General features: G+C 42.1%; 1 protein-coding gene and 1 non-coding gene across 2 annotated transcripts; both read left to right on the top strand.

Annotated features, from left to right (window-relative positions):
- The first annotated feature begins 60,113 nt into the window (after nt 1-60,113).
- Nucleotides 60,114-132,170, top strand: LOC126482101 (uncharacterized). Its single transcript, XM_050106080.1, has 4 exons — nt 60,114-60,248; nt 101,770-101,915; nt 103,180-103,324; nt 131,754-132,170. The coding sequence occupies exons 2-4, from the start codon at nt 101,771-101,773 to the stop codon at nt 131,923-131,925; spliced, it is 462 nt and encodes a 153-aa protein (XP_049962037.1). The 5' UTR covers nt 60,114-60,248; nt 101,770; the 3' UTR covers nt 131,926-132,170.
- Nucleotides 81,901-81,972, top strand: Trnag-acc (transfer RNA glycine (anticodon ACC)). The gene has a single exon. It is a non-coding gene; the product is annotated as a tRNA-Gly (tRNA).
- Nucleotides 132,171-144,179: the final 12,009 nt, after the last annotated feature.

Below are 144,179 nucleotides of genomic sequence, written 5' to 3'. Positions count from 1 at the left end.
TGAAGCGATTCGAATGATAACGCTTCGTAAGAGTAACGATAACGCCTCTTGAGACATTTAATCTACCGAACATAGAGTACTAATATATTTGCTGATGCTCCGCGTCGTTTCAGTCAAAAGACAGAATCCCGCTACCACGTATGGTGAACAAACTGTTGACAACGTTGCTGAATTTCACGCTCAGAAGACCCATGAAATGATACTCACTTCGGTAATAAACCACGTCAACTGTAATGTTTGATCAGTTTAATGTCGTCGTCATGACATTAGTTTTAGTGTAGCACTTCACTTTCTGCCAATTCGTACATCGCTGATAGGGGCTACCAGTGGGTATTTTAATAACCAAGATAAAACACAGAAGTAAGCACTAGTCACAACATTAAAATCCGTCACCTCATAGTGGTTTACTTCTTGTTCATAATTTCATACAAGTCGGAAAAGAATTCAAGCACCCGAAGGGCAAGAATAACTTATTCGTCCCCTAGTTTCTCATTATTTGCTGGAACTCTCTCGAAGTGCCCAATTCCTCCATTCTGGAAAAGTAACGCTTTCGTGTTTTCGTTTCTCTTAATTTATGTGCACTTTTCACCACTTCAACAGCCAACTATGGGGCCCAGTAAAGTTTATGACAGCCAATGATTTCGATTTACTCGAAGATTCTTCTTACTGGTATGACTAATCATCGCAAGTAATATAAGCGTTTGCTGTTGGTGGACATTCTAATCATACCATCACACTAAGATGCATTCCAGTATATGAATTCTATCACAGGCTGATATCGGATCTGAACCAACATCTTCCTGAAAATTAAATCTGAGTGCTTAAGATCGTCGACGAGGAGCTGGACGGCTCGAAACCTATCGAAGTGTCACTAGTGTGGCCACATTAATGGGTGTGTCCGAAAGTGTAATCTCGCGATTAAATAAAACCGCTAATGGTGGAAAAGCTATGGGGAAACATGCCAGTGGTCGTATGTGGACCATCACACCGCAAGAGGATCGATACTTAGCCCTAGTGGCGAAAAGGAACAGACATCTCACTCCTAGGCAGATGGCTTGCAACCACTACTAGTACTCGTGTCTCTGCCAGAAACATTTCGTGATGATTAAATCAGATAGGTTCGCATGCTCGAAAGCCTGTTAAATGCATCCCACTTCAATCACAGCATTATCGAGAAAGAGCTCATTGGTGTAGGAAGCATGTTGGTTGCGGTCAGCAACAGTAGTCCAGAGTCATGTTCCCCGATGAATCACGCTTCACTGTGGCAAGCGATTCTCGCGAGCAGTTGGTGTGGAGAGAGAGGGAAGCACACCACAGAATATTGCTGAACATCATCGATATGGTCCTGGCGTTGTGGCGTGGGGAGGCATTATGCACCATGACCGAAGACAACCGCAAATTTTCGCTCGAGGTACAGTTACAGCACAGCAGTATTGTAGAGAGGGTATTCTGTATCATGTCCGGACACAATGGAAAGTGAAGATATTGAACGTTTGGAATGGCCTGCGTACATTTTATCGTTTAGCGATAGAGGTGTCGTGATATCTGTGAGTCTCTAATTTTGTATGTGGAAATAACTTTTTTTTCTCATTTGTCTATGGCGAAAATGTATATTTCGAATTCCGATTATGTCTGTATCTTTTCACGAACACGAATGCTATAGTGACGTGGCACTTTATAATACTGCCAAATTTATTTGTACAAGTATCGCGTTGTGGCAGGTTAGTAGTACTGCATTGACTTTGCACTATTGAAGCATACGAATACATATATGATGACACTCAATCTTAATGCACAGTTACGTTTTACACAGCAATGATTTTTTTTAAACGCTGCAGTGTACTAGCAGTCCAGTTTGCGTCTATGGAATTCTATGGATCAGACGAAATTAAATTAATAGCGATGGGTCTGTCAGATTTTTTTCTGTGGTTAATATACGAATTTTATAATAATGCTGCATATGTTATTAACATTGCAGGGTTTACTTGTTTAAATGTCGTAACTGTAATTGTGGCATCATTCTTGAAAGCTCGATTCTGATAGCTCCATACAGAGAAAGAAAGCACGCCGGTCGCTGTGACTGAGCGGTTCTAGGCGCTTCAGTTCGGAACTGCGCTGCTGCTACGGTTCAATTTCGAATCCTGCCTCGGGAATGGATGTGTGTGATGTCCTTAAGTTAGTTTGGTTTAAGTAGTTCCAAGTCTAGGGGACTGATGACCTCAGATGTTAAGTCCCATAGTGCTTGGAGCCATTTGAACCATTTTTTGAAAGGGGGTGCTTGGCGAATATCTACAATCAAGTGATTATCTACAATCAAGTGATAACTGTCATTTTTCCACCACAAACCAGGTCGCTTGCATCGGAGACAATTGCGCATATATTGTGCAAATTTCTCAGTTATTTCTGGGTTGCAGGCGGTGTGTTCACGACCATACTCTAAGTATCGTTGTTTGCAGTCGCAGCTATATTCCACACACCGACATTAGAGCGGCGCCATACATTTCACTCATTTGTTGCATAGACGGGCTAAGTCACTCTCTAGGTCAGTATTTTTTAGCGTTGTGCTAATTCTTATACAAGCAGTATCTTTCGTTTGGAAGCATCAGAATTTATGCTATTACGCCATTATTTCCGTAAACGCGCTCGTTTTAATTCATAAACTATGACATCACAGAAGTTAGTATCACACAGTCTGCCAATGTAGTGGTTGCCTAGCAGATTTTTTTCTGTGGTTAGGTATTTCTTACACACATCCTATCTTTGACTGGAAATTGGTAACACTGCAGCGCTTATATAGTAGAATTTTCTTTGATCTCATTAATATGTGGTGACATCATTATTCCTATTAACTTATTCGTTTCTAATACTTAAACACTATGACATAACACAAACACGTACACACACACACACACACACACACACACACAATAACAATGAAGTGGCGATTAGTAATGATATATAATTCGCATACTTTTGTATACATTGGCTGAGAGTATCACATCGTCGAAGCGATGTGTTGTTGACTTGATGTAGAGAGCATTGGTACGGAATTCACGTGACTGGATAAAATTGTGGAAAAATGCGTAAAATTGTGGAAAATACTAAAAGCTATGGAAAAATTGTGCTAAATTTATAAGAGGTCCATGATTAAGTAATTTGTTGCTAGCGCATTCGAGCAGATGTAATTTCCATGGATTGCTCACGCGCTGCCTGCGATATGTAAGCTATAAGAGAATCTGAGACCAAAGAGCAGTGTTGACTGCAGTAGGAACTGTGAAGTAGTAAGAGTAAGTTGTTGCTTGCGAGCAGTCTGGTGTATCGTGTTGGCTGGGCCGGTCGTGGTGGAGCGATGGTGGAGCCTGAGCGTTGTAGTATAAGGTAAAAGCAGCCTCGCGCATATGTGCTATTGTTATGTCAAGCCCCATGTAGATGTTTTTAAAAAAACCTCATAATAATAATCCTTCTTATAAAAAATTAACTTTTGATAATCATTCATCTCAATTTAAAAAACTTACTAATTTCTCCAATCCATGGTCATTCCGATTATTGTAAAGAAAAAACAGTTGCTTCTTTTTATACATGACAAATCTATCGGCCAGCATTGCACAAGGCTGTGCCAGAAAAATTTCTTATAGGAGCAGATATATACGCGTTATCCGGCGACCTTATTGAGGTAAGAATTTCAATTTATTCAGTATGATCTTTCAGGGCCATGACGCAGCACTGCTGACGTCCAAAATTTACCAGTTTAAATTCACAGTCAATTATTGAAAGGTTATAAGTGAGCCACAATTTTATTGAAAAATTAGTCACGTTATTATTCCAAGGTTACGGAAGTGAACTTTTGGTAGGTTACGCTGAATGTGAATTGTATAATTATATTTTTTACTGGTGGGAGGTTACGGAATTCTGTTGGGAGGCTACACTAAATTAGAATATTACTTATAATATTTTACTGTGGGGAGGTTACACTTGTCGACAACCGGCCAGGATCGTATTTTTGTGTATTTGTGAGAAGTAGTCAGTTATATATCTGCTCTTATTTACACTATTGATAAAGGTAGTTTGCATCTGGCGCAACGCATTTACTAACTTGTCATTCTTTCTTTCACAGATCATCGGCAATTTATTGCTCTTTGTTGTAATTGTATTTGTTCCATTTTGCTTTGTCTTTGTTTCATTTTGTGCTTAACTTTGAGTTGTGAAAAATGCCGCAAAAAACTGCTAACAGTACATCGCGATGTGCAATGAGTGAAAAAGCCGACTCGAATAATTTGACTGATAATACTAGCGACACTCAGTCTAATAGTGATAATCCTCTAATTACAGATAATCAGTGCGTGCCGATCACTAGTAATGATTCTAATCTAAATGATGAGCAAACAAATTCAATTGCGTCCACTGTAAATTTAACAACAATTGATGAGGAGGCACTTTCCGTTACAATGAACGCTGCCCAGTTTAACACACATGATTTGCAAAATTTACACAATGAACAGATAACTATTTCTAACGAAGGTGAACAATATACACAAAACACGTCAAATTTATTTGATTCCGATGTAGTGACCAACAGTGCACATCCGATTAGCAAACCTTTTTGTGAATCAGACAATGACCAAATGGTTATCGGTACACAAAACGAAACACATGCAGATACACCATCACACAGCACAGAGAATACAGCAGCTAATTTTGGCATGGATCGAGTTATGGCATTATTGCTACAACTTAATGAAAATCTCAAACTACAAATTAATGAAAATATCAAACAACAACTTAATGAAAACGTCAAACAGTCGAATGAAAAACAAGACAACAATTTCAAACAACTTAATGAAAGTTTCAAACAGTCGAATGAGAAACACGACAGGTCGTTCAAACAAATTAAAGAAAAACTTGACACCTCTATTGAACAGCTTACTGAACAGATTACAGCCGTTGCGGAGCAATGTAGTGAAACTAAAAAACAATTACGTGAGGAAATTAAGGCCTGTGCCAGGAATAATAGCGAAGAGATACGCAATACACATGCAGCCACAACGAAATTACTTAGGGATGAAATTAGTGCAGTCGCTAAACAATGTTCTGAAAATGCAACACAGTTACGCGAAGAGTTTAAATTAATGTCAGCAGAACTTTCACACAAGCTGGACGCGAAAGTCGACAAGAAATTTGAACAACAAAATAGCCTAATTGACGAACGTTTTAATCACCACCTACATAACAGTGAAACGCGTTACCGTAAATTCATACTGGAACAGAACAAAGTAAAGAAACAAGTCATGGAAACAATTACTGCACGGAGACAGGAAGATATGCGTAAAATGTTTACGAAGGCAAAAACATACGTAGACAACAATATTGCTACAGTATCAGACGAAATCAAACAGCTGAACACCGAATTGCATGATGAAATCTCCGATCTTAAAACAAAAACAGACACATACACAGTAGCCTTTCAGACAGTGACCAACAGACTTGAACAATTAGAACTAATACAGGATCCTGATGCCATCAAAGCAGACGTTAAGAAATTGAACAAAACCACACGTAAAATACAAAAACAAATCAATGCTTGTGACACTAAAAACGACGACCACGTAAAAGCACTAACTGAAAAAGTTGATGACTTGGCCAGTCGTACTGACGTTATCGAAAATAACAATGACACCAAATCAGACGATACATTACCAATTTCTTTCAATCAAACACACGAATTCCAAAATTTACAGCAGACAATCAGTGAGATAAGTTCGTCTTTACAGCAAGAAGTGACAGAAATGAAAAATGTTTCAGCCTCTAACACGTCACAGCATACGCCACATTGTGAACATTTGTCACATTAACACAGCCAGTGTGATTTAGGTAATTTACAGAGTGTACGTGACTTAGATTCCGAACAGTCACAGACAAACAGATTATCATACAATCCTGAACCTGCTCAGACATACAGAGACGATAATTTTGATTATAAGCACTTTCTATCCGTGAGAAAATTTAAGGTATTTAAGAATGACAGAACGCAGATTCACCCCTTGGATTGGATACAACAATTTAGCTTTGCTTTTCCACCAACTTGGCCCGTAACACACAAACTTGAATTTATTTGCAGTTTTTTGGAAGGCGAACCGGCAACTCGTATGAGACCGATCGCGAGACAATGTTATTCGGTAGAAGAATTTCAGAATACTTTTCTGTCAGCGTATTGGTCGAAGACGACACAGCGCGGAATCAAGGATCAATTAATTAGCTTACCGAATTATGAGAACTCAAATTTTCCCACTATCACGCAATTTTTTGAACACATGGTCCAACAAAACCAATACTTAAGTGAGACATACAGTGAATCAGCACTTATCCAATTATGTATTTCCAAATTACACGATCGTTAAGAGTATCACTTTTAACAGGACAGCAGAAAGAAAATATTTCGGCATTTAGAGATATGCTACAGCTTTTGGAAGTTCAGCAATCAGACTATTCTTTCATAAACAAAAATTATTCACATCATAACCAAGGCCAACAAGCATACAGTAATGACGACCAGCCACGCTATTTTAATAGCAAAGGTGATAGACGATCTAGGAATGACAACCACCAGAATTTTAATAGCAGACAAAATTTTAATTATCAGTACCGTCAAAATTATCAGCAACAGTAAACGCATTTTGGTAACAATAGAGGCTTTCCCCCACAACAGCAACAAAACGAGCCGGTTAGCATACCTAACCAACAATTTGGTTTACAAGGTCAACAAAGCTTTAATGTTTCGCCGCCTACACGTATAGCGTCGGCCACACCAAAAAGTAATGCACAGCAACAAGGAAATCACTACGTACAGAAGACACATCATCTCAACTCGCATCGCAACGCGCCGTATAGCAATGATTATTATGACAGACGTAAAAGTAATGAGCACAGTTTTCAGCGTAACAGTCGGTCATACCAGCAGCAGAATCATCCACAACAGATTATTATGAATGAACCAGACGTTCGGTATCATCCCGAACCTAAAACGTCAGGAAGAAATAACAGAACAGTTCAAACAGTTGAAATGCCACAGCATCCTCCCGCAAATAACAGCACGTCAGAAACAATTTGACTAGATACAGTACAGGCTGAATCTTTCAGCAACGTAAGCAATACTTTTGACACACAGACTCTTGTTCACGAAAATGTTATTACTTTTGACGACATCCGAGACACTCTTTTGCATGAAAAACCAGTTATTCAAAAAACCATTTCCCACCCTGTCATTGAAGTAAAGATTGGATCATCCACATTTTCAGCAGTAATCGATTCTGGATCACCTATGTCAGTTATAAATGAACAAAGAGAATATTTATCCTACGTTACCATTAAGCAAAACTAAAGTAAAAGGAGCAGTATCTGGTAAAGGAGTAGATGTAAAATTACAGACACACTTATCGTTTTGTATTGCAGGTCATACGTTCCACTCAAATTTTTGGGTTGTTCCCTTATTGACAACAGACGTTATTTTAGGTACGAATTTTCTGGTACAACATGACGCAATTATTGACTTTCAAAATTCCTGTTTAATGTTAAAGGATGAGAATGTACAACTGGCATGAGAATTTCAGCACGCTTTATCTGCAGATGAACAGGCAATTAACCGAACACAGGTCTTTTCTACATCGCGTAACACGGACTGTCATTCCACATTGTTCACAGATACGTACGTACACAACTATAATACAACAGACGAAGCCGACTATGACGTTATGCAAATGATTTCTGATAAAGTAAAACAAAGCAGTGCAAATACAGACGACGAACGTACTCAACTACGCAATATTCTTTTACAGCAAGCTTTTTTGGGTTTAATTAACTCTTTTCGTAAATTTATTCATTACTGTGCTTTAGACACCCCTAGATTATACCAGTTGACGGGTAAAAACGCTATTTGGTCGTGGGATAGCGAAGCACAGTCTGAATTTGTCAATCTAAAACAAGCTTTGTTGAACGCACCACTTTTATCACACCCTGATCCTACCAGAAATTTTTCCATTGCCACCGACCGTTCTAACACAGCTTTAGGCGTACACATTTTTCAGGAAATTGAAGAAGACGGTACTACAGTCATTAAAAACATTGCCTTTTCAAGTCGCTTTCTGTCACCTGCTGAACGCAATTATTCTGTCACAGAACTTGAAACATTGTGTGTTGTATGGGCATTTACCAGATTTAGGCATTTTCTTTATGGAAGACATACCACCGTTTACACAGATCATAGAGCTATACGGTTTTTACTTTCCACTAAATTTACACATGACAGATTAAGCAGATGGAAACTTTATTTACAGGAATTTAATTTTACAATTGTTCACATTCCCAGTACAGCAAATATTGTAGCAGACGCTCTATCCCGTCTCTCAGCAACAATCATCAAGACATCGCAACCAACTTTTGCCAAGCAAATTCTAGCGTCATGTATATTCAACAAGTTGCATTTGAAAATTTCGTTTCGGCGTCGTTACGAGACATAGCACAAAAGCAGAGCAAAGACAACGTATGGAATGAAATTAAACACCTTTGGCAAGATAAGAATAATGTTATCATTAGAAACCATTATACTGTACGCAATAATATTCTGTTTCCCTGCTCTCACCCTGACAGCAGTAACTGGTTATTATGTATTCCTGACGAACTTGTTAACAAATTAATTTGGTATACTCATTTAAGTTACGCACAGTACGGAGCCAGAAAATGTTTTCTGATACTGAGACAGAACTGTTATTTTGCGAACATGGAGAAACGTATTCGACGGGTTTTAGCGTCATGTAAAATCTGCCAGAAAGCTAAATCAGACACGACTTCACATATTCCACCGTTACATCCCATTGTACCCGTTAAATTGAGACACATGGCCGCTGTAGACATTTTTGGTCCGATTCCCAGATCTAATAGAGGTTTTTGCTACATCTTTGTCGCTGTTGAACTCACTTCGAAATTTGTAACCTTCACTCCGTTACGCAAAGCTACTGCTAAATCTATTTCGAATGCATTTGTAAAACATTTTTTATTTCATGTAGGGCATGTAGTGAAAGTAATTTCCGACAATGGACCACAATTTCGATCTGCGATATGGACACGTATGTTACGAGCTAGAAACATTTCTCCGATCTATATATACTGACATAAAAAACATATTGATTGGGACACACACATACTCTCATTCCAGGATGTAATTAACTCGATACCAAATGAATATACTATGCTTTCTCCGACTGTTATATTGAAAAATGTTGAACCACCTAACATAATTAAGGAATTAGTATCCTTTCCTACATCTCGTCGACTACGACACCATGAAATAATTGACATTGCGCTGAACAACATCAAACGTGCCGCAGAGCGCCGGAGAAGACAGCAAAAACAGGTTTGTACACGCCGTGACCTTCACATAGGACAGAAGATATTAGTACGTACACACTATTTATCCAACAGAGGAAAGAGTAGATGCAGTAAATTTGAGCTTCTATACGCAGGTCCATCTAGAATTCGCAGCATTCCTCACCCCAATGTAGTACATGTCGAAACTTTGAGAACCAGAAAAAGCAAAGACAATCACCATGTCTCCAACATTAAACCCTTTATTGAATGAACATACTTAATGATTTAGCACACTGTAATGCCATTTCCTGATATATATATATGACCACTTAGGCAATTATATTTATGTGCCTACTTACTGATAATGATCGTATTTATTCTTTTTTTTTTTTTTTTTTTTTTTTGCAAGTACTCGCCAAGGTAAGGTTAGCAGGTCGCTTTTCTTGTCGTTAGACATCAGACCGTGCACATTTTCCATTTTTTGTGCATGTATGGTTGTTTTCCTACCGTGGGACCGGACCGCAGCGACGCACGGATGCACGCCAAGACCGTAGGATCCTACGCAGTTGCCGTAGGGGACCGCACCGCCACTTCCCAGCAAATTAGGGACACTGTTGCTCCTGGGGTATCGGCGAGGACCATTCGCAACCGTCTCCATGAAGCTGGGCTACGGTCCCGCACACCGTTAGGCCGTCTTCCGCTCACGCCCCAACATCGTGCAGCCCGCCTCCAGTGGTGTCGCGACAGGCGTGAATGGAGGGACGAATGGAGACGTGTCGTCTTCAGCGATGAGAGTCGCTTCTGCCTTGGTGCCAATGATGGTCGTATGCGTGTTTGGCGCCGTGCAGGTGAACGCCACAATCAGGACTGCATACGACCGAGGCACACAGGGCCAACACCCGGCATCATGGTGTGGGGAGCGATCTCCTACACTGGCCGTACACCACTGGTGATCGTCGAGGGGACACTGAATAGTGCACGGTACATCCAAACCGTCATCGAACCCATCGTTCTACCATTCCTAGACCGGCAAGGGAACTTGCTGTTCCAACAGGACAATGCACGTCCGCATGTATCCCGTGCCACCCAACGTGCTCTAGAAGGTGTAAGTCAACTACCCTGGCCAGCAAGATCTCCGGATCTGTCCCCCACTGAGCATGTTTGGGACTGGATGAAGCGTCGTCTCACGCGGTCTGCACGTCCAGCACGAACGCTGGTCCAACTGAGGCGCCAGGTGGAAATGGCATGGCAAGCCATTCCACAGGACTACATCCAGCATCTCTACGATCGTCTCCATGGGAGAATAGCAGCCTGCATTGCTGCGAAAGGTGGATATACACTGTACTAGTGCCGACATTGTGCATGCTCTGTTGCCTGTGTCTATGTGCCTGTGGTTCTGTCAGTGTGATCATGTGATGTATCTGACCCCAGGAATGTGTCAATAAAGTTTCCCCTTCCTGGGACAATGAATTCACGGTGTTCTTATTTCAATTTCCAGGAGTGTAAATTATACAACTACAGTGGTTTACTATGAAATGGAAATTTCACAACTGGAATGAAAGAAAGAAAATGCAATACCTTGTCATGAAGAGTAAATGGATCAGAATTAACAAGCATTAACCAGAATATACTATACACACCGTATAACAGCAGTCTTAACTAATAGTTTTTCTTTCAGAATAAGAGGCGATTGATGCAGGCTGTCAGACAGAACTACACATGTTAATTTTAGTGATGAAATATGCTAGAAGTAAGAAACTTATACTATATGAAGTAATGAATGATAATGAATAGTTGTAGGAAAGTAAATGGTAATATGAATAATGAAGTGTCTATTTTTTGCAGATGGTAATAAATGATGATGAATAGTTATATGAAGTATATGGTAATATGAATAATGAGGTTTTTCTTTGCAGATGATGATAATGATGAAGTTATGATAATATGAATAATTTTTTCTTTGTAAATGAGGATAATGATGAAGTTTATATATTTACTATTAGTTAAGAGATGCTGTGTAGTTATTGAAGTATTTGTTGCAGTTCCTTTTCACAGTATATCTTATGTTGCATAGTATAATGACTGAATGTTTTGGGAAAGACAGCTAGAGTACATACATATTAAGCACACGTTTCATTACCTGTTAATTCGAAGTTTACTACTTTTCAGCATAGTATATATTTTTTCTTTCAGGTCAATAACCCATTTTGTATTTTTTTCCAGGAGAAGCTTTTCATGATATGAAACCTGTTCTAATACTTGCATTTTTTTTTACCCAGTTGTGTCTATCATTTATGAATGTGATCACATATACTCTACTTGTTTCATAACCTTGCTACAGCTGACTCGTGACAAATGACGTTATTAATCCTTATTTCCAGCAATAAATCAAAACCAAATATTTTCATGGCCCAGCAATTGACTATCGATCCCAATGGAATGCATTGCTAGCACAAAAAAAATTATTACCACTCCCAACTATTACCAGTATACAACTAAATAATGCTACCAGTTTAAGACATATTTCTAGTCCTAAATTTCTCTGATGTATTGAATCCATTATATTGTATTATTGGACTACAGACCTTGAGTAATAGTTACAATGTGTTACATTTTAAATATGTCTTATGTCTTTTGCATGATAACATATATAAACACCAGTAGCTTGTTGCTATACTCAATAACTCCTATTTTAAATGATGACTTGTGAATAACACTGAATAATGTTTTGTAAAACTATATGAATACTTTGGAATGGCCAATGAATCCAAAAATTACTGTAATGAGTTGTCTTATGAATGCTAATGATTACTGTAATGTGATGACTTATGCATAAATCCTATGCCAATAATTAACTCTTGTTTTGAATGATGACTTCTGAATAATGCATAAAAATGCTTTGTAACTGGCCAATGAGTGCCAATAATTACTGTAATGAGATAACTTATGATGCCAATGATTACTGTATTATGATGACTTATGCATAAATGCTATGCCAATAATTTCTGTAAATAATATTTTGTTATACTCTATAAATGAATGCCAATAATTACTGCAATAACATGAGTTATGAATAGTGTTTTGTAATACTCAATACTTGGTACATGTTTAGTAACTGGCCAATGAATGCCACTGATTACTGGAACGAGATGACATATGCATGAATGAATGCCACTGATTACTGTAATGAGATGACTTATGCATAAATGCTATGCCAATGATTACTGTAATGAGATGACTTATGAATAATGTTCTGTAATACTCCATATATATACTACTTAAGTGCTGTGTAAATAGCCAATGAATGCCAATAATTATTCAGATCGGTTGATATACTAGTGTTATTCTGAATGACAACTAGCATAAGACTTAATGTCTCCTTCACCTTCTGACCTAATTACCAGCAATTACTGCAATATCCGTATGTCCTGTCCATCCTCATGATCATGCAGCACTATATTTGATTTTTGCACTAATTCTACGTTGATGTAAGAGTATGGATTCTACAAGAATGTGGTGTTGACATACCAAGTTGTCCACCACCTTGAACGATGGAGATGTTATTATAGTCCTACTGTTTGATGTACCTAATGTACTACCAAAATTATAACATACAATATTAATGCAACATTTCAGTGTCTTGGCTACACTGATATAAACTTCAGGAAGAGAACTTCAGATTGTCGCACTTGGTGTTGTGCTTATATGGACTTCCAGTGCAGCTAAGTGCAACCCACTGTGCTACAACCATGATACTATCCTTCCCATTCGTTTCCTAGTTCTTGTTAAATGCTAAAGCCGTTTACAGTGCGTATGCACTTTTTCATTAGTTAATGTTTTCAGTTCTTGTAAAAAAAGTGCTAAATACCTATACAGTGCGTGTGCACTTCATTTCATTTGTTAATATGATCAGTTGTCCTAAATATGCTAAAGACTTTTACAGTGTGTGTGCACTTTATTTCTTTTCTTAATGTATCCAGTTCTTGTAAAATGCTAAAGACTTTTACAGTGTGTGTGCACTCTATTTCATTAGTTAATGTTTACAGTTCTTGTAAAAAAATGCTAAAGACTTATACAGTGTGTGTGCACTTCATTTCATTTGTTAATATGATCAGTTGTTATAAAAATGCTAAAGGCTTTTACAGTGCGTGTGCACTTTATTTCTATTCTTAATGTATCCAGTTCTTGTAAAACGCTAAAGACTTATACAGTGTGTGTGCACTTTATGTCATTTGTTAATATATTTTGTATTCATTGCGTATACATTTTGTCATTTATTGATATGTTCTGTACTCAGTGCGTGTGCACTCTATTTCATTTCTAAATATGTTCTGCACTTATCAATAATGTATACACTCTGTGACTGTAGACTTAGTAACTAAATAGATTATAGAAAAATTTGTTGCTCATGGCAAGTCCAATTCACTCACCATCGCTGCCAAATTTTTGCTCCCCCCAGTGGAGGGTTATGTAAGAGGTCCATGATTAAGGAATTTGTTGCTAGCGCACTCGAGCAGATGTAATTTCGATGGACTGCTCACGTGCTGCCTGCGATGTAAGAGGTCCATGATTAAGGAATTTGTTGCTAGCGCACTCGAGCAGATGTAATTTCGATGGCTTGCTCACGCGCTGCCTGCAATATGTAAGCTATAAGAGAATCTGAGACCAAAGAGCAGTGTTGGCTGCAGTAGGAACTGTGAAGTAGTAGGAGTAAGTTGTTGCTTGCGAGCAGTCTGGTGTATCGTGTTGGCTGGGCCGGTCGTGTGGAGCGATGGCGGAGCCTGAGCGTTGTAGTATAAGGTAAAAGCAGCCTCGCGCGTATGTGCTGTTGTTATGTCAAGCCCCATCCGATGTTCTTAAAAAAATCTCTTAATAATAATCCTTCTTATAAAAAATTAACTTTTGATAATCATTCATCTCAATTTAAAGAACTTACTAATATCTCCAATCCATGGTCATTCCGATTATTGTAAAGAAAAAACAGTTGCTTCTTTTTATACACGACAAATCTATCGGCCAGCATTGCACAAGGCTGTGCCAGAAAAATTTCTTATAGGAGCAGATATATACGCGTTATCCGGCGACCTTATTGAGGTAAGAATTTCAATTTATTCAGTATGATCTTTCAGGGCCATGACGCAGCACTGCTGACGTCCAAAATTTACCAGTTTAAATTCACAGTCAATTATTGAAAGGTTATAAGTGAGCCACAATTTTATTGAAAAATTAGTCACGTTATTATTCTAAGGTTACGGAGTGAACTTTTGGTAGGTTACGCTGAACGCGAATTGTATAATTATATTTTTTACTGTTGGGAGGTTACGGAATCCTTCTGTTGGGAGGCTACACTAAATTAGAATATTATTTTTAATATTTTACTGTGGGGAGGTTACAAATTCTCAAAAAATGGAGAAATACGAAAAAATGGTGAAAAATACGTAAAACTGGGAAAAATATGGAAGGATGAGTGTACGTCACGTCTGCCTGCATGTGGTCTCTGCCGGAGCCTTGAACGACAAAATAACATAATATTAAATTTAATTTGTTATTAACAAATTGACCTAGAGTGACATGACTTAACACATTTGAACATTTGTGGACTCAGAATACTTTCGAGTAGGCGACTTACTCTAAATAGCTATGATATGCTCTGCAGTTAATGTTGATGGTGATTTGCGATTAAAGATATCGTTAGTTCACGATTAAAGAATTTAGGAGTGTGCTGAAGACCTTTGAACAATTTTCATGGATTTTCCAAAGGTCGAGCGAACACTTGATGCTAGTCAACTTATTTAGGTTCTTTAAGTGACAAATATTATTTTAATAACAAAGTGTTGTGAATAGAGTGAAAGGATATTTCCCCACTAATTCATGCCTGCAATTTTAATAAACTTGTGATTTCTTTCATTTAGGGTTAAATGTGACTGATGCGTTGGATGGAGCCTGAACAGTGACGAAGCCAATATGCATCGAGAAGCCCTATAAACTATATTTTTCTTGTTTCATTTAATTTTTTATTCGTGTTGTCACAGATGGGGCTCACGAGTCAAACTTCGGTGGAAGCAACAGTTAATAACTACACCATTACTCATTCACTTGTTTGTTAAACAAACAGCAAGAAGAACGGAACAAACTGCTTAGGTCATCGGTCCCTGGACTTACACACTACTTAGACTAACTTAAACTAAGAACAACACACACACACACACACACACACACACACACACACACACACACACACACACACACACCCACACCCATGCCCGAGGGAGGACACGAACTTCCGGCGGGAGGAGCCGCGCAGTCCGTGACATGACGCCTCATACCACGCGGCTACTCCGCGCGGCAGAGTCCACACGCTGAAAAATGTTTCAAACTCCTCGTAATCAGCACTCGCGGTGTATTTACAAGTCGCAACAACAGTTCACGCATCGCGAATCAATTCTATGCCCACACAAGCTAAAATTATTACAGAGTTCCTCGCTACTATCACATGCGTAACTTAAAGAATTCTTGACCGAATACGTAAAAACTATTTCAGTTACACACTAGATGACGTCCAGCCACACATACGACATGTCTACACGAGCTGCGCTCTAACTGTACGCCGAAATGCATGTCGTGCGAAAATGGCTGCATTTATAGCCTCGTACTGAATTTGAGTCAAACTCACGCACAATCTACTACCGAAATCATAGATAAACCACAAATTCAATGTCTATGTAATGGTTTTCATAAGAATATTGTTTCTCCTTATATGGACACTACTTTGCGGCGTTATATCACTAACAAATACTAAACAATGAAACTAATGACAGCTATACATCTCTAACTACATCTATTTACTAACGCTGCCGCTACTTTCACTGTTTCAGCTTTTATTTGCCAGAAAATTCCCTTTTTCCCGCATGGAATATTAATTCCACGCTGTTATTTGAAACAGGAAATATTCGAAAAAATGTACGCTGAAGAGCCAAAGAAACTTGAACACCTGCCTAATACCGTGTAGAGGCTCCCGCGAGGACGCAGGAGTGCCGCAACACGACATGGTATGGACTCGTCTAATGTCTGAAGTAGTGCTTGTCTTGATGGAATTGTTGAAGTGCGTCGGAATGCACAATGGACGTGAATGGAGGCAAGTGATCAGACAGGATGCTTATGTGCGTGTCACCCTTCAGAGTCGTATCTAGACGTATCAGGGGTCCCATATCACTCCAATTGAACACGCCCCACACCATTACAGGGCCTCCACTAGCTTGAACAGTTTCCTGCTGACACGCAGGATCCATGGATTCATGAGGTTGTCTCCATACCCGTACACGTCCATCCGCTCGATACAATTTTAAACGAGAGTCGTCGACTAGGCAGCATGTTTACAGTCATCAACACTAGAAGGTCGGTGTTGACGGCCCAGGCGAGGCGTAAAGCTTTGTGTCGTGCAGTCATCAAGGGTACACCAGTGGGCCTTCGTCTCCGAAAGCCCACGTCGATGTTTCGCTGAATGGTTTTCACGCTGACACTTGCTGATGGCCCAGCATTGAAATCTGTAGCAATTTGCGGAAGGGTTAGACTTTTGTCACCTTGACCTATTCTTTTCAGTCGTCGTTCGTCCTGTTCTTGAAGGAGCTTTTTCCTGCCACAGCGATGTCGAAGATTTAATGTTTTGCCAGATTCCTGATATTCACGGTACACTCGTGGAATGGTCGTAGGGGAATAACCCCACTTCATCGCTGCCTAGGAGATGGTGTGTCCCATCGCTCCTGCACCGACTATAACACCACGTTCAAACTCACTTAAATCTTGATATCTTGTCATTGTAGGAGCAGTTAACCGCTGTAATAGCTATGCTAGACACTTGTTGTCTTATATAGGCGTTGTCGACCGCAGTACCGAATTCTCTGTATTTGAATACGCATGCCTATGCCAGTTTCTTTGGCGCTTGAGTGTATTAGAACAGTTCCATAGTGATCACTGAACCGTATCGATTGACACTTAATACGGTAGTGAGTTATTAAATTTTAAAGATAAATTTATATCAAAAACGTTTAACATTTAATAACTTTTAAGCTAAATCTCGTTGCAAGGGCGCGTCTTCACTAACGCACTCAGTCTAATATTTGTCTTTCATACCATGTGACTAGTTCTTTGTCAGTGGTCTGGTTTACCTTTCATTTAGAGTTTCCCTTATTTGATACCGAGCGAGGTGGCGCAGTGGTTAGCATACTGGACGCGCATTCTGGAGGACGACGGTTCAATCTCGCGTCCGGCCATCCTGATTTAGGTTTTTCGTGATTTCTCTAAATCCCTCCAGGCAAAAGCCGGGATGGTTCCTTTGAAAGGGCACGGTCGATTTCCTTCCCCGTCCTTCCCTAATCCGATGAGACCGATGACGTTGTCTGGTCTCCTCCCCCACAACAACTCAACCCAACCTTATTTGATATTTCCTTTATTCAGTTAATTCACTCCTGACGGCTACCCTCCGCAGTTCGTTCAAGCGGCCGAGATTTCCCCAACACATACGCAGAACGTCAGGCTAGCTTAATTGCAGACAAGATTTCTCATACTTCGAACACTGCCAATCACTGCGCGCCAAAGGTGCTGCCACATCGAAACTCATCCGGCCAAGAAAGAACCACAACTGTCAAACCAAGCTCCCCCTGGCTGTCAAAACAGCCGCCTACTTGGCTGCCAGTATTATGACACGACGCGCGAGCACGGCCGCGTCTGTTGTTAGAGTTTTGCACAGGTTTTTTCGTGATTCTCCGTCTCAGGCGTCTGCCAAATTATCCCTCGCTCGAAAAAATGTGTTGCCCTTCGGTAGATGTGTAGCGAAGAAAAAACACTATTAAAAAGTTTCGTAGCCCCGGATTAACCTTTTTGACCACCCCACGTAATACTATATGGGGGCTTAAGCATACCCATACGTAAGTGTGCCGCCACTCCTATGCAATGTAGAAATTTTTCCCCCAAGTCAAACATTCCCTGTTACCTGCTTGTGCATGTGTTACGGACATTTTCGTCCTTCATTAACTCACGAATTTTCAACACTTTCCGACAGTCACTATAGAACGTTATGTGTTCCTGCGGAATTGATTTATTTCTATAATTTTGCATACCATTCTTAACTCTTGTATCAACAGTAACCTGGCTATCCTATCATCCTCTTGATCATCTAACTGAATTTATTTACGATCCTTGACATACAACAGGCACAATTTTTTATTATATGCCTGCCCCCATCATTGACGAACTTTCTGGCAGTCTCCACAGTTTCTCTGCTTACCGTTACGTTGGATAACATCCATTTGGGACGATGATCTGCATGGGGTCGCTTGTTCCACACCGCTTCACTCGACCCTTCTATGAGGCAGTATTTAGTTATTTGAGCTGCTCTGACCATGAAAATTACCATGCTCTTCTGTAACACGCAACTCGACCCCTTTGTGTCTCCATGGTTTGCATACTGTAGCTGTTTTGTTGGAATCGTTGATGTGTTTGGTTATGAAAACTTCATGATTCATTTGTTTTGAATCGAAATGAATCGTCCGCTTAACCTACTTGACTTGAAAACGTCTCTAGGTTAGTAGCAAACATACTCTTGGTTTTCTGAACTTCCCTGGGTATTTTGTAGCGTAATTCATCAAGAAATATCTCGTCCGTTGAGTGGCTCTAAGTATTCTAATTTACGAGTAAGACGTTCACAAAAAGCCTTCATTTTCTCTCGAGAATTATAAGCATAGTTTGGGGCACCTGTGAATTCCCACTTTGCCATTGTTTTGACCAATGTCTGGCCTTGATTTTAGCAACAAATTCTTCAATGGTTTTACACTCGTCTAAGGATTGGTAACCTATTATCGACTATCTCCTGGAAGTAGCCCCTCTGCACTTCTAAGACGATCTTTTCCGACATTTTCTTCTTTATTTCTTTATCATTTTTTTACAAACAACAGTAAACACTACAGCATGCAATTCATCTGTCGGATCGATATTCGTATCGGCAGAAACCCGAGTACTGCAGCATGAAATTGCACTGAATGTACCAGACCCTTCGTTAATTCTTGTTCGATGAATCCTCTGCCAGGCACTTAAATGCAATTTGCAGAGTATCCATGTAGATGAGATGCAATTATTGACAAACTTTCACATTCTTCTTATGTTTGAGCTTCGTTAGACGCATACTTCCTAATTTGTAAATTAACTTTGCCACTAATTTTAATAACTTCCTCCCTTCCTTTGCTTTCAAACCGTTCATATATCTCCCTCATTATCAACCAGTCTTATCTAGTTTTCTTTTAAACTATTTGAACTGTTTGACCATCTTATAAAATTTCTTGATAAACTTCACTAACCCTGGTTTCGATAAGCTTTCCATACGTTCTTTTAAACCGTTATACAATCGTTCCATACTTTGTAGTCTTTCACCAGAGCGTGCTGAAAAGTAATTCCTCCGAATGACTATTCTTAAAGCCTTTTAAATGAAACGAACTTTATTAACATTCTGCATCTTTGCTCTTCATGTCTTCGTAGGTATTCCTCAACATAGACACCCTGGCGACGAACAAATTTCTCCCAACGAGATATCAGTTTGTTCATATCTTCGCCGTAGACTGTCTGACTTTGTTGACGGAGCCACAACCTCACCACTAGCTGCACCGCTTCATTATTATCAAAGTGAAGTCCTCAAGGGATTCTGTAACTTTTTGGAGACAGATGAATATCGGATGGAATTGAGTTGCGACTGTATGGAGGACGATTGATGACAGTGCACCCATGCCGTCGGATAGTTGCAGATGTGGCAGCATACGTGTGTGGTCTGGCACTGTCATACATAATGGTGCTCCATGCGAGGGGGAAATCTTCGAATTCGGGTTTTCGTTTTGCTGAGAGCCTCGCAGTACTTTGCAGAGTTTATGGTGCAGCCCTTAGGCGTGTATTCCGAATGAACTTCTTGAACATCTCAGGAAACTGTGAGTATGACTTTCTCTGCTGATGTTATGGTGCTGAACTTTCTAGGCGTCCGTGATACTTTGTGGCGGAACTCCATTGATGCTCTCTTGTTTTCATTGTCAGAATAGTAAACCCAGCTTTTATCATACGCCACAGTGCTGTTTATGAACCCATAATCCTCGTGCTCAAAATGCAAAAGAAATTGTTCACATACGTCCAATCTCCTCTGTTTCATGCCAGGAGAGAATATTCGAGAGATTCGATTATACTGTTTTCTGTGCTGCATGTACGGGCGTGTTCATACTCTCGTGATATGCCACCCTTCGTTGAGTGCTGTTTCTGTGTTACCCGACGACTTCCTCTGATGACTTCATCAACCCTATCCCGTTGTCTTGTCGGTTGCCGTACGCGGTCGTTCACTCGGAGCTCTGCCATACACCATCTCCTGCATTACGAGCATGAAAAGTCCAATATCGCACTGATGTTGATACAACAATCACAGTACAGAGCTTTATTCTCCTACGTATTTCGATTGGAGGTACGTTTTCTGCGGTTAGAAAATCGACTACAGGAAGCTGGTTCTCATCACCGATTTAGTTATGCTACACACCGCCATGTTACACGCTACAACTCTGAGACCTGTAGCAGTGGATGGTTGAAACCTGCGTCAGCGAAGAGGAAAAGTCGACCGAGTGATGCGCATGACATTTAGTATCTCAACCAGCATTGAGAACAGAATAAAAAACTTGGAGACACTACTTACGAATATGGAACTGAATTCTTCCTTTAACTAAGGAAATACTTGGGCCAGTTACTGAATGGTTGTCCTTATTCGTTGCACTCATATCCTCCTTCATGTTTATCAATAAATTCATTAAATGACTCAATGTGTCCTAATTAATAATTAACATTCTAGCACCAAACTATTTCAATGACAGAGTTAGTCGAGCAAAGGGTAACTAGTGAGGTAGTGATGTTTATTTGAGGTTGTGATGTTTATTTGAGGTAGTGATGTTTATTTGAGGTAGTGATGTTTATTGTTTGAAAGTGTACCCGTCTCACTTCTACATAGCGCAGAACATTCATTTACTAACTTGTCCAAAACGAACTTTATGTTCACTGTGACAGTGAACTTACAGTTCTATATCGACATTTTACTCCGTTAAGTGTAAGAGATGGTCTGAAGATGGGCAATTGGCCTGAAAACTGTTGTCTGAAAATAAAGAAAAGCGATATGCAGACTGAAGTTGAACAGTTTTGTGCAAATAAGGATCACGGACACTCCATAATGACGAATATGTCTAGTTTTGATTTCGAAAATTAGTAATAAATCAACCACTGGTGTGATCTAGTCATTTGACGTACAAAACGAAAGCTGACAATCTCAATAAACACCACAAAAAGCTGCTTTTCAAATCAATTATGTGTATAATGAATTAATGAATTACAAATGAGTTTATTAGAAGTTCATATGCAGACGAGCAAACATCATAATAAGGTCCACAGGACACGCAGAATGAAGACAACATGTGTTTACTACGTCTTTATCTAACCTTCTTACCGGATGAGCGTGCACAGTGCAGTATTTGAAATGCATTTATTGATTAGTTTTGTAAATGCCCATTAACAGAATTGTATTGAACCGCCATGTAGGTGAGAATTGTGGTGATTAAAATTTGAAGGTGAAAGACATTCCCAGTGAATAACAGAAGTAAACTCATTCTTTAAATTGTCAATGTGTATTTATAATGTCACTTAAGTTCTTCCAACTGACGCCAGTTACTTGTGAATAGATCTCGCAGTGCTACTAACGGCAAAAATTTGTTTTGTAAATTACAGATTTCAGTCATCAGTCGTCCGTTTTAAATTTTATTGGCAGATCTAGATTTCAGCTAGAAGCTAGCCATTATCAATGCTAAGAATACAAGAAGTACGTAGATGATGTCATAAAAAGTTACAATTAATGCCTTAACTCATATGGTTTGTATATTACATACCACTATTATTTTTGCTCAATGCATGTAATGCCTGTTGGTGGTAAGAATTTTACTTATGTTTCATTTTATGTAATTCTCATGGAAATTTGAAGTGGTTTACTTCCCTTGAAGTTTATATACGCAGTTCACATAGATGGTGCCATGTAACTAACCGATGTGTCCTCCATACAGCTCGCCTTTCGCAAACAGTAGTATTCAGTGAATTGTGGATGAAGCCCGACCAACAGGCATTACGTGCATTGAGCAAAAATAATAGTCGTATGTAATATACAAACCCTATGAGTTAAGCCTTTAATTTTAACTTTTTCTGACATCACATAACTATGTCCTTCTTGTATTCTTAGCAATGAGAATGGCTAGCTTCTGGCTGCAATCTAGATCTGCCAATAAAATTTAAAAAGGACGACTGATCGCTGAAATCTATAATTTACAAATCAGTATAACAGTAGCTGAGTGCAACAGCTTTCCCAATGGAAGGTAACCTGACAAAGGTTTGTTTGCTACGTTTCAGCCGCTGTTGCAAAAACAGTTCCAGATATTTTCAGTGGCATTAAGATCAAATGATTTAGCAGGTCAGTCGAGGTGGGATAGCGTGCCTTGATGCTCATACGCTTGTTTAACACCTTACATCATTTGAAGCAAGGTAATATCTCTATTCTTTCGAACGACATTGCACGCCTGCGGTAATGAACTGTCCAAATTTTATGTTGATTGACTCAGCGAAGACGTGGAGCGTTATGTGCTGCTGTGGGGAGTGACGTTTTGCGAGGCACCCAATTCAAAATGCGCATTGCAAGCTTTTGCAGTGCTCTCTCGGTAACGAGTTAAGACGGATCTGCACTCACTGCACTGTCAGCGGCAAGTTCTGTCCAGTCTATACCGATTTTCTGTAACTGCATGTGCCGGCCGCGGTGGTCGAGAGGTTCTAAACGCTTCAGTCCGGAACCGCGTGACTGCTACTGTCGCAGGTTCGAATCCTTCCTCGGGCATGGATGTGTGTGATGTCCTTAGGTTAGTTAGGTTTAAGTAGTTCTAATTCTAGGGGACTGATGACCTCAGATCTCAAGTCCCATAGTGCTCAGAGCCATTTGAACCATTTGTAACTACGTGTGACACTAGTCTTCATACCCTGCCAGTTCGGATATTTTACATTCGCTGATCTTACGCCACATTACGTGCTATGTGTGGTGCACTATTCGTCGTACACTTGTTGTACTGTCCAATATGCACATTAGACTATCTGATTCATGAACAAATGCCAGATCAATTCACGATGTGGTCACATGCACTTGTAAACACGACGATGCCTGTCTGTCATTCTGTCACGTCCCTACGTCAACTCATCTTACTGACCACATACAATCGAAGGGCACACACCGGCGGGTCCAGGTCCTATGATATCATAGCGAGCCACGCCAACAAATCAGATTGTCCATTACACACTCATTTAAACAAATAGACAAGTTTGCGAATATTGTATTGGATGGTCAGAAACAGTCTCAAAAACCTTGCAAAGGTGTTGCACTTTAAGGTGTACTAAGAAATAAATGCTAAATAAAAAATTCGATGCATAGCACCGTTTCCCGTCAATTAGCACAGAGGTTAGCCAAACAGGTCGTTGCTCGCGCTAATTCAAGTGGCCCACCAGATACAATTAGTGTCCGTTTATTCAGCGTAGTTTAGACGCTCGAGACTGCTGACGCTTTGGTTTGTGTTCGATCTTTACTGCCGTCCCATGTCCAATTTTTGTGTCGCTCTCTTGTTCTGTTTTACGAAACCAAACGAAGAACACGGTTGACGGCAACATCTCGGCGGGCCGCTTGAATTTGCGTGCTTGGTGGAAATGGTTCAAATGACTCTGAGCACTATCGGACTTAACTTCTGAGATCATCAGTCCTCTAGAACTTAGAACTACTTAAACCTAACTAATCTACGGACATTACACACATCCATGCCCGAGGCAGGATTCGAACCTGCGACCGTAGCGCTCGCGCGGTTCCAGACTGTACCTCCTAGAACCGCTAGGCCACTCCGGCCGGCGTGCTTGGTGGAATGATTGCCTAACTTCGCTGCTAATTAGCTTGGAACGGCGCAAGTATCAATACTTTTTCTTAACAATTATTTCTCAGCACAACCTACCCTGAAACAGTTCTGGCACCATTTCACACTATTTCTGACCACCCTGTGTATAAATAAATTAAATGTCAGCGAAGATCCAGTACGAGTAATGATGTTTTAATCCAAATACATCTTCGCTGAGTAATATTCACAAATGACTAAATGGTGGCTCATATAAATTGCGGATTTAAGTAAAGAAAATCAATTAAAGAATAATTAATGAGCGTAGTGCGAGAGAAGCATAGAATACAGAAACACATTTAACTGCACATCAGTTCAGGAAAGTAAACAGAAAACAATCAAAGGAGCGAAAGTCCATTTTCGCACAATGAACTGCGACTAACCAACGCAAAAAAATGTGCAACAACCGCATCACGCTACTCCAGCTCATACGGACAGTAAAACATGCATATCGCGTGCTTGTGGGGCTGCACAGCCCCTGAACAAAAGCACAATGACCACTCACCGGCAAATTACGACCAAACACAAAGACCATGTGCACCCTATAGCTCGCCATTTTTTCCACTTCCTGTAACATATTAGGCTCTTAAATAACGACTCATTCATATCTAAAGCTAGCTACACATACACGTAAAAGACTAGAGCAAAAATTTGCTGTACTCATTCTGCTATCTCTTATTAAAATAACAGCACCGTATTAAACCATTTATGAAGAAAGTTCACAAATCATGCTTACATGTGATTTTACAATGTGACTAGAATTTACGTGAAATAATAAATAAATATGGCGTCAGGTGATACTAGCGCGTTGCCTACGATTATTTGTCTCTCTGTATAGAACAATCTCGTGAGGCGCAGATTACGTTAGTAGTACGAACAGTCCACGGATGTACTGCCGTTCCGTAGTGTCCAACGGGTACAATATTTCGGAGATCAGACATGTCGCCATCGTCAGCTGACTGACACTATCGACCGGCAAGAAATACACCTGGAGAAGTTGAAGAATCACACGTTAGTAGTAGATAACAGGATTACTTATTATTATGTGTTTATGTGTGTGTGTGTGTGTGTGTGTGTGAGAGAGAGAGAGAGAGAGAGAGTTTGTGTGCACGGGGAAGATTTCCCGGTGACAAAAGCCACTGGGGATATGGGCCAGTCACTCTAAGACGGTCGGGATAATGGGTGCTCTTCCCTTCCCCTCCTAATGCCGCTACCTACTATCAGGCCAGGAATCAGGTCATTGACTGTACGCCAGAGGTTCTACATTTTTGTGTGTGTTTTAATGAACTATGTACCAAAAACTTGCATTGACACAACACTAAAAAAATTGACCGTGTTTTTGTAATAAGGATGTTCTTCTTCGGGTGGTGGAATTGACATTGTATAATGCCTCCAGACAGGAAACGGAGGCACGTAAAATTGCTGTATATCATTTTTTTCTCAGTTTATTATAAAAAGTCAGACGGATCCATAACCGAAACCAAAAATGGGTTAGTAGCTTAATAGATCGTGAAGCAAAAGAGTGACTAGGAGAGTCTTTGTTGACTTGAAAAGTACCCTTATGTTTCAAAACGAAGGATAGGCAGTGTGTGAAGCTAATCTCAGCTGCACCTCAGGTGATAGTTATTGGCATGGCTCGTACATTGATCTCCGACTGTTACCGTATCAGGTTTCAACACGTGATATGCAAAGTCTTGATGACTTCATTTGTATTCTTAGCTGAAGGTTCTTTATAAGCTATGCGCTTATCTGTCTTGGTTCGTTTTGGTGTGCGACAATAATAGTTCGCCGGCCGTTGTGGTCAAGCGGTTCTAGGAGCTTCAGTCTGGAATCGCGCGACCGCTACGATCGCAGGTTCGAAACCTGCCTCGAGCATGGATGTGTGTGATGCCCTTTGGTTAGTTAGGTTTAAGTAGTTCTAACTTCTAGGGGACTGATGACCTAAGATGTTAAGTTCCATAGTGCTCAGAGCCAATAATAGTTCCCAAAATGACTTTCCTCGCCGCGCGAGATTAGCCGAGCGGTCTTGGGCGCTGCAGTCATCGACTGTGCTGCTGGGCCCGGCGGGGGTTTGAGTCCTCCCTCGGGCATGGGTGTGTGTGTGTGTTTGTCCTTAGGATAATTTAGATTAAGTAGTGTGTAAGCTTAGGGACTGATGATCTTAGCAGTCCCATAAGATTTCACACACATTTGAACATTTTTTTGACTTTCCTCCTATGACTTTTTAGCAGTGTTAATCAGGAGTTTTAGTGCTAATTATGTGATACAGATGAAATTCAATTATTATTCGGTGGATCAAGAATAGCTTAAATCTAGTGAGGCCCTCAAAGAATTCGTTGTTGCTACGTTTACCAATAATTTAAGAAGCCGCATTCCCCGTATGTGTTTCTACTTATAGACCAGTAGTATGACAGTGGAATTTTTGTTGACACGTCAACTGCATGTAGTGATATCACTTGCATTTGTCTAGGTAAGATCTGAGGTCTCACATGCTATACCTTGCAGGTCTTCACACTTGACCGGCCGCGAGAAAGCTACTGTACGACGGTGACGTGCTCTCCGTCTGGGTCCACTCCGCCGCCGCAGCAGTTATCACTGCTGCTGCTGGCACGCTCTTTAGACGTATGGTAACCTTCTGCAGATGTTTAAAATGTATTCTACCATCCTTCAGAAATGTGTATGAAAGTTGTATATAAATCATGTTCCCCAAAAATGAGACCCTGAGGAGTTCAAGTGATGTGGTCCATTTTATGAAACATTATTTAATTATAATGAAATGTTCTTAAATCTTATCTACTCTGACACGATTCATTACGCCCTACAAAGTCAAATCTGGAATTCAAAATAAGTATCACCTAAATATTCAAGCATGGGGGTAAAGAGTTGTGTAATCGTACACTAATAGGCCTTTTTGCCTATTTATTAGCAATGAAATACATTATGATGAGGGTCAGTTGCCACTCCCTACAAGAAGCGTCGATCCTCTGAGGGTCTTCTGCATTTTGCTACAATTAACTAGCGTTGCGACTTTTTATAGCAGCATCATTCGTGAGTAGTCTCATGGAACTTCCGACGTTATCCATTAAGACATGGTTATACATATTATGGAAAATAATGGACCTATAACATTCCCTTTAGGTAAATGAGGGATTGTGGTGTGTGATGTTAAGCTTTCCCGGAGAATCAACTGTTTGTATTGTTGTCGGGTGTCCAGCTGGATGGAGTCGTTTTCGTAACACGATATTTCGACAACGTATCTCGCTGTCATCTTCAGGTGGTAGAATGAACATCTTTGCTACAGCCTGCCTCCTTTATACTCTTATCGCCTCCCCTACACCCCCTCCTACACTGCCGGCCGCACGCCGCGACAAGTGGAATAATGATCGGGATTTGATGGGGAGGGGGGGGGGGGGGGGGAGACGCCGCTGGAAGGTGCGCGAACTCTGGTCCCACAGTACTCCAGTGGCCTGGCGCTGTGGTTTTAGTTCGCTGAGAGCTGGATCCAAAGCCCTTTGGTGAGAGTGAACCAGTTTCTCTGCTGATCAGCCCGTCAGCCACTCGTATTTCACTACCCTGCTTCAGAACACAGTCGCAAAACGACGAGGACTGTTTCGGCATTCTGTTTCTTCATACTTCTTGGAGCCCCCTGTAGCCATGCAGTGTCCTGCAACCGCGGATTCTGTTGACTGCTTAAGTTCGGTTCCTTGCATCTTTCTTTGATTGCCCGTAGTCTCCCCGATATACGCCTTACCGCATTTCCATAAAATAGAATAAACACGTGATTTACGGAGCCCCAAGTCATCTTTCACAATACCTAGTAGGACACACGTTTTCGGAGGTGGACGGAAAACACTTAATGTTACTTTGAGTCACGATTCTGCCGGTTTTGTTCGATACTTAACCGGGGTAGGGCAGGTCACCGTGGTAGGGCAGGCACGCTATCGTATTTTCCTCCACGTCGTTTTCCATCTGTTGGGCTGGTAATTTCTGCCCGAAAGCACGTTGGGTTTGTCTCTCGTCGTATCTTGATTTTGAAAAACGTGCTTGAGGTGGCTAAGCTCCCTTGGTAGGCCTCCTTCGCCCGATATGGCGCAGGCCCTGAGTACGTTGCATACCTTCACGCTCTGAAGGATGATGGCAGCTGGCAGGGTCACTCCATTGTCACCTATCAAAAGCCTGAATTACCAACTTTTGCAGTGCGGTCCGCTGCGAGACCTGTAGGAAGAGCGCCAGTGAGGTTTGGAAGGTAACGACGGGGATGTGGAGCTATGCCGACCCCAGTCCCTCGGCCAACTGCGCTAAGCTCCTCGGTTGAGGCTCCATGGCTCAAACAACCCGATCGATTGGGTTTATATACGGGCAGTTTGGTGGCCAGGGGAGACCGGTAAACTCGTGCTGGTGCTCTTCGAACCACGCACATATACTGCTAGCTAAGACACGTTGCATTGGCGTCCTAGCAGATGCCATCGTTCCGAGGAAAGGCAAACTGCATGCAGGGGTCAACATGGTCCCCCAGGATAGGTAAATACTTGTGTTTACCCATTGTGCCTTCCATACTGACGAGATGACCCGGAGAATGCCACGAAAACATTCTCCAGACAATAACGGCCCCTCCTCCAGTCTGGACCCTGCCGACGGTTGTTGCGGCGTGTTTGCCTTCAGACGTTTCTATCCGATGGAGCATAAAACGTGTTTCATCTGAAAAGGACCCCTTCCGCCGCTCAGTGGACGTCCAGTTGCAGTACTGAAGTGCAAATTCCAAAATTTCGTTTCGTGGTTGTATGAACAAGGTGTCAGCTGCATAGGCCACTCGCAGCAGTGTTAGTTGAATTATCGTTGAGGAGACAGTGCTGGTAGCCTCTTGGTTCATGTTGGTGGTCCGTTGTTCAGCAGTTGCCCGTCTATCCTCCAGTAAACATCTCCGCAGCTGTCGTTCACCCCTGACGTCTATGGGCCGTGGTGCTCCACAGTTGTCTCGGTGCCAGTTTTGGACAGCGCCATTTTGCCATTCACGGTACACTTCAACCACAGCGGCCGGAAACGGCTTACAAACTTAGCCGTTTCTGAAATACTTCTACCCTTTGTCCGAAAGTCAGTGATCACTACCTTTTTGACATCCGTTTCTGCATTACGACAACGACTGTACTGTTTTCACGTCCATTCGACGCTTTATATACCCTCAGTACTAGTGATGACACCTGCCGTCTGTGAGAGGTTACTGCACTTTGAGGTCGAACGTAGGCGGTGGGCCCATTACTGTGACTGGGCCGTGAAGAATGTTCATATCTGTAGGAGTATCCCATCTCATTAATTTGAGTCTGCGCTTGTTATTACTGTTGGTCACACACTAGCGTACGGGTCTACAGTGAGATAAATTCTTTTGGTTATTAAGATATTAATTGTGATACTGTCTTGCCTTCTACTATCATCTTCATACAATTTATGAAGAATTATTTTCTGCACGGTCGCACATTGACTACTAAATACTCGTATTTTTGCGATGGGACAATTCCCAGTACCGACAAGGATGACAGTACCGAAAGGGGGTTCACTAGAGATAGTAATGGCAATTAATGCGCTATTTGATAGAGAAGTAACGGATCCAAAGTCTAGAGAGCTGACATCGGCTAGTAGAGCGGTGTGCCCCTCCAGACCGCACCGGAATGACGCCACACGGACTGAGGATGACACGGTAGACATCGTTATCGCAGAGATTGGAATACATCCAGCAAATAATTGAGGACGGGCCGCATCAGACCAATCAGAAGACTGATGACAAAAAAAAAAGTCAGTAGCCCCAGAACAATTGTTCACGACACCACAAGCGTCATTTAGTACAATTTTTCCATTTTTCTGCAGGCCTGTCAGTCAAGTAAAGCTGGTTACAGAAAGGACACTCGGAATCATTTTCACTGTCTTCGTCGTCCATAGACGCTTTCAGTGGTTTATCAGGATCTTCATCTGATTCTGAGGATGTCTCCAATAATGGCTTACGTGGGACATTCCTTTTCCTAATTAAAATAGTTTTCTTCTTATGCATGATTTTTTTCCTTTGTATGTTTTACGGTGAACTGTTTATTTTTGTCTGATCTATCAGCAAAAATATTTTTTGCAACATTTTTGTTTGATTTTTTGGAAATGTCTTCACTGAGCTTTATTTTATACGGTGTACTTGTCAGAACAGTTGCTGGGCAGCTTGGTCGTCCTCTCTTCTTCGAATGAACACTTTGGTCTTTCAGTTGTGGCAAGGGGCTTATATTTGTCGGAAATGCTGCGGTCATTTGCAGATGGTGAGGAAGTTTCACATCTGGCCCATCCTCGACCAGTGGGTGTACCACTCTTGTTTAAAGATGGTTGGGAGCAACTAGGTCCAGGCTGGGGCTCAAGTAGTTCCTGTCTGATGCGACTTTTTTCAGCTCGGTATCCGTCATTTTTTGGTGAATGACGGACAGAGTCTTTTGAGTTGTCTTGTTGACCGTTGGACATGGTAGAGTCAGTCACTGAAAATTCGTGGTCTTGGAAAATGTTTCTGTTCAGTGGATACAGCCCGGTTATTCTAAAACCATGTTCTGGTGTAGCTATGTGGCTGACTTTTTGTGAGCTTCAGCAAATGGCTTTGCAATCTGCAAATGACTCAACACTCTTGGAATATGATTTTCCAACCAGTTTTCTATTTCCCGTGCATAGTAAGTTTTCAGGGGAAATATGAATGCTCTGTCAAGAGGCTATATCTTATGACAACAGTGAGGTGGTATGCTCACTGTGTGTACACCATTTTCCCTAGCTTACTCAAGTAAGGGTAAGTTTCTTGTGTGTGAATAGTGGCCATCGAAGACAACGATCACAGCGTCTTCCTTAGTAGGTTTCATACATTCTAAAACCTGTTCTTCAACCTATTTAAGGAAAATTTCAGATTCTATCCATCCTGATTTGTGGTAGACAGCCATGCTTCCATTCGGTGCCTCATCTAATAGCTCTGGCTTTTGATTTTCTCGTAGAAACACAAATAAAGAAGGTATAAAATGACCTGTCGCACTCAAACAAGCAACAACAGTTACTAACGATTCTTTCTCTGCTGAGGATACAGAGCCGACTTGGCGTTTATCTTTGAATGCAATAACTTTTGTTGTCTTATGCTGTAGAACTGCCAGACCAGTCTCATTACAATTGTAAGGTCTCTTAGAGCCAAAATTTATATTTTATGGAAGAGGTTCGTAAATGTAAAAAAAACTACTGAACATTTTCCCTGCTAAATTCTCTAATACGTTTCATTGATGTTTGTTGAGGTTTTCTTAAACTAAGCTCTGGGTGTCTCCGCATAAATGGGTGGAGCCGTTTCCAGCCAGCAATAGTTGTCTCTTTATTAAAAGGAGTTCGTAAATAATCTTCTTTATCTTTTGCAGTTAAATCATAAAATCTGGCCTCCATATACAGGCAATATTTGACAAGGGTTTGCTCTAGCTCAGTGTTAAGCACAGTTTTTCTCCCAAATTTAATTGACACTAACTTATTTAAATCAGCATCTCCAGAATTAACTTTGTCTTTAAAAGTCAAATTGCTCCGATGCACGTCCCAGGCCCATCTCTTTATTCCAAACAGCAATGGTAGCTCTTTTCATATTTCTTCGGTTCACTGCTTTCTCTTTTTAGATGGCATCTGTGATAATATGTTATAACGTGTTGCAAGTACAGATTGAGCGATGAAATGTTAGAAATGATATACATAAAAAAGTGATCATATTATTGCACAGTGTGATATTAGAACGACAGTAGAGCTGCGATATTGGGAGCAAACTAGCAGTCCATTAGAGCCGACTCTACTCCCAAAACTAACAATACAAACGACAATATGCCGATGTCTTGTCAAGCTATATTTTTCTGTGGTTCTGTTTCATGCTGCACTGTTTAAAAATAGCTTACCTCTTAAAAGAAACCTCTTGAAACGTCAAAAATTTTGTTGTGCACAAATCTCTCGAAAAATTACACATACTGAACGATGCTGCATATTCAACCAAAGATGACACAGTACTGTACGGTTGGTGTTACCCACGTGATGAACTTAATCCCGCCGGGCGGGAACACCTACTATGTGTTATTTAGAAGGGTACTATATTAGGAGGAGATGTGATAATAGGCAGAGGTCCCCTACACTTGGACATTCGGTATTTCGGATAACCCACTCATATAAACCTGTATTTGCAGGTAACCAGTTACCATCAAATGGAAGAAACAATTGACGTTTTGAAGACCTTGATTCATCGAGCTCTTACCATCTCAGATGCCGACAAACTGCAAGCGAATTTCAACATCTCCAAACAGTATTCCTGGAAAAGGAATATTCATCTCAGTATACACAGAGAGCCCTACAAACATACGAACGCCACAAGAAAGAAGCTGAGGTACTCAAGACGACAGCCTATCTTCAACACATTCTAAATGTTTCTGTGAAAATAGGAATATTTAAACTGAGCTTTCTTTCTGCATCAAAAAACTTGGCGCTTCTAGGATCAGTCAACGACAGAGTTGCTCTAGGCAGATGTTTATAAGGCTCTACATCTACATCTACATACATACTCCACAATCCACCATACGGTGCGTGGCGGAGGGTACCTCGTACCATAACTAGCATCTTCTCTCCCTGTTCCACTCCAAAACAGAACGAGGGAAAAATGACTGCCTATATGCCTCTGTACGAGCCCTAATCTCTCTTATCTTTGTGGTCTTTCCGTGAAATATAAGTTGGCGGCAGTAAAATTGTACTGCAGTGAGCCTCAAATGCTGGTTCTCTAAATTTCCTCAGTAGCGATTCATGAAAAGAACGCCTCCTTTCCTCCAGAGACTCGCACCAGAGTTCCTGAAGCATTTCCGTAACACTCGCGTGATGATCAAACCTACTAGTAACAAATCTAGCAGCCCGCCTCTGAATTGCTTCTATGTCCTCCCTCAATCCGACCTGATACGGATCCCAAACGCTCGAGCAGTACTCAAGAATAGGTCGTATTAGTGTTTTATAAGCGGTCTCCTTTACAGATGAACAACATCTTCCCAAAATTCTACCAATGAACCGAAGACGACTATCCGCCTTCCCCACAACTGCCATTACATGCTTGTCCCACTTCATATCGCTCTGCAATGTTACGCCCAAATATTTAATCGACGAGACTGTGTCAAGCGCTACACTGCTAATGGAGTATTCAAACATTACGGGATTCTTTTTCCTATTCATCTGCATTAATTTACATTTATCTATATTTAGAGTTAGCTGCAATTCTTTACACCAACCACAAATCCTGTCCAAGTCGTCTTGTATCCTCCTACAGTCATTCAACGACGACACCTTCCCGTACACCACAGCATCATCAGCAAACAGCCGCACATTGCTAATCCACCCTTTCCAAAAGATCATTTATGTAGATAGAAAACAACAGCGGACCTACCACACTTCCCTGGGGCACTCCAGATGATACCCTCACCTCCGATGAACACTCACCATCGAGGACAACGTACTAGGTTCTATTACTTAAGAAGTCTTCGAGCCACTCACATATTTGGGAACCATCTAACATTCTGCTGGTGTCTGTCTGTTCTAAGTCGTGTCTCCCTACCACTTTCGCGCAACGACGCTCTGAGCGTTTTTTTTTTTTTTTTTTTTTTTTGGGGAATTGACTAGTTTGAACCTGGGACCTGTTGCTGGTAAGGAGACGCCAGACCACACATGACATGTAGAGTTCAGAAGAGTTCAGTGAGACTAGCGATGATATAAACAAATACTTAATGATTTCAGCGTCAGCTCCATTGCACTCCCTGTAAAAGAATCTTAATACTAACTAAATTTAGTAGAAGGGGTTAGGGGGCTTCCCTATTTTTAGTTAGCTGGTAAAATAACGTCGAAAAAGCAGTTAAGTTTACCATTGGAAATTCTATTCTACTCATAAAACATTGTTTATAAATTGCACTATTGATAAAAGGAAATATTTTAATACAGGATGATAAAAAACAACTGCGTTCAACAAAAATGTGAACGAATATTCCCTGAGTGGGTTTCCAAGTTCTACAATGGATCGAAGGATGACCTATGCCATATCACATCTATAATCTAGGTTTAAATTAAGTTTCACAAAAAAAAGAAAACTATCAAAATGGTCTACAGTGACCCTCAGTCATCTTTAATTACTTATCTAACTTGTCATAAATTACAGTGGCTGATGTGGCTTCTCAATAATTATATAACAGAAAAATCATCGCGTTCCAGATTTTTACTTCAAGTGGCAAATGTGAACACCATGAGCTTTAATTGACGATCGACACTAGTATTACGCAAAAAGGGGGTGTAACAGATGAGAATTCTGCAGTTCTGAGTGAAGTTTTATGCGCTGTTATGCGGCATCGCGTGCGTTCATTACCTTGTCGGTGTTCGTCACGGGGTGGCGGACAGCACAGCTCCGCTCACCTCGCCGTCTCGGAAGCAACTCTCTCCTAACTTCTCCTTACTACAATTTACCGAAGTTGGTTTAAAAAAACTATCTGGCTGTGTTTTCATCTGACCAATCAGGGTCTCATTGTTAACCTTAAGCTCTGCCTACAGAAATTCTGTCTATCCAATGAGAAACGTTATACTTTTCGTGGTGGGGCAATGTTTTTAAAGTTTGCAACATAACAGAGACGCAAAAAAGTCTCACGCTAAAACTTGCAGCTGGTGTGGCCCTTTTAGTGTTATCGTAAGATCTATACTGTTCTTCTGGAGGGCTCTAGCTTTTAACATGGGCTGGGGGGTGGTCCTGGTGGTTAGCTGGCGACGTGGGTGTCCGTCTCTTATCGTAGGATCTTCTAGCTTAACACGGTTCTGCTCTTGGCTTCTGTTCTCGTTTCTCCCCTCGGAACTGTGTCTGTCTCACGGTTGGAAGGTATGACATGCATTTAGGCACTCTTGTGTTAGTCTGTGGTATTCCATTTCCTCACTCGTTACTGGTATTACTGTGGTTAATTTACTGTCACGATTTATTCGGAGCTATGTGACATACTACTGGATTTGCTTATCATGTCAGGGTTTTCATGGAAGGTGTTGGATTTGCCTGACACCTTACAACCAATCCCATATATTCGTACTTTAGTTAGGAGTCTGCAGTGGGGCACCGAGTCAAACGCTTTCCGGAAGTCAAGGAATATGGCATCCATCTAATACCCTTCATCCATGGTTCGCAAGATATCATGTGAAAAAAGGGCGAGTTCTGTTTCGCAGGAGCGATGCTTTCTAAAGCCGTGCTGATGCATGGACAGCAGCTTCTCTGTCTCAAGGAAATTTATTATATTCGAACTGAGAATATGTTCGAGAATCCTGCAACAAACCGATGTTAAGGATATTGGTCTGTAATTTTGAGGATCCGTCCTTCTACCCTTCTTATATACAGGCGTCACCTGCGCTTTTTTCCAGTCGTTCGGGTCTTTACGTTGGACAAGCTAAGTAAGGAGCCAATGCAGTAGAGTACTCTCTGTAAAACCGAATTGGAATCCCATCAGGACCTGGCGATTTATTTATTTTCAACCCATTCAGCTGCTTCACAACCCCAGGGATGTCTATCACTATGTCCTCCACACGGGAATCTGTACGAGACTGCGTGAAAGATTTCTCAAATGCTAAATTTAAAGTTTCAGCTTTCATTTTGCTGTCTTCCGTTGCCAGGCCAGACAGTTCAGTTAGTGACTGGATGGTAGCCTTCGACCCGCTTACCGATTTTACGCAAGACCAGAATTTCCCTGGGTTTTCAGCAATATCTTTTGCTAAGGTATGACGGTGGTAGTGGTTGTATGCTTCGCGCATCGCTCTTTTTACAGCAGCATGAATCTCTACTAACTTTTGCCTGTCCTCATTCTCCCGATCTTCCTTGTACCGCAATATCTTTCGCTAAGGTATGATAGTGGTAGTGGTTGTATGCTTCGCGCATCGCTCTTTTTACAGCAGCATGAATCTCTACTAACTTTTGCCTGTCCTCATTCTCCCGATCTTCCTTGTACCGCGAGGGCAACTGTCTTTGCTTCCTGAGCATTCTCCGAATCGCGCTGTTAAACCACGGTTGGTCTTTTCCGTCCGTAACCCACTTTTTCGGCACATACTTCTCCAATGAAGAGAAGTGCAGCGAATCATACACTGCCAAAATGTTATGACCACTGTCCACCGCGGCGTTGAATGCCGTCTTGTGGTGGTAGGGGAAGTGACTGGGTAGCATATGTATGTAAACGGAGCAGACGGGGACGGGGGATCACCCTAGCGAAGATACGGGCTCCAAATGGAGAAATCCATTGAGATAAGCGACTTTAACAAAGGGCAGATTATTTTTACCCAAAACCTGTGAACGAGTACCTCGAAAACGGTGAATATGGTCGAATGTTCACGTGCTACTATTTGCAAAGTGGTTAGACATCCACGACTCTTCACAGAACGTCAGCTTCTGAGGCTTCTCTGCTCTGTGAAGCAGGATAGACGGCGATCTGTGGCATCTCCGCCAAAAGAGCACAACGTTGATGCACGCACTAGTGTGTCGTAGTATACCATTCTTCGTACATTGTGGAATATGGAGCTCCTCAGCAGACCACATAGTGACCCAATGACATCCTCTCTATTGCAGTGAACACAGGGCCGTGGAGATTCGACCGTCGATCAACGGAAACGTGTCGGCTCTTCGGGTGAATCATAGTGTTGTACAGTAGGTCTATGGTGGTCTCCACAAACGCCATAATCGAAGTGAACGGCGGCTCGAAACGTGCAGCGCGCCACGGACGCTGGCTGGTGTTAACAGTATTATTCTATAGGAGACACTCTCTTGTTCTTGCATGGGGCCTTTGATAGTGACCAAAGACACGCTGATAGCTGCGAACCACCTGCATCCCTTCAAGCTTGTTGTCTTCCACGACGGCTATATCATCCTTCAGCGGTATAATTATCCGTGTCTTGGAGCCGGATCCGTGTTATAGCTATTTGAGGATCGTTGTAGTGAACTCACCTTCATGTCTCGGCGGCCAAATTCGCCTGATGTAAGTCATATGGAACCGATGTGGGTCGCTATCGGGCGACATCAACATGTACACAAATCAACGGTCCGCTATTTAAGCGAATTACATGACTTGTTCGTAGACATCTAATGCTACAACCTCAACAAATCTACCAACAAACTGGCAGTTCCCTCATAAACACACTTCGTGATGTATTTTGTTCCAAAGACGGACAAACAAGCTATTAAGCTGGTGATCATACGAGGTTTGCGCGGAAAATACGTATAAAAGTTGAATAATGTCTTTATGCTACAGGTTGCAGTCAGCGCCAGGTGGGACTAATTCTGTAATCAATCCCATCAACGCTCAGTTCGAGTCAGAGCACTCTGCGTGAAGGTGGGAGTGTGCGGCAGCTTGTTGACAGTTACCCTTTTTCACCTGCCGTCGGCATGGAGCTCTCTCTGATTGAGAAACAACGCGTCAACATGAAGTTTCTTGCAAAGCTAGGCAAGAATGGCCGTGAGATTTTTGAGTGTTTGAAACAGGTTTACGGAGACAATTCTCTGAAGGAACCAACCGTGAACAAGTGGTTAAAAAGGTTCCGGGATGGTCGAAAAGAAGTGAACGATGACCCTCGCCCAGGACGCCCGTCGACATCGAGTTCCGATGCAAATGTTGAACGAATTCGGGCTTGTGTTCTTAAAGACCGTAGATTGACAGTCAGAATGATTGCTGACGAGCTGTCAATCCCCAAAAAAATCGTTCACGAAATCCTGACACAAAAACTTGAAATGAAGAAATTGTGTGCGAAAATCGTACCGAAGCTCTTGACGCCAGAACAGAAAGCAAAGGGGACTTTCTCAACCGAGTCATCACTGGAGACGAGTCCTGGTTTTACGAATTCGATGTGGAGCTCAAATCTCAAAGCAAGGAATGGAAACTAGCAGGAGAACCGAGAACAAAAAAGTCGCGAAAATCAAGGCCCAATGTGAAGACAATGTTGATTGTTTTCTTTGATTCTAGGGGCATTGTTCACAAGAAATTTGTCGCTCCCGGCCAGAGAGTGAACGGAAATTTTTACGTTGAAGTTCTGACACGTCTCAGAGCTCGTGTGGCCCGAGTTCGACCGGAGTTGGCAAAAGGGGGCAGGTGGATCCTGCATCACACAATGCACCCGCTCACACGTCGCTCGTTGTGCGCGAGTTTTTGGCCCGAAGCTCAATCACCGTGACAGACCACCTGCCTTATTCACCCGATTTAGCCCCGTGTGACTTCTTCATGTTCCCGAAATGCAAAATGGTGCTTCGGGGGCGGCAAATGGGAGATGTGGAAGCCATCAAGGTGGAAACGACATGGCAGCTGAACAACATCACAACTGAAGACTTCAGCAATGTTATCAACAGTGGAAACGGCGTTGGCAGAAGTGTATCGCGTCTCAGGGCGAGTACTTTGAAGGAGATCATATTGTAATACCTGAATAATTTTAAAATAAAGTTATTATTCGACTTTTATACGTATTTTCCGGACAAACCTCGTAATGTTTTGTCTGCTCAGTGTATTTGGGGAAAACTACGCGCAGTGTTCAGGAGCGTATTGTGGAACACGAGTGGCATATTCGCCTCCTACAGGCCAGAAAATCCCCTATCGTAGAGTGCTATTTCTACAGTTAGTTCGATAAACTACAATGAAACCAAATATGTGGTCCATACTTCAAACTTTTGGAACTGGAATTAATGAAAATAAGACTGATGTCGTTACAGTCGAGGAGACCGTTGCCAAATAATGCATGGCATCCTGTCGTAGAAAGACTTCGTGGTCTGCGTATCCGGTGTCATGTGATTGTCCTGTGTGAAGACGATCGACCTGACGTCGATGAGGCGAGCTTTCATATCACGGAGTGCGCACACAACAGTGCACAGACTTGCAACAGGAGTGCACGTGCTCTAGCAACGCACGCGCAGTGCCATCTGCGAACAACCAGTGTGCGCCGGAGAGGTCTTAAATAGGAAGAGCTCGGTGTACTGTCGCTAGAGTATACCTGAAAATTTCCAGAACACTGTGCACCGAAATATCGTGGCAACACGTTATTAACGTGGGACAAAATTCCGGTGCATCGATTAGAAATGGGGCTGATACTAGGTAACAGTAGTTCTGAAATGTTGATGGTGGTCCTTTCATGATAAGATCGCTGAACTTTGTGAATGAAACTGTCTAAATCTACCTGGTTCTTAGAAATAATAACATACAACGCCACTAGAGGACCGGATGTTCTTTCTTCGTTATCATTTTTCCACGTGAATTTGACGTTGGTGACAGGTAAGCTACTCAAGATTGCGAAACTCATTGAGATATATCGTCTCAGTGTCAAGAACGATAACTTATCGAGCCGATAAACATCCATTTATATCAAGACTGAAAAATAAGGGACACTAGTGTAAAATCTGAAACAACTGCGAAGCACTGTTGGTCACGTGTATGAAAGTAAGTAAACGAATTGTTGGGTAATATCGTTAAATATTTGCTGGCAATAGTTTAGAATAGCTGCCAAATAAGTAAATAATCTAGACAGTTTTTTACATTTTATTCGTGCAAAGAGTGAGGACTGAGCTACACTCCTGGAAATGGAAAAAAGAACACATTGACACCGGTGTGTCAGACCCACCATACTTGCTCCGGACACTGCGAGAGGGCTGTACAAGCAATGATCACACGCACGGCACAGCGGACACACCAGGAACCGCGGTGTTGGCCGTCGAATGGCGCTAGCTGCGCAGCATTTGTGCACCGGTCCCGCACACCGTTAGGCCGTCTTCCGCTCACGCCCCAACATCGTGCAGCCCGCCTCCAGTGGTGTCGCACAGGCGTGAATGGAGGGACGAATGGAGACGTGTCGTCTTCAGCTATGAGAGTCGCTTCTGCCTTGGTGTCAATGATGGTCGTATGCGTGTTTGGCGCCGTGCAGGTGAGCGCCACAATCAGGACTGCATACGACCGAGGCACACAGGGCCAACACCCGGCATCATGGTGTGGGGAGCGATCTCCTACACTGGCCGTACACCACTGGTGATCGTCGAGGGGACACTGAATAGTGCACGGTACATCCAAACCGTCATCGAACCCATCGTTCTACCATTCCTAGACCGGCAAGGGAACTTGCTGTTCCAACAGGACAATGCACGTCCGCATGTATCCCGTGCCACCCAACGTGCTCTAGAAGGTGTAAGTTAACTACCCTGGCCAGCAAGATCTCCGGATCTGTCCCCCATTGAGCATGTTTGGGACTGGATGAAGCGTCGTCTCACGCGGTCTGCACGTCCAGCACGAACGCTGGTCCAACTGAGGCGCCAGGTGGAAATGGCATGGCAAGCCGTTCCACAGGACTACATCCAGCATCTCTACGATCGTCTCCATGGGAGAATAGCAGCCTGCATTGCTGCGAAAGGTGGATATACACTGTACTAGTGCCGACATTGTGCATACTCTGTTGCCTGTGTCTATGTGCCTGTGGTTCTGTCAGTGTGATCATGTGATGTATCTGACCCCAGGAATGTGTCAATAAAGTTTCCCCTTCCTGGGACAATGAATTCATGGTGTTCTTATTTCAATTTCCAGGAGTGTATTTTCATGTCATTATATATTATTTTGCTATTGTAACGAGAACCCTAGTGTTTGACGTCATCCTTCATTTTCCTTCATAATGAGTCATCACCCACAAAACCTTTTTCAAAATTCTAAATTGTTTCTGTCTTTTCGACAAAAAGTAGGATCCAAGGGCTAAGGTACTCGTTTTTTAGGCGTTGTTCTTTTATACAGTAAACATTTTTCACTTAAAAGTGTATTTGGTTATCAGTTTATATCGTTAGTATTGTGTATTGAACCGGGGACCTAGTAACGACCGAGAGGCTTCGTCCCGCCGTAGCCCTCAGTGGTTCACAACCCCACAACAGGCCACAGCAGTCCACCCACCCACAGCCACCCCACACCGAACCCAGAGTTATTGTGCGGTTCGGCCCTCAGCGGACACCCCCCCCCCCCCCCCCCCCCCCGCCAGACACCCCGAGAACGTCTTATACTAGACGAGTGTTACCCCAATGTTTGTGTTTGAACGGTAGAGTAATTATGGTGTAAGCGTACGTGGAGACTGTTTGCGCAGCAATCGCCGACATAGTGTAACTGGGGCGTAGTAAGGGGAACCAGAGAGCCGCATTCGCCGATGCAGATGGAAAACCGCCTTAAAAACCATCCACACGCTGGCCGGCACACCGGACCTCGACACTAATCCGTCGGGCTGATTCGTGCCGGGCACCGTGATACCTTCCCGCTCGGAGAGCAGCGCGTTAGATCGCGCGGCTAGCCGGGTGGGCATCGTTCTAATAACTCGTAAATACTTCGGTATTCCGGAGAAGATTACGGAATCTGTGTGACTGGCTAAATGCTTAATACATTACTGGCCATTAAAAGTGCTACACCAAGAAGAAATGCAGATGATAAACTGGTATTCATTGGACAAATATATTATTCTAGAACTGACATGTGATTGCATTTTCACGCAGTTTGTGTGCTTAGATCCTGAGAAATCAGTACCCAGAACAACCACCTCTGGCCGTAATAACGGCCTTGATACGACTGGGCGTTGAGTCAAACAGATCTTGGATGGCGTGTACAGGTACAGCTGCCCATGAAGCTTCAACACGATACCACAGAGTAGTGACTGGTGTATCGTGACGAGCCAGTTGCTCGGCCACCATTGAACAGACGTTTTCAATTGGGGAGAGATCTGGAGAATGTGCAGGAGAAAGGGCAGCAGTCGAACATTTTCCGTATCAAGAAAGGCCCTACAGGACCTGCAACGTGCGGTCGTGCATTATCCTGCTGAAATGTAGGGTTTCGCAGGGATCGAATGAAGGGTAGACCCACGGGTCGTAACACATCTGAAATGTAACGTCCACTGTTCAAAGTGCCGTCAATGCGAACAAGAGGTGGCCGAGACGTGTAACCAATGGCACTCCATACCATCACGCGGGTGATACGCCAGTGGCAATGACGAATAAACGCTTCCAATGTGCGTTCACCGCGATGTCCCCAAACACGGATGTGACCATCATGATGCTGTAAATAGAACCTGGACGCATCCGAAAAAATGGCGTTTTGGCATTCATGCGCCCAGGTTCGTCGTTGAATACACCATCGCAGGCGCTCCTGTCTGTGATGCAGCATCAAGGGTAACTGCAGCCATGGTCTCCGAGCTGATAGTCCATGCTGCTGCAAACGTCGTCGAACCGTTCGTGCAGATGGTTGTTGTCTTGCAAACGTCCCCATCTGTTGACTCAGGGATCGAGACGTGGCTGCACGATCCGTTACAGCCATGCGGATAAGGTGCCTGTCATCTCGACTGCTAGTGATACGAGGCCGTTGGGACCCTGCACGGCGTTCCGTGTTACCCTCCTGAACACACCGATTCCATATTCTGCTAACAGTCATTGGACCTCGACCAACGCGAGCAGCAGTGTCGCGATACGATAAAACGCAGTCGCGATAGGCTACAATCCGACCTTTACCAAAGTCGGAAACGTGATGGTACGCATTTTCGTCCTTACACGAGGCATCACAACAACGTTTCACCAGGCACCGCCGGTCAACTGCTGTTTGTGTATGAGAAATCGGTTGGAAACTTTCCTCAGGTCAGCACGTTGTAGGTGTCGCCACCGGCGCCAACCTTGTGTGAATCCTCTGAAAAGCTAATCATTTGCATATCACAGCATCTTCTTCCTGTCGGTTAAATTTCACGTCTGTAGCACGTCATCTTCGTGGTGCAGCAATTTTAATGGCCAGTAGTGTAATTGGTCTACAAAGAGCGTTCCACGATATAAAATCTTAGCGGCTTCTGTACCATGAGGGAATATAAGAAAAGGAAAAAAGTTACAGCTAAATAGATGACTTGTTAGTGTATAGGAACTGATGTCCAGAAACTCCCCACATACCGCGTAAATGTCCGGTCAGAGATGGGCAAACGCCACAGTGATTCGATTTACCCGATAATGATTTATTGAAGTCTATTCGTGTGGTTTATTCTAATCGGACGCAAAGTATATATTTTTTAATATACCTGCACTGTAGCACTTGACAGAGAAAGCGTTAATATTGACGAAACAAAAGATAACATCACATTTTTGGCGTCAACGTCAGCATCATTCAAAGCGATTCTTTGGATTATAAATACATCTAGACGACAATACAGTAAAACCGATGAGGCGTGTGTACATGGCACTTCACAAATGTCAAATACTGTGATTTGAGACCCACTTTCTGTAACTCCCTAGAACTTCTCGTTATCTTGTCAAGATGAACACATCGCAACAGTGCATCAACCAAGTTCAGATTCCTTAACTCCAGCCGTCTCGGTGTACCCTGCGACATCTGTATTTTAACTCTCCATTACTCAAGTTATAAATTAGTTTTTGACCTGATAGTGTCACTGACTTGCCGACAATGTAACACTTTTGAGATTTGTTGGAAACATCAGACACCTGATGAAGCACCGAATGATTTATATAAATGTTAGTGGGACGTGTCTCAGAACTTCGAGTCCCCTTCGACAAGGAGCTAACAATAAAAAAAACTCGTCATCTGTGCCAATAGCATGAGTAATTCACGGTAAGGACCTGTCAGTGAAATTATTTTAATCATCTAAATAATCCTGCTGCTATGGGGAGATAGGTGACCTGCTTGAGAAAGTGAGAAGGGTTTGTGTGGTTAGGCAAAAAAAAAAAAAAAAAAAAAAAAAAAAATGTGTGTGAAATCGTATGGGACTTAACTGCTAAGGTCATCAGTCCCTAAGCTTATACACTACTTAAGCTAAATTATCCTATGGACAAACACACACACCCATGCCCGAGGGAGGACTCGACCCTCCGTCGGGACCATTCGCATAGTCTATGACTGCAGCGCCCTCGACCGCGCGGCGCTGTTTAGTCAAAACACTTCTGAAGCTTACAGTAACTGCCACGAAAATGAGTGGTACGAAACTAATGCCCGATCATGCCTCTATAGTACCCACCATGGTCAGTCGGCAGACTATACATATGTCTAAATCCCGTCAACACTGTTCCTTTCGTATTCTTAATTCATGATAGCTCCACCACTCATTTTCATGTGTGTCATCAATTTCATATATTCTACTGGAACTACACATTGATATATAAGTTGTTTTTTTTTTCTTTTGGAAACAGACACCACCACAGTTACACACCGCAATACGTAGTAATAAGCATGCTTATGTTACAGAATGGAAAAGTGTAAAGACAGCGTGCCACAGCCAGAAAAGAACGGAGCAGCACCAACTGACAAAACCTCGTCAGGGTATCCAGCACAAGCTGGATATCCGTATGGTGCGGTACCAGCTGGAAACGTCACTGCAGGATTTCCTGCACAACCTGGTATGTAAGAGCACCTGTATTTCAAGAAAACAATCTTACTCTCCCATACTAACATAGCGATTTAAATCCGAAATTATCGGTTTCGGACGTCATCTGACAAATTATTTTCAAATCAAATAATTACCAGAGTCTCCATTAAGAATGGAATGTCGTTCTTTCCAAAACTTGTATGTCTGTTTAACTGTACGTACCTGTCAGTAAAGAGCGAAAGATTGACATTTCGCCGTGAAGATACGTTTTATCACATTACTGCTACATTATGTGCAAGGCTCTGTCTCATATATGCATATTATTTTGAAATTCTGTGAACTGTTTGACTCTGATGAATAATATATGTAACCTAACATTCGTATACCTGACGGTATGTAGTGTAATGATACAAAGTATTGAGGTATGATTGTGATGAATATCTTATTCCTCAGGCGTCTTTCAACATTTATCACTTGTATGAGATTTCACAGTGATATTTATTTGCTCTGCTACAAACTCTTGAATCTTCATTTCCATTTTTGTAATTATTCCTGGTGGTACACATTTATTTTATTAGTTAATACCAATTTTTATCATCGTTAAAAGTATCTAGCCTTGCATCCAGAGGAGAAGTGCAATACAGTCCCAAACGAGATGTAATTGCAGATAATTTCCACTCACCTGATATTCTTTCTGTCTCAGATTACGACTAATGATAAGTAGTCTGGATATTGTTAGGGGAGATATGTATAACATTAGCTTGTTGGCAATGCGGAGGGGCGGGTTAGACTTGTGGTTTAAATGTTTGATCACTGTCTCTTGTCGTACTGTTCACTACACAAGTTCCACCTACCGCAGTACGGCGTCTGATCACCAGCCTGTTTCTCTGCATACGAAGATACTGTTCAGACGATGTTAAAAGCAGCGTTGAAGAAAAACGTCGTCAATACTTACGTTTGCAATGTCCGCGTAAATTCTGGTAGCAAACTATCCTGTAATATAACAATTGCTTCATCTCTTTAGAAAAATGTCAAAATTCTGCAACAAGTTCTTTATTTCTTTAGGTTCAAAATAAAACTAGCCATCAACCCGTATTTCATTAGCGAATAATATCACTGTCCTCAGCTCACAGTTCGGACATCCCAGTACACACACAAGGCAGCCGGGAATGTGCTTAAGTCCAACACGAATTATCACGCGATTTACAGTCATTACTCTGCTATAATATACGAGTTTCACATTCGGTTCATTTTCAGTGGATATCTAATAAAGAAATTGCTCTCCAAATATTCCATAGACGAATACTGAACATGCCACGCGGAATTTTACAAAGGCCGAAAGTTCACACGCGGTTCTCTTTCCAACAAAACAATCCAAAAACTTCCAAACTTCACAAAACTGTTCGTAAATGCAACTGCTATTACGGCCACACAATCTGGACGCGAGAAACCAATTATTTCTTTATTTTACACAATATAGACGGAAGCATTCAACATGACCTCCACATGCGACAGCTGACTAACGACTCCTCTTCAGTCTGATTCTCTCCCAGTATAACTACTTAGCAGTGCGCGGGAACTGATTAACTCTAATTGGTTCATCAAAATGACCAGCCAATCAGAACTATCCTTCGAGATTATTCCCGCGCCAAAACTGTCCTATGCCAATCACTATTCCCAGTTGCATTTACGTCATTTCAATATGCAAATGTTAATATACTGTTTACAAAACCAAACGAAAGGAAAACTAAACTTGAAATAAATTTAAAAACTAATTACTCTGCAAACGGCCATTCTGGCTGTCTCCTTACAACAGCAAGTACACTTAGACATACGTCATCAGCAGTGTGGGTAAAACACAACTTTCCCACGATACAGTTACGTAATGGTGTAACATGAGGTAATATTGAATTTTTTCGTTTGTCCCACAAACACACTCTCACTCATTCTCATTTACTCACACAACAACATATTAAATAAATACTGATCTTTTCTGAATTTTATATTACGAAAAATGCCAAATAGTTAACAATTTTAATTATGAAACTCTAAACAAATTTAATATTTTTGTTCCTAATGCAGGGCCACGGTCATAATATATTTCTTTAAAGTAACTACCGCAATTAGACTGTTCTTTATTTGCAGTGTTACGTTTACACGATCATGATTTCGGCTTCAAAGTGCCATTATCAAGTGTCTTCTGAAAGCGTATTAGACAATAACAGTGAAATACATAACCAAATACATAAACAAATTGACCTAATGTGCTGTGAGCTTCAGAAATGATTCCACATGATACTGAAAGACAAAATCTTATGAATACTAACTAACTTTAATCTTACAAGTGTCGGTTTGAGGTGTTTTAGGTAACTCTGAAAGTATGCCAGCTAGAAAGCTGAGATTTTTACACAATCTTCTTCTTAAAAACAAAGGGCAGTATATTGACTTTTAACTAAACTGAATAATATTTAATACAGTTTATTTAGATTCTTAGGGGCGTGAATATTCTGTCGCTCGAATTGACACTGGTAACGCTTCCCACGGCTAGGCTAGCGACAGGTGCGAATGAGTCACGCTAAGATACAAGCAGGCTGTTGCTATCACCGCCAACGGCTCCAAAGCTGCGAGCCATACTGCAAAGTAGTGCAATAAATGCTATTGCGTATTGACTCGCTACGTTATAGCACTATATCTTTCTTCTGTTCCCTAGCATATCATCATCTGAAGCACGTGATATAATACCATGGCTACGTTCTAAAAGTACTTCTTCCTGTTTGCTAGGTACTGCAGTTTGCACATCAGAGTTTGCAGCTCTTTCATGCTGTTATGTCCAAAGAGAGATAGTGAAATGAAACCCCAACATCCGCGAAAACAGGTCCGTGGAAGGTTTCCATTCAAAAGTAGCCACCGCACGCGTTAAGACATTCATCCTTCTGGAAGCTGAAGGTTATCAGTTCTTATTTTGTAGAACGTGGTCGGCTGCTGACGGATCCACAACCGTACCCATTCCTGCACTTCCTCGTCCGACTAAAACTGACGCCCCATGCACGTCTTCCTTCTCGTCGTCAAGTATGTGAAGACCACACAGTGAAATATGCGGGTACTACGGAGGAATCCGCAGTGTTTCCCAACCAAATCGCTGAAGCACAGGCTTCATCCATCTGTCAGTGTGGGGGCGGTCGTCATTGTGTAATGGAGTGGTTCCGTTCGACGGCTTTCCTGGGCGTTTTGGCTTTATAGCGCGTAGCAGTTTCTGCAACGTGTCTTCGTAGCGTTGCGCATTGATTGTGGTTCCACGCTCGAGCCTCTGCAGTCGAAAGAGGAGGTTGCGATAGCGCCCACCCCCACACCGCCCATCGGACGAAGGCTACACTTCAGCGATTTGGTTGGGAAACACTTCAATATCCTCCGTACTGCCCGTATCTTTCACTGTGAGATTTTAACATTTTTGGCGATCTGAAGAAGGACATGCGTGGACATTGGTTTCAGTCGGACAGGAAGTGAAAGAGGGTGTGCGGTTGTGGATCCGTCAGTGGCTGATCTACTTATACAAAATAGAAAGTAATCGTCTCGTCTCTCAGTGGGATAAATGTCTTAACGAGTATGGTGATTACTTTTGAATGAAACCATTCCATGGTCGCGTTGTCGCGGATGTTCGGTTTCCATTTGACTGCCCTTACAGTATTCTCTCTACAGTATACAGTTCATAATATCTACACTCAAGTAACTACACATTTAAAAACTTAGATTGATCATGGAGGTAAGCATCTATTGTGAGGTGTTCTTTCTAGTTCTCCTGTTATCATTCTCTCAGAATTCATTAATTTTTATCAGTTACTTTTTCCGCTTGATTGGCCTTTCTATATTGTTGTTCTACTATTATCTCAATATCGACTCGAACTGCAATAAAGTTGCTTTTGTTTATAAGCTTTTCTTGGAATTTTAGTGGGTCTCATCTCTTTCAGTCTTCTTTGGAATATTTAAGAAATACACTTAGGTAGAATATTTACACTCGAAACATTAATAAAGGCACACTCTAATAATAGAAGAATTCGAGAAAGTGACACATAAAAATCAACCTGTGACAATCATTACAAAGCAATGGTATCTGTAGCATATAGAAGATTCAACACGAGCTGTAAGATCAATGAGAGAAAAATTGAAAACTAATTACAGTGGTACATGCAGCAAAGTAAAGGAATAATGACGATTGTATAGACTTACTTCAAATGTGCAAACTCCCCAAAGTTGAATGAGGGAGAATGTAATCCATTAGACACGGTACTAAAGTTATGAATTGTTGCGATACCTCGGAATTGTTGACCGTCCTACAGCGTTTAAAGTGTGCCTGTGCGTCTAACGCAAGAAGTATTTCTTCATTACGTACCTCATTTCTTATTTTCTTCCTTAATTTACGTCCCTTAAGTTGGGAGACCACTGACTGATTTCCTCTGTATTCCTGTCCAGCGGGCGTGGTGATACTGCCACTTACTGTGGGTCCAGACTCGTGCACTGTTGTATGTCCCACGTGTCACCAAACCGTACAGACAGACGTCAAGGTCGTGTCAACTACCAAGACGCACCTATCGGCCGTCCTACTAGCCTCCTTTGAGTGAGTATGAGTTACCTAAAGGTAACATAGAAATAAAGTGTGTATGCAGCGTGTGATTTACTTTCTGCTTAATGAGTGTAATAGTAGACCTAAGTGAACCCGGACGAAGATCCCTCATGTTTTCTGTGTGCCTCTATGTACCTGTTACCCCTTAGATGATTTAATATTGGTTTTCCCGTGTGTCTCAAAAATGGTTCAAATGGCTCTGAGCACTATGGGACATAACATCTGAGGTCATCAGTGCCATAGAACTTTGAACTACTTAAACCTAACTACCCTAAGGACGTCGCACACATCCATGCCCGAGGCAGGATTCGAACCTGTGACCGTAGTGGTCGCGTGGTTCCAGACTGAAGCGTCTAGAACTGCTCGGCCACAGCGGCCGGCTCTGTGCGTCTCAGATAATAAGAATAACCACACGGTACATTTGTGACTTGTTATTTTCCTTCTTGCTTCCAGCAAGAGCGTTAACATCTTTCATCCCTATTTTTATAGTCTGGTATTATACATCCCTCATATTATTTCAAACTTCATATCTGAAATCACTACAAGTGAGTGTTTACTTTAGAACACATTTATTACTCTGAACAGAATTTTAACATAAAATATCCACAGTAATAGCTTTCTTTCCAATGATTTGTGCTTCCAATATACTGTTGGATTGGATTGATTTGGTGGAAGGGACCAAACAGCGAGGTCATCGATCTCATCGGATTAGGGAAGGATGGGGAAGGAAGAAGTCCGTGCCCTTTCAAAGGAACCATCCCGGCATTTGCCTGAAGCAATTTAGGGAAATCACGGAAAACCTAAATCAGGATGTCCGGACGCGGGGTTGAACCATCGTCCTCCCGAATGCGAGTCCATTGTGCTAACCACTCTCGGTCCCAATATGCTGTCTTTGATACTGGGCACTGATAATGGGTGAGGATTTGTGCATCAACCATAGATATACAGGATATCACAGGAGGAATGGTCGATATCCAGGTATACGACTGGAACGAGGATTCGAAGCAAAAATGTCTAGTATACGTGGGCTGTAAAATGCATACCTTAAGAGCTGAGAGCACTTCTTCATCTTCGATGTTGTGAAACAAAGCTTTTCTTTTGCAAACTCTTTGCTTTGCATATTTTAGCCGCGCGGGGTAGCCGCGCGGTCTGGGGCATGTTGTCACGATCCGCGCGACTCCTCCCGTCGAAGGTTCGAGTCCTCTCTCGGGCATGTGTGTGTGTGTGTGTGTGTGTGCGTGTGTGTGTGTGTGTGTGTGTCGCCCTTAGCGTAAGCTAGTTTAAGTTAGATTAAGTAGTGGGACCGATGACCTCAGCAGTTTGGTCTCATAAAATCTTACCACAAGTTTCCAAATTTTTTCAATATTTTAGGAGGAAGTAGTATAGACCAGGAAAGAGCTATGAGCACTTATTGTGTAGGAGAGATATGTTTTACAGTACCGAAGACGAACAAATGCTCATTGCTCTTAAGGGTATTCCGTGCTTCGATTGATCATTCCCGTGATTTCTCTGAATATTGACCATTCCTCCTGGGACAACCTGCATGGCATAAAAAAATGGTCGCAATCATCCATGTGTTTATCTTTGCATTCTAAAATTAGCTCTCAATACAATTAGGTCGTATTCTGTAAAAGTTACTCTGCCTTCACGGTTCAAGGTGGCCTTAGACAGTTATTTTAACACAAAGTTTTCGGAGTATGTGCATGTTAGTTGAAGTAAATGTGAAAATGCTGCTACAGATTTCGACATAAGGGTAAAACAAAAAGGTAGGTAAACGTTAAAACTGTTCACTTATTTTATTTGTCATGATCAGAAAAATATACGAATCACCGTTTTCAGACACGAAAGGGAGAGATGCAGTTTAGTTCCGTCACCAACGTCCAAGGTTAAGTACCCAGCAGTTCTCGTGATTCGACTATGTGCTACACTATAGGAACTACAGTATACAGTGTCCTGTTCTCATAGAATAGTTCGGATTATGTCTATGTTTAGTTCCTCTTACTCGTTGCTGTTGGCCGAAGACAGTACGATGAGCTGCTGTGGTGGTCCTACCTTAATCCTCCCTCCTTCTCTACATTTAAACAAAGTCAAGATTGATTGCAACGATCTTGTTGGCATCCACCTGTCTATAGCGAGCTGTGAGGTATACGTGAGATTGGTTAACGAAGACAACAGACAACTGTAGAATCCTGTACAGAGTCATCCACACGACACACATAAGCGCACACACACACACACACACACACACACACACGCACACACACACACACACATATACAAACTTAAACACGCCCAGGCGTAAGCGACACACTCCGCAGAAGTAAAGGAGGGACACTTCAAGATTTTAAACATGGCTGAAACAGCAACTGTTGAAATTCTTCACGGTAAATGATGATACCCAAAACAGTTGCAGGATAAAGATTTATTAAAATTCTTGACCAAGGTTTCGGTATATATAAATATACCTTCATGAGAAGTAAAATATCTAAAATTACATCCTGCAATGGAGATTAATAAAACTACTGACGACTCCTTTGGCACAACTGTTTTATATTAATCTCCATTGCAGGATGTAATTTTAGATATTTTACTTTCGATGAAGGTATATTTATATATACCGAAACCTTGATCAAGAATTGTAATAAATCTTTATCCTGCAACTGTTTTGGCTGTCATCATTTACCGTGGAGGGACACTTCCTTAGAATTGCTGTTAAGTCGAATCACCCATAAAAATAATTCAAATGTTAATTAATAACCGCATTCCAGCAGAGTGACAGCAGCTCTCAATTTTCCCAACTGGGGATACCCATGGATTGTTACTTCTTATGCTAATGTATTAACGTAAAAGATAATTGAGTCAAAGACAGTCACTGTATAGAATTAAAAAATTATGATAGTTGTTGTCATACAAAAGTTGTTGATGATAGCATCCTGCGCTTTGGATGTAAGCAGAGAGTATCAAAATATAACACCTCCTTCATTGGCAGGGATCCCTGCAAAATCGATTTTTCTCAGCGTAACAAAGTTTTGGTAAAAAAAAAAAAGTGTATAATGCTTATCAGAAGCATGTGTTGGGCCTACACCATTCCTTTCAAATGTTCAAATGTGCGTGAATTCCTAAGGGTCCAAACTGCTGAGGTCATCGGTCCCTAGACTTACACACTACTTAAACTAACCTATGCTAACAAGGGAACCTGGGAACCTCCCCATCGCACCCCCCTCAGATGTAGTTATAAGTTGGCACAGTGGATAGGCCTTGAAAAACTGAACACAGATCAATTGCGAAAACAGGAAGAACTTGTGTGGAACTGTGAAAAAATGAACAAAATATACAAACTGAATAGTTCAAGGGAAGATATGCAGCATTAAGGACGCTTGGAACGCAGGAGCTCCGTGGTCTCGTGGTAACGTGAGCGGCTGCGGGACGAAAGGTCCTTGGTTCAAATCTTCTATCGAGTGAGAAGTTTACTTTTTCATTTTTAGTTTATGTGACAAACTCTTATGTTTTCATCACTTTTTTGGGAGTGATTATCACATCCACAAGAAAACCTAAATCGGGCAAGGTAGAAGAATCTTTTTACCCTTTCGCCAAGTGTACACGTTAGGTGGGTCGACAACATATTCCTGTCATATGACGCACATGCCGTCACCAGTGTCGTATAGAATATATCAGATGTGTTTTCTTGTGGAGGAATCGGTTGACCTATGACCTTGCGATCAAATGTTTTCTGTTCCCATTGGAGATGCACGTCCTTTCGTCTACTAATCGCACGGTTTTGCGATGCGGTCGCAAGACACAGACACTAAACTTATTACAGTGAACAGAGATGTCAATGAACGAACGGACAGATAATAACTATGCAAAAATAAAGAAAGTAAAATTTTCAGTCGTGGGAGGGCTTGAACCAAGGATTTCGCGTTCAGCAGCCGCTCACGCTACCACGGGACCACGGCGCTTCTAAGCACACTTCGTCCATGATGTTGCTTATGTTGCCCATGGACTACTCAGTTTTTATCTTTTGCTTATTTTTTCACAGTTCCACACAACTTCTTCCTGTTTTCTCAATTGATCTGTGTTCAGTTTATCAAGGCCTATCCACTGTGCTAACTTATAACTAAATCTGAGGGGGGTGCGATGGGGAGGTTCCCTTGTAAGAACAACACACACACCAATGCCCGAGGGAGGACTCGAACCTCTGGCGGGAGAATCCGCGCAATCAGTGACATGGCGCCTCTAACCATTCCTTTATTGTGGAACTTACATGAAACATTTACACGCAGAAAACCAAAGTGTAGGGCATATAATATTACTTTATAACGGAAATCCAACTAACGCAGAGAGTAAAAGAAGGAAAAGGATTAGCTATTCCATTTCATTTGCCGCCAATGAAATTAGAAAATCAAAGTGCCTATACATAAACCAAAGAGGGCCAACCAGCTATGTACGCATATTTCCATGTGTTCTCAATTTATTTATTTAATTAATTTCGTGTGTTTCTATCTCATCTTTCATAACAAACGCGGTACTGTCTGATGGTAGAACGGTTGTTGAAGACAACTGTTTGTAAAGTTAGAAATTTTGTATGGATTAGGCGATCTTGCCGGATGACGTTTCCCCTCCATCTTATAGTAAGAAATTTATTTTCTGTTTCAGACGCTGCTTATGCTGGGTCCCGTACTATGTGGACAGCTTGAGAGCGAAGAAGCACCACTACTGTCCGAACTGTAAGGCTTTCATAGCCGCTTACGACAGATAGCTGCCCTTTGAATCTAATTATTATATGCTTTGTAACCAGGAGACGATCTGATAATTTATGACTTCATGCACAAACTACCCCATAATGTCATCGCTGGGAAACGCTGTTGTGTTAGGTAGAGACAGCAAAACACTATATTACTTCAAAACATATCGAAGTTACGATGTGGAGAAAACATAATCTCAATGGAACTATGATGACAAAGCTCATCTCTATTGAGGTACTTACTTAGTAAAAATGGCTCTGAGCACTATGGGACTTAACATCTATGGTCATAAGTCCTCTAGAACTTAGAACTACTTAAACCTAACTAACCTAAGGACATCACACAACACCCAGCCATCACGAGGCAGAGAAAGTCCCTGACCCCGCCGGGAATCGAACCCGGGAACCCGGGCGTGGGAAGCGAGAACGCTACCGCACGACCACGAGATGCGGGCACTTACTTAGTAACTGGTGATTGCTGATGTTTCCGTGTAGGTCATTTCAATGGCTACTTTCAGCAACGTGTGACAACCAGCAGTTGCTTCAGGTGTCATTCGCAGCGTAATAAAGTTTTTTCACAAATTTCTTATATTTCTTATGTGATCAACGCTACAGTTTTTGATCTTTTTGAGATGTTTATCACAAATAACGTAAAGCTGAATTACTAAACGGAATCAGTTGATTGTTAATATTGTTATACATTTATCATTAAGGATAAAAGCTATTTGATACAGACATAAAATATGCTGATGTATTTATTGTTATTGTTATTGTTATTGTTAATAAATATTGTGAAATACATTGAAAAAGATCTGCACCTTTGAGCGTATTTCATTGTACTTTAGAAAATAGGAAATCAGAAATGCCTTACCAGCGATTTTAAACCTCAGCTGTTGTTGTCGAAAATGGTCGGCCATTCTGTGCGCCATTCTTCTTAACGTAATACCATTGTCAGTTATCTGCAAGTACACACGAGACTGGGTTCGCTGCTCTGAGCAAACGTCGGCAGTGGCCTAGTTGGCAGCAGGTCAGCAACGATGTCTCATCGAACGGCATGCAGCATCTATGTGAGAAGTCCGTCTCGTAGAAGACTTTGTCACACCACAGGCAAAAAGCGAAAGGGGAAGATCATTTTGCGGTAGGGGGGGATGTGATTTAACTAGTGAAACATTCACATTATTTTCATTATATTTCCAGTGAATCCATGGTCATTAAAATGAATATACATACAGGTGTATGGCAAAAATGTGGAAACACCGCCAGAAATGCGTGTTTGAAGATAAATTCAGATGCTAGCCAGGCCTACAGGTGGCGCTCGAACGGCACCTGTGCAATGTCCTTAATACACCACTGGCCATTAAAATTGCTACACCAAGAAGAAATGCAGATGATACACGGGTAATCATTGGACAAATATATTATACTAGAACTGATATGTGATTACATTTTCACGCAATTTGGGTGCATAGATCCTGAGAAATCAGTACCCGGAACAACCACCTCTGGCCGTAAAAACGGTCTTGATACGCTTGGGCATTGAGTCGAACAGAGCTTGGATGGCGTGTACAGGTATAGCTGCCCATGCAGATTCAACACGATACCACAGTTCATCAAGAGTACTGACTGGCGTATTGTGATGAGCCAGTTGCTCGGCCACCATTGACCAGACGTTTTCAATTGGTGAGAGATCTGGAGAATGTGCTGGCCAGGGCAGCAGTCGAACATTTTCTGTATCCAGAAAGGCCCGTACAGGACCTGCAACATGCGGTCGTGCATTATCCTGTTTAAATGTAGGGTTTCGCAGGGATCAAAAAATGGCTCTGAGCACTATGGGACTTAACTTCTAAGGTCATCAGTCCCTTAGATCTTAGAACTACTTAAACTTAACTAACCTAAGGACATCACACACATCCATGCCCGAGGCAGGATTCGAACCTGCGACCATAGCGGTCGCATGGTTCCAGACTATAGCGGCTAGAACCCGTTGGCCACCCCGGCCAGCTCGCAGGGATCCAATGAAGGGTAGAGCCACGAGTCGTAACACGTCTGAAATGTAACTCCCACTGTTCAAAGTGCCGTCAATGCGAACAAGAGGTGACCAAGACGTGTACCCAATGGCACCCATACCATCACACCTGGTGATACGCCAGTATGGCGATGACGAATACACGCTTCCAATGTGTCGCCAAACACGGATGCGACCATCTTGATGCTGTAAACAGAACCTGGATTTATCGGAAAAAATGACGTTTCGCCATTCGTGCACCCATGTTCGTCGTTGAGTACACCATCGCAGGCGCTCCTGTGTGTGATTCAGCGTAAGGGTAACCGCAGCCATGGTCTCCGAGCTGATAGTCCATGCTGCTGCAAACGTCGTCGAACTATTCGTGCAGATGGTTGTTGTCTTGCAAACGTCCCCATCTGTTGACTCAGGGATCGAGACGTGGCTGCACGATCCGTAACTGCCATGCGGATAAGATGTCTGTCATCTCGACTGCTAGTGATACGAGGCCGTTGGGATCCAGCACGGCGTTCCGTATTACCCTCCTGCACCCACCGATTCCATATTCTGTTAACAGTCATTGGATCTCGACCAACGCGAGCAGCAATGTCGCGATACGATAAACCGCAATCGCGATAGGCTACAATCCGACCTTTATCAAAGTCGGAAACGTGATGGTACGCATTTCTCCTCCTTACACGAGGCATCACAACGTTTCACCAGGCAACGCCGGTCAACTGCTGTTTGTGTATGAGAAATCGGTTGGAAACTTTCCTCATGTCAGCACGTTGTAAGTGTCACCACGGACGCCAACTTTGTGTGAATGCTCTGAAAAGCTAATCTTTTGCATATCACAGCATCTTCTTCCTGTCGGTAAAGTTTCGCGTCTATAGCACGTCATATTCGTGATGTAGCAATTTTAATGGCCAGTAGTGTATAATAACCAAATTAAGTGCATAGTATAAAATTAAATTGAATATGTATCTGTTTCTTAAAGACATTAAATGCTGTCATTTTAGGCCTAAGGCCTAAAGTGTATTTTCAAGACATTTACATGAAGACTACAATACACTGACAGAAAAAAGTCTCAGTATCAAGATGGAGTTTCGTGACTTGAAAAAAAGTTGGTGGGCGTGTTTCTATATCTGAAATAAGTTTTCTGTTCAAATTTCGCGACAGTCGCATAAGTGTGGTGCTAGTAGCGCCATTATGAAGATGCTAATTAGCTTTGCTTTAAATACACGCTGTAAGGGTCTTGAGCGTTAGTTACCTTTCAGACTGGACGTGGTGATTTCAGGTGTGCCGCAGGGGAGTGTCGTAGGTCCGTTGCTATTCACAATATATATATATATATATATATATATATATATATATATATATATATATATATATATATGACCTTGTGGATAACATCGGAAGTTCACTGAGGCTGTTTGCGGATGATGCTGTGGTATATCGAGAGGTTGTAACAATGGAAAATTGTACTGAAATGCAGGACGATCTGCAACGAATTGACGCATGGTGCAGGGAATGGCAATTGACTCTCAATGTAGACAAGTGTAATGTGCTGCAAATACATAGAAAGAAAGAGCCTACAATATAGCAGGTCAGCAACTGGAAGCAGTTAATTCCATAAATTATCTGGGAGTACGCATTAGGAGTGACTTAAAATGAAATGACCATATAAAATTAATCGTCGGTAAAGCAGATACCAGACCGAGATTCATTGGAAGAATCCTAAGGAAATGCAGTCCGAAAACAAAGGAAGTAGGTTACAGCACAATTGTTCGCCCACTGCTTGAATACCGCTCGCCGGTGTGTGATCTGTACCAGATAGGGTTGATAGAAGAGATAGAGAAGATCCAACGAAGAGCAGCGCGCTTCGTTACGGGATCATTTAGTGATCGCGAAAGCGTTACGCTGATGATAGATAAACTCCAGTGGAAGACTCTGCAAGGCAGATGCTCAGTAGCTCGGTACCGGCTTTTGTTGAAGTTTCGAGAACATACCTTCACCGAGGAGTCAAGCAGTATATTGCTCCCTCCTACGTACATCTCGCGAAGGGTCCATGAGGATAAAATCAGAGAGATTAGAGCCCACACAGAGGCATACCGACAATCTTTGTTTCCACGAACAATACGAGACTGGAACAGAAGGGAGAACCGGCAGAGGTACTCAAGGTTCCCTCCGCCACACACCGTCAGGTGGTTTGCGGAGTATGGATGCTAGTCAAGTACGCCTTGAAGGGGACGAAGACCCTACTATGTACATCTCACTTTGTTTCAACCAGGTCGTGTAATAGGGCTACGAAAACCTGGACGTTTCTCTCGCGATACTGCAGAAAGACTTGGCAGGAATGTAGCTACTGTACATGATTGCAGGCAGCGGAGATCACGAGAATGTATGGTCAGAAGAAGGCCGAGCTCCTGACGGTGACGTGGCACTACCGAGAGGGGTGACCATCGCGTTCGTTGTATACCTCTAGTGCATGGTACTGCAACTGAAGCAGCAATTTGAGCAGCAGTTGGCACCAAAATGACACAAAGCAGTGTTACAGGTCGGTAACTTCATGGACAGCTCCTGAGCCAGACGCCCTGTAGCATGCATTCCACTGATCCCAAACCACAGCCATTTGCGAAGTCAGGGGTGTCATTGAAGGGCAGGGTAGAGGTTTGTTCTGTGTTGATGGAAGCTGATTCTGCCTCTGCGCCAGTGATGGCTATGTGTTGGTTATGAGGAGACTAGCTTAGGGCATTCAACCAACCCGTTTTCGTATGACAGCAAGAGCGCTCTTGCGGCTGTCTCACGCACCATGACTTTACAACTTAGTGATTCGATCTGTTGTCCTGACATTCATGAGCAGTATTCCATGGGGTGTTTTCCAACAGGATAACGCTCGCCCACATACCGCTGTTGTAACTGAACGTGTTCCACTGAGTATCGACATGTTTCCTCGGCCTGCTCGATCTCCAGATCTGTCTCCAATCGAGCACATATGGGACATCATCAGACGGTTCCAGCGTCATCCACAACCAGCATTAACCGTCCCTGTATTGACCGACCAAGAGCACCAGGAATGGAACTCCATCCCACAATCTGACATCCGTCACCTTCACAACACAATGTACGCACATTTGCGGGCTTGCATTCCAATATTGTGGAGGTTACACAGTTATTAATGTACCAGTACTGCAATTTTTTATCTCGCGCCTACATCACCAAGTGATCATTCAAATGTGTTACCTAGACAAATGTCTTCCCGAAGCTTCATTACTCTACCTTAATTAATTTTTGGTGTTGCAATTTTTTTCTGTTCGTGTACATTGTAACTCCTCGTGAAAAAATCCCTGAAGGTTATTCATAGTCCCTATCGCAGGTTCTCTTTGGCAAAATCTTTTTAATGGAACTGGTTCAAAAATGGTTGAAATGGCTCTAAGCACTATGGGGCTTAACATCTGAGGTCATCAGTCCCCTAGTCTTAGAACTACTTAAACCTAACTAACCTAAGGACATCACCCACATCCATGCCCGAGGCGGGATTCGAACTTGCGACCGTAGCAGCAGCGCGGTTCCCGACTGAAGTGCCCAGAACCGCTTTTTTTTTTTTAATCCATTTTGTTCGGTATTGTTCGTTGCGTTTCGTCTGGGCGGACTCACATGACACCGGTTCAAGTTGATCGTTGATTCCTTTACTCAGTTTTTTTTTTTTTTATTACGGATGGCAGCGCCTCTGGGACCCAACACGCTGAGCTACCATGCCGGCAAACCGCTCGGTCGCAGCGGCCGGCATGGAACTGGTGTTATATACCACAGCAATTGTTATTGCTTCTGAAATTCATAAGTTTATGAAGTATTCAAAAGAAGAACAGGCTAATCGTGATATTAGGCAACGGCTGTGCCTCGATGTTTACACCGGCTCCCGCCTCATCACCGGAGCTAAGCAACGTTGGACGCAGTTACTAGTTGGCTAGCAGCCCGCCTCTGCACATGGCGGCGCAGCCGTCGCCAGGCCATTTTGTTTTTGTTGTGGACTGGCAGTCGCGTTTCTCGAAGCGCACCGTGTACGTAGCGGAGCTTGCGGCGCTGTTCTTGTGTTCGTGTATTCCAGTAACTGTAAGTAAACATGGAAGGCAATAACCGTTCCAACGCTTGCGCATGGTGTTCGCTTCAGTAGGGATGCTGTGCTTTCAACGGTTTACGAGATTTCTGACTGGATAATAAATGGCCTTGGATTAACTGATAATGATACTTACGCTGTGTGGTGGTATTATTTATGAAATTGCTAGACTCTGATTCTTGCGAAAGGACTATGTCTGAAAGCGGACGCAGTCGAAAATTTAAGTATTGTGACGGGGGAGTGTGTGATTAATGAGGATGTGCTGAAAAGTAATGGTTCCGAATTTTTTATGTGAACACTCTTAACGGTCTTAAAATAAATCAAACGTTATTAGTATTCTACATCTTTATTCTTCATGTCTACATATTTATCTCTCAACTTAGTCACCCTGGCGCCCAACGCATTTCTCACAGCGAGAGACCAGTTTTTTTTATACTGTCATTGTTGAACGTTTGACTTATTTTAATTGAGTCAAACTGTGGGTTCCTGATTCGTGCTTAACAAAACAAACTCTGTTTTTTGCCTTGTTTCACAAACCTATACACAATCTATTTTTAGGGTTATAAGCCCATTTTCAAATACATGCTTTGCCTGTTTTGCTTTATCACCTTTGGAATCAGTAATGTATTTGAAAAAGAGCTTATAGCCCGAAATCTAGGTTGTGCGGTAACCATAATAAAATTTGCGAAACAAGGCAAAAACTGCGTTTGTTTAGTTGATGTTTGGCATAGTTGACAGAGCCACAACTTAATGGCTGCTTGCACCACTTCATCATTATCAAAGGTGTTCTTTAACTATTGAAAACAGATGTAGAAAATCGGACGGTCGCCAATTCGGGACTGTATGGAGGATGATCGGTGACAGTGATGTCGCAGCGCTCGTGTGAGTTCTTGTGTTGTCATGCTGAAGGAGAGAGTGCTTATATGTCCATGTGACGAATAACTCTTCGGATTCGTGCTTTCAGTTTTCTAAGTGTCTCGCAGTACACCGACAGATTTACGTTACCAACGACCACGTTACATGCTAGAATTCGGAGCCCTTTCGCAGTAGAGGGTTGCAACTCGCGTCACCGAGGCGGGAAAGTCGACTGAATAGTATGAGTGACGTAATACCTTAACCGACCTTGAGAACAGAATAATAAATTCGGAGGAATCACTTTTCAGGATGCCCTCGTATCTATTAAGAGCATGGTCAACTGTTCTTCTAAACCAGAGCCAAAGTTCTTTTACATACATCTCTCCACAGCTAAATGTCTTAGTTCTTTATAGAAATACTGAAATACTACACTACTGCTTCTTTATCCAATTAACTGTACATATAAATCCTTCCATTTGTTCTAGTCACCCTTGTGTGGACGGTTCGAAACTCTACCACAGTTTGACGTTTCTCGCTTACAATCACGGTTACGTGATCGTGCTAGTAGCGCCGCAGGAGACTTTGGTATTAACTGAGGATTTTTGGTAATTTGCCTTTATGCTGCACGTAGTTGGTTGCTTGCGCACTGGAAATCAATTCTCAACTATCTGACTGCGAGTTTTAAAATATTCTCTCACATCTAACAACTGTTCCGCAGTGTTCCTGTGTGCAACAGACAACTTACGTCGTGTTGCCGCTACAACTGCATGATCAGCAAGATGCTAAAATATTTCAAAAGCAATACTACGATGATGGACTGATTGCAGCAACTACTGTCATATTTGTATACATAGAAATTCACTTTCGATTCCCCTCGAAACTGTTCGCTCTCTATTACTCGCGACAATAATATCTCAGACTCAGAGTTTTCACATGTACACAGCAGAACCATAGACGTCCAACTATCAACTATTCTCGTAATTCCGAATGGAATGAATACTCGCGCCCTGGTTTCTTATGGAACAGTATTTTCTATTACAAACGAAACATCGGTTAGCGGCTTTAAACTGCAAGTTTACAATACGGAAGTGTTACCCTCGAGTTGAAATGACATATTCCTTCCCTTGTCATTGGCGATTGCAGCGCATTTGTTTCATACTACGGCCAACCTGAGACATGCTCTTTGTGCAAAGCGAGGGACAATTTGAGGAAAAATTGTCTGAAATGACGGTGCCCTGTGCAGCTTATTCTTGGAGTTGCGTCACGTCAGCATACCGGCGTTGTGTGACCCTGACGCACAATCGCGGCAGCTGCCGCAGTCGAGGAAGCGCAAACAACGGTCTCCAGGGCAAAGGGTGAACGCCCTGAAACCGCTGTCTCCGCTGAAATTGCAACAACCTCTCCTCTGCGAGATGATGTACAATAGCATGGTGCTGTATATGCGGAAAATGTTGCCGTAGTTCAGTCGGAGTCCCGTAACTGGCTTGCACTCAGACCTGACATCTCACGCAGTCCGTGAGGTTGGCACAGTGCCAGTGGCTCGGTAGTTTCAGCTTCCTGCCAGCTTTCTCAGAAATCGCTCACCGTCACGTTGTCAGACACTGACACAACGTTCTTTGAAAACATTGGTGTCTGAGTGCTGGCGCGCATTGCAGGAGAGAACAACCAAGCTCCTCGACTACTGCTTCAGTGGAGAAGTACATGATTGATTGACAGTTCACACAGTACACAGTTTTTTTTTTTTTTACAGGTGTTAAAATTATTGAATACAGAACTTCATGAAAAGTCCAGTAGTCACCTGTAGCTGTATTTATTCAAATCAGTTATAGACCACTCAACTGGTTTCCTAACTTTTAAGTCGCATCTTCTGCCGTTTATCTGTAGAGAAAAGTTTTTTAAATTAACCCTTTCCTAATGAGGAACTGGAGTTATCTGAGATATCTTAATGTACCAAATGAGTAGACTTAATCATGGAAGAAAATATTACGCATCAAGTTTAGATATTACAAATCGTGTTTATTAGATATGTATAAGCCCGTTCTTTGTGGGGCGGAAGTGATCCACACCTAATTTCCGAACTTGATGCATAACATTTTCTTCCATGTTTAAGTCTAGTCATTCAGTATTTTAAGATATCTTAGATAACTTCAATTCCTCATTATCAAAGGATTAATTTAAAAAAAATTTCTCTACAGATGTACATCAGAAGGTGCAAGTTAAAAACTGAGAAACCGGTTGTGTGGTCTATAATTGATTTGAATAAATACAGCTTGAATTACGGGAGGCTGGGAAAGGAAGTCGGCCATGCCATTTTCAAAGGAACCATCCCGAAATTTGCCTGGAGACATTTAGGAAAATCACGGAAAACTTAAGTTTGGGTAGCCGGATGGGGATTTGAACCGTCATCCTCTAGAATGCGGGTCCACTGCACCACCTCGCTCGGTATGATTTTGATGAAGATTTCATATTAATTAATTCTTTGTTTTAAGAGGATATCCCTAATAATTTCAACGTTTATTCAATAATTTCACGAAAGGTATCTTATCGCATCCCGCTCCGTGTGTAGGGCAGAACGGGAAATATGTAAGCATTTCTTTGAAAAAACGTAAAAAAGACGCAACATACATTTTTTGTGATTTTCAAGTAAGTTACTTTAGGTTACAGTACGCAGTGATTTTTCATGCCTTTGACAATGCCTTCTTATGTCCACTAGCTTACAAAAAATGGTTTAACGTTAAATGTCGCCCCCCCCCCTTCCGTGAGTTCCTATAACAATGGTGAAGGGGAATAGAAAAGAAATTTCCGACTCGAGGACACAATAAACATCCCCGTTTTTACCTTTCGACATAAGGACGACCTGATATAGCAGTATCTATCAAACCAAACCAACGAAAGAGAAGTTGCACCGAGTCAGTCTCACATCTACCAGGTCGTGGGATTTACGCCAGGAGGATGGCACTTTGGAACAGAAGCTGGTATTGGACACCACACAGTGGGAGTGTTTGTTATGATTAATCAGACGATTCCCGGGCGTTTCAGCTCGGATGCAGCCCTACTGACAGATTACTGGTGTCCACCCACAAAACATCTGGCGACTGCGTACATTATCGCCCACATGGTGCATGCCTTGGTCGAGCTATGCATCAGAGCATCAGTAGTATCTAGTGCGCATATGGACTGGAAACTCCATCGCTCAACAACATCGTAACTGTGCAGATATTAGCGAACTTTCTGAATGTCACTCACTAATGGGCGAATTCTAATAGTGGCAACTAAATTCCAACGATTAGACCAGTAACCAGCACGAATTTAATTTTGTTCCGTGTGCATCAGGGTTTGTTGTTATAGTTGTAATTCAGAAACCTTTTTAGTTTCATTGTACTTCAGAAACATAACTCACTAGATAGCCACTGAAGAAGTGACATTTAATTTGATTATTCTCTTTCTGTAATTTTCTCTACGAGCAGAGATAGTTTTTTTCTGTTTTCATTATTCATTTTTTGGAATAATTATCTCCGCGTGAAAACAGAGACACTTATTCTTCGTGCAGATGAGACGAAATACCAATTAATTTTCGAAGATGCTTGAAACACCGTACTTCATTTCTTCAGATGGATTCAGTTTCCCATCTCAAAACTCAAGATATTTCTTCTTGTTATCGAAAAAAGTCTTCTAATTTTATTTTTATTTAATACAGCCTTCTCCAGTTTCCAACGACAGTAATAACTGTGTTACACTACCACCAAACCAGAACTTTTAATCAGTTCCTTACATTTGGAAACGAGTGCTTATTGACTGCGTTTACAATAACTCTTTACGTCGTAACAGTTTCTTAGTTTCAAAGAAAAATTGTGTAGCATATACTGACGAGAATGAGAAATGTGTCTCAGTGAGAGTTTGCATAGTGGAAAGAGAGAGGTATAGTCCGGAACTTCTAGAATGAGAGGGAAAGAACGTAGAAAAAGAGATCAGAGCCGAAGAAAGAAAGAAAAAGCCTGTCTCCGACAATTTTTCACTGGGAATCAGGATAGTGTTTGTCGTCAGTCCTGTACAACGGTTTACTTGGGTACATATTTAAGGTACCAATTATCACAATATCTGTCCCTGTACTTGTAACGCACTGCATCTTCATAATAGTCCTAACTTTTCACACTCCATAACCTTGCGGAATTTATGAATAAACAGCATTATCAGTAAATAAGTACTCTCCGAACCTTCGACAGATTAAAATCCGGAATGGCCAGCTTTGAAAATCTAAACCAGGGTAAATTTCCTAAAATTATGGAAAAAGTTTATTCTACTAGGACGGGCATTTTAATTGCGCTTCATTGAGTCCCCTGGCTTCAGTAATATCAGTAGCCACTTACTGACCAAAAATAAAATCTAAAATTTTTTGTAGGCCTTTGGCCTCCTTCCGTTTCAAATTCCTCCGATTTTCGTCTCTGTATTCTAATCACAAGTAACATAACGAGATCTGTCATTTCCATAGCAGCACAATAATTAATTTTGTATTTTGTAAAATCTACTAATCTTTAAGTTATTTCTGTCTCTGTACACATAAAATACACGTATTTTACTAAAAAGCTATTCACACAGTCCTCAAATACATTCGTTACACTTTCTGTTTCTGTCTCTTTATTACCATAATCAATATTACTAAACTCAATATTGGTTATATCTCTGCACATATTTCTTTCGGTTTATAATGCACATCAAAGGTGTTCAGAGAGTAGTCTAGCCTTTCACATTTGGTTACACTTTGGACTTCCTCATCTAAGGACTGAGTTTGAAAACGAACAGTTACATAGTTTCCTAAAGGATGGAGATGGAACTTCCCTATCATGATATTTGAAAGCACTTCCTTTAACGTGAATGTAATAGGATGTGGAACATACTGTGTTACAAATGGACCTACATAAAGATAGAATAATTTTTGTATGTGCTGCCTCTAGAACTTTTAACATTATCTCTAACCAAAACATGATCCTCTGTCTGAAGCTTAGGATAAGCAATTTTCTGGTCAGACTCAACCTCAGCCTATTCTTCAGAATTTCCATTCTCCACTTCTGTCTCACATAAAACTACTTCATAGCTACCAGTTTCACATACCATGATAGCCTCGTCCTCTGCTACTTTTGCATCTTCACTTGTTAATACCTCCTTCCCAACAGCTTCCTCTAATTCTATATTGTGACCCATCAATTCACACACTTTGCAACATACATGAATTATCCCGTCTCTGCTACTACTAAGTCAGCACTAACATTAACACCTGATAAGGCATCTCCAAAACGGATTATGTCTTGCTCCTGTACCGCGTCCTCCAGTTCGATTATTAGATTTTTATCATCTTTCTCCTTTTGAACAGAGTAAGTATCTCCTTCTTTAAATCTTCTTTGTTGTTGTTGTTGTGGTCTTCAGTCCTGAGACTGGTTTGATGCAGCTCTCCATGCTACTCTATCCTGTGCAAGCTTCTTCATCTCCCAGTACCTACTGCAACCTACATCCTTCTGAATCTGCTTAGTGTATTCATCTCTTGGTCTCCCTCTACGATTTTTACCCTCCACGCTGCCCTCCGATAATAAGCTGGTGATCCCTTGATGCCTCAGAACATGTCCTACCAACCGATCCCTTCTTCTAGTCAAGTTGTGCCACAAACTTCTCTTCTCCCCAATCCTATTAAATACTTCCTCATTAGTTATGAGATCTACCCATCTAAACTTCAGCATTCTTCTGTAGCACCACATTTCGAAAGCTTCTATTCTGTTCTTGCCCAAACTATTTATCGTCCATGTTTCACTTCCATACATGGCTACACTCCATACAAATACTTTCAGAAACGACTTCCTGACACATAAACCTATACTCGACGTTAACAAATTTTTCTTTTTCAGAAATGCTTTCCTTGCCATTGCCAGTCTACATTTTATATCCTCTCTACTTCCACCATCATCAGTTATTTTGCTCCCCAAATAGCAGACCTCCTTTACTACTTTAAGTGTCTCACTTCCTAATCTAATTCCCTCAGCATCACCCGACTTAATTCGACTACATTCCATTATCCTTGTTTTGCTTTTGTTGATGTTCATCTTATATCCTCCTTTCAAGACACTATCCATTCCGTTCAACTGCTCTTCCAAGTCCTTTGCTGTCTCTAACAGAATTACAATGTCATCGGCGAACCTTAAAGTTTTTATTTCTTCTCCATGGATTTTAATACCTACTCCGAATTTTTCTTTTGTTTCCTTTACTGCTTGCTCAATATACAGATTGAATAACATCGGGGACAGGGTACAACCCTGTCTCACTCCCTTCCCAACCACTGCTTCCCTTTGATGTCCCTCGACTCTTATAACTGCCATCTGGTTTCTGTACAAATTGTAAATAGCTTTTCGCTCCCTGTATTTTACCCCTGCCACCTTTAGAATTTGAAAGAGAGTATTCCAGTCAACATTGTCAAAAGCTTTCTCTAAGTCTACAAATGCTAGAAATGTAGGTTTGCCTTTCCTTAATCTAGCTTCTAAGATAAGTCGTAGGGTCAGTAATGCCTCACGTGTTCCAACATTTCTACGGAATCCAAACTGATCTTCTCCGAGGTCGGCTTCTACTAGTTTTTCCATTCGTCTGTTAAGAATTCGTGTTAGTATTTTGCATCCGTGATTTATTAAACTGATAGTTCGGTAATTTTCACACCTGTCAACACCTGCTTTCTTTGGGATTGGAATTATTATATACTTCTTGAAGTCTGAGAGTATTTCGCCTGTCTCATACATCTTGCTCACCAGATGGTAGAGTTTTGTCAGGACTGGCTCTCCCAAGGCTGTCAGTAGTTCAAATGGAATGTTGTCTACTCCCGGAGCTTTGTTGCGACTCAGGTCTTTCAGTGCTCTATTAAACTCTTCACGCAGTATCATATCTCCCATTTCATCTTCATCTACATCCTCTTCCATTTCCATAATATTGCCCTCAAGAACATCGCCCTTGTATAGACCCTCTATATACTCCTTCCACCTTTCTGCTTTCCCTTCTTTGCTTAGAACTGGGTTTCCATCTGAGCTCTTGATATTCATACAAGTGGCTCTCTTTTCTCCAAAGATCTCTTTAATTTTCCTGTAGGCAGTATTTATCTAACCCCTAGTGAGATAAGCCTCTATATCCTTGCATTTGTCCTCTAGCCATCCCTGCTTAGCCATTTTGCACTTCCTGTCGATCTCATTTTTGAGACGTTTGTATTCCTTTTTGCCTGCTTCATTTACTGCATTTTTATATTTTCTCCTTTCATCAATTAAATTCAATATTTCTTCTGTCTTACAATTTAAAACCTGGTTCCTAAATCTCTGTCTTACCATTATATAATCTATCTGATACCTTCTAGTATCTCCAGGATTCTTCCATGTTTACAACCTTCTTTTATGATTCTTGAACCACGTGTTAGCTATGATTAGGTTGTGCTCTGTGCAAAATTCTACCAGGCGGCTTCCTCTTTCGTTTCTTACCCCCAATCCATATTCACCTACTACGTTTCCTTCTTTCCCTATTCCTACTCTAGAATTCCAGTCACCCATGAGTATTAAATTTTCATCTCCCTTCACTATCTGAATAATTTCTTTTATTTCATCATGCATTTCTTCAATTTCTTCGTCATCTGCAGAGCTTGTTGGCACATAAACTTATACTACTGTGGTAGGCGTGGGCTTCATATCTATCTTGGCCACAATAATGCGTTCACTATGCTGTTTGTAGTAGCTTACTCGCATTCCTATTTTCCTATTCATTATTAAACCTACTCCTGCATTACCCCATTTGATTTTGTGTTTATAACCCTGTAGTCACCTGACCAGAAGTCTTCTTCCTCCTGCCACCGAACTTCACTAATTCCCACTATATCTAACTTTAACCTATCCATTTCCCTTTTTAAATTTTCTAACCTACCTGCCCGATTAAGGGATCTGACATTCCACGCTCCGATCCGTATAACGCCAGTTTTCTTTCTCCTGATAACGACATCCTCTCGAGTAGTCCCCGCCCGGAGATCCGAATGGGGGACTATTTTACCTCCGGAATGTTTTACCCAAGAGGACGCCATCATCATTTAACCATGCAGTAAAGCTGCATGCCCTCGGGAAAAATTACGGCCGTAGTTTCCCCTTGCTTTCAGCCGTTCGCAGTACCAGCACAGCAAGGCCGTTTTGGTTAGTGTTACAAGGCCAGATCAGTCAATCATCCAGACTGTTACCCCAGCAACTACTGAAAAGGCTGCTGCCCCTCTTCAGGAACCACACGTTTGTCTGACCTCTCAACAGATACCCCTCCGTTGTGGTTGCACCCACGGTACGGCTATCTGTATCGCTGAGGCATGCAAGCCTCCCCACCAACGGCAAGGTCCATGGTTCATGGGGGTAGAACCCCCATCTTTAAATTCTTTATTTATCTAAATCATCCTACCCCTTTCTTATGTCTTTTCATCCCTCTAATAGCTGGGTCAAATAAGGCTTTTACAATTTCATCCATTTTGTAGCTCACTATATATGTAATAGATATCTATTACTATAGTCCCAGTTTAAATTTGTTCTACCCAATAATCACGTAACTAACAGGTTAGTTAAAATCAGTCTCATTCAATAAACACTACAGACAAAGAGCGTTTCGTGGTCCCTGGAATTATTAGTATATTAATTACGGTGCACTTCTCACAAAGTATAGCACCCGCTATAACACAACACAGTAGTTTAAAAACTGAGGGCTCTCAGTATTTATAGGTTTTATCTTGTTATGCCTCCTCCTTACTGTAATGATGCCGTTGCTGAAGCAAGTGTGTGGGCTGCCTTTCATAGATCCGCTCGCTGAGGAAGGCTGCCGCTCCTTATAATCTGCAGTGACCTATGCAGACCTTACAATATGCTTAAATTAGGGTATTATCCACAATACTGTCTCGGTATCACAGTTGAGGTTTAGTACTAAGTTTATGAGATACGGGGTTTAACACTCTACTGCACGCTATTTCTCTTGAATAACAATCGTAACAATGTGTTGGAAATGAGTTCATCATTTTACTCAGTTATTAGAGTCACGGAATCGACAGCTTCTCAACGTAAAATTATATGCGATATGAGATACCTTTTCTCAGCATCTATATTAGCTAGAGAGTTAATTTTTTAAAGTTTGTAGTCACATGTATTCTGTCAATGTTGAAACAATGACAATGTAAAATCTTGTTCGAAGACTCGAATATTAATGTTTTTGTCTCTGAGCTACACTTTTCAAAAAAATTCATGTTATTGCCCGTAATTTTTTATTTTGCAAGTAAGGGACACAATACTGTTTCAGTGCATACACATTAGCTGTCTAGCAACTCACAGAAAACTTGATGGTTCTGTTTTCAGTAAAAGATGAGAAGATGTACATTAATGGTGGAGAAATGAAACTTCAGGGAATTGGCTTCGAAGTTAAATCAGCCTTGGCGCGTAGCTACAGTCTTCATCTTCACCTTCCAATGCATCCTGAAGTCTTTTCGCAGCATCTCTTCTCATCTTCCCTTTTTTCTTTACTAAACTTTTGAGATGTCTGCATCTCGTGCCGTAGCCTGATCTAAGGCCAACAACGCACTCACTATCTGGGGGCCAACAGGAATTCCTAATAGCTCAAGAACCTAGCATTTTGTGATGTTACCTTGGTTAAATGATGCCACAGCATCATATACACCAAAATGGAGCATGTTGATAACCACAAACACTGATTTTTGGAGACGAAGCCATAGTACACTGTTCGTACTTTCATTTGGCTTATGGGTTCTCCCTTGTAGACATTTCTTCAATTCGTTTACATCAAACATATCCCTGAAGACTGACTTAATTTCCTCCATTACTGCTGAAGGTAAACTGTGGTGATAATTGTGATTCTCTCCTGTTGTTTTTCCTGTATTTATTTACATCAACTGTTTTGATCATCAGGACATAACCCGTGACTAGTGTGCTCGTTTGTAGGGGCAATCTGGAAAAACGGTGTCCATACAGCTTTGTATTTTGTCTGATAGCCAGACCATAACAGTTCTGAATACAGTCTATCGCAGCATCAGTCAGCCTCCATTTACCATCTAATTTTTTTTCCCATCACCTAGCATTTTTCTTTTCATTGTCTTCAGACCTCTAATCCTAGCTCTCATTCTTTTGTGAACGTCCCCAATGCGTTCGACCTTCTGTATCTCAACATTTTCTCCATATGTTTTGCTTTCCATAACATATTTCAAGGTTTTTGAATCGCCTTCCTCCAAGTAATGTATGTAACCTACTTTATACCACTGAGAAGGGTGATCAATGACTCAACCTCCATACCACCTCTGTTGCCTGAGTAATTTGCTGTTCACTTATCACTATGTTCGTTATTCAGTTTAGTAGCACAGCGATAGTATTTTCACATAACAGCCACGTCAGTCACCTATCCAGTGTCAACACTTGTAGCTGTACCATAACAAGCCATTGTTGGAGATATGGCCCCGTTTCTGTCACGTACCACCCGAAGATACTGTGAGGTCACGGAAATTTTCATTTTCTTTGAATACTTCTTCTGCAGCTTCAACCATAGTTTTTTGGCCTACGTCTTCAGCTGCAGAGCCTAATACATAGTTGTACATGTCAAATTTTGAAGGTGGTGGAGGGAGATTCGTTACACCACACAGCATAGCTCCTGCTGAATCCTGTACCGATAGCTTGCAGCCCACACATTAATCTAATATTCACTTTATAAACTTCAATTTCATTGATTTTTACTGTATCTGAACTGGAAAACTTTTAACTGTCATTACATTTACTGCAGATTACTACAAATTTAGCAGCCAGACCTATGTGGCGTTCAACATGTAGAGGAACGTTTCCCTTATAATAATTTTTCGAACACAGATTCTGTTCAAGAACTCCAGACAATTTACTGATGACCATAATCTAAAAAACTTCATTAACATCTTCAAGCCTTTTATACATATTTTCAGCGTTTTTGAGTTTCCTACGCACTAGTAGCAGACGAAGATGCATAGCAGAATGCTGACACCTTGTAACGCCGGAAATGCATATCCTCCTATTTCCATCTATTGTACTATAAATTTTTTTCCTTATTTTGTTACCTGAAGATATGACGTTTCTGTGTCTTTGTATATTGTAATTGTTTTACTATTTGTATATATATGCATTTATGTCGATGTATAATTGGTTTGTTTTGTAAATATTATTTGTATTATTACGCTGGGTCTTGCCTAGGGAAAACTATGCTATCGAACGATTACATCGATGGGTCGTGTGGAGAACCAAAGTGTTTACGATCTTTGAGGGTGTTAACTCTGCCGCACGGAGCGCAAGCAGAGGGGAATCTGGCTGGAGTAGTGCAGTGGAGCAGGTGTGTTGTGTGACGCTCCCGCGAGTTGCCGCGCTTTCGGGGTTTGGCAGCATGTAATTGCGCTCGAATTGCTATGATAGTTTCTGACACGGTGTCGCGGACGGGAAGCATTAGCTGGCGCACATCAAGAGCCCGTTTCGCCTGGTGACCGTGTCGAGAAGAAGGCGCGCCAACATCCAGCTTCTGCAACACCGACAGCCGACAATGGGTGACTGTCGTCACCTGCTCGACCGACGACTGCAAACCTTCAATCAACCAACAAGGAAGACTGGAAGCACGTAAAGTTTTAGAACTGTATGGCAGACCTCAGCTTTTAAAATTGTTCCATCACAAAATTACAGAAACTCAGCATGAACCTTCGTTCCTCATTGTCCCAATTGCATCACCAAGCAGGGTCCCTTCCTTTTCCGGAATGGACCCGAGTGTCGTTGAAATTCAAACGCCAGCATTAAAGTAATATAATTCGATTTCACTGCTTTAATTTCAAAGTTTAGTTAAGGTATTCATAGCTGGCTACAATATTTAGATTACACAAGCACAAATTAAGAGTGCGAGTTTTGTTACCGTATTTTAGCTTACCTGTGACTGCAGCTCAGCTTGGTACGTACTAAATTTTACTATTGTTAATTGTTCAGAATCATTTAATTCAAGTTCAAAGTTAGATCTCTTATTTCTACATTGCGTAGATTCAAGTAGCTTTTGAAATGATTGTTGAGGTAGCCCAAGACTAACCGCATTTTACTGAATTTCGATGTGCTTCAGAAACAAAGCTCACTATTAATTTCAGTCACTAAATTAACTTTCAATTTTCCGGTTTTATTAATTCTTTTGCTAAATTAAGTCAGAGTGTAGCGAAATTTATTACTTCTGACAAACTTTCAGTTTTCACACTACACGTGTCAACCTTCAGTTGCCACGCTTCTAGTGCTAATTATATGTGTAATAACCTTTCTTTTTCAGTTACTATAGTAATTGTCCTTAGGACTGGCGACCGCAATTTCCCCCAAATCTCAAATATCTAATTACCGCTAGTCAATTGTTAACGTAACGGCCGCACATTTACTTTCTTTATTAACGTTACCCCTTTTCAAAATTAATTTCCACCAGTTTCATTTGCATTTTTCCTTTCATTTAGATGTAACCCTTTCCTCCCTCTTTACCGACAGATTAACTTCGATGACGATTGCTTTTCCCAAATTTCCATTAGGTACACGCGGTTTAATTTTTCACTGTCATTAAGGTCGATAAGTGAGGGGGAGTTTACAACCTCTTCCTCTTTCCGAGCTCAAGATCTCACTCATTATAGAGGTAAGCTGATTCAGTTTTTCAGGATAGCAAATGGGAAGCTGCGATACGGAAAATGGCCAGTGTGTGTGTGTTTGTGTGTGTAGTGAGTGAAGTGATATGAAACAATGTGTGTACAGTGTACAGATAGTGTGATGTGAGTGAACAGTGTGGCATTACATTATTTAATAAGTTATTTGTAACAGAAGCGTTGTATACCGGGAGTAAATCTAATGATTGTCGCTAACTAGAATTCAGTAAATGTATGTATATACGAATTAGCTTGTTTTAAATTGGTCTAAACTTGTAAATACTTTGACATGTTCTATATCCTTGTAGAAAGAGATCTACGGATGAATAAAGCTGCTGCTGCTGCTGCTGCTGCTGCTACTACTACTACTACTAACATTCGCCGGGGTTCTGTGGATTAGCTGTATTGGCCCATCTCGGTTCTTCCACCGTTGAAGACATTGAAAAAATGTTTGCTATTGAGTGTTGCCTGTTATTAGTTTTATTCTGACATTTCACACCTTTTTTGAACACCGTTCCACTAGCCCCTGCCATCTTCACACAAAAATTCAAACAATACTCGAGCATTTTCATCGTGTATTCACGACACGTAAACAAGCACTGAAGTCAAAGACATAAGCAGAAAACAAGGGAGCATCTTTTCCACACTGGCAAATAGTGAAGCTGCGAATACGTTACGTAACACAAATTAATCACTAGAAACTAGCAGTCTTAAAATCACAGTGGAAGACTGACAGATCTGCCGTCGACCATGACTGGGAAAAAACAGCGCACCATTTCGGAAAAATGGTGAATTGGTGAGAGTTTTAGTATAACAACGTGCAATGCATCAATTTGAGGAGGAAGTCCCGTAGAATATTTTAAGACAGTAAAAAATAGATATTTTCATGAAAATACGATTCTACGTTCCCTTAACTGGCTGAAATGTACTCCACTCAAAATTCACAATTACAGCTTCAGGTCAAGCTTGTGTTTGAACATAATCTGGAAACCCTGGGTCGGCCCTTCTTGCACTGTGACGGAAGAATACTTACGTAATTACGTTCCATATGATTGTTATTTTATGCTCTGGAAACTCAGGATCACCACTTCTTGAAATGTGGCTAATTGCACAATCCAGGCCGCAGTCAACAGTTCTTGCAGTGCTTTACAAAAAGTATATCCCGGAAGTGAACGATGCTTCACAAGCTGAACCAAAAGCAACGCCGCTCGTAAATTTGATGTTATTCCATTCTAACACAAGTTTCGTTTTTATTTAATTTAAATTTCGTACAAGCAACTGTGCGTAATATCGCATTTGGACATTTGAACATCTGAACCGTCTATTAATCATTAGCACAAGGTATCGTTAGTTAGCTGCAAGTAGTCTATGTAGTTGTAGGGGAACGTTTAAATAACGAGTAGATGACATTCATTACTATTAAATGCTTTACTGAATGACGTAAAACCTTTGATTTCTTGTTCTACGAAACAGCACACAGTGATAAGCAATCTGCAGACATAATAGGATGCTACACAATACATGTCTGTGTGTTAGAATTATTTGTACTCAACATAATTATTCATGAATGATTTCTATCTGCAGTAAGAATACGTAGCCTTACGTTATTCATTTAGATTAACAACCGATTACAATTTATTGTAATTAATACTGATTTTTTTTCTTTGAATCAAACTGTAATAAAAAGGTGCCTCTTAATCCACAGTTCAACAGTCCTTGTAACTTTGCCTTTCGTGAACCTCACATCACGAACGTAGGTGTCTCTCTAATTAAAAAAAAATCCAGCCAACATCTATCACTCCAAGTTTATTAATCCTGAGCTGACCTACCGCTTAACGAATTTCCTTTACTTGCGATACACTATAATATGTAATGGCACAGTTTGTCCTTAGCTTGAGAATTAATAGCGACCACTTTAAACTTAAGAAATAACTGAAAACTAAGCAAGCGATGTAATTTTTATCGACAACGTTTATCTCTGTTTCGTTTCAGTATAATATAAGTGTTCTCTTTCTTATTTATTTTCTATTAGATTTTTCTATGAAATATTTTTTGAGATACTACTCACCTATAAGGATAATGTTTCTTTCTTCAGTTTTTTTATTTTTTATGAAATTTTATTCAAATAATATCAAGTCAGTCGTAATACTAAATCATTTCACCTCTGAACTTTGTTTCTCTCGGGTTACGCTCGTTCCGCAACACTTCCTGGAAACGTGGCGTCATTTTGACGTCACGCGCAATATCGACGACCGCATGATCGGCTATCGACTTTGTTACAAGGAAGAATGTGAATTTTAATTCTCCTCGTTTCACTCGCAGCACTTTAAGCTGTGCTCTTAGGTTCCTGCCTAACTATCCATTCGGAAAACGCTACATATTTATTTCATCCTTCGTTCTCAAATCAGACGGCATCTGAGTAAGCCGGCCGCGGTGGTCTAGCGGTTCTAGGCACGCAGTCCGGAACCGCGCGACTGCTACGGTCGCAGGTTCGAATCCTGCCTCGGGCATGGATGTGTGTGACGTCCTTAGGTTAGTTAGGTTTAAGTAGTTCTAAGTTCTAGGGGACTGATGACCACAGTAGTTAAGTCCCATAGTGCTCAGAGCCATTTGAACCATTTTTTTGGCATCTGAGTAACATCGTTTACTGCAGAAGATACTTGTATTACGTTCACAAGAAATTTCGAGAACGTGTTAACAACGCCAATATGAAAATAAAAAATATTTCCATGTGACAGGACGCGAACCCAGAACTTTCGAATCTCAAAACCAAGACATTATCCATTACCATAGAATTTAATTATATGGTGATAGCCTCATGTCTTGATTATAACATTCTCTATTGAAGGTCTATATCGTTGATGTCTTATTAAGTGACATTTAGTGATAACGGTGACGTATTTGTAATAAATTTTCAATGCTCCGTCTCCTTGAAACTGATTACTGCAGATTACAAAACAAGCGTGTTTCATGCTTAATTTGTAAAGTACTGACAATAATAATTCACTTCTAAATCTCCGGTACGCGCGCATAAACTCTTGTGAGAGGCCCAAATCGAACGCTAACGAAAGTTGATCATGCAGTTGTCGATATTGCGTGTGATGTCAAAATGACGTTACGTTTGCGGGAAGTTTGTGAAACGTGTATTACCCGTTTCTTTCGTTCCAGAACTAGTAGCAAACCAATAATCTCGGAGTATTTAAATCTCTTTTACGTACTTCAGAAAATTTCCTCCTATTAAATTAATTCTACTTCTGTTTTATTTTTTAGTCCGACACATGTAACACCAGTGGAGAATTTATTTATTTTAAAATATTATTGGGGACATCTTTATTTTTGGTTGACGTACCGAACTTTACTTGTTTTGCAAATCAAACTGCCTTTTCCTGCTGCTGTTTATTTTATTTAATCCATACGTGTTTCGCCTTATCCTGTTCTAAGGCATCATCAGTGGGATCTATAATGATACACTTTTGTTAGTTATAGATTATCAAACAGTTCACTTCGCGATTTTTTGCAAAAAATGTAATTACTTACGATTTGTTGATTTGCGTTTCCTCACATCTGGTCTGGAGGTAACTCCCTGATTAACAGATTAAGGAAATATGCACACTAATAAAGCTCATAACAGAACAAAATTACTTCCAGTTCAATAATGAATTTTATTTACAAGAAGATGGATTGCCAATGTGGTCCCCAGTTTCAGGAGCCTTAGCAAATATTTTTGTAAACCATATTGAACTGCTCATTTTCACAAAAATATTAGCAAAAGAATACAATATATTGTATTGGTTCAGGTATATGGATGACATACTTTGCTTAACTGATGAACCACAAACAAAAATTGAAAAACTACATACTGGCATCAACAAGATACATAAAAATATAAAATTCACAATTGAAAGAGAACAGAACAACCAAATTAACTTTCTGGATATAACAATCAAAAAAGAAAACAATAAGCATATGTTTGAAATTTACCGTAGACCCACAGCAATGGATATTATCATTCCTCAATCCTCGAACCACCCACACGCACAAAAGCAAGCAGCACTTCAACACGTGCTCCATAGACTCAACACAGTACCACTCACCAAAGAAAGCTACCAAGAAGAACTGGACGTAATAATGCAGATAGCACAAAATAATGGTTACAATAATAACACAGTCACAAAGCTAAACAACAAAATTAAAACTAAAATAAAAGCAGAAAGCTCCGAATCACAGATAACACAACAGAACCAAACACAAACACGCAGTCCCATAACAACTACACAGGATAATCAGAAAAAAATGAAAGAAAACACAAGATGGTACACAATGACATACAAACACAAACTCACCCATAAAATCACCAACATTTTCAAAAGACAGGAAATAAACATAGAATACACAACAGACAATTCTATACAAAAATACACCCCAAAACTGACAAAAAACAGAGACATATACCAGAAAGCAGGTATATACCAGTTACAATGTAACACTTGTGAAGGCACATACATAGGGCTAACAGGGAGAACATTTTAAGTCAGATACAAGGAACACATGAGGGTATGGAAATATGGGACAAACCACTCCACATTTGCAGAACACCTGAGATAAAATGACCACAAACCAACCACTAGAGAAGATGACATGAGAATAATTAGAATCAGCAATAAAAATCACCTTCTGACCATGCAAGAAAATTACCACATACATAAAACCAAAGCAGAGGGGTAAATCCTGTTGAATGACCAAGTACATATGCCAAACAACTCATTATTTACACTAAAAGATAAAATAATAGAATAATGTTCGCAAAAATGATAAATATAAAAACAGTGTTCAATGTAATAATAATAGAACCCAACATCTTTACACTCACTGATACATGACCCCTCCCCAGAATATTGAAACGGAAAGTCAAAACAGCTGGCACCAAAGTTTCAGCCACTCGCTAACAGCTTGTACAACCGTCACCCCCCCCCCCCCAAAATGGCTCTATTTCCCTCCCCCCCCCCCCCCCCCCTCTCTCTCTCTCTCTCTCTCTCTCTCTCTCTCTCTCTCTCTCTCTCTCTCTCTCTCTCTCACACACACACACTCACTCACTCACTCACTCATACGCACACGGATGGTATAAACAGCATAAACAGAAGTTAGTAACGGACATACACTTCGTTAGGTTGGCGACACATAGGTAAACATACTAAAGACGATGAAACACGTAATGGAGTCGCAATATTTACGCTGTGAAAAGAAGTGTACGACGAAATAGTTGTATCGAGTGACAGAAGAACGACAGTCCACCACAAAAAAGTGTGACAAACATGCTGAACAGTGTGTGGATGGCAAAAACATGAAGAGGTGAATATAGAACAGTGATAAAAGTGGTAGTGTGACCTCCAGACCAGATGTGAGGAAACGCAAATCAACAAATCGTAAGTAATTACATTTTTTACAAAAAAAAAAATCGCGAAGTGAACTGTTTGATAATCTATAACTAACAAAACTGTATCGTTGTAGATCCCACTGATGAGGCCTTAAAACAGTAGAAGACGAAACGCGTATGGATTAAATAAAAGAAATAGTAGCAGGAAAAGGCAGTTTGATTTGCAAAACAAGTATTTATATGCTTGCTGCGGAGGATGGCCACACAAACTAACGTGTTAACGAACTTTAGTTTATCCTTCCTTGCACATCAGAAGTCGACGGCAGTGAACGAGAGCCAATATTCTCTATTCCCCAGTATAACGACGGAAGATCCATAAAGAAAAATGCAAATAAAAAACCAACGTGCCACCAACACTTTGAGCCCCGAAGTTATGCAATTCAAACAAAATTTAAATCTCTTCTGGTGTTCGCAAATCACGGCCAACTATCTTCACCTGTTTTAATGGTCACTCACCACTACAACGCTGTAACGAATGCTAATACTGTGACGTGCCTTTAAGTGCTTTAAATGGCTTACTGCTTAACACTACGGGGAAGATGCTGGCAGTTCAAGGGTGATCAACACTATACGACCAATGTGTAGTTTCGCCCAGAAATTCCCAGTGCCTGTTAAACAAAGCACGTTTCAAATTCAGTCACTGTTGGCCAATGCAACCACTCATCCGTTCTCTACAACAGCGTGATACAAAATTGGAGCAATACTCAGTTGCATCTGAACTTGCCAATCATGAACACTAGCTAGAAAACATATATATAACAAGTGATTTTTCTTAGTGGAGCACTTGCTAAGAAATATTTATATCCTCCAAAAAACCAATAAAGCCCACTCTTTACCGTTAAACACCCAGATGCCCGTTACTAGTCGTTTAGTGATTCACAATGGGAACAACTAGACAGAGTTTCACTAGTGGAAACTTACGCAGTTAAACAGGTCAATTATTTTGAGTCAGTAATTATTCTGGTCTTTAAGTATTCAGACTATACTACCACTACAAGTTCCACTACTCCTCTACAGCAGTATTGTAACTGTCAGCTTCTCACCAACTCTGAGAATCCCCTTGTGTGAACATGACTGTCCAATGCAATTCGGGCAGGATAAATGCCGTAAGACCAAAGTTAAACCATTTACGCACCAGTTGCACAAACAAACGTAAAGCGATACCGTTACTTTTAACAATTAAGTCATTATTTCAGATGCCGTCGATTCTTCTTCTCGCGGCCGGTTGCTACTATTGCGAGATATTGGCTGCTCAAACTGCTACTGCTGTCGCGCCACCTGTTCATATCTTTGTTGCTCGAAGCATGATTATAGTTCATCTCTTCTCCATTGTTGCTCTACAGTATTTTTGAATAATCCTTTATAAGCAGCATTACAATAATCAACCACGAATATTCAACCTATTTATCGTAAATTGAACTACTGCACCAATGGATTAAGACGACAAAAATACTACGACGACGATGACAACAAAACTTCCTTTGACCAGTCAAACAGTCTCCTGCCGAAGCGGGGATTTTCCCTTTTCAGTTTCGACGGTACCCATACTTGCTGTCCTATGTGATCGTCATTCGACAATTCTCCGATCATCCAACGTATCCTATCCTTTCTGCATATGATGGGCGCTGACCTACTGACACGCACCCTCGGGCGGGATTACCAGCTGCAATGTGCCTCGTAGCCCTCTGCCAGGACCTCCGCCTGGGTTGGGAACCATGCCGCAAAACAAATTAGTACCGATCTATTTAAAGGACCTAAGGCAGCGGTGGTCTAACTGTGGACCGAGGGCCGCAGGCGATCCGAATAAATTATTCGTCCAGTTCGCGGTTCTCAACCGCATTTCACAGCGTCAGCCTGAAAAGTTCGTTGAATGGTCACAGAAAATCAAGAAACAAAAATGTGTGGTCAAATGTGTATGAAATCTTATGGGAGTTAACTGCTAAGGTCATCAGTCCCTAAGCTTGCACACTACTTAACCTAAATTATCCTAAGGACAAACACACACACCCATGCCCGAGGGAGGACTCGAACCTCCGCCGGGATCAGCCGCACAGTCCATGATTGCAGCACCTTAGACCGCTCGGCTAATCCCGCACGGCAAATCAAGAAACAAGAGTTACAAACAAGATACTTTTACTGGCCGTCAGAGTTATCACCATTAGCTGGAACACAGTTCTGGCATCGGGTGTAAAGTTCTTGGAAACCATTAGGAAACGCTTCTTGTGGAATCGCTCGGAACATCGTGGTAACGGACAGCATATGGGAAGTGTAAGTCTTTCAGAGCTAATTTAAGGCGCAGAAATGAAAAGAAGTCTGTCGGCGCCAAATATGGAGAACTGTGAGGCTGTTAAAGAACAGTCACATTTCGCTGAGCGAGAAAGTTGAGCGCACAGACGTGGTGACCAGGTGCTACACGCGATTCCACGATAAGCGTTGCTGACAGTTTCCAACAGCTTTACAACTGATACCAGAAGTTTGTTCTAGTGGTCGCTTTGAAGGCCAGTAAGGTTATTTTTTTGTAACTATTGTTTCGTTTATTTTCCGAGATCATTTAACCGAACTCTTCAGACGCTCTTTGTATAATAATATGTACCTAGCAACCGGCAGACGAAATCAGTGTCTACTAACGTTAAGAGATTCTTAAGAGCATGGATTTCCTGCCTCCGTAGCGTAGCGGTAGCGTTACCGCCTACCACGCAGGAGGCCCGGGTTCGATTCCCGGCAGGGGACTGGGTGTTGTATGTCATTCATCGTCATTTTCATCATCATTGACTCGCAAGTCGCCGATGTGGCGTCACCTAAAAAGGACTTGCAATACGGCGGCCGAACTCCCCCGAATGGGGCCTACCGGCGAACAATGCCATACGATCATTTCCATTTCCTGCTCAGAAACAAACAAATGCATTAAGATGTGCTCGGTTGTAGTTGACGTGGACGAGTTTGGACGCGAGCTAAGTACACAGTAAGCTCAGGGGCAGAGGAGTCAGTAGTGCGTCCAGTGCAGGGTTGGAGTACGTTGCAGTGGGAATGTTTTGTTGTTTGTCTTCCTGTACTGATGACTCACAGGCGTGCGTGCCTCGTACTGGTCAACTGCTATGGAATAAATTTCACATGAAAGTAAGATGGATTCGTGAAAGCGCGTTGCAGAGACGGTCATCTTCAAATGCGGTTCGTATTTCTGGGAATGAATATGAAGTTAAATTATGTATTTTGTAATACAATGTAATTAACAGAAGACAAATGACATTCTAAACGTTTAGTAAAATTTTGTGATCTGTCTCATATTGCACAAAGGACTGAAATGTAAGTACAATTACTGTTATTGATCATTCATTCGCTCACACAGACAACGCTTCGTCAGGCTTATAGCGTCAAAACTTTGGGATCGCCGGTGGCAGCAGTAATCTGGAACACAGAACAGTCGATAGGAAGTGTTGTGAATGGTGCAGATTTTTAACGATCAGTACTTGGGGACTGGCGGCCAACTTTTTGCGTCCTTACTATAGGCAGTCTGTTGGAAGCTCATAACATACTATTTTAAGTAGGTTACCAATCAAAAATAAAATCGGTAGGTCGGTAGATCTGCTGCCCGAAGTGCCGCCCCACAGTGTCAATATTCGCTCTTGAGCAAAAAGGTTTGAAGACCATTGACCTAAAAGTCTCTGTATTTTATCTTTTTTGCGATGGCCGCGGGACTCGGCTGTTCGATCGAGGATGTCAAATTAAATACCTTTCAGCTGTCAATTTTCAAACTTACCTTATTAGGCAACCAATTTCAGCGTTTTACGATGTTTGAAGCGGTCACTGTAGCAAACAGATATCTACTAACACCAGTATTGCTGGCGCCTACTTCGATCACAAGCGAGGTAGATTATTCCAATACGTCTGTCAGGGTTCTGAGGATGGTGTAATAAAGCGTTGAAACTGTTTGCCTAATAAAATAAGTTTGAAAGTAGACGGCTGAAAGGTGTTTAATTTGACATTGTCCTAAATTTGTTGATAATTCTTCCGGGTTATATGGCCGTGGTCCATGGAATTCTCCTATTCCTAACGTAGTCTTGGACGAAACGTTAGGAATAGAATAATTCCATGGACACGGCCATATAACCCGGAAGAATTATCAACAACAGTACCATCCGGTCGTGAAAGCCTTCATTGTATGATTGTCCTAAAATGTCAGTCGTCCCATGACCTTTCGGCGACTGCTCCTCCAGTTATTTCGGAGTACCAGTGTGCTGCCGTCTTTTACACTGACGGTTCGAAAACCAGTGGTGAGCGGTGCTTTTACATCTGCCAGGCAGAAACACTTAATTTCCAGCGACATTACTGCCTTTACGACAGAGCTGATGCCCATTAAGAGCCCTCTGTTACGACAGAGCTGATGCCCATTAAGAGCCCTCTGTCGTATTAAACACGCCTGTGTGACCGCATTTTGATATGTAGTGATTGTTTGAGCAGTCTCCAGGTCACTGACCGACGTTACTCTTCACCCTGTAATATCTGCTATTCATGACCTTCTCTTTGAAAGACTGACTGCTCGGTTGCCTTTCTCAGGTCCCAAGTCGCCAAGTCATGTAGATATCCCAGGGAATGAACTGGCCAACCACTTGGCTAGAGAAGCGATTACTCGCGCCCCTAGTGCGGATTTGCGGGTGCATCTAAGGCCGACTACACTGGTATCTAAAATTAAAGCAACAAACTGCTATTTCCCTATGCTGTGTCTAATTAACGATATAATCATACCAACTGTCAACCAGATGTCCGTACGAATGTGTCATGCATGGAAGATGCCATTCTGGTCAACGGACAACCATGCCAATGATGACGTCAGGGTACCTATGAAACAGATACTGTTTGCTGGGTAGCTCGACATCCGCAATCACTGTGCACATAGACGCAGACGGTGCACAGTGGCGCAGAGAAGATACGTACCAGATTCTCTGCAGTGGAGGGCAATAGAAAGAAAGGAAGCGGGACAGTCGCAAACTGATTAGCCCCGATGGCTTAATGTGGATCGTTCTGTCGTTTCTCGGATGTGGCGAGAGTTTATAGAGACCGAAGCTGTATCCCAAAGACCAGGCCATGTCCTACCATGTGTGACTTCAGAAGTGAGACCGTTATCCGGCTGTACCGACACGACAATACCGCCTTAGTACTACACGACAACTGGCATGTGAGATCGCAGCATCCACTGGACGTGTTGTATCGAGACAAATGGTGCGCAGAAGGCTTTGGCAGCTGTATGTCTATCTCTGACGCGTATTCACAGAAGGGAACGTTTAGATTGGAGTCATCGACATGCTACCTGGATGGTCGAAGAGCAGGCCAATGTTGTTCTCACAGATGAGTCTCGATTTACTCTGGAGAGTGATTCTCGATGAATGGAAAGTGCAACATGATCTCGGTACACAAACATTGTGGAAAGAAACCGAAATAGAGGAGGATCCCTAATGGTGTCAACAGGGATTAGGTTTACCAATCGAACCCCTCTTCATGAAACTCTACGGGTGGATCAGCAAGGTTTAGCCGCTGTCACGTACAAGACGAGATCTTGGGACCTCATTTTCGGTTGTTGCGAGGTGCTGAGGGTTCAAACTTCGTACTGATGGACGATAATGCTCGACCTCATAGAGCACAGTTGGTTGATATTTTCTTGGAAGATATTGCACGGATGGCGTGGCCTGCTCGTTCTCCCCATTTGAATCCCATAGAGCTTCTTTGTCATGCATTAGGGAGACGGTTTGCATCACGTCAGAACCCACCAACCCAAGACTGCGAGCAGTTCTGCAGGAAGAATGGGCGTTGTTGCCTCAACAAGAGATTGATGACATCATTCACAACGTGGCCCGCTGTTGTCAGGTCTGTATTGGTGCCATAGGTGGTTACACCGCATACTGAGCACATTAAGCAGTTGTCGGACTGAGTGTTCAAATCCATGAAGTAAGAAAAAACGAAGAACATTTTTGCCTACCGTAATGCATGTTGCAGTTGTTTACGTTCTATATGCTTTACATTATTTATAGTTCACTATCGGCTGTTTATACTGTTTTATGGCAAAATAAACACAACCTACACAACCTTGCAAAATTTCCGTTTGTTGCTTAAATTTGGACACCAGTGTAGTTCCGAGGCGGGGAACGGCATAGTTAGGTTTTTGGGACATTCCTGCAACATACCGGGTCAGAGGGACCCCTCTATCCTGAATCCTTTGCCTTCTCTTCTGTGTTCCCTTCTTTCCTTGTTTTAATTGTTTTAGGCGCTGTGCCTCTATTATTGCCACATCCTGCTTTCGCTTTTAGGAGTAGCACTCTGTTGATTAGTGGGCGCTATCCACCTCTTTAACGCTTTGCCTGTGAGGGATCGTGGATGGGGCGGTTATAGGAGGGCTTGCCCCGCTTCACATGGTTCAAATGGCTCTGAGAACTATGGAATTTAACATCTGAGGTATCAGTCCCCGAGACTTAGAACTACTTTAACCTAACTAACCTAAGAACATTACACAAATCCATGCCAGAGGCAGGATTCTAACCTGCGACCGTAGCAGCAGCGCGGTTCCGGACTGAAGCGCCTAGAACCGTTCGGCCACAACGGCCGCCTCCCTTCAAATGCATAGCCTCGAGGACGCCCATGTGCGGCCTCAACTACCTCATATACCTAGTTTCATTACTGACGGTCCAACTAATTTCCATTACGTGTTTAGCCTTTTCCTTTTACTTCCTTCCATCTCTTGAGTAGAATGAATTCTTTATTCTGTAGTTTCTTCGCCCTTAATCGGGTTGGCGGCCATCAGATGCAGGTGGAACTGAGCCCTGAGAGAGCACTTGTCTTCTCTAACCTATCCATATACAGGGTTATTAACAAAAAGAACGAATTTCAGTTGTTTATTGCAGACAAACTACTGGACAGAGAAAAGTTCAATGTTTTATGTTCGCATAGGCACTACACCATACACTCAACATGAGCACCATGCTTTTCTCGAGAAACATGGAAACTGTAGTCCTCTTCATTCCACATACGAATCAACAGGTCCTTGTTTACCGAATCGATAGCTTGAACAGTTCGATTTCTCAGCTCTTGAAGAGTAGCTGCCATAGGTGAGAGAAAGAATCTGCCTTTTATGCACCCCACAGAAAAAAATCGCATGGTGGGAAGACTGGCGACTTGGGAGGCCAAACGCTACTAACAAGCTCCTGCAGTCCACTTTTTCCAACCGATCTTCGTAGGCTGGTGGTGTTAAGATAACGCCGCACCTCATGGTGAAAGGGAGGCGGGGCGCCGTTGTGCAGAAAAATGAAATCATTGAAAGCTTTATCAACATCACCACCTCCAGATGAACGAAACCTTGAGCGAGGGATTAATGACCTTGCCGTTTAGTCACTTAACCCTAACCAACTAACACGCTCATGAATCATCAGCTTTCATTGAATAGATAAAAATAGAGAAAAAGTAGTGAATGGCATTAGAGGCTGCAGCTACCATTCAGCAGAAATTTAACGTCATTGAAGTAGTCTTAAGTCATTGTCGATATTCTACGTTGCACGAAAGAAAGTGTAAGATAACGTAAATGGGCTTGTGGAAACTAGCTAAATCCGCATGGTTCTCAGAAATAATGTGTTGTCCATGCTGCGATAATAGAGTCAGTGATATCAGGACTGCATTTCCTTTTTTGCGTTAGTGATAGGTACTCCACTCAAAGTTTAGCGACTCTTTGAGATACACGACTTCAACAAGCAAGTGTACGGTATATAATATACGACTGTTGTTTTGAGGGTTTCCGGATGTGTGGTTGCTTTTAAGTTATCTGGATTTGCAGATCGTCTAAGGAAAAACGAACTTATCTGTCTCAACAACCTATCAATCTTAGTACAAAGTGTTAATTAGTTTATATAAATGCAGGCCGGATTTAAAATGCGTTGATGTTGTTGTTGTTGGGGTCTTCAGTCCAGAGACTGGTTTGACGCAGCTCTCCATGCTACTCTATCCTGTGCAAGGTTCTTCATCTCTCAGTACCTACTGCAACCTACATCCTTCTGAATCTGTTTACTGTATTCATCTCTTGGTCTCCCTCTACGATTTTTACCCTCCAAGCTGCCCTCCAATACTAAGTTGGTGATCCCTTGATGCCTCAGAATATGCCCTACCAAACGATCCCTTCTTCTAGTCAAGTTGTGCCACAAATTTCTCTTCTCTCCAATTCTATTCAATACCTCCTCATTAGTTATGTGATCTACCCATCTAATCTTCAGCATTCTTCTGTAGCACCACATTTCGAAAGCTTCTATTCTGTTCTTGTCTAAAATATGTATCATCCATGTTTCACTTCCATACATGGCTACACTCCATACCAATACTTTCAGAAACGACTTCCTGACACTTAAATCTATACTCGATGTTAACAAATTTCTCTTCTTCAGAAACGCTTTCCTTGCCATTGCCAGTCTACATTTTATATCCTCTCTACTTCGACCATCATCAGTTATTTGGCACCCCAAGTAGCAAAACTCATTTACTACTTTAAGTGTCTCATTTCCTAATTTGATTCCCGCAGCATCACACGATTTAATTCGACTACGTTCCATTACACTCGTTTTGCTTTTCTTGATGTTCATCTTATATCCTCCTTTCAAGACAGTGTCCATTCCGTTCAGCTGCTCTTCCAGGTCCTTTGCTGTCTCTAACAGAATTGCAATGTCATCGGCGAACCTCAAAGCTTTTATTTCTTCTCCATGGATTTTAATTCCTAGTTCGAATCTTTCTTTTGTTTCCTTTACTGGTTGCTCAATATACAGATTGGATAACATCGGGGTTAGGCTACAACCCTGTCTCACTCCCTTCCCAACCACTGCTTCCCTTTCATGCCCCTCGACTCTTATATCTGTCATCTGGTTTCTGTACAAATTGTAAATAGACTTTCGCTCCCTGTATTTTACCCCTGCCACCTTCAGAATTTGAAAGAGAGTATTCCAGTCAATATTGTCAAAAGCTTTCTCTGATTCTATAAATGCTAGAAACGTAGGTTTGCCTTTTCTTAATCTATTTTCTAAGATAAGTCGTAGGGTCAGTATTGCCTCACGTGTTACAACATTTCTATGGAAACCAAACTGATCTTCCCCAAGGTCGACTTCTACCAGTTTTTCCATTCTTCTGTAAAGAATTCGTGTTAGTATTTTGCAACCGTGGCTTATTAAACTGATAGTTCGGTAATTTTCACATCTGTCAATACCGGCTTTCTTTGGGATAAAAATGCAAATAATGTTCTCAATGTAAACATTAATGAGGTTTACTGATAGCCTGTTGTAGTTGAATTTATAGATTCGAGCAACTCAACACATCATTACGATTCAGTAGTTCCAGTAACCTCACAAAGATTATTTTAAGGCCAAGCGCTTGGGTTCAGAATCAACTTTCCGCACCAGATAACCTGCACGGAATTATTACAAGACCGAACACTTACTAAAATATTCTACCAATTTTCCCCGAAAATCTTGCAAGCCTTTCGCCACCAGCGAACGAGATTTTCTGAAGTAACTTAACTCGTACATAAAATAATTCCGAACACTTCACACTGCAGCGTTCTCGCACCTCGTAGATACGTTCGTCTTCTCTGCTCCGGCCCTTGAGACCACGACTGCCCGCATCTATATAAGCCCTCGGTCTGTCGTTGCCAAAATTCTCATACAGGTTTTCCTGTACTTCTTGACACATATCTTGTATTAAACATGTATAGAACAAACCAAATCAGACGGAAATTAACACTGTTTTCTATAACGTCCTTAGTTTTCTGCAATGTTTTTTAGTTTTCTTGTAGATTGTGGTACAAAAGTTGATTTAAAGTATTATGCTGTTTAATAATAACGAACATGTAGAAATCGTTAGTGTTGTAGATGAATATCTTAGCTTCATTAATTATGCTGCCGCAGCTGCTTGTATCAATTCATTTTTATTTTTGTGAGTACTTTACGTTTTTATAGCTCCGAATACGTTTTTCGGCATGCAGTTAAAATTATACACTGATGAGCCAAACATGATGACCACGTGCTTAATAGCTCATTTGTCCGTCCTTGGGGAACGAAATACATCACTGATTCTGCGTGTCAGGGATCTGAGAGTTTGTTGGTAATCTACGCCTATGCACAGGTCATGTAACGGGTCGCTGATTTGCGTACTCGGTGATTGCGCCCGATTTTGGATTCAGCAGGATTTACATCAGGCGAATTTGGTCGCTGAGACATTAGCGCGAGTTCACTATAATGCTCCTCAAACCTCTGTAGCACAGCTCTGGCTCCAAGACACGGAAGATGACGTCGCCATCGGGGAAGACACCAAGCATGAAGGGATGCAGGTGGTTCGCAGCTTTCAGAGTGTCTTCGATTACTACCACAGGTCCCATGCAAGCGCAGGAGAATGTCTTCCATAGCATAATACTGCTCCCACCAGCCTGCGTCCTGCATGAATGTTTCGAGCCGCTGTTCCCCTCGATGACGGAGTTTGTGGAGACGACTATCGACCTAGAATAGCTAAAATGAGATTCACTGCACGTCGAATCCCGATGGTCCCGTGCCCACTGCGAACGTAATTGATGATGTCGTTGTGTCAATAAGTGAAAACGTAGGGATGGTTTGCTGCTGAGCTCAGTGATGTACGATGAACGATGTGCTCCTCCGACACATTTGTGCGTGGACCAGCATTGTGCTCTTTCGGTAGAGATGCCACACATCACTAGATAGTGATCCTACTTTACAGAGCAGATAAGCCTCCGAACTTCCATGTTCTGTGAAGAGTCGTGGGCATCCAATCATTTACAGCCTAATGGTAGTTTGTAATGTCCCTTTAGAAAAATTGTAAATAACTGTGCTGCTAAACCTCTTATGTTACTTGATTTTCAAACAGCTGAGCAAAACTGAACGTACTCAGACATTTCTCTCTTTACTTATTCTGATTATCACTAAACTGACACACAATATTTTTGTTTTTAGCGCAACGCAATCTGACTTTGAATAATCCCTACAAAAGAATGGCCCTGACTAACAACAACCTATACCTTTCATGAATCACTTACCTCACAAAAATCTTCGTTACTGTAACTACTGCAATACAGCGAGCGCCAATACTGCCAGCTAAATAAAAGATTCTAACTACTGAAGGCACTAACTACTGATAGGCATAGTTAGCAAATGAAAGATTTTGATAGAGAACAAACAATGTATTTACCTTAATAGTGTTCAAATGTCATTATAAATATATATATCAGTTCATGATATCCAGTCTTACAAATCTCCTTCTTCTGACGGACACACGTCCAAATCGCCCGCTCTCAAAACTCTGCCATCTCTATCCCCACATCCACCACTGTTGGCGGCTCACCTCGAACTGCCCAACGCTACGCGCTGTTCACATCCATCTGCCCAACACTACACAAGCGAATATTCCAACAATGAGTCCAACCAGCCACAGACTGCACACAGCACAGTCAGTGATTTTCATACAGAGCGCTCCGTGGCGTTACCAACATAAAAACCTAAACAGCCTACTTACAAGTTTAACTGTTCTTTTGTCTCTTTCCTTAGATATTCACGACAGTAGCTCGTGAACATTCGATCACATTCGCCGTTTTCGAGATCGTCGTTCATAGGTTCTGCGTAATAATAATCTGCCCTTTGTCAAAGTCACTTATCTCCATGGATTGCACAAGCCCAGATCTTCGCTAGTGTGGTTCCCCGTCCGTATCTGCTCCGCTTACATATTATTGCTACCGCTTGACGTCCCCCCAGCGCCACCAGGGGGCAACCAACATCGTTGTGGGCAGTGGTCATAATATTTTGGCTGATCAGTGTATAACATTTACAAAACCTCCATTTCTATGTTCCGATAAGGTTCCTCGACCTGTATTTTTTGACACATAGTTTACCATAACTACCCAAGAAGATCGAAAGATATTCATTTTTAAAACTCCGTTTTATTTGCAAAACTTAGATAAGAAATAACTCAGAAACTACTGGTCTGCTGGAGGGCACTTTTACATATACCGTTTCGTATTGTATCCCCTTCCTGTGGATGTACTTGGTTATTTTATAGCGTTCTTCGATCGGGTTTTACAGGATATTAGTCTATTAAGTGAGTGTAGTAGGACAGAGGGGGATGAAAGGGGGTATGTGAGTCCAACCAGATACCTTGAGATCAGTGTGACTAGCTATGACATTGATCTGATAACGTTCGGAACTGCTAGCAACCACCATTTCATTAGCGGATCCCTGTTTGCTTACCTTCTAGACTTTTTTAATGTTTTTGTTGAAATTTTCTTTGATATTGACGTTTCTTGGAACAGTGTTTTACTAAAAAAACATTACCCTATAAGATATAGGTAAGTAATTAAGTCTATTAAGCAAGTTTGTCAGCGTATTTCAATGTTTGTGTGATAAACATAATGTGAATGCTAACTTTCCAACGCCAAGGTTTTTTCACTTTTGCACTGTGTGACAAACCGGGTGCACCAGGTAGGCCAAAACTGGGCCGACCAAGAAAAGAAAAGAGCCGCAAGGCAGAACACCACAAGAGGTAGTACCACTGCAAGATGGCGTACCTCAAGCCATTGTGATCCAAGACAAAGTTTATCAATCTTCTACAACAGAAAAATTTCAAGAACCACAAGATTAATTGGTTGCTGGTATTGGGATTTTGGAAATGACATCAGACGTATAGGTTGCGATTGATTTAACTTCTGGTAGACCACCGCCATTGTATGTATCACCATAACTTCTAATGCCTGCTCCAAAGATTGCTTTCGTAGAAAGTACAAAAGAAATCACCAATACCAGAAGGACAAAACCGTAAAACTGATCTCCTCTCCATAAAAAGAAATTATTTGGAAGCTGAAGAGAAAGCAGAAAAGAAGAAGAAGAAGAAGAAGAAAAGTTAAACTCAGTGCTATTAATAACGTTTATTATTATTATTATTAGGAATAATTACTGAAACTTTGCATGTATTAGTCTAATATTTTGAAAATTAGAACATTTTTGTCAAAAACCAGTTTTGGTACTTAAAATAGATTTATGATATCCCTTGGTAGTATTTTGAAGGGTTAATGTACGCTTTCATGTATTTTTTGCAGTAGAATAAAACTTTTTCCTTTTTTTCATGTTTTTATATTCGTTTAAATGGGTACCCATTTTAATCCTCGGGTGTCGTTACTCGTCTGCTCAAATAAGTGATGCGGGTTTCGACACCAGCTCCTGGCGATTGCTGCTACCATGGCGCAGTCCATCTCTGAGTATAACCCATCACTAACTTTGTTACACCTTACGCGTTCCAGTGTTACGTCATCCTCAAAGGATTAGATATGTAACACAGTGTCTTACCGAGCAACATATAGCAAACATGAATCTGTCCAACGTATATAAATACAGCGTCTTGTCGCTCTTAATGTTGTGACATGCAGATACAGGCTTTGCACTTGCATCGCTTAACATTGTTGGGTAGATTCAATTTTGATACTGTTTGGTCCATAAGACATTGTATGTTAAATATTCGATCCTTTTAAAATGACTTAACGCCGAAACGTGTAAGGTGTAGCAAAGTCAACAAAAACCCTCGTAAGACAAAAGTCTTATAATATTAGAATTAAATTACAAAACATCTCATAAAGCAATTGTGCAACTTACATCATTATATTAAGTTTCTGTTAAATGATTCCCTAAGTTTAAAAGTTTGTTTTCGTACAGATTTTGTTTCATAAGGCCTTCACTTATTATTTCTTCTTTCATAAAAGGTTAACGATTTGAGGATCAATGAGTACAGTATTTGCGGGATGCCGAGCTATTTAGAATTATAAAAAATGTATTTTGACTTAAAAAACTACATTATTTTGTATTAAATTTTATCATTTAAGCATGGTGATAATTGGTTTGCTCGAAGGACCAAACAACATGGTTTGAGGATTATAATAATTCATGAATAGTTCACAATACTAGTGTGTCATAAGAGGGCATGTCTGACTGGTAAAATGTCTGACTGCACAAAGTGCAATGTAGTGTACTACAATTAGGAAAAGAAACTACTACTGGTGCTATGAAATACTGTAGGATAAGGAGAAAGATAATGCTAGACAGCTGAATATTTCGTCCATACGGGACGGGACTATGAGAGCTACGGCTGTTGATCAATACAAATAAAACAGTTTCTGCGTCAGTCACTTGTTTAAGTTGCTACTACGCGTTTCGAATCTTCACACCCCTAGCTTCAGGTGGAGAATTGTTTATTTACATGGCTGGTGTTGGTGAAGAGTACAGACGTCTTTGCACAGTCGCAGATCAAGGGCAATTTAAGTTGTTTTGCGTCCTTGCTAACGATAAAAATTGTTGATTTAGAAAAAGGCACTTTAGAAGTTTAATAAAAATGAATCTGTGACAGTCAATTGTGCTTACCAGTCCGGTAAGGCTGCCAGTTGCCTGTCCTCTCCGCTGCACACCACCCTGGGTTTAAAATTCTACAGAAACTCAACAAGATCTTACAGGATACCTTTATGTTTGAAAATAACTTCTCATTAATAAATAGTCTCTCATTTGCCAGCGATCTCAAAGACGTACACGGTATTAACAAACGCCAAATGATCTCTCTAAATGTAACAAACCTGCATACTAACATCCCATTCATGATACTTTAGCTGTTCTTAAACAAAACCTAATAAATTACAAGAAGCTCTCCCCAGCAAAAATCACAGAATTCATTAACCTTCTGGAACTGGAACTGAAATGTAATTACTTCTTTTTCAATGAAAAAATCTACAAACAAACAAATAGGCTAGCTATGGGTGCCAGCACATCAGGAACTATAGCTGAAATATTCCTCCACCACCCTTTCACAAAAAAAGACAACATGCATTCAAAACGTCCAGCTCTGCAGAAGATACGCAGTCGATACATTTTTGATCATTGGTGGGGAATACAAAGATGAGGTCCTAGACATGCATAAGAATATTAAATTCATCTGTGAACAAGAAATAAATAACAACATTAACTTCCTCGATTTAAGCGTCTGCAAACAAAATAACAAATATGTCTTCCAAATTTACAGGAAACCAATCGCCACAGACATAAACATAGATGCTTCCTCCTGCCACCCCAACATGCACAAATTAGCAGCGTCAGTTCAATGAGCAATAGAGCTCTAAAAATTTCACTGAGTGAAGAGAGCCTCCAGAATGAAATAAAAATCACAGATGCAGCTAACGGCTATAACCCCACGCTAGTAGACAATGTAGTTAACAAATAAAAAAGTGAACAAAATAACCACCAAGAACCAAGAAAATACACCAATAACATGTATCCCCCTCCTCAGTAACATCTCACAGAAAATATCTTGAAGTGACACAAGATATGAATTGCATTCCAAACAAACAGTAAAACATACCAAAGACTTCTTCACAATTTAAAAAACAGTCAAGATAAATTTTAGTCCTCTGGCATATATAAAATTACACGTGGTAAATGCCCAGCTCAGTACATAGGTCAAATAGGCCGTAACTTTCACGTCAGATTCAAAGAACACGTCAACGCCGTCTGATGCAACACACCACACAAATCTCCGATAGCCTCCCATACAAAAGATTCAGGACATCCATTGACAAAGTAGAAAGTAACCTTGAAATACTACTTACACTGAACAAAGGATACAGAATGTCTCTATATCAAGAACTAGAAATCTATACACACTGAAAAAATCTTGGGAACAACTACTCAATGATAATAGTGAAACAGGCTCAATCAACTTTCTCAAAAGCTCTGACTAAATACTTAAAGCATTCTCATAATTTACAGCTTCAGCGCACAGTAATTAATGTTGTCATTCTCTTTCATCCCTCAATAAGTTCAACCTACAATATAATATTTTTATATACAAGAAATTAATATAATAATTGAAGTCTGCGCATATCTTTATCCAAGAGCAGACCATTAACACATTTTAAAACAAGAGGAAAACATAGTTATGAACATAATTGTAACTGAATTCCGAACGTGAGTATTCTAATGTAGCCCATACATATATTTGAAAAAGAAAAACGTATCCAATGTAAATAAACATATCTGTAACGTGTACAACTTCTTTGAAACGACAGTGTAAATGTGATTTTCATTGGAGGGGACATACGTCAGACAACAGTATGCAGACGTTTAATATCTCTACCGTCCCTGTAAGTACAATTCACTGTCAGAAATTCATGTTTTTAACCTCTAAAGTGCCTTTTCTGAAACAACCGTTTTTATCATTAGCAAAAGACGCAAAATAACCTACACTGCCCTTGGTCTGCGACTGTGAAAATACGTCTGTACTCTTCCCCAACACCAGCCATGCAAATAAAGAACTCTCCACCTAAAGATGATGGTGAGAACCATCGAAACGCGTAGTGGTAAATTAAATAAGTTACTGGTGCAAAGCTGTTTTATTTGTAATGCTAGACAGCTTATTATTTACTTGCGGGTAAATGCAGTAGCAGCCGGTGATAATTTGCAAATGTGCTACAGCACACTGTAAATGTCACACTAAATCATGCCATTTCTCTTTGACTGCAAACCATAAATTGCACTAAAATTATGCTATTCCTCTTTGAATGCGAGCTGGTAATCACACCTAAATTTCACCAGACCGCTTCGAATGCATGATGGTATTCAAATAACACGGACAAAAACAAGTTTTGTAGCGCTCTCTCCGTGACAAATAGAGTCCAGTATCGAGAGCTGAAATTACAGTCACCGTGCTACGATGGCCTCAGAGAGGGGATACAGCATTCTGTTTCTGATTGTACCGGGAGGTGGTGTTCTGTTGAGCGAAAGAACTTTATTTTTGCACATCTTGCAGTACGATATCTTCGCACGATAAATGACTGCATTTCTTTTTGTTATCCGTCATACACTGCTCATCATAAGAATAAACCAGATGTAAACTGTTACGCCATGTATTCTTCCGCGTTTACTTGAATCTCATTGGATTTCGTCTCACGTGGTGCGAAAGCCAAGCTGTGACCAGTACAGCCAAGTACGATCATAAGGATACGTTTTATGCTGTGCTACATGCACATAGACTGGGCGATAATGCGAGACAACAATTTTACCGGCGCATTAGACTTGGACACCAGCTGGCTGGGCAGCGGTCCAAAGCCGTCAAGGTAGTTCAGCCAGTTCGAAAATGGCTCTGAGCACTATGGGACTTACCATCTGAGGTCATCAGTCCCCTAGAACTTACAACTACTTAAACCTAACTAACCTAAGGACATCACACACACCCATGCCAGAGGCAGGATTCGAACCTGCGACGTAGCGGCCGCGGTTCGACTGAAGCGCCTAGAACCGCTCGGCCGCACCGACCGGCTCAGCGAGTTCGGTCAGAGATTTGGCTGCCCTCTGTAATTAAAAAACTGAGTGAAGCGATCAACAACGAACTTTAGGCACGTCATGTGACGTCCGCTACGAGCAAAAATAACGCAAAACAAAACTGCAGTTATGTGAGTAGTTGCAGTTCAGAAGTAAGAAGAGACGAACAAAGAAACACTGTAGTTTCAAATGTCACTTAATTTTTAAAGAGAATGAAATAATATTCGGCGAAACTCCAGCAATACAGTGCGCTTCTTAGGTGACCAGACGGAAAGCATAACATGCTCTCGTTCTCACCTGACATAGTATTCCAATTACAAACAAGACTGATGAAAATTCCTAACTTAAATACAGGGTAATTCTGCTGAGCGAGCTATGTGTGATGCAAAAGTATAGTGCAGGGATTTCACCCTACTGTTGAATACTGAAGCCACTGAAGGTACTAATTACAGTCAGCCGTCTGGTAATCTCTTATCTCTTTCGTTATCCAAATCTGAGAAATACAGTTCAGTTCTGGAACTGTCATCTGCTACGTTTAACGAGTCGATCAACAACAGAATCCACGAAGCCAAACAGGCGGCGCATTTTCTCCTCTTCTCTTATGATGTGTCTATCTATATTCCGCCAGCGTTCGGCAGTGACATTTGGAAAAGCTGCGTGCGTTACTTACAGTACGTATGGCAGCTTAACTGTCTTGTTATGTCTCGCGCCAAATCCGTTAACGTGGCCCCCTGTAAGTTCTGTTGTGTTCGTGTTGTAACGGTATACTGGCAAATGTAGAAATGTAGTATTTTTGTGGTGTGCTCGATACTGTGAAAATGATTGTTTTTCATGTTTCTACGACACTTACATACATAAATGGTATAAAACAACGGACATAGCCCTCTTTGCCTTAAAAAATGAAACTGTTACGTAATATTAAGTCAAGCAACGTTTGTTAACAGCCTTTCATAAAATGCAGAAAATTAAGAATTGATGTTTGAAATGAAAATAGGAATGTAATTAGAAACAAGAAGATGTGCATTATTTATAAAAAATGATGATGAATTTTATAATTGAGAGCGGTAGGTATTTCAAGTTGAAGGAGGAAAACAAGTAACGCTGGCGAAATTTGAACCAGCGAATCAAAAATTGCAGACTGTTGTCAGTCAACTACGTTACCATTTCTGCTGTACACATGATCCGCATTAATGTGTCAACTTCATGTAACACAGTCCGTCGGAAAACTTCAAAGTAGATTATCTCAATAAATTTCTGAAAAACATTGAGAACAACGTATTTCTCTGCACTTTTTAACCGTGTTTCACATTCATGTTTCACTGCGGAACAGGAAGCAAACTCATCCATTTTCATATGCATATTAACAGTGCGACAACCGGAACATAACAGTGCAGAGGCTGTGACTGTACACGATTTTTGAAATAAATACCACATAGCTGAAGCGTGATTAAGAAAAACGTTGATGGCTGTTAATACATTTGAATTCTTAAAGTTGCATTTAACGTAACTTAGTAAAAACATACCTAATAAGTAGGACCTACTTCCAAGAGCGTAACAACACCAGTGTAAGTGTACTATGGCTTCTGACCAATCACCGCGTTTGTGATTGTTTGCATCAGGTTCAAATGGCTCTGAGCACTATGGGACTTAACAGCTGTGGTCATCAGTCCCCTAGAACTTAGAACTACTTAAACCTAACTAACCTAAGGACATCACACACATCCATGCCCGAGGCAGGATTCGAACCTGCGACCGTAGCAGTCGCGCGGTTCCGGACTGCGCGCCTAGAACCGCGAGACCAACGCGGCCGGCGTTTGCATCACGGTTACTCTTATGATGAACGGAGTATAGTTACTGTGCTGCGTAAGATTAAGTGGAGTATTGCAAGAAATTTTCAAGGCTTTACAGAGGTGAAAACGCATTGTGTAATCTTTTCTTATGGTTGAATTTAGCGTACACATTGCTGTGTATGGAATTTAGATAAGATATCGAAATTTTATTTAACACTGAGAACAGAGCGGCATCTCATTTCGTTCTCCAGCTATTGGGCTTTATGCCCGACAGTCGACTGTGCATTTCCATCCCTGTACATCGGGAATCATGTGGTTAAACAATCGTCATATTTCATAAACGGTTCAAGTCATCGAAACGAGGTATTTACAGATGATAATATGCAAATAATATGATAAACACTCGAAACTTTTATATTCAGTGAGATATGGAAGTAACTCGTCCGCAGCAGTGAAAGGGTCAGCACGATCAATACCACATATGTTCTCTAAAGATCTCCAAATGGAGTGTGTAGGATCTTCTAGCAGCCGTTCACGTATGAGTCCCATAGACCAGTGGTCAGGTGCACCAACCGCCAAGTTCATTAGCTCGGGTCTGATACCTGCGCCTTTGTTGTCTTCATCTTATTTCTTTCCTTATAATGTTAAACGATTTAGTGCAAAATTTAAATATATTTAAACCGTTAACTTAAATAATTAAAATTTATATAATCAATTCATTTAGTTAGTGAAATGGCTATAAGCCACCACATTATAGCATTTTGCTACAAATCTACATGGCCAGCTGGAGTGGCCGAGCGATTATAGGCGCTTCAGTCTGGAACAGCGCGACCGCTACGGTCGCAGGTTCGAATCCTGCCTCAGTCATGGATGTGTGTGACGTCCTTAGGTTAGTTATGTTTAAGTAGTTCTAAGTTCTAGGGGACTGATGACCTCAGATGTTGAGTCCCATAGTGCTCAGAGCCATTTAAACCATTTGAAATCTACATGAGTGCCACTGGGTAAATGCTTACACGTAAGAGCTGAGATCCCAGAAGCATCCAACGCACAGTGCATATGACTACTTAGATACCAGTGTGCGAGTACAAGAAGCAATGCTACAGTGATGCCATTTATTTGAAACTGAGGCTGTGCAAGCTGTTCTTACGATGTAATGCAGTTAATCAAATAGTGCTATTTTTCTGACAAATATTTATTCAGTATTGAACTTGACAGGCAAAGCGTTAATACTGGTGGAGTAGAAAACAACCCTACTCTTACGTTGTGTAATAATCTAGTGGTGGATAACTGATATGGTGCGCAGGTTCTAACAACCTTACCACAACAAAGGTCAAAATTTTAATAACGATTGTGGTGTTGCTCACGCTACTAAATACTGCATTTTCGGGCAACAACTACGTTATTATGTGGCACGTGTTATTAGAGCACAGTTAATAATGTCATTTCATGTAATAATGAAAAAACGAGGCACTCACCTTTTTGTGTTTCTCACGCTGGTCTCGTATTATCGTGGCTCAATATTTGAAAATCTAGGTGATTATGATTCCAAGCTCGGATGCAAAGAGGCCTAGGTTTTAATTCTGCTATATTCAAAAGTTATGTAGAGGCGTTTCACAAAACACTCTTCAAGATTAAACTTTTGCTGGACAATGGTGATGAAAAAAAAAAAAAGCAGCAATCCGAAATTAAGTTACACTTCCTTTTAATTGCAATATCACGTGACACACTAACATCACTTCACAATACAAAACATACTTGAAAACATCTTCCTCACAGTCACTGTTAAAGTCCACATTTTATAAGCTGACTACTTTAAACGTCTTTCCAACATGACGTCCAAGACTTGACTTTCTCCAGGTCCGACTCTCTAACAACTCAGCAACTAACTAATAATCGCTTACGCGCCCAAACATCAGAGTTACAACTACGTCAAAGGTCATAGTGACAAAAGAAATAATACACATAAGATCATTGCAATATAAACATATCGATGTATCAAAAATGAAATCAAATCTGAATGTTGTCTCATAAATACGTTAACTACTTTGCAGAAACACAGTAGAATATAGTTAGTATCGAGAGGTTCAGGTGAGGTGCCGTAATGGTTGCGTAATTCAAGTACCATTACAAGGTGTAGGAGAACGAGGCTGACCTCCACATCATCCAACGTGACGACGTGCAGTGAAGAATACAATAATACGGAAGAGACTTGCAAGCACCGCGCTTCGCATTTGCTGCGTACTATGACTTGAGGATCCGGGTTTGTGACTACCCACAATGTCTTATGTTATTGTCATCATAAACACATCACAATAAGATTTCATCGAAGTTCTGCAGCCGGCCGGGGTGGCCGAGCGGTTCTAGGCGCTGCAGTCTGGAACCGCACCACCGCTATTGTTGCAGGTTCGAATCCTGCCTCGGGCATGGATGTGTGTGATGTCCTTAGGTTAGTTAGGTTTAAGTAGTAGTTCTAAGTTCTAGGGGACTGATGACCTCAGCAGTTAAGTCCCATAGTGCTCAGAGCCGTTTGAACCGTTTTTGAAGTTGTGCAGCTCCAACTTCTGCCGTTACCATGTGCCCTGAGACGTATATATCATTATTCACTCGCCTCTATTCAAGTAGCTAAATTACGGTACAATATATGAGGGATATTCTTTTTTGTTATTTGGCACAGTTGATGATGACTGAACAATTTTAGACCGGAAACATCAGATTCAAATCAGGCCAGACTGAGAATGACGTATACATATATATTCTGACGCGTTGAGGAGTCTGATGTGATTAAGAACACGAATTGAATAACGTAGACAGACTGTCTCTACGTATGGTCGTAATAAACCATGCGACAGGCGCCTACTGCTATAGATGTTTTGTGCCATGTAGTGGTAAGCCGGCCGCGGTAGTCGAGCAGTTCTAGGCACTTCAGTCCGGAACCCCACGACTGCTACGGTCGCAGGTTCGAGTCCTGCCTCGGGCATGGATGTGTGTGATGTCCTTAGGTTAGTTAGGTTTTTTGATGTGGCACATGATCTTGAACTGTGTATGAAAAGGTGTCGGCCCTCATGTGTATATTTAGCACTTCGTGCAGAAACAACCGTTCAGTCACAGAATCTCCCAAACTCACTGTAGCTCCCTTTAGTAATGTGGTGGCAGTAACATAAGATTGCGTCGCTGTAGCACATACCTGCATTTAACACCAGCCCAAACCACATATTCCTAACTCATGCTGGCTCCAGCACTATTTCTTTGGTAATACCATACTAAGTTTGTTTCTACAATTCGTTTTCAAGTGTCGCTATTTTCAGTGGTGTTGTAACTGTGAAGTGAGCAACTGTTAAATATCACAGTGGGTTCGTAAGCAAACTTTTGTTTCAGAATGGGAAAGTCAAAGGACAGCATGCCACAGCCAGCATCAAAGGACACAGCAGCAACTGGTTATGATGCGGCAGGGGATCCAGTTAGAAAGCCATGCAGTGAGGCACCAACTGGAAACGCCACTGCAGAAGATCCTCTAATACCCGGTACGACTGAGCAACTCTGTATTTGTCGCTATTAGGCCAAATCTGTTTGGTATTCTAACGTAAAAAGATGCACATTACTCATTCCCAATGCTATTGTCACATTATGTTAAAAATTCTGTGTCATGCATATCTTTCGTTCTGAATTTCTTTGGATTATCACAAGAACTGTAATTCTTTGACTACCACTCAAAGCCATCGGCTCTGGTGAATAATGTACGTGTTGCGAGATTCGTATATGTGATGACCTGTGCCCTTATAATTCAAAGCCTTGGTCCCCTCAATGTAAAGACTTTCAATGAGCAGTAACTGAGATGACGAACTTCGTGTGCTGTAGATTTTTATTCCCAGACATCATATTTACCATTTGCCTACAAACTCAAACTGGCATTTCTTCACTTTCTTACGCATCTATCTAGCGTCTTTTCATCTTATTTTTATAGGCTGTCATAGCATGAGATACTTTATACAATTGATACTAATCTTCAGAATGAAACTTTCACTCTGCAGCGGAGTGTGCGCTGATATTAAACTTCCTGGCAGTTTAAAACTGTGTGCCGGACCGAGACTCGATTTCGGGCCCTTGCCTTTCGCGGGCAAATAAACCATGGCTGCTCAGTCGTCTGCAGACTGTGTGTCCGGAGACAACGCTTCCAGTGGCTGCGTTAAGGTCCCGAGCAAGGCTACCTGCACTGCTCCATGGCCGTCTGCGCTCACTGATGGTGAGATATCGGTCTTCTTGTGGTGTTGTACACTGTGGACGTCCTATATTGTAGCGCCAGTACACGTTTCCTGTCTGCTGCACCCGTTGCCATAATCTCGAGATCACACTTTGTGGCACACGGAGGGCCCTTGCTATGACCTGCTATGTTTGACCAGCCTCCAGTCGCCGTAGTATTCTACCCGTCAAAACGCCATTAATATGTGTTCTTTGAGCCATTTTCAACATAGTCACCATTAGCACGTCTGAAAGCGTCTGCACACTTACTCGTTGCAACGTTCTCTGACATGCATCAACACACCTCTGTGTATGTGGACCGCTGCCAGCGCCACCGTGCGACGACCACAGGTCAGATGCACCGCATAGTCATACCCCGAGGTGTTTTAACCCGCAAACCGCCCACCAGATCTTTGTTTGACCATATATCAGCATTATCCTTAATTTATGAGCATGAGTGTAGGATGAAATTATGTTTACTATGTCCTTGGACTACCTTTTATGTCAGTTTTGGGAGACCACAGAGTGACTTCTGTATTCCCTGTGCAGGCGGCAGGATGAAGGTGCCACTGACGCTGGGGCCTGAGTCGTGCACCGTCGTATGTCCAGCGTGTTACCAAACCATCCAGACAGACGTGGAGGTCAAAACAACATCCGAGACAAACGTACTTCCTATCCTATGCGATCTCATTTCGTGAGTATGATTTAAATCTCATTAACATGTAAATTAGTTGTAGATGTAGACGTGATTCAGTTACTGTGTGGTCTAAGTGCAATGCTGGATCTAAACGCTCCCATTTCAACATCCATTCTCGACATTTCTATCTAGAGTATTCCGTATCTTCTACCTACTGACAAGGGAACCTCCCCATCGCACCCCCCTCAGATTTAGTTATAAGTTGGCACAGTGGATAGGCCTTGAAAAACTGAACACAGATCAATTGAGAAAACAGGAAGAACTTGTGTGGAACTGTGAAACAATAAGCAAAATATACAAACTGATTAGCTCATGGGAGGATATGCAACATCAAGGACACTGGGGCCGCAGGAGCGCCGTGGTCTCATGGTAACATGAGTAGCTTGCGGAACGAAAGGTCCTTGGTTCAAATCTTCGATCGAGTGAAAAGTTTAATTTTTTATTTTCAGTTTATGTGACAAACTCTTATGTTTTCATCACTTTTTTGGGAGTGATTATCACATCCACAAGAAAACCTAAATCGGGCAAGGTAGAAGAATCTTTTTACCCATTCACCAAGTGTACAAGTTAGGTGGGTCGACAACATATTCCTGTCATGTGACGCACATGCCGTCACCAGTGCCGTATAGAATATATCAGATGTGTTTTCCTGTGGAGGAATCGGTTGCCCTATGACCTTGCGATCAAATGTTTTCGGTTCCCATTGGAGAGGCACGTCCTTTCGTCTACTAATCGCACGGTTTTGCGATGCGGTCGCAAAACACAGACACTAAACTTATTACAGTGAACAGAGACATCAATGAACGAACGGACAGATAATAACTATGCAAAAATAAAGAATGTAAAATTTTCACTCGAGGGAAGACTTGAACCAAGTCTTCTGTAGCTGCTCACGCTACCACGGGACCACGGCGCTCCTGAGCTCACAATGTCCATGATGTTGCCTATGTCGCCCATGGACTACTCAGTTTGTATATTTTGCTTATTTTTTCACAGTTCCACACAACTTCTTCCTGTTTTCTCAATTGATCTGTGTTCAGTTTATCAAGGCCTATCCACTGTGCCAACTTATAACTAAATCTGAGGGGGGTGCGATGGGGAGGTTCCCTTGTGAGTAATGTAATACTGAGGTTGCATCTGTTTCTGTCAATAAGATCAACTGTACTCAATTACCAATAGCTTCTCGTTAGTACTTTATCTTTTGCCGTGATGGCTTTTACTGTTTGGGACCCTCTACTTCTCTCTTAGTACGGCATTAATTAAAAGTTTAATATATTCTGGTGACCGTATTGGTGTAAAAATTTTTGAAACTGCTCCCCAGTTTCTCATGAAGTCATCACGAGCAACAGTCATAGAAACTATCCTACACTTTCCAGAATGAGATTTTCACTCTGCAGCGGCGTGTGCGCTGATATGAAACTTCCTGGCAGATTAAAACTGTGTGCCCGACCGAGACTCGAACTCGGGACCTTTGCCTTTCCTATCCTACACTTTACTATATTAATTATCTTAAGCTTGGCGGTTTCCTTGACATCACCCTAAAATAACCGATACATTGCAGTACTGGCCTCCCCCTTCTTTGTTTCTGCTTTCCCAGGACACAGGCAAAACGAAGACATCGCAATACTAATTAAAAAGCTAGATGCTGCCTTAGAGTCGCTGGACATCACAAAAAACTGCAGAAAATAAGTATGAACTGCAGTGCATAACTACTACAATGTTGACTACTTGAGCATATCCAGCATCTCTTTCATTTGAGCGTGCTAAATAAAGTTTCTTTTTTTTGTCAGCAGTCTTCCGAGTGGCGACCAACAGTGAATTCCTTTTCTTCTCAGAGGAGTACCTGCACCGTGAGTCTTCAGTTATTTTCTGGATGTATCCCAGCCTCTGGTCTCCTCTACAATTTTTACACTCTACAGTTCTCTCTAGTACCATGGAAATTATTCCCTGGCGCCGTAATACATGTCCTATCCACCTGTCCTTTTTTCTTATCCATGTTTTCCATATGTTCCTCAACCGTCAATTTACTTTCAAAACCTTTTCTTAAGAATTTACTTCGTTTACTAGCGATTCATCAAGAACATTAACACACTTAATCACACTATGTGAGCGTGGAAGTAGTTGCCAGGGAGTAACTGATGAAATCAAAATGATATTGCTTTTAACAAATAATAATATTATCCCTAAAAGCTTTTTTTTAAGAAGCCGATTAAAAATTATAAGCAGAAAGCCCTCTCTAAATATCAAGTTACAATTTATTCAGAGGCAGAAAGAAACAAATTTTTGAGTGGTATGAGCTTTCGGGCTGAGAACCTTGCCGCTCCCTTTTGTTACGGCTGTGGTCACGACCGCTCACAACAACCTCTCAAAGACTACACAGGTGCAAATCTGCAACACACCAGATTACCTTAAAGTAAAAGTCTTAACAATTCACACAAGCAAACAAACTATGCACCCCGTAGAAGGGATGGAAATGGTACAAAACACTAAAATTAAAAGATTAACTTGCCACCGAAGGTGCAACTTGATTTTAACTTGTAAGAAAAGTCTTACGGTGGAAGGGTGGCAACTTTATATACTAAAATGACCATTTCAATAAAAGCCCATGAAATACAATCTTACATAAAATTATACAAGGTTAGCCAAACATGCTCTACAGTACACGTATACCGCCTCTCAAGATGATAGGCAAGATAAAGTATATTTCAGGAATTAGGCCGTTGCACTTCAAGCAATAAATCCGTTAACACACTGAATCCGACATACATGGCAGAAACAGCTATTAACGTACGGCAGATTGATAGGGAGATTACCGAACAACCCGAACCGCAGGTTGCTCTAACCCGCCCCTACTCCTCAAGGGAAAAAACGGACCACTCAATTCATAAATAACCACCTTTCCACGGGTGGGCAAACGGAGAAGAATGGTGGGACGACCCCAAAGCAAAGCGGTTGGTGACCTCACCAAGAAAATAAGTAGAATGTAACAAGTAAATGAAACAACATATCACCAATCACTTAACTTCTAACAAACTGCGATTTCTAACAAACTCCCAGAACGCTCTCCCGAACCGTCCGCTGCCAGCCGCTTCAACGGACGCAGGAAGGCGCACCGATCTCCCGTCTCATGGCGTCGCAGCTCGCCCCGGCCAGACCAATGTCGTGGGTTGACTCCTGTTGCTCTCATGTCGCCCGCGAAGTCACTACCCCTCGCTATACGGCGCGGCCCAGTGGACTCACGTGGCGACCTCACATGCGCCGACGCTCAAGGCGGACAAGTCATCTTATGTCTCAGTGCGCGACCGACCCATCGATCGATCCAACCGCCAATGACCGTTGCCTGAGCAACTCGAGCAGACTGGCGGCCTAACGCGCAGACTCAGATGCAGGAACTAAGCCCCCGACCTGGCGACCACTCGTTGAGTTCTCTCACTGCGCCACAAATTCGGACGATAGACAGACTAGCAAGCTGGGGACGAGAGACTGACCCCAGACTCGCCCAGACTGACCAACTGGCGAGCTCATAGCGCCCCTTATGTGCATGTGAACAGGAAACCTTTCCCACCAGAGGTAGACACCAAAGCTTCGATTGCCACAGCGGCGCCACCGCCAGAAATGGAGGGCGACTGCTTCACACAACGTGCTGCGGCGCTCTCTTCAAAACAGCAATTTTTACGGCTCAGTTCCTTTCTTCGTTGATTTTGCGGAGAACCTCTCCATTCCTTATCTTGTAAGTTCACATGATTTTCAATATCATCTGGAGCACCACATCTCAAACGCGTCGATTCTCTCGTGTTCCCACTGTCCACGATTCACTACCATAAAATTATCTGCTCCAAACATAGATTCACAGAAATTTCTTCCTAAAATTATGACATATTTTTGATACCAGTGAAGTTCTTTTGGCCATAAATGCCCTTTTTGCCTGTTCCAGTCTGCTTTTTATGTCATCCTCGCTTCGTCTGTAATGGCCTCTTTTGCTTACAAGGTAGCAGAATTCCTCAGTTTCATCGACTTCACGACCACTAATGTTGGTGTTACGTTTATCACTGTTCTCTTTCCTCAACTTCTCATTACTTTCGTCTTTCTTTGATTTACTCTCAATCCACATTCTGTACTCATTAGACTGTTCATTCCATTCAATATTTCTTGTAATTCTTCTTCATTTTCACTTCACTGCCTCTCTAGCGCCTTTGCCTTTGCTAAAGCCATTGTAATCATCATCTAACAGGCCCTCGATTTTCTTTTCCATTAATCTGTACATTTTTCTCCTCAACATTTTATATGAATGAGTTGTTAAGCTGATTATGTGATAGTTTTCATGTCTATCTGCCCTCGGAATGTTCGAAATTGTGTGCCTGATATTTTCCCAAAGTCTCTCTCTTATATTCTGCAGGCTATCATTCCCCCCCATGCTTTTAGAAATTACAGTGGGACATCATCTATCCATTCTGCTTTCCCATGTCTTCCATAGACATTTAAATTCTAATACTGGCTGCCGTATGTCTTCCTTATCGACTCCAATTTCTTTTCCTATCAGAGTTATCAGACAAATCCTCCCCGTCATAGAGGCCTTTAATGTACTCTTTGCACCTATCTGCTCTCTCCTTTGCGCATAACAATGGAACTCCCATTTCATTCTTAATGTTAGCACTCTAGCTTTTAGTTTTACCGAAGATTGTTTTGCTTTTTTATGTGCTGAGTCATTCCTCCCAACGATCATTCCTTTTTCGATTTCGTAACATTTTCCCTGCAACTATGCCGCCTTTGCTGCCCTGAACTTATTTATTTCATTCCTACGGAATTGATATTGCTGTATTCCAGTCTTGCCCTGATCATTTTCGTACTTCCTCCTTTCGACGATCATTTGGAGTATTTCTTCCGTTACCTACGGTTTCTTCGCAGTTACCTTTCTTGTACCGATATCAGACTGCCCAGCATCAGTGATTGCTCTTTTTAGAGTCGCTCACTTTTCTTCAACTCTACTGCGTACTGAGCTATTCATTATCGCAGTATCCACATCTTTAGCGAATTTCAGAAGAGTCTCACCATTCCTCTGTACTTTAGTCTCCCACGGTAGTGAACCAGTGTATGTAGGGGCCCTGATAAAGACCTTATCGCGTCCAGTGTCACGTCAGAAATCCAGTACCGGGTTACACATTTGGGCTCCTTGCTTCCCCCACCCACTTTCCCCCAGGCAACCACCGGAAACTGATCAAAGTTACCCAGGGGAATCACTCAGGCAATTGTGCTACTTATATCCAAGATCACGTAACATAAAAATGTCGGCAACCACCTCTCCTCCCCTCTGGACCAGTGAGGTTCATGTATACCCTCCACATCTTTATCTTTTGTAACTTGGGACATTTGTGTGATAGGGGTTAATCAAACTCGTGCTGCTAGGTAATTTCGGCCGTGTGCCATTATCAAGTTCATTTTCTATATTACATATCTTGCTCGTCACGTTCTTTTATGTCAGGCTGCTGCACATAGGGCATGTTACGATGGAGTACGACTTCTGATTTTGTGTATGTTAGATTAAAGAATGTGATGAGCACGATACATTACACAGGAAATGTCCTCGATAATGTCTCACGGCCGTAATTAACTATAACACGACTTTAATAAGACACAATACAGCCGTATTTGTAAATACAGGTATTACATGACACCACCAGAGACCACGTCCAGACCCAGACGTGTATGTAAGTACTCTCATTTTTGTGTATTTTCTCATATTTTTCGTAGTTTCCCCAGTTTTAAGTATTTTTCGCCCATTTTCCTATTTTATAACCGGAAACACTCTGTAGCATAGGGAGAGGTTATCTCTCTGTCTTTATAACAAATTACCTCATTCCAGGTCTGTTCGTTACAAGATACATTATGAGGTACCCGTGGTCTATGGATACAATCTTTCGTTAAAAATCAAAATGAGCTTGGTCGAGGGTTCGAACTCTCTGTGCTTAAATTTTGAATAAAAATCATCAGTAATAGCAGATGAGTGTCAGCTTAAGAATTCACCCTCATCCCGCCAACGGTCTTGTCAGAGACGGCGGATAGAGGTTCAGGACACTCGGCTATCCTTGGGGTAGGAAACTGCACCTACAGGTGGAAGTATCAGCAATGATCAATTGCGTGAGGATGAAGAAAGCAATGGAAACCACTGAATTAAAGACACATAATGTGTATCCGCAGGACTTGTGGTCTGTAACTGAGAAAGATGTCATGATAATCTTTACTTTGGCAAAAGATTCTGGAATAGCCCCCTTTCGCTTCTCCGGGAGGGAACTGCCATTGGCGAGGCGACCACAAGAAAAAGACTGAGTAACCAACGAAAGGATAACGTTCTACGTGTCGGCTATGTAACGTCAGAAGTTAGAACGGGATAGGGAAGCTCTAACATCTGAAACAGGGAATGTTAGGTATAGTAGGCGACAGTGACGTTAAATGGAAAGAAGACAAGGATTCCTGTGCAGATGAGTATGAGGTAAAATCAACAATAGCTGAAAATGGTATAACGAAAGTACGATTCGTTGTGAATAGGAAGATAGGACAGAGAGTGAGTTACTGTGAACAGTTCAGTGATACGGTTGTTCTTATCAGAATCGATAGCGAACCAACACCAACAACAAAAGTTCGAGCGGAGGATGAGGAGGTAGAGAATGTATATGACGATATTGAATGGGTAATTCAGTAGGTAAAGGGAGATGAAAATCTAATCGTCACAGGGGACTGGAATGCAGTTGTAAGGGAAAGAGTAGACGAAAGGTTTACGGGAGAACATTGGGCTTGCTAGTAAGATTGAGAGAGGAGAAATACTAATAGAGTTCTGCAATAAATTTCAGCTACTAACAGTGAATACTCTGTTCAAGAATCGCACACATCATGAGCCTCTTGCAAATCGCACACATCATGAGCCTCTTGCACAGACCTACTACCCTGACTTCCACTGCGTCATGTATTCTACTTCAGGGCCTCTGAACCTCTTGTCTGTAGCCAAGTGTTTACCGAAATCACCCAAGAGAACAGTTACTGCTCTTTTGTCTCCTTCTGTCACTACATAATCCAGCGTGTTCCAGAATTGGTTCATTTCCGCTTTGTCTGTTCTGCTTTAATTGTTTGTGGGTGTATTGGCAGTTATCTCTGTATCGGTATTGTCTCCTGTCTTCGTCGTCATCTCCTTCTCACCCTCCCACTCAGTAACATTAGCCAAGCTGTATATGTCTACCAAAAGTGCTGTGCCAGATATAAAAGCCTGTAGCTTAACCCTATAATATGGTGTTATCTTTAATATTGTACATTTTTCTGACTCCAGTGTGTTCCCATCCTTGAATCTTGTTTCTGGTAATGTCAGGACACCAGTTTCATATTCCTTTATGCCGTCCAGGACTTTCATGCTTTGCCATTTCGATATGAAAAATTCTGTTTGTGTGTACCAATCATTTTTCAGCTATTCATGCTTTGCATCTTCAGTGGTCTATAATACAAAGAAAATAATTTACATATACATTTTTGATATGAGATCTGTAGTGAGTCTGAGTAGCCCAATTTGATCTATTGCTGTTTGCAACTCTGTGGCTATGTTTTTTATAGTTACATTTGTTTGTGTCACATTCATGCCTCAATTTATTGTGCTTCATGTGCTCTCTCTCTCTCTCTCTCTCTCTCTCTCTCTCTTTCTCTCTCTCTTATACCGGTTCTAGGCGCTCAGTCCGGAGCCACGTGACTGCTACGGTCGCAGGTTCGAATCCTGCCTCGGGCATGGATGTGTGTGATGTCCTTAGATTAGTTAGGTTTAAGTAGTTCTAAGTTCTAGGGGACTGATGACCTCAGCTGTTAAGTCCCATAGTGCTCAGAGTCATTTGAACCATTTGAATCTCTCTTATACCAAAGATTGCCGTGACTCTTTTATCCCAGCGTGTTGGTTATTTTCCTTTATTAGATGCTCTGAATACGTGGAGTGGCTACATTTGGCTTCAGTGCCCTTGTATGTTCTTTGTGCAGCCCAATATATTTAGAGTTGTAGCTGTTACATATTAATTCATATAGTTCTGAACTGTTGAATTTATCTTTCTCTATTTTCACAGTGTTTACTTTCTTTTGTATTGTTGTATTTATCTCTAAAGATTGATTAATTTAATGTTTTTTTGAAGATGCTACTAGTCTTCACAGTGAGATGGTTGTGGTATGTGCCTTTTGTGTTGAGGGACCTGTTTTCTGGTGTGAAAGTGCATTATGTTATTGTTATGTGTTGGCATATCTGTACTGTTTTCAGTTCTGCTGTCTTCTGTCTGTACTTTCCTTTTAATGGTACTACATAGTTTGTCTACTATGTTTCTGTTGTATCCATTGTTTTGTGCTATGTTGATGAATATTATTAGTTGTTCTTGATTGTTCGTTTTGCTCAGAGGTATTCTGCCCAGTTTGCATTCTTTTTGAAGTTGTGTCTGCTGTTATATTTTGTAATTTTGAGGTCAAGGAACTATATTGTCCATTGTGTTTCCAGGATGGTATATGTTATTTAGTTTTGTAGTTAGTTTACTTGTCAAATTCTGTAATGCAAAACGTGGGAATATTCTTGAAATTATAACAGATCTCCCACGAATATCGTCCCTACGTATTTTCTGGCTGGTTCTCAGCACTGGTGCTCATGGACCTTTTGTACAAAGTTTTTTCTGGTTATTATATGTTTTTGACATCTTTCAATAAGTTTTTCATTCTTGTTTCAAGATTTCAGTCAGATTTTCATTCCCCAGTACTTTTTTTGTAATAGCTCTTTTTGTTATTCATGTATTCCTGTTTATCCATGAACACTGCAGTATTACTTTTGTAGGAAATTCTCCCATATCCTGATTGTTTTCATTTATTGACTTAAGTGTGAGTGCTTCTTTGTTATCTTTCTTTTTGTTTATATGAGTTTTCCTTGTTTTTTGATGATACCATTTACTTGTTTTGCTATCAGTTTGCATTAATCCTGGTTTCATCACCTTGCATGACAATATGTTCTTTTTCTATTATGGTATCCTAATGTCTGCATTTTTAAATTCAGTCTCATTAATAGTGTATTTGTGATTGGTGTGTGTGTGTGTGTGTGTGTGTGTGTGTGTGTGTGTGTGTTTTTTCTCCTGCAGTTGTTTCCTCATGACTGTATTTAATTTTCTATTTTGTATATTCAGTTGTTCTGTTGATACTTTCTGAGCTATCTGTTCTCCTTTATCTATCATCTGTCACACGATTATTCACATAAATTTCTACCTACAGGTGCAAATGTAACAGGTTTTTGTTTAGCTCAAGTTTTTTGCATATTGCTGCCAAATTTCATTATTTAATCAAGATCATTGTGCTGTTAACTTGGATTTTTGTCCTGCTTGAAAATCACGACATTAATGTAATTTGAAAGCACTTGCCATTGTTCACAACTTCTGTTGAATTTCATATTATTTCTTGTCTTGTGGAACTGGATGAGGGCCATCTTATATGTGATGTAGGCCTGTAAATTTTAAGTGTTATGTCAAGGACTTGTTTTAGTTTGCTAGCCTTCGTCATGGTATGTAAATGGTTTTTAATTTAAAGATCCCATTTTAGGCTTATCTCTAATGTCTGATTCATTCTGGATGCTGTGCTACTCGGGAATTCTGTCTCTCCCTTCCACGGTGAGCCTGGCTCCCTAGAATCAGATAGCCTATTTGTGCCAGCCAGAGTCTATGCAGGGTTAAGTTTATTATGTGCTCCATGGCTACTTCCCAAATCAAAGCATTAATTGAGCTACTACAGTTGCAGTAGTGGGAGTACAACTGAGGTTGTGAGCTCTATAGGATATATAGAGAACAGTCCTGCAAAGGTGAACTTACCACCTTACCAAGCACTTTTCTGAAGCACAGACAGGACACGTTTGTTCCTTTCACAGCCTCGACACTAGGTACCATATATGGATTAACTTCAGTTTCAATCTGAAGACAAAGCCTCTACCTCCTCTGCCTTTGGGATTCTCACCTCCTTCCGCGATAGAAGGTGTTGATTTCCTTCACCTGTCACCCTCCTAGACATGGCTCTTTACTGGGCATTATCGTCCAGAGCCAGACAAACTCAAGTTTTTCAGCAAAGTATTATTCTTCCAAAGACTGGCTAAACGGTATATATGTTTGTAATTACCTGTATGTACCTTATTTTGTTTAATAAAAAATTTGGAAAAGACTTTGATGCACATTTGCACATACACAGGTCAGCCAGAACAATATGACAACCTGCATAATAACCATTATTTCCACCATTCGCATGGATAACAGCAGCGTCACTTCATGGAAGCAATGAGGCCTTGGTAGGTCGCTGGAGCGAACTGGCACCATATCTACACGCAAAACTTACCTAATTCCATTAAATCCCTGTGAGGGGGACGATAAGATCTCATACCACGTGCAATCGCTTTTCGTATGTGTTCGTATTTGATCCAGTTCAATTCGGGTGATTTGGGGGGTCAGCACATCTATTGAAACTCTGCAATGCGTTCCTCTAACCACTCCACCACATTCCTGATCTCGTGGCATAACGCATTATCTTGCTGAAAAATGTCACTGCCTTTGGCAAATGTGATCCAAATGAACAAGAGTTCGTAGTCTGCAAACAGTGTACGATAGTCTTTGGCCATCATGGTGCCTTGAATGAGCTCCACTGGATCCATGGATGCTCATATGAATGTTCCTCAGAGCATAATGAAGCAGCCGAAAGTAGTATGACGAAGTACGTGACATTGTTGCCAAATTTATTCAAGATGGTGGATCCAAGATGGCAGTGATAGATGTAGCAACGTCGTAATGGTGATAAGTTCAAATATTGGCGGGAAAATAGGTCAGCTGGGCTACCTCCACTAACCTAACTCCCTCCTCCCCTCCCCACACCTCCTCAAGGAAAAGGTGGGAAACTTTTGACGTGAAATAACGGCGGGAAAAAAGGTCAGTTGGGCTACCTCCACTAACCTAAGTAATCCAACGACCATCTCTTCCTAGGAATTGGTGGGAAAAGGACTGTCTATGCTGGACTGCTGGATTTGGCATGCATTGTTTATTTCTACAATTTGGGGACGCTGATGTACAGACACGTTCACTACGCGTGAAACTGGCAAAATAATGCAGTGCACAAACTCTCATTGCATATAAAAATGTAATAAAGATCTATTCCCTACAGGGGCCCTTGTTTACGTAACGCGCTGATAATGGACTTAAACTCTGCAGGCAGCAGAGCGCTGGTGTTACACCGAACGCGCGCTGTAGTACTTGGTGTACTTGCTGAGAATGTAACAGTAACTGGAGACATTGCATTGTACTATAATTATTAATAAAGTGTGATCCTTAACGTCTGTAACCGCTAGACGTACATCCCGAACCGGGGGCTCAAGAATGCAACAGTTTGAAAAAATTGGAACACATAGTGCTGCTCTTCCCGCTGAGCGCCTAGCGAGTTGGTGAGTCACGGGATAACTTCCGCCTGCTGCTGCCTGCAGAGTCTAAGTCCCTTATCAGCGCGTTACGTAATCAAGGTCACCCACTCTCTATATAAGCGGGCAGTGCACGCCAGCGGAACCATTCCGCTGGGAGCTCTGTCTGCAACAGCATTGAAGCACTATGCCTCGTCGACGTGTGTATTGTCAACGCCGCCACCGCATGCCAGTCTACAAACATATTGTAAGCCTCGAAAATAAACTTGGAGGCAACGGAATAGCTCAAGCAGTAATCTTAAATGGACCCATATTCTTCCGAGGCTGCAGGGTTAATTTTACTCTGGATGTCGCTACTGCAAATTCTGGTAGTGGTTGGTTTACCCTAGCCATTGTTCGTTGTGAAAACGCCTCACTTCCTGAACTCGAATCCTTCGCGGAATGATGACCAGATGTGTCGGGCACTCGTGCTGGATCGACATGTCCCACATGCGAAACGCCTCTGGGCATGCATGTGTTTACCTAACCACTGTCACTGATGTGCTGGCACATCGCCTTTTTACCTGTGGGTCCAGCGCCAGTCTAATTGCCAAGCGGAATGTTTGCCCAGTGACCCACCCTCGCAGGCATAGCAAAAAGGTTTTCTCTGTTGTACTGACGTCTCAAGTCTATGTAAGTCTCCCTCTAGACGCACCATAGAAATCTGTTGCAATGCTTCCAGAAAATGTTTATGAAAATATCCCAGACTAACACAGGATGTATTCTTCCTAGCAATCATAATGGGACAGCCCATCTGTCATGAGTTACTCTTCCTCGAAATTGTAAAGTCCTGCTTTCAACATATAACTCAAAAACGGTAAACGTTCGATCCTGTTTTTACCGCTAAAACCCTTCATTATGTACCCATCTTGTTGAAGAAATCTCTGAAACATCGTATGTCCCAGCACAAAGAATGTCTTGTGAACTAATGGAATATTCTGATTGACTCTTACTGAATTTACCCACCAAACTGCTGCTGCTGCCAGTATGGGAGCACTGTCTGCAATTTTTTTTCTTGAGACAAGACGTTCAGCAGCAAAACTATTTTGTGCTGCCCACCATATTGCACTGGCAGTTAAAGGCTGCAAAAGTGGTTTACAGATCATTAAATATGGAAAGACACTTTGTCAGTTACACTACTCTGCTACTGCCGAGAAAAGCTTGAATATTTCAGCGTGAAATCGATCTCCAACCCGGCGATATCACCACATATCACATCGATGCAGTACACACAAAAAATGGTTCAAATGGCTCTGAGCACTATGGGATGCTCGAGGCAGGATTTGAACCTGCGACCGTAGCAGTCGCACGGATTCGGACTCAAGCGCCTAGTACAGACACAATTCTTATCTAGCTCCATACCAAATCACCATTTCTGCATCCCGAGTATAGCTATCTACTTCCTGCCACTCGTATATATACCATGAAGACAGACAGCATAAGCACATGCACCATATATACTCCTCGCAGCAGTAGATATTTCCCGCGAGGTTGGATGGTCATCCAGTGCAGCCAACGGTTCCAAGTCATCTGCCTCCGAACACACACTTGCGCACTGCATGACCAGAGTACCCTCAGCAGACCAAGGTTACTCTCCGAATTGTTGTACAAAGGCTGGGTCAGTTCTCCTCCGCACAAAGGCGTTACTGTTTCTGACCCCCATCTGCTTCTTTGCTTGCTTTTTACTCCCACATCCAGACTCGGGATTACAAGAACATATGTATTTTCATGTAGTTTACCACAATATCATACCATTTACGCGATACTTAGCAATATCGCTTGCACAATATAATTCCGAAATTACAAATGGCAAATGGCTCTGAGCACTATGGGACTCAACTTCTGAGGTCATTAGTCCCCTAGAACTTAGAACTAGTTAAACTTAACTAACCTAAGGACATCACACACATCCATGCCCAAGGAAGGATTCGAACCTGCGACCGTAGCGGTCGCGCGGTTCCAGACTGCAGCGCCTAGAACCGCACGGACACTTCGGCCGGCTCCGAAATTACAGACTGCAAATTATTTCTCTAGAAACCTGAAACCTTAGCGAGGTGTGGCAAGGTGGAACGTGCTGTAAGCGATGGAGAACGAGAACATATCTACTCTGCGAAGACCTTTACGTGACAACTTGAAAAAAATAGTGAAAACTGATAATTCCTCTCACGAATACCGATGACGGTGGTGATATAACAGATTCCAAGCCATCTTCATAATGTAAAAAGTCAACTAACGTGTTTCTCATGTCTATAGAACCAGCAAACGTGACTATCACCCGTCCTTCGCCTGCTACACTACTGGCCATTAAAATTGCTACACCAAGAAGAAATGCAAATGATAAATGGGTATTCATTGGACAAATATATTATACTAGAACTGACATGTCATTACGTTTTCAGGCAATTTGGGTGCATAGATCCTGAGAAGTCAGTACCCAGAACAACCACCTCAGTCCGTAATAAAGGCCTTGATACGCCTGGGCATTGAGTCAAAAAGAGCTTGGTTGGCTTGTACAGGTACAGCTGCCCATGCAGCTTCAACACGATACCACAGTTCATCAAGAGTAGTGACTGGCGTATTGTGACGAGCCAGTTGCTCGGCCACCATTGACCAGACGTTTTCAGTTGGTGAGAGATCTGGAGAATGTGCTGGCCAAGGCAGCAACCGAGTATTTTTTGTATACGGAAAGGCCCGTACAGGACCTGCAACATGCGGTCGTGCATTATCCTCCTGAAATGTAGGGTTTCGCAGGGATCAAAAATGATTCAAATGGTTCTGAGCACTATGGGAATTAACTTCTGAGGTCATCAGTCCCCTAGAACTTAGAACAACTTAAACCTAACTAACCTAGGGACATCATACACATCCATGCTCGAGGCAGGATTCGAAACTGCGACCGTAGCGGTCGCGCGGTTCCAGACTGTAGCGCCTAGAACCGCTCGGCCACTCCGACCGGCTGGCAGGGATCGAATGAAGGGTAGAGCCACGGATCGTAACACATGTGAAATATAACGTCCACTGTTCAAAGAGCCGTCAATGCGAACAAGAGGTGACCGAGACGTTTAACCAATGGCACCCCATACCATCACGCCGGGGGATACGCCAGTATGGCGATGACGAATACACGCTTCCAATGTTCGTCCATCGCGATGTCGCCAAATACGGATGCGACCATCACGATGCTGTAAACAGAACCTGGATTCATCCGAAAAAATGACGTTTTGCCGTTCGTGCACCCAGGTTCGTCGTTGAGTACACCATCGCAGGCGCTCCTATCTGTCATACAGCGTCAAGGGTAACCACAGCCACGTCTCCGAGCTGATAGTCCGAGCCGCTGCAAACGTCGTTGAACTGTTCGTGCAGATGGTTGTTGTCTTGCAAACGTCCCCGTCTGTTGACTCGGAGATCGAGACGTGGCTGCACGATCCGTTACAGCCGTGCGGATAAGATGACTGTCATCTCGACTGCTAGTGACACGAGGCCGTTGGGATCCAGCACGGCGTTCCGTATTCCCCTCTTGAACCCACCGATTCCATATTCTGCTAACAGTCATTGGATCTCTACCAACGGGAGCAGCAATGTCGCGATACGATAAACCGCAATCGCGATAGGCTACAATCCGACCTTTATCAGAGTCGGAAACGTGATGGTACGCATTTATCCTCATTACACGAGGCATCACAACAACGGTTCACCAGGCAACGTTGGTCAACTGCTGTTTGTGTATGAGAAATCGGTTGGAAACTTTCCTCATGTCAGCACGTTGTAGGTGTCGCCACCGGCTCCAACCTTGTGTGAATGTTCTGAAAAGCTAATCATTTGCATATCACAGCATCTTCTTCCTGTTGGTTAAATTTCGCGCCTGTAGCACGTCATCTTCGTGGTGTAGCAATTTTAGTGGCCAGTAGTGTAGATGCACACAAAACACACCACAGTTGACGCTCTTCAACCAAATAAAGACGGCAAATGTGCAGTAGCAGTCAACTGGATAATTTACGTGGGAGGGAATAATGCTCCAGCGCAAACAGACGTCCACATTGAATCTTCTCAAATTTCCATGGAGTGCACACGCAATCGCGGAGGCTGTCCAACACTAACTATTAATTCGCTATTCAGCCGTATAGAGGGCGACATGGTTAGGCCAGCTACATTTCTCTACACCACTCCTCCTTTCCATTTGGCCTGCACCTGCCGCAAGCCAGAAACGTGATTCGTTATCGCCGCAGCCACTGCCACCGCGTGCCTAGCACCCCCAGAGAGAATCGTCCTAGGAAACTGGCGAAATATACATTTGATCGCTGTACTTACAATCAAATATTGCGATTGCAGTCTCAATCGGATGACTTTCCACAACGCGTGAAGTATTGGAAATAGCCCCTCCTGACGACTGTGGCTCTGGAAACGGAAATATCTGTACCAATCATATGACTTGACATAATTTTCCAAGTAAAAAAACAAAATCTTTCATTCCCTTTGCGGCTATCGCAGTATTCCACGTCAGATCCATACCTTCCCTTACGACAGGGTATATCCATTTTCTCTGGACAGGTCGGAACACACAGACATACATCATAAGCCTGATGCTATGTGTTTCCATCGGAACGAGAATTGATGCCATGATCGCGTGTTTAGAAGTGACATAAAATCGACAGATTACGAAAAATGACGGAAAATATGCTTAAATTGAGAGAAAACACATTAAAATGCAGGAAATTGAGGAAGTACTTGCATGTCTTTCTGTTGGCGCAGAACAACTCTTGTACATGGGAACGCGTATGCGACAGATAAAGGAAAACGAGAAAACGTTGGCATGGAAGCACCGGGAACGAGAGAAAGAGTCATTTTTTTCGTTTTGGCAGCATTCTATTGTATGTATTTTGAGGTAATAGTGATACACAGGAGTTGACTGCTGTCTCTGATGCTTTGCTGAAAAAAAAGAATAATAGCAGAGCAGTGTAGTTGAGGAAGTGTCTTTCTATATTTAATGATTTGTAGACCACTTTTTCAGGCTTTAACTGTCAGTGGAATTTGGTGATGGGCACAAAATAGTTTTGCTGCTGAAAGTCTTGTCTCAAGAAAGAAAACTGTTGACAGTGCTCCCATACCGGTAGCAACAGCAGTTTGGTGGGTAAATTCAGTATGAATTTCTCTTCTGTAGGTCAGTGCTTCGAATTCTGTTTGCGTAATTGTTCTGATTTTTTTCCATCTGTGCTTAGACAGTGCTCTCTTTCCAAATAACAATAATGCTTTTTTGATTAACAGCGTTTTCGCAAGCATGCACAGATGTGATGAAGGCTTTTAGCGGTGAGAACAGGAGCGGACGTTTACCGTTTCTGAGACATGTTGAAAGCGGGACTTTACGAGTTCCAGGTAGAGTAACGTGACAGATGGGCTGTCCCATTAGGATTACTAAGAAGAATGCGTTCTGTTATTCAGGGATATTATCGTAAGCATTTCCTGAATGCATTGCAACAGATTTCTATAGGATGTCCAGAGGGAGATTTACATAGACGTGAGACGTCAGTATAACAGTGACAATCTTTTAACTGCACCTGTGAGGATGGGACGTTAGGCAAACTTCTCGCTCGGCAAATAGGCTGGTGCTGGACTCAAAGGTACAAAGGCGATGTGTCAGTGCACCAGTGGCGGTGGCTGGTAAACAAATGCACGCCCGGAGGTGTCTCATATGTGGGACAGGCTGGACCGGCATGCACACCTGACACATTCGGTCATAATTCTGCCTTGAACCCCTATAGGGAACAGATCGCTGATACATTGTGGTCAAATTTCTTATCGATAGTTTTACGTGCAATGAGCATTTGTGCACTGCATTATTTCGGCCGTTTTAGTGTTGTGAGCATGTTTACACTGCATTATGCATCCATTATTTTGCCAGTTTTACGCGCATTGAACGTGTCTGTACAGCAGAATACTGCATTATTTTGTGAAGATGTCTGTAGGCTGTGCAATGCATTATTTGACAGTTTACAATTGGTGCGTGTGTTTGCAGAGCGTTTCAAATGCATTATGTTGACAATTTACGAGTCGTTTACATGTCTGTACATCAGTGTACTGCATTATTTCTGTAGTTTGCAGGTCTGTAGGCTATTTATTGTGACCCCATGCACGTCAGGGCCAGTGTTTTTTTATCAGTGTAATAAATAAGCTGTATGAAATCTACCCCTAAATAAATAGTTCCAACATCCGACTGAAAATCAATAACAAGAACACACGCATTTTTTCGCATGGTTCGCCATAATATAGACCGCACTGCAGTTCCTTCTCTAAATCCTCGCACAAACGAAAAAATGGCTGACATCGAAATAAGTGTCCAAGGAATAGAAAAGCAACTGGAATCACTCAACAGAGGAAAGTCCACTGGACCTGACGGAATACCAATCCGATTCTACACAGAGTACGCGAAAGAACTTGCCCCCCTTCTAACAGCCGTGTACCGCAAGTCTCTAGAGGAACGGAAGGCTCCAAATGATTGGAAAAGAGCACAGGTAGTCCCAGTCTTCGAGAAGGGTCGTCGAGCAGATGCGCAAAACTATAGACCTATATCTCTGACGTCGATTTGTTGTAGAATTTTAGAACATGTTTTTTGCTCGCGTATCATGTCGTTTTTGGAAACCCAGAATCTACTCTGTAGGAATCAACATGGATTCCGGAAACAGCGATCGTGTGAGACCCAACTCGCTTTGTTTGTTCATGAGGCCCAGAAAATATTAGATACAGGCTCCCAGGTAGATGCTATTTTCCTTGACTTCCGGAAGGCGTTCGATACAGTTCCGCACTGTCGCCTGATAAACAAAGTAAGAGCCTACGGAATATCAGACCAGCTGTTTGGCTGGATTGAAGAGTTTTTAGCAAACAGAACACAGCATGTTGTTATCAATGGAGAGACGTCTACAGACGTTAAAGTAACCTCTGGCGTGCCACAGGGGAGTGTTAGGGGACCATTGCTTTTCACAATATATATCAATGACCTAGTAGATAGTGTCGGAAGTTCCATGCGGCTTTTCGCGGATGATGCTATAGTGTACAGAGAAGTTGCAGCATTAGAAAATTGTAGCGAAATGCAGGAAGATCTGCAGCGGATAGGCACTTGGTGCAGGGAGTGGCAACTGACCCTTAACATAGATAAATGTAATGTATTGCGAATACCTAGGAAGAAGGATCCTTTATTGTATAATTATATGATAGCGGAACAAACACTGGTAGCAGTTACTTCTGTAAAATATCTGGGAGTATGCGTGCGGAACGATTTGAAGTGGAATGATCATATTAAATTAATTGTTGGTAAGGCGGGTACCAGGTTGAGATTCATTGGGAGAGTCCTTAGAAAATGTAGTCCATCAACAAAGGAGGTGGCTTAAAAAACACTCGTTCGACCTATACTTGAGTATTGCTCATCAGTGTGGGATCCGTACCAGATCGGGTTGACGGAGGGGACAGAGAAGATCCAAAGAAGAGCGGCGCGTTTCGTCACAGGGTTATTTGGTAACTGTGATAGTGTTATGGAGATGTTTAGCAAACACAAGTGGCAGACTCTTCAAGAGAGACGCTCTGCATCGCGGTGTAGCTTGCTCGCCAGGTTTCGAGAGGGTGCGTTTCTGGATGAGGTATCGAATATATTGCTTCCCCCTACTTATACCTCCCGAGGAGATCACGAATGTAAAATTAGAGCGATTCGAGCGCGCACGGTGGCTTTCAGACAGTCGTTCTTCCCGCGAACCATACGCGACTGGAACAGAAAAGGGAAGTAATGACAGTGGCACGTAAAGTGCCCTCCGCCACACACCGTTCGGTGGCTTGCGGAGTATAAATGTAGATGTAGATGTAGATATCATTTTCTCGGTACTTCTCGATATGAAGCACTAGGCAGCATCCTACCGATCGCTAGCGCAACGTAATTTCCAAGATATAGACTGGAAATTAGATCTCTACAAACCCGAAACCTTAGCTAGGTGGGGCGCGCTGTAACCCACAGAATAACTAGAAACCTGTTACGCCTGCAAAGACATTTACTCGGCAACTCGAAACAAAGAGAGGAAACTGATATTTTCACTCTCGAATACCGATTCGGTGATGTAGTAGATTCCAAATCATCCACATAATTTACAAGGTAAACTAAAATGTTTCTCATGTCTAGAGAACCGGCAAACGCGTCCTCCACACGCTAGATGCACACAGCACAATCGATCTTCTCTCAACTAAATAAAGGCGCGAAATGTGCAGAAGCAGTCAACCAAACAAACTACATGGGCGGGAATAACGATCCAGCGCAAATACATTTCCATATTCAATCTTCTGAAAGTTCCACACAATCACGAAAGCTATCGAACACGTACGAAGTATTAGTTCGCCAGCCGGCCGAAGTGGCCGAGCGGTTCTAGGCGCTACAGTCTGGAACCGCGCGACCGCTACGGTCGGAGGTTCGAATCCCGCCTCGGGCATGGATGTGTGTGTTGTCCTTAGGTTAGTTAGGTTTAAGTAGTTCTAAGTTCTAGGGGACTGATGACCACAGCAGTTAAGTCCCATAGTGCTCAGAGCCATTTGAACCATTAGTTCGCTATTTGGTCGTCTGGAGGACAACGCATTTAATTCCTACACTCCATCAGACATCTGCAGTCTGACAGCTCCTACCATTAATGGGAAACGTGAATCACCCCCGCACAGGTCATCGGCGCGGGCTGCAGTCCAAGCACGTACAGGTAGAATGTTTATCCTAAGTAATCGGTTACATATATATTTTATCCCTGTACTTACAACTAAATTTTACGAAGGCGGTCTCAGTTGAACGATATTCGACAATGAGCGAATTGTCGGAAATACACTCTGTTGATGGCTGTAGCTCTGGAAATAGAAATATCAGTACCATTCTTATGACTTGACACACTCTTCCCATGCTATCACAGTAATCCACGTGAAATCCATACCTTCCTTACCATTGGACATAGCCACTTCCATTACACTTGTCGGAACACAAACACTTACTTTATAAGCTTGATGCTCAAATACGAGCATATCATGCACTCAGTACTCCTAAGTATAATACTTCGTCAATAACCGATTGCTGGCGATATGAAATAATACTGAGAGAAAATCAACCATGGGTGGACATGTCTCATAAGTTTTTCTTGCTAGTGCTACCACTGTGTCCTAGAAAGAGAGACGTAATCGGCCAGCTGTTAAAAAAAACTCGATTCCCTACAACTACTGTATGTTACTGTCACAAGCGGTCATGGTTCTACAGGTGCATACAAGTATGTATGTTAAAAGTTATACTGGCTTTATAAATCGAGGTACGACATTACCTCTGAATGAGATGGTTTTTCTATCTGTACAAATACCGAGTCGGTGATCGCTGGAGTGTATATTATCAAACCAGCACTCCAGTTACACTTAGCCCACGATACAACCTCATTATAAAATATGTGAATTTTGAAAGTGATTCGGCTAAGGGACGTGGTATGTAAGTGGTATTTGGGACTCCCTCATACCACCCCAGCTAGACATTCCTATACTACTTGTAACGTATTTTGGCTCGATACCATATCAGAGGTTCTGCGATATATCCACTGAATTATAGGCGATGACTGATTGAGAAGGAACACAAACAGTAGTAGTAGGTAATGTGCTGATTGAGGTCATAAGAAAATTTACACAAGCTTTTCAGGTCTCTAGTGTTGCACTATCTCCCAGAAATGATGTTCACTATTTGGAACCAAGTCTTTCCATTCAACCGCATACCTGTGTCGGGTCACACCCACAAGTGAATCATATTTCTGGCACTCTCATATCTCGAAACGAGACACCTTTCTTGAATATTTCTGCTACAGTAAAAGTCCAACGTGGTTTTAGTCAGCCCCTATGCATCTTGTAACTGCTCCCATTTCTACAGCTTAGTGCATGTGTTTGTTCCAATTTAAGTCGGAACTGAGCAGAAGTCGGAGAAAGACATATCCACCACCTTCTGCAACCCATGTAGAAACAGAACGACCTAAGTTAGTGCAACAGGACCATGCGTTGACCATTCGGTGGGAATGGGCGCAATGTGGTACGTCTCCGAACCAGATACAGATACTACAGACCGAAGCAGATCCGCATCCATTCAAATCTATCAGCCCAACATGCTATCATCATTATTTGGCACCATTCAACAGAGAAAAATTACGAACAGTAAAAGCTCCACTAATTTCACCCGATATAGAACTCACCTAGGCGCCATTGCTCACGCGATGACGCATAGCTGTGTTGTGGATCCGGCGCAGAGAGAGAGAGAGAGAGAGAGAGAGAGAGAGAGAGAGAGAGAGAGTTGTCGTAATGCTTCCCAGAATAGCATTCTCCTAGAATTCCTAACGGGACACCCAGTCTGTCATCGAATTTACCTGTCAAACTGCTACTGCTGCCTATGTAGGACGATCCTATTAAATACACAGCTTTTGATCCATTGCAGAGGTCAGTTTAAGGTTTCATCACCCGTAATGTAGGATGATGTCCATATCCCACAGACTATACTGTAACTCAGAATGAGATTTTCACTCTGCAGCGGAGTGTGCACTGATATGAAACTTCCTGGTAGATTAAAACTGTGTGCCGGACTGAGACTTGAACTCGGGACCTTTGCCTCTTGCGGGCAAGAGCCCTACCAACTGAGCTACCCAAGCACGACTCACACCCTGTCCTCACAGCTTTACTTCTGGCAGTACCTCGTCTCCTACTTTACAAACTTTACAGAAGCTCTCCTGCAAACCTTGCGGAACTAGCACTCCTGAAAGTTTGGAAAGTAGGAGACGAGGTACTGGCAGGAGTAAAGCTGTGAGGACGGGACGTGAGTCGTGCTTGCGTAGCTCAGATGGTAGAGCACTTGCCCGCGAACGGCAAAGGTCCCGAGTTCGAGTCTCGGTCCGGCACACAGTTTTAATCTGCCAGGAAGTTTTATACTGTAACTCGCATGAGGCACTCCCTGTGACCCTGTGTCATTGTTTGAAACATTTTTTTCTAACACACTGTGTACACTGCCATACATTTTGTTTTTCTGCCACGACTTCGAGGTCTGTCGCAGGTCCTAAACTGACATTAAGACACTCTGATCCACGGCCTCTCACAGAAAACTAGACATCGCACAGTGTAAATCATTTTGTTACTGCAACCACCATAACACGTGACACATGGTGGATGATTTAAATAAAGCAACATACGGAAACTAGAAGGGTTTGGCTGCATTGTGGAGAGTTTCCAAACTGATGTCTGAAAGTGATTGACGTCCTCTACATTTAAACTCATCTGTCACAGTGAAAGAATAGATTTTGACTCTACGTTCCCTTTCGACTGATTCCTCATATTCCACTCATGTACACGATCACTGTTTCGCTGCTAGCAACCCCCAGAGGTTGTCACCCATCCACAAAACTCATTCCCCAAACCAAACAAGCATTGTCAGTCAATCATTATGTGGTAACAAACAGCGCACCAATGCATGGATGGGATGGAAAATACACCGCCAATGTACTGTAATAAGAAACATCACAACTAATAGCGCAAACAATCTTAGCAATTTTACAGTAACTTCATCAATGGCCAATGATGTGACAGCACGTTTCCCCAGTTTCAGTTGTTGTTGTTGTTGTGGTCTTCAGTCCTGAGACTGGTTTGATGCAGCTCTCCATGCTACTCTATCCTGTGCAAGCTTCTTCATCTCCCAGTACCTACTGCAACCTACATCCTTCTGAATCTGCTTAGTGTATTGATCTCTTGGTCTCCCTCTACGATTTTTACCCTCCACGCTGCCCTCCAATGCTAAATTTGTGATCCCTTGATGCCTCAAAACATGTCCTACCAACCGATCCCTTCTTCTAGTCAAGTATCATACCTAAATCGCCCCTTCTCTACGTTGCGAGTATCACTGCGAATGTAGATAGATGACTGCTCAGTACGTCCATTTAGTTTTAATTCTCGAACACACAAACCATCAAAGTATACCAGAAAGCACACTACATATTTCTAACACCTCGAGCATAGTGCTTAATTTATGATCTATCTCTCTGCGTATGAGAATCACAGAGCATCATCGCTGTCTTAGGGTAAAATTAGAGAATGAAAGACCCTCCTCACACTGTCATTGACCAACCCGCCCTGCAACAGCGTTACCGAATTAATATGCAACCGATCAGAAGAAGACCGCTACACTCCACATCTCATGAATGAGTCCAGCTTTCCGAGTCCTAACCCACCCAAGTGCACGAGATTTATCGAAATGCACCCATGTCGAGGAGCTTAGCACTCCTTATCAATGTATAGTAACAGATTTCAAAGTGTTATGATGTAAAAGCAGACGGTTAAGAAGAATATGAAATGAATGATTTTTATGCACAATGGACCCTCAGACAGATGGAGTTCGATGCATTTTTACATAAATCAACCAAGCTATCAATTGTAAAGTGTTTTTCTAGAGTCTAGGATCGGTACCTGGAAGGTATTGGTAAGAAATAACATACACACACTCCTAAGGCTAAACATTCTGCCGGTTCTCTAGACATGAGAAACACTTTAGCTGACCTTGTAAATTATGGGGATGATTTGGAAACTACTACATCACCGACATCGGTATTGGAGAGTGGAAATATCAGTTTCCCCTATTTGTTTCGAGTTGCCGAGTAAATGTCTTTGCAGGCGTGACAAGTTTCTAGTTATTCAGTGGTTTACAGCGCGCCCCACCTAGCTAAGGTTTCGGGTTTGTAGAGATCTAATTTCCAGTCTATATCTTGGAAATTACGTTGGGCTAGCGATCGGTAGGATGCCGCCTAGTGCTTGACATCGAGAAGTACCGCGAAAATGATATAATATTATGGCGAACCAAGCGAAAAAATACATGTGTTCTTGTAATCCCTGAGTCTGGAGATGTGTGTAGAAAAGCGAGCAAGCAAGGAAGCTGGTTCGGAGCAGAAACAGTAACATGTTTGTGCCGAGGAGAAACAATCCCGAATTTGTAGAACAGTTCTGAGAGCGACTTCAGTCCGTTGTGCGTGCCCTGGTCGCACGTGGGTGGTGGATGACTTGTGATCATCGGCTGTGGGAAAGTATGTAGTGCAGAGAGGAGTATATATATTGTACTGTCCATCTTCGTGGTATATGTATGAATGCTGTAAAAGGTATGATTTTGTTTGGTGCAGGATACGAATTGTATGTTTACTACATCGACATGGGATACGGTGGTATATTGCTGGGTTGGAGATATGTTTCATGTTCTAATATTCAAGCTCATCTCCTCAGTGGGAGAGCAGTGAAAACAAGTAAGAGTCTCTTCGCATTTGACAATATGTATGATAGTGTGTAAGATTTAATTGCCGGTGCAATATGATGATCTGTGTAAAATAACCGCTGAAAGTCTCGTCTGCAGACGGAAAAAAGGCGGATGGTGCTTCCAAACCGGCAGCATCAGTAATTCGGCGGGTAAATTCGATAAGAGCCAATCATAATGCTCGATTCATTCACATCCGCTGTGCTGGGATATAGGAGCCTCTACATAACAGAGGGAGAGTTTGTGTGTGTTGAAAGCAGGAAGGGTAACACGTGATGGACGGGGTACCATGTTAGGTCCATGAGGAAGACTGCATTCGACCTTATTCTGCGTTATTTTCGTAAACAGGTTCTGTTAGTGCAAGAATTTCCATGCACACAATGTAAGCCATCAAGAAAGCGAGTGTTAACGATTTCTGTGCCACTATACAATTTCCATGAGGTCGACTCGGTTCTTATTTTTACGTAATCATGTGATATCAGTATAAGATTGAGAACCTTGTTAGATGCACTTGCAAGGGTTTGTAGCTACACGCACGCACTTCGTGGCATTGCATTAGTCACACTGAGCAGCTAAGCATGGTTAGACGCATCTCTCAGTTAAACTAGTAACAGTGCACCCTGTGCAACTCTGTCATCAATGTTAAAGACACTTGCTGCCCAGAGGCATTTCGCGTATGAGACCGGTATGAGCGTGCCTTGGAGTTTCGTGACATTGGTATAACACTGACTGTATACTCGAAAATAGAAACAACTTTCACCTGCGTCGGGTGAGCGCGTCGCGTCTGTGACAACGCGTTCGCCCCTGGAGCATCTGCGCTCCCGCCAGGTCGCGTCAGCAACGGTGTCTACATGAACAAATATTTCTAGAGGAACTTCTCCTGTATGAAGTATGAAAGGGATGTCACCGCCTCATGCTTGAAGGCAACGCTGCGTGGTTTGACAGCTGACGGGCGCGTCACTTTGCTGGGAATGCCTGTAGCCTTCTGTACGGTCTAGTTTACTGGGGATGGCGGAGGGTGCTTGTGCGTGTTGTTTTTGTGTCTGTTACATTATTTTGTGAGCGGGTCTGTAGGCTGTGCTGTGCTTTATTTGGACAGGTCATGAGTTGATATCGTGTCTGTACATCAGTGTAGTGCATTATTTAGGAGTAGTTTTCATGTCTGTGCTGAAATTATTTCGGTAAATTAGGCGTTGTTTACGTGTCTCAAGACAGTTATTTAGAAGTAGTTTACAGGTCTGCAGACTTTGTATTATGACACCAAGAACATCAGGGCGAGTGTTTTGCATCAGTGTGATAAATATACTCCATCCATAAATAAAATTTTCCAGAATAAATAGAGTACACTCCTTCCTTACTCTCCCCAGCAGCCCAGCGCAGGCTGAGTCATTTTCGCGCCATTTCCCCCTTCAGACAACCATCTTGGATTACGTCACAGGAGGGATGACAGTTCAAAAAATGGTTCAAATGGCTCTGAGCACTATGGGACTTAACTTCTGAGGTCATCAGTACCCTAGAACTTAGAACTACTTAAACCTAAATAACCTAAGGACATCACACACATCCATGCCTGAGGCAGGATTCGAACCTGTCACCGAAGCAGTCACGCAGTTCCAGACTGTAGTGCCTAGAACTGCTCGGCCACCCCGGCCGGCTTGACAGTTTCCTTCCGGTGGCTAATACTGTATACTAGGTCAGTTGTACTCTAGATTTCATGGTGGAGAGGCTGCCTGCAAAATAAAGACTCATGCCCAGCACAGGCAGAATCCTTTTTCCCACCATTATCGCCTCCCCCCTCCGCCATCTTGGATTACATCACGAAACAGACGACAGCACGCTCTGGTGGTGGTACTGTGTACTAGGTCTAGATCTAGTGGTGAACACATTGTTTTTCGCCATCTTGGATAATGGTACTTGTGTCATCAGCTGACATCATGGCTGCCATATTTAATTACGTGACGGAACAGACAACAGTGCCCTCTAGTGGTGGTACTATGTACTAGGTCAGTTGGAGTGTGGACTTTGTGGTCAACACACTGGATGGTGGTGCTGCCTCTGATTGTTTAAATAAAGACTGGTGCATGATTTTGACAGTTGATGATTAGCAAGCATGTTTGCAAAGTCCTTTAGATGGATTATTATTTTGACGATTTACGAGTTGTTTTGCTCTCTGGATGTAAATGTATTGCATTATTTACGATTGGTTTGCATGTCTGTAGGCTGTGCAATGCGTTATTTTGACAGTTTACAATTAGCAAGTGCGTGTGTAGAGCATTATACATGAGTTATTTAGGAGTAGTTTGCAGTTCTGTGTGCTGTGTGGCATGTCAGAGCGTGTGTTCTTTATCGCTGTGATAAATATACTCCATCTCTAAATAAGTTGTTCCAAGTAAATAAAGTACACTCCTTCCTCTCTCCAGCAGCCCAGAGCAGGCTGAGTCCTTTTCTCACCAAACCCCAGGAAGAGGTAGCAGTCGGGTGACTAGGTTAGTGGAGGTGAGCTTTGTTTCCTGCAATATTCTTAGGTTGGTGGATAAACCCCAAGTGACCTTTCTTTGCCACCAAAATTCAAATTTGGCGTCAGTTCCCAGGACAAGATGGCAGTCAGGTGACTTAGGTTAATGGAGGTAGTCCAAGTGTACTATCTTTCGCACTATTTTCTTAGCTTAGTAGAGATATGGGAATTTACCTTTCTTTTCCACCAAAATTCCAACTTCGTGCCGGTTCCTAGGGGGAGGTGGCGGTCAGGTGACTTAGGTTAGTGGGAGTAGCTCATGTGACCTATCTTCTCGCGATTTTCTTAGGTTAGTAGAGGTAACCGTGGTGTGATGCATTATCCTGTTGGAATTTGAACTTCCTGCCATTTTTCTGGGGGAGGAGATGGGAGGTGGAGGGGTTAGGTTACTGGAGGTAGCTGAAATGACCTATCTTCCCGCCAAAATTCAAACTTCCGCCAAAAGCCGCCATCTTGGATGATGTGTTCACCGCCATCGTGGATTACGCCCACTGCTTGAATACTGCTCAGCGGTGTGGGATCCGTACCAGATAGGGTTGATAGAAGAGATAGAGAAGATCCAACGGAGAGCAGCGCGCTTCGTTACAGGATCATTTAGTAATCGCAAAAGCGTTACGGAGATGATAGATAAACTCCAGTGGAAGACTCTGCAGGAGAGACGCTCAGTAGCTCGGTATGGGCTTATGTTAAAGTTTCGAGAACATACCTTTACCGAAGAGTCCAGCAGTATATTGCTCCCTCCTACGCATATCTCGCGAAGAGACCATGAGGATAAAATCAGAGAGATTAGAGTCCACACAGAATCATACAGACAATCCTTCTTTCCACGAGCAGTACGAGACTGGAATAGAAGGGAGAACCGATAGAAGTACTCAGGGTACCCTCCGCCACACACTGTCAGGTGGCTTGCGGAGTATGGATGTAGATGTAGATGTAGATGTAGATGTAGATGTCATCTCCGCCATATTGGATAATGGTACTTTGCCGTATAATCACCCTTGCCCCAATACTGTCATGTAATAATCGCTGTATATCCTGGCGACTGACTGCTTAACCAAAATGCATGACACAAACAGCAGGCAGTTATCCCTCATGACATTTCACCTCACAATTAAAGATTTTTCTTTTATCTTAGGTGCTGCTGCTGTTGCTGTATGCTGTTTCTATGGTTTGAAAACGGCCATCATGACCACTCCGTCGACTCCTGCTGTTGCACCGACTGTGAGTGCAGCTATAAGGATACCCATGAAGTGAGGCAACACTACTGCCCCAGCTGTAAAGCTTTCATTGGGGCTTACGAGAAATAGCTGTCCAATGAGTCCACTTGTTCAATACTCTGTTGCTGTGAGCTGAACTAACCACCCCGAGTATAAACTCCACCTATGTGATGCTTTGAACTAACAGTGAAGATTTACTTCATTTTATAACCATCAAATCGCCGAAGTGCCAAAAATGTTATGTTAGTACAGTTGCAGATTTTCTTTTTCTAAGTTTACCAATACGTGTTCCACTGTGTAATGCAAGACAAGAAATAAAAGACTGAAAAATGTCATTTGACTTATAATGTTTGAATATTTACGTACTTTTCTATCGCTTGGTGAGCTGCGGGATGCAGAGACTGCCTTAAACCTGCTGGCCTGCTTAAGGCTTCACCAGTGGAGCCAAGAAGCTGTTCGTCATGTGCTGTCACGAGGGGGAGCCACTGTTGCTGCTTGCGCAATTGCTGCAGTGGACACTGATGCCGCCGGCCCCCGTCGCCTAATTGGGGACCATGGCTACGCTCACTCTGTGTCTTGCTGCTGCACAGGCAACTGCATTGAACGCCGCCAACATGCCTTACAGGAGATATCGACGTCGTCGTCGTACAACAGTTTACGAAAATATAGAAAACATCGAACTTACTACAACATCTGCGGACAAGAACAATCGTATTCCAGTGAAGAGTGTTGCAGCCCACGCTCTCGTCGATGGACCTAGTGTATTCCTTGGATGTTCACTTAATTTTAGTTTGGATATTAACGACACATTCTCACATGGAAATGGATAGTTCACTGTCGCCATTGTGAGGGGTGGTAGCGGAGTCTCTAGTGTACCTGGACTTGAAAGTTTTAATGATAGAGATATAATTGCCTATCTTACCTACCGTATGTTTGAACTTGCTAATAAAGACTTTGGTCAATCTGCTTATGACTCTACTTCTCCACTTCCTGGATAGGTGTGTGCCTGCTGCTACTGGTGACAGGGCCCACACTCCATAAGGCTGACTGAGCAACCAGCGCCCTGCGAAGGCAATTCTGTGTTTGTGAATAGTAAATATGTCTCTGTGAATAATGTTTTCTTGACGCATAAGAGCGTGAACAGATCGTCCTCACTGCACCTTGCTTGGCACAGTTCTAACGACAGCCTGTTTCAAGACTGTGACATGTTTTGCAAATTTTGGAAACAGCTGCTCAGGTTTAAGTAAAATGCTAAATTTTATGTGAATTTATTGATTTTATTAATCATTTTCTCATACAATACGTTTGGGTTTTCGTAATTGTCATTCATCAAAAGAAAATGGTATCTGTTGCACATACCCCTTGGAAATGGTTTTACACTACTGGCCATTAAAATTGCTACACCACGACGATGACGTGCTACAGACGCGAAATTTAACCGACAGGAAGAAGATGCTGTGATATGTAAATGATTAGCTGTTCAGAGCATTCACACAAGGTTGGAGCCGGTGGCGACACCTACAACGTGCTGACATGAGGAAAGTTTCCAACCGAAATCTCATACACAAACAGCAGTTGACCGGCGTTGCCTGGTGAAACGTTGTTGTGATGCCTCGTGTAAGGAGGGTGTACCATCATGTTTCCGACTTTGATAAAGGTCGGTTTGTAGCCTATCGCGATTGCGGTTTATCGTATCGCGACATTTCTGCTCGCGTTGGTCGAGATGCAATTACTGTTAGCAGAATATGGAATCGGTGGTTTCAGGAGGGTAATTAGGAACGCCGTGCTGGATCCAAACGGCCTCGTATCACTAGCAGTCGAGATGACAGGCATCTTATCCACATGGCAGTTACGGATCGTGCTGCCACGTCTCGATCCCCGAGTCAAGAGATGCGGACGTTGGCAAGACAACAACCATCTGCACGAACAGTTCGACGACGTTTGCAGCAGCATGGACTATCAGCTCGGAGACCATGGCTGCGGTTACCCTTGAAGCTGCATCACAGACAGTAGCACCTGCAATGGTGTACTCAACGACGAACCTGGGTGCACGAATGGTAAAACGTCATTTTTTAGGATGAATCCAGGTTCTGTTTACAGCATCATGATGGTCGCCTCCGTGTTTGGTGACATCGCGGTGAACGCACATTGGAAGCGTGTATTCGTCATCTCCATACTGGCGTATCACCCGGGGTGATGGTATGGGGTGCCATTGGTTACACGCCTCGGTCTCCTCTTGTTCCCATTGACGGCACTTTGAACAGTGGACGTTACATTTCAGATGTGTTACGACCCGTGGCTCTACCCTTCATTCGATCCCTGCAAAACCCTACATTTCAGCAGGATAATGAACGACCGCACGTTGCAGGTCCTGTACGGGCCTTTCTGGATACAGAAAATGTTCGACGGCTGCCCTGGCCAGCACATTCTCCAGATCTCTCACGAATTGGAAACGTCTGGTCGATGGTGGCCGAGCAACTTGCTCGTCACAATACGCCAGTCACTACTCTTGATGAACTGTGGTACCGTGTTGAAGGTGCATGGGCAGCTGTACCTGTACACGCCATCCAAGCTCTGTTTGACTCAATGCCCAGGCGTATCAAGGCCGTTATTACGGCCACAGGTGGTTGTTGTGAGTACTGATTTCTCAGGATCTATGCACCCAAATTTGCTTGAAAATGTAATCACATGTCACTTCTAGTATAATATATTTGTCCAGTGAATACCCGTTTATCATCTGCATTTCTCCTTGGTGTAGCAATTTTAATGGCCGGTAGTGTAATTATCCCAGACTACGAATCAAATACCAAGTGAATGTATTGAAAGCTATCCCTGAAACTCTGTTCCATTCCATAAATGTTAACCAAGGGCATATAAACCTTCGTTGGCCTCCTTCGCCAGGCTATGTCATGTGCAGCAGGCCTACAGCGAGTCGTCATCAATCGTCACCCAGCAGCTCCAGAACAACAACTCATCGAAGACTGCTCCGTCAAAGCAGGCTGCAGTTCCTGGACAAGCTGCATGAGTCAACGGTCGTGTGATCTTTGCATGCTTTTAACAGAACCAAGTATTTTACGTCATTCTGTGAACTGTAATTTGCAGATCGTATTTTCCAACAAAATACATAAAAAATTCTCTGCGTGAACCCTACACTTGTTTCTTAACTGTGGTACACAACTTTATTGGTATTATCTACAAAGATTAACACTATTGTCCTAAATGGTTGGCCCGCTAGATGGCGCTGCCATAGGTCAAACGGATATCAACTGCGGTTTTTTTTTTAAATAGGAACCCCAATTTTTCTTACATATTTGGGTAGTACGTAAAGAAATATGAATGTTTTAGTTGGATCACTTTTTTCGCTTTTTGATAGATGGCGCTGTCATAGTCACAAACATGTGGCTCACAATTTTAGACGAACACTTGGTAACAGGAAGGTTTTTTAAATTAAAATACAGAACGTAGGTACGTTTGAACATTTTATTTCGGTTGTTCCAATATGACACATGTGCCTTTGTAAACTTATCATATCTGAGAACGCATGCTGTTATAGCGTAAATACCACATTAATGCAATAAATGCTCATAATGATATGCGTCAACCTCAATGCATTTGGCAATACATGAAACGACAGTCCTCTCAACAGCAAGTAGTTTGCCTTGCGTAATGTTCGGCCATGCATTGACAATGCGCTGACGCATGTTGTCAGGCGTTGTCGGTGGATCACGATAGTAAATATCATTCAACTTTCCCCGCAGAAAGACATCAGGGGACGTCAGATTCGGTGAACGTGCGGGCCATCGTATGGTGCTTCGACGACCAATCCACCTGTGATGAAATATGCTATTCAGTACCGATTCAACCGCACGCGAACTATGTGCCTGACATCCATCATGTTGGGGGTGCATCGCCATTCTGTCATGCAGTGAAACATCTTGTAGTAACATCGGTAGAACATTACGTGGGAAATCAGCATACATTGCGCCATTTAGATTGCCATCGATAAAATCCTTCCTCCCATAATGCCGCAACATACATTAACAGGCCAAGGTCGCTGATGTTTCACTTGTCGCAGCCATCGTGGATTTTCCGTTGCCCAATAGTGCATATTATGCCGGTTTACGTTACCGCTGTTGGTGAATGACGTTTCGTCGCTAAATAGAACGCGTGCAAAAAATCTGTCATCGTCCCGTAATTTCTCTTGTGCCCAGTGGCAGAACTGTACACGACGTTCTAAGTCGTCGCCGTGCAATTACTGGTGCATAGAAATATCGTACGGGTGCAATCGATGTTGATGTAGCATTCTCAACACCGACGTTTTTGAGATTCCCGATTCTCGCGCAATTTGTCTGCTGCTGATGTGCGGTTTAGCCGCGACAGGAGCTAAAATACGTACTTGGGCATCATCACTTGTTGCAGGTGGTGGTTGACGTTTCACATGTGCGTGAACACTTCCTGTTTCCTTAAATAACGTAACTATCCGGCGAACGGTCCGGACACTTGGATGATGTCGTCCAGGATACCGAGCAGCGTACATAGCACACGCCCGTTGGGCATTTTGATCACAATAGCCATACATCAACACGATATCGACCTTTTCTGCAATTGGTAAACGGTCCATTTTAACACGGGTAATGTATCACGAAGTAGATACCGTCCGCCCTGGCGGAATGTTACGTGATACCACGTACTTATATGTTTGTGTTCATATTTCTTTACGTACTACACGAATATGTAATAAAATGTGGGGGTTCCTATTTTAAAAAACGCAGTTGATATCCGTTTGACGTATGACAGCGCTATCTAGCGGGCCAACCATAGCGCCATCTGGTTTCCCTCTTCAAGCTAGACAGGTTTCGTTCTTTGCAGTTTATATATATATAAGTATGTCAAAATAATGCTACTATATTGAGTTTATCGGTTTGTAGCTACTTCACGTCGTTAAAAGGTGAAACTGGTTTCCCTTCCGTGCAGCTTGCAGACAAGGCCCCGCTGCACAACTCATTGCCTGATGTTGCCTAAAGCATCAAAGTCATATCCTTCTACAGATATGTTATGACCTTGTGTTCACAATAACGGTGGAGTAGATCAAATGTGATGATCGAGTAAGGACAGAAGGTAGTAGCACAACTCTACTTAAGTAATAGTCTACTGCAAACTCGGTTACAGACCCAAAACTACATTAATAATGAAGCTCAGATGATTGAACAATGAGGCTAAGAACTACATGGCAAAAATGTTTAGATAGAACACAATTATTACTGGATAGGAAGACACTGGTCAGACAGTGACGAAAACCACAAGAGCGGTCTGGGGCGCTGCAGTCATGGACTGTGCGGCTGGTCACGGCGGAGGATCGAGTCCTCCCTCGGGCATGGGTGTGTGTGTGTCTCTGTCCTTAGGATAATTTAGGTTAAGTAGTGTGCAAGCTTAGGGACTGATGACCTTAGCAGTTAAATCCCATACGATTTCACACACATTTGAACATTTTTTGAAAACCATACAAGTAATCAGAATACGCTTTCAAAATGAAGAAATGAAATACGTGACTGAGCACAAAAAAAAAAAAAAAAAAAATAATGTCTTCTGTTGGAACATGGTTTGCCTATTACCTTAGCGCTGCACGGGGGTGGGGGGTAAGTGCTCCAAATACTATCTCAGCTACGAATAGCCATCGTAATTCTGGATGATCTCATTTTCCCAACTGGCCAGCAACAAGATTATAGTTTTAAGCAATTGACGCGGTTGGAAACCTGATAACATTTTATTCAAGATTATTTTTGTTCGTCCAGTTAACTGCCAATCTTTTACTGATCTCGTGTTGCCTGTAGCAATCAGTTTAACAGTCTCAACAGCGAGGCAGAATTCTTTGTTGTGGCGGCTAGTTGAAACTTCAGGTTTCGAAGAAAACAGCCAACTGAGCACAGAGTCCTATTTCTCGTAGCCAACCTAACAGCGCTCATTTTCACGGTTTTGGGCAGGCTACTTAGTTAACGTTAGGTTGCCAGAGACTGACTTGCTGTAATGACCAGTACCGCTTTTCTGGCTCTTCCTTGATGTTTCAGTTTGCAAAGAACTGTTCAAATTTAGCATAAAGGGCTCCCCAGTATAATGCCACTTCCATTTTATTGGCAGGTCTGTGAGAAAATGTGGAGGGGTATGGCAACAGCTGCTGCTAGCTGGCGAGTGTACTGTTTCATTATTTCAGTTACAGCAACAGAGCTGGGAGCTGGTGAATTAGTGCGAGACTGCTCAAGCTCGCTGAGCGAAACCTCCCAGCACTGGTAAGGAAATTTCTCCACCAATAGGGATCTGTGATGATGCCATTAACATGACTAGGGGATGGCGAAGTGGCATAACAGGTGCGCTGCTACCGAGTATAAATAGCTCGCATTTTCGTAGCAGATTGATTTTCGGCCAAGTAGTCTACCGGAAAGTGGGGGGGGGGGGGGGGGGGGCATGGCAGACTAGAGGACCACACAGAGCCGCCAGTAGCAGTCACGAGTTCGAGTCTCTGTCGCAGTATCAGCTTGCAGTACTAAGTCCGCCCTCCGGACTTAGTGCCACAGTGCAGCGGGTCTTCCGGGCTCACTGCAGTAGCAGGTGCAGTCCTCCTCAGGAGACGGCGGGCCGCATCCAATGCACTGCAGCCGTCTTCTACCAGCAAGGTGGGCGTGCTCTTGCGCTTCGCACTAAGGACCACTGGGATGCTGTCATCCACATCAGAGGTGGCCACCACAACAAGGCAGCCGATCGTCTTCACGCTACGGCTGTTGATAAAATATCGGTATATCGACAGTTTTTCCAAAAAAGTATCTATATATATCTGCAATATTTTTCCCCTGGTAATATCAATATATCGATATGAAAACGGCAATATCGATTGCCGATATTTTTAGTTTATATTTTTCCACAGTTTTCGTAAATACAACCTCTGACAATACAGTTCGGTGAAAAGTCCTGTAACATTAACGTAGATGAACGATTAACTACAGTTACCTTACTCTCCTACGAAATAGTCACCTCCCATAACTATGCAATACATGTCCTGGAAACTTGTACGAAGGCTTCCTTTGGGATGGTTCGTTGGATGTCAGGAACATCCTCAAATCTCTTTCCTTTCAAAGCGAGTTTGAGTCGAGGGAATACAAGTAGGAAGAAGTCTGGAGGATTGAGATCCGGCGAGTATGGTGGATGTTCAAGTTGCACCACACCCTTCTTTTGCCAGGAACTGTTTGCCGATATTGGCTGTGTGTGGGCGAGGTTGTCGTGAACTAACAACCAGGAACCTTGTTGAGCTTACGGGGGTCCAGCCGGCCGGAGTGGCCGAGCGGTTCTAGGCGCTACAGTCTGGAACCGCGCGTCCGCTACGGTCGCAGGTTCGAATCCTGCCTCGGGCATGGATGTGTGTGATGTCCTTAGGTTAGTTAGGTTTAAGTAGTTCTAAGTTCTAGGGGACTGATGACCTCACATGTTAAGTCCCATAGTGCTCAGAGCCATTTGAACCATTTGAACCATACGGGTCTCGTACCCTGCGTAGACATTGCATGAAACGGGTCAAAATTTCAACGTACCGCGCAGCGTTCAGCGTCGTTCCCGCAGGTAGAAATTCCTCGTGGATAATGCCTTGACTATCGAAAAAGGTGATGAGCATCGTTTTGATGCGTGATTTTGTGTTGGAGAACGCCATTCTATGCTTCGCCATTTCGTTTCAGAGTCGTACCGGAGACACCAAGTTTCATACTCAGTCACAATACAAATCAAGAAGTTGGGTGTCGCATCCATCGTTTCGACAAAATCCTCTGAAGCCTTTAAAAATGTGCCTGCTTCTGATCGTCAGTCAAGTGATGGGGCACAAGAAGACAACACTTTTTCCTCTCCCCTAACTCCTGGGTAAGGATTTGTCGCACCGATTTACGATTCATCTGCAGTTCGTCCGCTGTCATGCGCACAGTTAATCGACTGTCGTTCGTGATTAATGTCCTCACTCTCCCAATGTTGTCGTCACTGACGGCGGTCGCCGATCGTCCACTACAGGGATTGTCAGAAACGCTTTCCCGGTCTCCTCGAAAGCGGGCCGACCACTCATACACCCACTTCATGGACAGTGCTTGGCCGGCCGGTGTGGCCGAGCGGTCCTAGGCGCTTCAGTCTGGAACCGCGCGACCTCTACGGTAGCAGGTTCGAATCCTGCCTCGGGCATGGATGTGTGTGATGTCCTTAGGATAGTTAGGTTTAAGTAGTTCTAAGTTCTAGGGGACTGATGATCTCAGATGTTAAGTCCCATAGTGCTCAGAGCCATTTGAACCATTTTTTGACAGTGCTTGATCCCCATAAACATGTACCAGCATTGCATGCGTTTCTTTTGGTGGCTTGCCATGCTTAAAACAAAATGTTAAATTGATCCTTTGCTCGTTCATTGTCCTGTTCTCAGTTCAGAACCAAAACACTAAAGAAGCACTTCGTCGAACAGGTCTAACACGGAACTCACTCGATGCTCAAGTGAACTACGATGGGCCGCGCGGGCTAGCTGGTGGTCTTAGGCACCTTGTCACGGTCCCTGTGGCTCCCCTCGTCGGAGGTTCGAGTCCTCCCTCGAACATGTGTGTATGTGTGTGGTCCATAGCGTAAGTTAGATTAAGTAGTGTGTAAGTTAGGGACGGATGACCGAAGTAGTTTGGTCCCATAAGACCTTACCACAAATTTCCAATTTTCCAACTACGGTGGCGGCAGGTTGTCAACACGGCCGCTTTGCAGGTGCAGCGTTGCGAGTCGCCAGCGTTGCCCGATCGAACGTTCTGACTTCATTCAGCGAACTTCATTGTCAGAGGTTGTATTTGAAGTTCTCCTTTTGAAATTGCAATGGATCATAATTTTACAATGTAATTAATACCCTTAGCTGCATACAGGCGTTGATATGAGTCAACGGTGGCAGTTGCAAATGTGTGCCCCGATCGAGACTCGAAGCCGGGATCTCCTGCTAACATGGCAGACGCTCTATCCATCTGAGCCACCGAGGACATAGAGAATAGTGCGACTGCAGGGACTTATCTCTGACACGCCGCAACTTATTGTCCCGCACTACATTCATAGTGCCCCTGCCCATCATACTCATTATTCGCGGCTTTACCGCCGATTCCCGTAAGAGTTCGGGCACTGTTTGTGTATCCGCACAGAAGAAGATGGTCAAATGGCCGGTGAGCCATTATATATATATATATATATATATATATATATATATATAAACATAATTTTACTTCGTACTTTTTGAACTTTCATGACGTCCAATCTTTCACGTCGACTATGTGAAGCAAGTGTATGTGGCACAAAAGAAGAAAGAAGTAGTAGTCAACTTGCACTGGTGGGTGGGAGGGGGGAGGAGGGGGGGGGGCTAATGCAATAACAAGATTTCCGATGTGAAGAAGCTGCACACCAGTGGCGTTAAGAATCGATTTTTAACGTAACTAGCGTGCTTTTTCTTCACGTCGGCATTCTTCAAAATCAGTTGCTGAAAATAATCAATAAAAATATGAATGACAAGATTGGTCTTTGCGTTGGGCGGACACGTGTGAGGGGAAATGCTGACGTAAACACCGCTCGGCGCTGCCAGCAGAAACTGCAACGTTTAGCTTCACCATGTGATTTTGGCACTACAAATGCTAGGTCACTGGCGTTGGCAGAAATGAAAAAAAAAATAGGGAAGTCGACATCAAGTGTTCCGGAAAAATCCGATAGGTGACGAAACCGAACGATGGACCCATCGGACACCTTTTACTGTGCCACATACATACAGTTACTAATGATAGCAAAGTGGTTATCGCCAAGCGTGAACGTATATCGTTTTCCTTTCAGCTATTGCTCTAAGGGGGACAGGCGGGCTGCTAGCTTTCTGATGCACAGAATATCTAATAATAACACAATACTTAAATATACAGCTCTAGAGCTGGCAGTATATTTAGAATGTGCAGCCGATATTTTTATAGGCAGGCATGTCAATATTTTTTCCGTCAGTATACTAATATGTCGATACTTCTTTTCGATATATCGAGGGCCGATAATGATACTTTCTTATATTTTTAAAAATATCAACAGTCCTACTTCATGGTCTTCTGACGCCAAATGTTAGTGGCGCAGTTCACGCAACGAGGTCAAATGCTGCACGCTCTCACCCCCCGTAATTTCAAGATGTCTGACTGTGTTCCTAATGGTTTGTAATCAGATTATGAGGAGAGAGGGAGATCGCATAAAAAAATTAAACTGCAACCTAACTCAGTTTGGCGTAACTGCAATTATTCAATACCAAATTAATAATCAAAAAAAGATGAGGTCACTTTTAAATATAAGATGACATCCTTTAACTTAATCATAGTATTCCTACATCCCCACAGTTAATAGTTTTATAAAATGCAAAATGTGGCAAAATAACAGCTCAAAAATCGCATTACAGTTACAAATACACTGCGTGTACGTTGTAGTCAAATAAAAACAAGACAAATGGAAAACATGTATGTAAACTGTTCATTATTTCAAAAGTAATTGTCGTAGCTGTTAATACATTTGTCCCACTGTGAGACAACACGGTCTGTGACTTCAGGTCAAAATGTTTGCAGTTGCCTACGGTACCATGACTGTACCCAGGCACGCGCCTCTACACTCGAAGTAAATCGACAGCCATGCATTTTTCCTTCAGGTCTCCAAAAAGATGAGGAGAGATAGGTAGCGTATGTATCATGTGTAAAAGCTTCCTAGCGAAAGTTCTACAGCGTAGTCGAGACAAAATTGGCAAGATGTTTATGGGCTACTTGTTGACAGGTTGTATCGACTACTTTGCAGAAGATTCGCTGCAAAGTCATTACACATCCTGCATACAGTCTCGATCTCTTCAGTGCGATTTCCATATTTTTGGAGCACTGAAGGGAGAAATTCGTGGCCGTCGATTTGCTTCCGACGACGGTGTGCACGCTTACCTCTGTAGGCACCTGCAGAGACTTTTCCACGACGCCACTGACCGTCTTGTCTTACGGTGGTATAAATGTATTAACAGTTAAGGCGATTTCTTTTGAAATAATAAACAGTTTACTTACTTTTTTCCACCTGCACAGTTTTCATTTGACTCGCCCTTACAGATCAAAAGCAGTACTAAACACGAAACACTCGACCAAACGTCTGTGGCTTTGTTACATTTTCCAACGGGGAAACACCTCTACTCAATCACACACTAAAAGTTTACTGTAATTTACAACTTGGAGCTGGAGTGATTTTTATGCTTGATATCCAAGCAGATGTATTATTATAGATGTTAAGTCATTATGAAACACAAAAATATCACACATTCTGTATTCTCGAAATGTGGATAGTACGAGATAACCCACTGAAGAAACTCTGTAAAAGGCAGCCGGGGTGGCCGAGCGGTTCTAGGCGCTACAGTCTGGAACCACGTGACCGCTACGGTCGCAGGTTCGAATCCTGCTTCGGGCATGGATGTGTGTGATCTCCTTAGGTTAGTTAGGTTTAAGTAGTTCTAACTTATAGGGGACTGATGACCTCAGACGTTAAGTCCCATAGTGCTCAGAGCCAAGCCAAACTCTGTAAATATATTATAGTATATGACGTAAATAATGAAAGGTGTGTTTTTGCATGATTGTCTTCAGAAAGATGAATAGACCGACATTTATCCAAGCCCTAACACGAAGTCTAAGGCTCGAATAAATTGAGCTACAGAAATGTTTGATCCGAAAGGAACAAATCTTCGGCGGTAGTATCTACCACTATATAGAAACGCAATGTACTTCCTAGAAACAACAGCCAGTGGCACTTGACAGAATCCAACATATAAGATCGACTGATAACATGAACCAAGTACACTCATACTTACGAAGCAGTCCCTCTATGTTTTCAGGATAGTCAGTTTCTCTTATTATTTATTCAGTTGTATAGTATCTAATACTAATCTGAGCCATCCTGCTTTCCAACTACTACAAAGGGATTGTTGTATTCCCTCTTACATCTCTCTCCTGTTCCATATCTCTCCGTCCTTTCCATCTCGTTTTCGACAGTGAGCTTTTTTGCTATCGCAACCCATATGGACTAATAAAAAATGGGACATGACACTCCACTTTTGTACAAAATTCATAGCTGTTTACTTGGCCTGGTTTACTGGGAAAGAACTCAGCCAAGAACGGACTAAGTGTGCCTACTAAACAGTAGTTAAGTAGCCCACTTCCACTGTTACCATAGACTTTACTTGTTATTTCTGGATACCTTTACTGCCTGTTTCATCTAGCAACTTATAAGCTGCCACTCCATTTGAAGCTATACACCAGTGTTCATACAATGCTACTGTA

The sequence above is a fragment of the Schistocerca serialis genome, chromosome 1 (assembly GCF_023864345.2).
Source record: "Schistocerca serialis cubense isolate TAMUIC-IGC-003099 chromosome 1, iqSchSeri2.2, whole genome shotgun sequence".
Lineage (NCBI taxonomy): Eukaryota > Metazoa > Arthropoda > Insecta > Orthoptera > Acrididae > Schistocerca > Schistocerca serialis.
This window is presented reverse-complemented; position numbering and strand designations above follow the sequence as displayed.

Coding starts and splice junctions, on each gene's coding strand:
- LOC126482101 (XM_050106080.1), top strand. CDS start 101,771: ATGGGAAAGTCAAAGGACAGCATGCCACAGCCAGCATCAAAGGACACA. Junction 101,916..103,179: donor AGAAGATCCTCTAATACCCG/GTACGACTGAGC, acceptor TTCCCTGTGCAG/GCGGCAGGATGAAGGTGCCA. Junction 103,325..131,753: donor ATCCTATGCGATCTCATTTC/GTGAGTATGATT, acceptor CTTTTATCTTAG/GTGCTGCTGCTGTTGCTGTA.